General features: G+C 36.1%; 1 pseudogene; it reads right to left on the bottom strand.

Moving 5' to 3' along the window:
• Positions 1-50,611: 50,611 nt before the first annotated feature.
• Positions 50,612-106,431, bottom strand: LOC149231715 (conserved oligomeric Golgi complex subunit 5 pseudogene; annotated as a pseudogene).
• Positions 106,432-144,179: the final 37,748 nt, after the last annotated feature.

The following is a 144,179-nucleotide window of genomic DNA, read 5'->3' on the forward strand; positions in this document are numbered from 1 at the left end:
GTAAAAGTCTCCACATTTTGTGGTTGCAGAGCATGAAGGTGTCAGGAGTCATAAAGGGTTTTCCGCCCTTAATTTTTAAAGTTTCAAGTTGGCTGTAAAGATCTACCCATGGTCTGCAGACCATGGGATTGTATAAAAGGGAGCTAAGTAAGTAAGCTCTAGGTAGAAAGGAAATAAGAGAAGAGTTAGTAGTGGAGTAGTGTGCATAAGTTCTAAGTATTCTTGGGTCTTAGCATAGGTAGAAGCTCTGCAGCTGAGTGCGCAGAGACCTAGGGTAGAAGTCCACAGCTAAGTGTGCAAACCTATGTAGCTGTGTGCGAAGGGTGGATAGAGTCTCTATTGAACTGGAGATGTCAATAAAGAGAAGTATTTTGCAATTACTGTGTATTTAGTCTTTGTTAATACATATGATTATATTGTGTTACGATCTGGGTTATATTACAATGTTTATTTGATGCACGAATGTATGTGATTATATTTGTTAATTGAACGCAAGTAAGAATATCAATTTACATGACGATAACTGTAATTGATTAGTAGAATAAGTAAACACTTGAGATAACTTGTTAATATATGTAATACATCTTCATAGAAGTGCAAAATTACCTGAACTGCTAGTTAGGGCTGCACGAAGGTCAATCGTACACATTCGCGAAGGTACTGAAGGGTGGGATAAAGGGTAGATCGATAACCCCTAAGGCTTAGTGACCTGCACGAAGGTAGGAGGAGGGGTGTAAACCAACATCACAACCATCTCAGGGTGCAGAAACTTGGTTCTAGAATACCCCCATACTGCTACGGGTGAGACTTCGGTCCATGTTGCACTCGATGATGCCGAAAGGGCTAGTAGTGTAGGGATTTGTTTGGCTAACTAACGTTGAACCTGGGTAAGGGTCCACAAAGCCAACACCTATACGATTAGATAGATCTCGACAGTTTGAATCCCACACAACTTGTTTCACTCAAATCCAACATTGAATTCTCCCAGAATCATGTTCTGATCAATTTGGGAAATAACTAAAATTTTTGGAAAAGGTGTTGTAGGTACACCTAGTCAATAGTCCTGATGCTAACTGGGCTATGAATTGGCAGGTGACTAGGTTCTTCATTGGCCAATGGTTGGTCGAAACTTTGCACAATGTGATTGGTTTAAATTTGGTTTGCTTTAAGCGATTGATGGTTTGTTGTGGTGGCCCAATGAGGGAGTGCCACGTGGGCCAACTAGTGGCTGCCACATGGCCTCCTCCTAGCTGACCAAAATTTGTTTAGAGGATGAAAAACACCCCTGGGGTTTAAAACCGAGACCTCACACATATCAACCAAGGCCAACACCATTGTTCTAACTCTATGTCACTTGTGAGGAAATGAATCCAAATTTTGTTTAATGTTTGGTATATGTTCCTTTGGGGGAGGGGTCACGTAAAGCCCTAGCCCCTGGCCATCTGTAGCAATAGGACCTTAGGCAGGGGACCAAGTGCTAAGGCCTATCCCATTCCTCATGGCCATTTTGGCACAGTCATATGCCAGTGTATAACTGAGTGGAGAAAACCATGGCGTAAAATAGTTGGGGGCCAGCCCCAAGGTCATATTGACCCACCATATAACCATAGGTGTGACAGTATTAAGAGGGTCCAACCCCTAGGGTGTCAAACCATGGTCACATGCGGGAGCATAGAACCAAGGGTGGGTAGAGATAGGGGCTATATGGAGACCTCAAATTTTGGTGCTTTTCAAGGTCATATAGGTGTCATGTGAATAAGAATTGCAGGAGTGGGGGCTTAATGGCGCCCTTAACAGTCATTCAAATTCACCCGCCAAGTGGGAATTGTTCTAGGTTTAGTGTGCCAGTTCCACATTTGGGGCGCTCAAGCCAAGTTTAGGCTGAATTGGAGGATGGTCCACTACATAATTTGGGAAAATGAAAAAACAAGCATAACTTTCTCACTTTGTGGCCAAATGAGGTGCAAAAAGAACAAAAATAGGGGTTTTTTTACAATGTTGGATCAATTAGAGACAAAAATTCTAATATTTGAGTTGTGTAAATCATGTAAAAACATTATTGATAATTTTTAATGAAAGAGACCCTGCATTGGAAGCTGGACAATGAGGTGTAGCCCAAGAGAGGGGTGAACTCCTTTATCATTCTTGTGTTATGTGTTTCAGATATGCTGGTTTTGTCTCTATTTAGCTGTAAAATATGGTTTAAATTTAATTTTTTATGTGTTTAGTAATGATCCTCTACCCAAAACACATATAAATTTAACTCGAAAATTTGTTAAAAAAATTCAAGTTTACACATTCAAATCATTTTGGTATCAAAGAAATAAGTTATTGTGAATATTTGATTTGTTTGCAAGTGTCTTTCTTCTGCTTACAAGGTTGAAGCTAAAAAGAGGAGAAGGAGAACTTGTGGAGCCAAGAGCTCAAATTGTTTCAAGGAGAAAAAAAACACATTAGGCTTCAATAGTTATGGCACACGAAGAAGGTCCTGAAGAGATGTTTGAAGATTAGAATACTTTCAGAAAAGAATTATTTGAAATGTCTGAGATGGTTGAGGTTTTGTATGAGGAGAGGAATTTGAGACAATATGGAGAAAGCTAAAAACCTCATGGAGGAAAATGATAGAAACCTCCAAAAGGGAATGGAGGTAATGGTGAAAAACCACCAGCTTCACCTTAATCATCATCCTCATCATCATCTTCATCCTCATCTTCAACTTCTTCTACCCTTTCAAAAACACATCCAAATTCACCAAGGGGTCATGATAAAACTCCTTTTCTTAATCTTGATATTAAGTTTGAATTTCCTATGTACAATGGAGAGGTAAATGTAGAAAGATTAGACAATTGGATTAGTCATATTGAAGTGTATTGCAGGATACAAAGAATCAAAGATGATGATACCAAGATTTAGCTTGATTCTCTTAGATTGGAAGGTGCAACACTAATTTGGTAGGAAGCCAAAACTCAATAGGACATGAAGAAACATGGTAATGTTTTATCCTCCTGGAATGATTTTTTCGTTGAAATAAGAAGACATTTTTATCCATTAGGATACATACAAAATGTTATTATGGATTGGTAGAATTTTAGGCAAGCTAAAGGTAAAAATGTGCAATCCTATACTCAAGAATTTAGGAAAAGAGCTTTGGTTTTGGGTATATATTTGCCCTCACAAAATACTTTTCTCAAATATATTGTAGGATTGCATAGTTATTTGAGACATACCATTATCATGTTTAACCCTACAAAACTGGATGAAGTTTCTATTTAGGCAACTCATTTAGAGGCAAGAGGGAGAAATGCTTCTAAAGAAATTAGTGAGAGTCCCTTTGAGTCTAGAGAAAAGGAAAAGGGAAGAATAATTCCACCATCAATATGGAGAAATAAAATATCTCATGTAATCATTGTTGCAAAGAGGGCCATGATGAAGATCATTTCTGGAAACTTCATCTAGAAATGATACCCAAAAAGTTTAAGAACAAGGAGAAGGAGAAGATAGCTACAACTACACAACATGATTTAGGTTCAAATTCTGGAGATGAAACAAAGATCACAACCATGGGTTTGAAATCTAAGGACATTGCAAGTACTACTTCTTCAAATTGTCTTAATGAAACTTAAGATGAAAAAACAAGAATAGAGCTTTTCCATATTAGAGTTATTTCAAAACATACCAAGATAGATACACTATTTGATAGTGGTTCACAAGCAAATATTATCTCATAATACATTTTCAAGAAGTTGAATTTAGAAACCATTCTTCATCATAAACCTTATCCTTTAGGTTTGATATGTGACAATGCAAAATTGCATGTGACAAAAAGATGTAAATTGAAATTTACAATCACTGCAAACTTTTTAGATGAGGTAGAGCTTGATGTAATTCCAATTGATATATGTGGTATTGTTTTGGGAAGCCCATATTTATATGATAGAAGCGCTATTTCTCATCACCATGAGAAAAAATATCATTTGTTCAAGAATGGGATTTAGTACATTGTTAGAGAACACAACAAGAAGTTGAATGCATCTCTTGTAAATGTGGGGCAATTGAAGAGGATTCCTAATGCTAGTAACAAATTTGCATTGTTAATGATCAAACATGGAGGTGTTGAAGAATATAAAGCCTTTAAAGGATATGAATAAAGTTTGAAATATGATTTCATTGATGTTTATAACTCATGTGATAAGATGTTTCAGGATTCTAACATGTTGCCTCCTAAAAGAGGTAAACATAATGAAGTAACTTTGCAACAACATGCATCATTGTTTAACATTGGTGTGAAAAAGATGTGAGTGTTAGAGAGTGAAAAGGTGAAAGAGAAAACTCAAAAGAAAAATTTCAAAGAGGAAATTGGTTACAAAACTTATTCTTGTGGATTTCATAATGTTTTGGCCTTGAAAAAGGATGGTGCATGGCGATGGCAATCACATTTGGTGAAGAGTCAAGCCAAGTACAAGGATAGAAATGGTAAGCATTGTCATGATGAAAATGTTCAAGGTGAGAAGAATTTGAGATTTCTTAGGTTTCCTTTGATTAGAGATCAAGGAGGGAATGCTTTTATTCCTCCGAAGTAAGTTTGTTGTTCTGCATATTCTGGGAAATTGCAACAATATGTCGTCTATGGTAGCAAGAAAATAACTCCAAAATTATGGAAAATTATGTATTTTCATGAAAATATCAAAATGACAAATTTAAGAAAATTTCAGTGGATTGAGACCAGAAGGGTGAGGGAAATATACCCTCATCTATTTTTCAATGATAAAGAATTTTTTGAGGTACAAAAAATTCCAATGGGGAGGAGTGATTTGGTGGATCAAAATAATGCTCAAAATTGAAAGTGTATAATAGAGCTCTAAACTTATACGATTGGATAGATCTTAGCGATATGAATCCAATACAACTTGTTTCACTCAAATACGACATTGAATGTTCCTAGAATCATGTTCTGATCAATTTGGAAAACATATAGAAATTTTGGAAAAAGAGTTGCAAGTACACCCAGTCAGGAGTTTGTATGTTGACTGGGCCATGACTTGGTAGGCGACTGGGTTCTTCATCCGCTAATGGTTTTTCAACACTTGGCACAACATGATTGGTTTGAATTTGGTTTGTTTTCATTGGTTGATGGTTTTTTGTGGTGGCCCAATGAGGGAGTGCCACATGGGCCAACTTGTGGCTACCACATGGCCACCTCATGGCTGACCAAATATTTTTGGAGGTCGAACAACACAATCGGGGTTCAAAATCGAGATCTCATGCATATCAACCAAGACCAGCACCATCACACCAATGCTATGTCACTTATTAAGCAATGAATATAAATTTTATTTAACGTTTGGTATATGCACCTTTGGGGGAGGGGTCAGGCTAAGCCCTAGCCCCTGGCCACCCCTGTGCCACAAGACCATGGGTGGGGGGCCAAGGGCTAGGGCCTAGCCCAACCCTAACGACCCTTTTGGCATATTCGTATGTCATTGCATGATCAAGCAGAGAAAACCATGGCAGAAAAGAGTTGGGGGCCATCCCAAAGTTCATATTGACCCACCATATAACCATGAGCATGATGAAGATGACAGGGGATAGCCCTAGGGGTACAAACTATGGTCACATGTGGGAGCATAGAAGCAAGGGTGCATGGAGACGTGGGCTATAAATAACTCCCAAATTTCAGCACTTTTCATGGTCATATGGTCCTCATGTGATCACCAATTTGAGGACTGTGGGCTTAATGTTGCCCTTAACGGTCCCACAAATTTCCCCCCTAAGCGGGAATTGTGTGAGGTTTAGTGCGTCAGTTCTGTGTTTGGGGTGCTCAAGCGAGGTTTAGGCTGAATTAGAGGATGGTTAGCTACAAAATTTTGGAAAATGAAGAAACAACCATAGCTTTCTTAGTTTTTGGCCAAATGAGGTGCAAAAAGAACCAAATAGGGGATTTTTATAGTGTTGGATCCATTGCAGACATCATTTCTGCTATTTGAGTTATGTAAATCATGTAAACATATGATTGATCATATTTAATGAAAGAGGCCCTGCATTGGAAGTTGGACCAGGAGATGTAGCCCAGGAGAGGGGTGAACTCATTTATCATGCTTGTGTTATGTGTTTTAGATATGCTACTTTTGTCTTTTTTTGGCTGTAAAATTTGGTTTAAATTTACTTGTTTATGTGTTTAGTAAGTTGATACTCTACCTGAAACACATATAAATTTAACTTGAAAAATTGTTAAAAATCTTCAAGTTTACACATTCATATCACTAATAGGCGTGAAACTATCCATCATCTGGACATCAGGAGGGGGTTTGATAATGGTGGGTTGGGTAACTTCATGTTTTGGCATAATAGTGGGACCAGAACCTGTAGATAGAGGGAAAATGGAATGGCTATGAGCGACTTCTAACTTATGAAGCACCTGAAGTGTATCACGAAAATCATCGAGACACGAATGGTGACGAGAATACTTGCCATAGTTATCATAGAAAGCACAAGGGTGATTCACACATAAGGATCTATTCATATTAGCCTAATTGGATAAGGTGACATGGACCTTAGGCATGTTAGAGCCAAGAACGGTATCAAACACCACATTCTTGATATGAGGGAGCTCAAGACAATTATTGGTGGCAAGCCAAACAACATCACACAAAGCACATGGAGGAGTTGGCTTTGGTGGTTTCAGATGAACTATAGTTGTTTGGGGTGCCTTACCTTTGGGTCCCTTCTTTTGGGCTCTGGCCCCCTCACCAGATGATCTCATAATAGGATTGGCTTCTTGTGTAGGTTATTGTGAAACTAAAGTAAAGGAAAGGGTAGGAACAACAAGTTCAACCGATGTCAAAGTTGTGTAAGGTTTGAGTTGATTTTGGGGAGTGTTTGTGGGAGGATCAATGTACCATACTAGCATCCAAAAGGTATTGTTAGGTAGACCCAATGTAGCCATAACATGGGTATAAATGATTCTAGGTGGTGGGAATAAGATAGGTATTTGACAACAAGGTTAATGACATGGGGGAACTACTCCTGGTTCGTTAAGACTTGGGGGAATGGTTCTAGGTTGAAAGGGTCCAACAGAGATACCTGTAGAAGAAAATGAGTTCGGAGGAATTGTACCTAAGGTTTGGGTTGAGTTAGGAGTAGGAGGTTACGAAGGACATGGCTGCTATGAAGGCATACCAGATCAGCTATGGGTGGCCCGTGATATATAAAGCATGCAAACACTGGAAGAGGTAGGCTCAGAAGAGGTGGGCCATAATAATCCCCAAGTAACGTGTAATCTTTACAAACTCCAGGAGACACATCAGTTAAGGAAGTGATAGTCTTATTGCTATTCATTGATGAGATAGTGGTCTGAGGAGATGTCTGAGATTGAGGTTCATAGTAAGTCAACTAATTGATAGTGATGATCTTTCCATTATGAGGAAATCACATCTTGTGAAATATAGTGGATGCGACAATGGACATGACATAGGTGTAACTACAACCCAAAAAGATGTTATAATCTAATGGGGCACCAATGACTTCGATATCAATTAATAAAGTCTTGCCGACAACGATGATAGGATAGTTGTGATATAAACTGAGGGGTTGTGAGGGGTGACCATCACAAGAACGAAGAGTAATAGAGGATGGGGACAGGTCAGGAGATCTGAGTTGCTTCCAAGCACTAGCATCCATCACACATATCAAGGCACCTTCATCTACGATACACTGCTAGACTGTGGAGTTCTTTATGGAGGCTAGTATTTGAAAGGAAACTATGGAAGGAAGGGGGGATGTTCCACTTTTTCAATGTTAAATAAAATCAAATGATTGTCAGAAGGATCCATAACGTGTAAACTAGAGAGTATATCTTTTTATTGGGATGGGAATGTCTAGAGGACTTCCAGCATTGACATGACAGTAAGAGACTGCACCAAGTCATCTTCTATGCTATAGGTATGGCCAGCTTTAGAAGAAGCAACATTTCGTCATAGTGGACCTTTAGGGATCTTAGGGGAACATTGCATTTAGGTAGAGGGATCTATAAGGTGCCATTTGGTGATGGCATAGGCTCAGTGGAAACATTGGGTTGGGAATCATTTGCTAAATTTGCAGGGGGCTTGTTGTATTGGCATGACCAAGTTTAAAGGATTGTTCAGTGTTGACTTCGTCATAATTCATATGAGGATCTAGTCACTATTCAAGCTATATTGTGAAGGTTGAGGAGCTGCATTACTCTATGTGGGTTGGGAAACTATATATCCTTAATGGGGAAAAAATTTATAAGAACTGTCGGTTGTGATGAAGAAGGAGGAGTAGGAAGTGGAGAAATGAGTTGAGGTCCTCTATAATTAGCTTCTTGAGCTTCCAATGCTTAGTGCATTTGAGGTAATAGGGGACACTCATGAGTATAATGACCAAATAATTTGAAACAAGCATAAGGTTTATTTATATGAAGAGACTTATTTTTCTTGGGATGTCTGCCCTATTGATGGGTTGTGGGAGTAGGATGGTCACCCAGAGGGTCATTGGGTGGTGGACCTTGGTTGCCTTGGTTACCTTGAGATGGCTAGTTCCTTTTACCTTTCCCCTTATTCTTCTGCTTGGGGTTGGGAGGATTGGTTTCACTCTGCTAAGTGTACACTTGGCCTTGAGGAGGTGGTTGTTGTTATGGAAGAGGTGGAGGAGGCATGGGAGGTTAGGGTGTTGGTACCGGAAGGGATGGAGCACTAGATGCTCCATAAGGATAGGAAGAATTGGTGGCAACATTGGGAGAAATAGGTTAAACGACAACTAGCCCTGGCATCAATTGATACAGATGGGGACATGCATATGATGTGTTTAAAGCTTAGTAAGTGTTGCCATGGGAAGAAGCGAGAGGGCAATAGGTGTAAGTTGAAATGGTCCCCCTCTTGGTTTGATCATAACTCATATGAGGTTCAAGATATGGTGGAGATGGAGGGTGTGAGATAGATCCAATGATAGCATCAGCGACATGAGATTCCCCTGGTGCGTTAGCAGCACTAGGCCAAGGCAGATTAGGAAGGACAATATAAACATATCCTAATTGTGCATATATCAGGTTGTATTTCAAATCTACTTGGAGTGCCTCTTCTTCAGCCTGGGGTAAGTATGAGGCAACATATTTACCAATGGGGGCCAAAAGTGATATAAGCAACCAATCCTTATAGACACAGACTTCAAATTCAAGAGCCCTACACATGCTCCTCCTTCTGCACGATTCTTGAACACAGTCAGATAGGCTGGTGGGAGAAGTTTGATACAAAGAGGTCAAGAGTTTGATACCAGTGTCATATCGGAGGGGTACCTAGAAGTATGATAAATAAACTTTGGCAAGTGTCTCGATGTTGGAATGGGAGGCATGTGGTTGGTCCACATACCACTTGGCAGTAGCTCTAGTAAGGGTGCATTAGAATAAATGAAGGAAAATGGATTATTCAATGATGGAATTAGATTAACACCACATATGAAATGAGTGAACATGACATTTAGGGTCTTCTCAAAGATTTCCTTCGAACATGGGGATGTTAGAAGGAAGCTTGATAGGCATAGTGGGCCAATTGAGGTCTTGGAGAAGAGGATTGTTGATGACCTAGTTGAAATTAGGGAGGCTCAAACTAGCCATATAGGGAAGTAATGGAGGATTAGTGATCGTAATGGTAGAGGTTATTCTTGTGGGGTTACCTTAGCTACCACCTTGGTTTCCCACACCCACATTGGTGCCTGACATGGTGGCAATATGGGGTTACGAATATGCGGAATCAAAGGAAGAACTAGAAGAATCAGCAGAACGAGAGTAATAATGAGGACTCAATGGAGGACTAGGAGGATGAACTGTAACTCGATGGGGATGAGTAAGATGTCCTAAAGGAAACTAAGGGTGAAGGCCACCAAGTCTTCATGAAAAACACCTAAGGGACACGATGATGTCAACACAAATATGACTCAATAGAATAAAAGGTGATGATAGGAGAGAAAGAGCATCAAACAACAAGCAAACACCTAGTGGAGTGGTGCCAAGTATAAAATAACTATATTAATATTCTACTCTAATTGAAGCAAACACGTCCTATCAAATAAAATGACCTCTAACCCATAGTTGATCTAAATTTGAAAACAAGTCTTAAATATGTTGTTTCAGATGCCCTTTTTAAATACTTCTTCCTTGATGGAATCCAATCCCCACAAGAAAAGTTTTCCAGAGAAAGGTGGGGTAGAGAATCAATTGTTGCTGACAGCTTGTCTTATAGGGTGTTTTCCTATGATTGGTCACTACGGTTACCTTCGTCACATGCTGGTGGTCGAGTATTGAGCTTCTTGGGGATCAACTATTGCAGGAAATTCCCTTCCATGAGTTAGGTAGCCCTGAGTAGAATGGCTCGCGCGATGACCTAGCATAACCCCCTTTGAATGGGTTTCTATGCACTCTAGCTTTGGATTGTGGGATGGTGAAGGATTTTAAGCTCCCCGATATGTGAACTTCTATGTATCAATGTAAGTGATCAATGGGTGTTATTAGAAGCCTATCTCACCGATCCTACACCTAAATACACATAATGTTTGGCCTTGGTGCCCAATTGAGCTTAATCAATATGTTTTGAATTATTAAGGTGTAGTGTTTCAAGTCTTGGTTTGGTGGTGTTAACCAAGCTCATGTTTGCATAGAGTGTGTGTGCATAGAGTGTGTGTGTGTGTGAAAATGATGCGTCAAGTGGATGAGTTAATTGACCATTTTTTATGATGCCATGTGCTACTAAAAATAAAGTGCTGAAAAACTACAAATAATGTTGAAAATGGATAGTAAAATGAACAACAAATCTAGGCACACAAACCCCCACCCAAGAAGTCTATCAAGAAGCTAAAAAAGAGGTGAAAAACAATATACTCAAAGACACACTTATGGCCAAAGTATCTAATGTCTAAGGGACTATGATCTAAAGGCACTAATCTATTGTAAATGGTGCAAACAAACAACAAAAATCAAAGGTGAAAAATGTTGCAAAGGATAGGCAAGAAGCTTCAAAAACCTAAGACACATAAGGGGATCTTAAGGGGAAAGGTGACACCACACTCTAAAGGGAGTAAAATGATGAAGAAAACTATCCAAGAGGGCCATAAAACAATGGAAAAACCCTAGAAATCATGGCTAAAAATGTTGTACCCTAAACTCCTCAACTCAACAAATCTCTTGCTAAATGATGGAAGTGTACTCTAAACCCTAGGGGGAATTTTCTTCCTCAATGTGAAATTACTAAGAGAATATAGGCCTAGGGTGGCTTCTGAAATAATAGAAACCCTTCCTAGTAGAAATGCAACAAAATTGAAAAATATGAAAAATTCTTGAAAAATGACAGAATGCAGATTCTAACCTGAAAAGTGAGTTGGAATGTAGAAAATGGACCAAAAAGTGTATTTTATTCCCGCAACTCTCACTTGACATATTTTACCCAGATTTTTCTATCTCCTACTTGATTGATACCTTTTTTACCTATGGAAAGATGCGGAAAACTAACAAAAAGCAAAAATGTTTCTAGAAAACAAAGTGGAACTAAAAATAGAAATTGAGAGGCTAAACATAGTTGGAAAAACACTAAAGAACACTGAAATGACAGTCACCAAGGGTCTGAATTACTACATCAGTGGAGTCACCATTTGTTAGTATAAAATTTTTAGAGAAATGTACAAAAAACACTTCACTTAAGTCACTGGTGACAACTAACCCTAACAAAAATATGTGGTTGTTTACACTTTATATTTGCAATGAAAAAAAAAGAAGAAAACCCTGCAGTAAAAAGATCATATGCAACCAAAAACAAAGAACATAAAGAAATAACCAATGTAATAACCCAATAGAAGCTTTGAATTAATAATATTTTTATTAGAAAACACTTGGTGAAGAGGATTTACAACACGAGACTGCAAAATACCCATCCTTAGGATGGTTCCTTTGATGTCATTGTGCTTCAACGATTTGTTTCTTTCTCTCAATATGTAGAAAAAAGCCAAAATCAAGATGGAACTCAAGTGCGAGATCAAATGCAATAAGATGATAATGGTGACGATGATAATGATCATGGTCAAGATAAATTTAAAACCCTCTTATTATAAGAAAGTATTGGGTTGAATTAGAAATTAGAAAATAATAAAATATTATATACCAAATCAAGATCTAACCATTAGGAATACTTTATTATATTTTTTGGAGAGGGAAAATATATTCAAAGTAGTCAAATATCATAATTTAGAAAATGGTTGAAATAATTAACAAATAAAATATTTATTCATCACTTTGCAAGGATTAATAAAAGTGTGAATTTGAAATAATTATTAAATAAAATATTAGATAATGGTTTAATAATTATTCCAAAATAAGAATAAGGAATAATAAATAAATAGTGATTTATTTAATTATTCCAAGGTGATTTAGTCAAATGTGTTAAGAAATAATTATCAAATAATTATTTCTAGAGAAAATTTAATAAATAATGATTTATTCAATTATTCTCATGGGGTTTTTATTTTATTTTAAACATAAATAATTTAATAAAAATGGTTTACTAAATTATTTCCTATGGTGAAAGTGATTTACTATGGTAAAATTAATCCTACATGGCGTATTTTGATCCGCCTAGTTAGAAAATGATAGGTGATCATTTTTTAAGTGATAATAGTGTATGTGATTAAAGAGGAGAGAAGGCATTAGGTGCTTGTTGGATGTCCCAACCGATCTACTGTGTGCAAAAAAGGACAAAGAACAAAGGTAGAAGCAAAGGACAGATTAAAGGATAAGTATCAATATTTTATTTCAGTTTTATTGTGCATGTGATCTGTGATTTTGATTTATGATGGTTGCATGTGATCTATGATTCTAGTTTATGATGATTGCATTTGATTCATGCTTTTGATCTATGATAGTTGTGTTTTGAGCTAACCAAATGTGATATTTTTATACATGATGATGTTAGGTCCCTATAATACAAGTGATTCCCCCATTACTATTGTCATTGTAGCCCTTATTATTATTTTTGTGCCCCTATTGTCTCCATATTGTTATTATTGCACCCCATAGAAGTCCACTATTGTTATTATTGTGCCCTTATATTCTTATTGTTATGTTGTCTTTGATTATATTGTGGCCCCATAGACTCTATATTGAAATGAGATTTTTTCATTTGTATCATCCAAGAATTATTCATTTATTTAATGTGAAGGAGGTTTCCCCCTTGATGACACTGATTTTGAAATCGTTGATCTATCTTTTCTTCTATTTTGTGACTTGGTTACATAACATTTGGTATCAAAGCTTTGAATTCTAGGGTTTCGCTGCTCCAAACAAGTCATCATGGAATTTTCACTATAACTTTTTTCTACGATGTTTTAGAAGCTGAAACTATAACCCATTTGAGCTGACATATTGATGACTGTTGGGTCCAAATTTTAGATCATTTCTCACTATAATTTTGGCAATAGGATCCAAGGAAGTTAGTATTTTTGCAAGATCTCGAATTCTATCTCAAACAGGTGACCTAATAAAAATCGTCATAACTTTCGCTCTGAGCATTAGGTTGAAATTTTGTCAAACATTACAAAAATAGGACATCCCTTAGTTTTCTTTATATCGGTTTTAGATCCTAAGGTCGAAACAGTGACACGTGGCACTTTGTACATGTTCTCTCTACTGAAATAATCTATAATCAAGTCATCGTGGAAGATTTGGCATAACTCTTCCTTGGAGAATCCAATATTGATCAGAGTTGTGGGCTTAGAAAGATGACTTAGAGGGCTACCATAAGACACAATTTCAAACCTTGGAGATACAAAGTTACGGAGATACAACTAAATCAATATCAAGCTCCTACAAAGTGAAAAAAGGTGTGTATGTTTTTTTAAAATTTTTCATAAGATTGGTTTGAAAAAATAGTTTGAAGGAATTCAAAGGGAATAGTGAAGAATTATTATCATAAATTGATGCCTTGAAGAAATAAAATAGAAACAACTAGTAAGAAACTTGAAATCTATGGCATAACTCATGAAGAAGAGGAAGAAATGCAACATGATATATCAAAATTACAAGACCAAGTGGAACAAATTTCACTCTCACAAAAATTAACAGAATCTAAGATGGATAGTTTAAAGAAAATAATGGAAGCTAATATGGATGGCGTGGAAGCTAAGATGGATGGCATGGAAGATAAGATGGATGGTTTAAGGAAAGGTGTGGAATTTAAGATGGATGGTATAGAAGAAAAAATTAAAGGCAACATAAAAGAGATGAAGACAAATTTGACAAATTTGCTACAAGAAATGCTCACTAATGGCGAAAGGATAGTAAAGGAAACTTGTGAGGAGAACAAAAGAAATGTTAATCATGATTTCAGAGACTCTAATAGTGAATTGAAGACCCACCATGTTCCAAATATGGATATGAGGAAGTTTGATGGCAAGGATCCCGTAACATGGATATTACAGATGGAGCAATATTTCAATCTCCATAATGTGAAAAACACACAAAATGTATGCATTGCAACTTTATATTTGGAACGAATTCAATTTATATGGTATCAATGGCTTTTCTCTCATAAATAAATTGTCACTCGGGAAATTTTTACAAAATAAATGATAGCACATTATGAGGATACAAAAAGCAACACTTTTTTTAGCCAATTGATAAATCTCAAACAAAAGGGTTCAATTATGGAGCACATCAAGGACTTCCAAAAATTAAATATAAGGGTAAAAGATATTCCGGAGGAACATAGGATTGATGTGTTCATAGGGACATTAAAGGATAACATTGAACATGAGGTTCGCCTTTTGGAACCTGATTCATTAGAGAAGCCATTCAGGTTGGCAAGAAAAATGGAAAGAAAAATTATAGCAACAAGGAAGCCTACCACTCACAACTATAAAGATGTAAGTGTTGTTCCCCCTAGCCTTCCACAACCTACAAGGTTGACACCACAAAATTGGAAGAAAAAAGAGCAAAAGGGCTTTGTTACATTTGTGATAGCAAATACACTAAAGGTCATAAGTGTGCTGAGAATAAATTATTTTACATAGATTGTGAAGAGGAGTAATAAAAGGAACAAGAAATATCAAAAGAAGAGGATATACACCAAGAATAAGCCCTAGAGAAAGAAGAAATGAATCTGACCATATCTCGTAATGCATTGGCCGAAATTACCACTCCTCAAACTATGAAGATAGAAGGACATATCAAGAAGAAAAACGTAATAGTGTTGATTGATTTGGGCAGTACCCATAATTTTATTCATTGTAAGATAGCCAAGGAATTGAATTGCTTCCTATATCCAGCACTAGAGTGTGAAGTGATGGTTGCAAGTGGAGGAACCATAAATTTCTTAGGAAAGTGCAATACTATCATGCTATCCATGGGAGAATATGTATTTAATAGCCCAATGCTTTCCATTCCAATTGGTGGTGTTGATGTTGTACTAGGAGTCCAATGGCTACAATCCTTGGGTACAATAACTTTTAATTTTAAAGAAATTTTCATGAATTTTCCTCGGAAGGAAAGGAAGTTGAATTAATGGGTATCACAGGGAAACTGGGAAAGATAATCAGCTCTAACGAAATGACAAAGCTTCTAAGGAAAGAACAATGAGGCGTAATTGCACAATTATGTTTTGCTATAGGTTCCCACACTGAAATCATCTATTTCTCCATATCTCTAAAAATCCTTGGACAATTATTCTAAGGTATTTGAAACTACCAAAGGCCTCCCACCTATTCGTGATCATGATCATGCTATTCATTTGATTCCAGGAAGTGTTACTCCAAACATTAGGCCATACATATATCCCTATGCCCAAAAGAGTGAAATTGAATGTATGGTTGCACAAATTCTAGAGGATGGTATGATTCAACCCAGTCAAAGTTCTTTCTCTACTCCAGTATTATTGGTATACAAGAAGGATGTGTCATGGTGCATGTGTCCGGATTATAGGGAGCTCAACAAGGTCATTATTAAAGATAAATTTATCATTCCTGTCATTGATGAATTATTGGATGAATTACATGGATCAATTTACTTCACCAAGTTGGATCTTCATTTAGTATATAATCAAATCAAAATGAAGACTGAAGACATTCCAAAAACAACATTTAGAACTCATGAGAGTCATTATGAATTTTTGGTCATGCCTTTTGGCCTTACGAATGCACCTTCTACATTTTAAGGTTTGATGAATTCCATTTTCAAACACTTCTTTAGAACATTGTGTTAGTATTTTTTGATGATATACTAATATACAACAAGTATTGGTAGGATCATGTTCAGCAAGTTGACAGGGTGCTTAGACTATTGGAGGAGAAACAATTATATGAAAAATGCTCCAAATGTTTCTTTGGAGTACAAGAGGTGGAATATCGGGGTCATATTGTATCTCATGAAGGTGTGAAGGTAGACCCTAGCAAAATCCCCACATCCATAAAGAATATGTGAGGATTTCTTGGGTTGACAAGGTATTATCACAAGTTTGTTAATAATTATGGGTGAATAGCAGCACCTCTAACAACATTATTGAAGAAAGGTACATTTTCATGGACTTCAGAAGCAACAAAGGCCTTTGAACATATTAAAGAGGCAATGTGCCAAGCATCGGTCTTAGCTACACCGGACTTCACAAAAACCTTTATTGGGGAATGTGATGCTTGAGGAAATGGAATTGGTGTTGTTTTAATGCAAGAAAAAATATCCATTTCTTTCGAAAGTCATCCAATCAAGGGAAAGTATTTACACAAAGCTATTTATGACAAGGAAATGTTGGCAATACTACATGAACTTAATAAATGGCGACCCTACTTAATGGGAAGACACTTCAAGTTAGAAACGGATCTTGATAGTCTTAAATGCTTTTTATAACAAATATTATCTTTAGAAGAGCAACAAAAATGGGTCAAAAAGATGCTCCGTTATGAATTTGAAATCATCTACAAAAAAGGGAAGAAAAATGTTGTGGTAGATGTACTCTCAAGAAACGATGAGGTTGTGGAAGCATTGCTTTACTCTATTTCTATTATACAACTAGATTGGATAAATGAAGAAATGGATGAATGGAAGAATAGCGAAGAAGTTTGGCCACTCATTCAAAATTTACAACAAGATCCCAGTACATATGATAAATTTAACTATAAAAATGATTCGTTGTGGTACAAAGATCGCTTATCCCTTTGTAAGAATTCCCAACTCAAACAAAATATTCTTATGGAATTGCACACCTCTCCCTTAGGAGGGCACTTAGGATTTTAATAACTCACCACATGGTTAAGAAGGAATTTTTTTGGGATGGCCTTAAATCGGATATTCAAAAGTTTGTGGCAGAATGTTTAGTTTGCCAAAAAAATAAAGTTGAAATAATTAAGACCTCGGGTCTATTACAACCTTTATCCATTACAACCCAACGTTGGGAGGATATTCCAATGGATTTTATCACAAGCTTACCCAAGTTCGAAGGAAATAGTGTCATCATGGTGGTAGTTGATAGTCTTACCAAGTGTGCACACTTTTCTGCATTATCACATCCATTTAAAGTGAGTACAATTTCTACTACATTTATGGAAACAATTCAAAAGCTACACGGAAACCCAAATATTATTGTAAGTGACAAAGATCCCATTTTCACTGGAAATTTTTGGACATAATTATTTTCTTGTCTTGGTACTTAGTTAGCTCATAGCTCATCTTATCATCCTCAATCTGATGGGAAACTGAGATAGTAAACAAATGTTTGGAAGGATATCTTCGTTGCTTTGTATCTAATAAAAAAACATAATGGGGAAAATGGTTTCCTCTAGCTCAATGGTGGTATAACACTTCCTTCCATATTGAAGCAAAAGTGACCCCATTTATGGAACTTTATGGATATCATCCAATGTCCATGACATCATATTTAAAAGAAAATTGTAAGGTTCAAGCAGTGGAAGAGCACATTGAGCATCAACAACAAGTTCTCCAATTCTTAAAGGATAACCTCACTTTGGTGCAGAATAGAATGAAACAACAGGCAGATCAACTTCACAACAAAAAATTTTTTGATGTAGGTTACTGGATATTCCGACAACTACAACCATATAAACAAATTTTCCTCAAGCAATGTAAGAAGGATAATAAATTATCACCAAAGTATTATGGTACGTAAAAGGTGTTGCAAAAGATTAGTACTATGGAATACAAATTGGAGCTTCGTGTAGCTTCTTGAGTGCACCAAATTTTCAATGTTTCATGCTTAAAGAAGGTTATAGGTGACATACTCCTAGTTAAAAATATTGCCAAAACTTGATGAGGAAGGAAAAACCATATTGGAACCTGAAGTAGTCACAGAAACAAGAACTCAACAGCTACAAAATCAATGAATTATAGAGTGTCTCATCAAGTGGAAGAACATACCTGCTGAAGATTCCACATGGGAGGGTGAGAATTTTATATAGAAGCATCCAGAACTACTCAAGCATTGAGGACAACAATTTTTTGAAGGAAAAGGGTATGTTAGGTCCCTATAATACTAGTGATTCCCCCATTACTATTGTCATTGTATCCCTTATTGTTATTTTTGTGCCCCTATTGTCCCCATATTGTTATTTTTGTACCCCATATAAGCCCATTATTGTTATTGTTGTGCCCTTATATTATTATTGTTATGTCAGATTTGATTATATTGTGACCTCTTAGACTCCTATATATAGAAATGAGGTTTTCTCATCTGTATCATCCAAGAATTATTCATTTTTGTAATGCAAAGGAGGTTTCCCCGTAAAAGAGGTTGATTTTGAAGTTGTTGATCTATCTCTTATTCTATTTTGTGAGTTGGTTACATAACAAATGATTTGGTCAAGAGCTGGTTTGGCTTGTTGTGACAGGAAGTGAACATAAGTGCAAGTGTACCTCATTAACAAGCCACCAATTAGGTCTGATTTGAATTTATTTCAATTCATTTTGAATCTAATGAAAGTTATGTGATTTCTACAAGAAAGAATTGAAATGCCTGAATTGGGTGGTTGAAACTGAATGAACTTGTTAGCAGCAGTAGAAAAAAGAATTGGAACAAACAACAATATGTTGGTAAAGCACTTAAGGAGCAGGGCCATTGTGGGACACTGGTACCCAATAGTGTCCATTGATTTCCATGAGCATGCTATGACTGATATGATAGTTTTGAGGTAGGGATATTCCTCGATTTTTGGATCTTCTGATGTGAGTAAACCGTTCCAAGGGAGGGGTCACCTGAGGGAATATGTAGCAGAAAAGTGGATGCCCATGAAACTTGGAAGGTGTGTGACTGCATGGAAGGGGGTGTTCAGATTTCTCGAGGGATTATGTAGCAAAGAAGGAAAGGTAGGGGATGGATTTTTGTTTGTCATTAAAATTTCCAACATGGAATTAGATGCGCATTAGGAGTATGCCCTAGAACAATGAAGAAATAACTATTCACTGAGGGACAAGTAGTGTTGGATCATAGTGGTGGAGATTGGATTCATATTTGAATTTGGCAGTGGATTCTGGAATTCATCGGAAGGAGGTTAATCCTGGTACTACCTTAAGGGAGGAGGTGTGAGCCTCAGGATTCCATTTTTGTAGATGCAAGCATCATATCCTTTTATTTTCTAGTTAGAGTAAATGTGAATATGTGTATATTATTGTAAATACTGTATAGAACTGGATTTATAAAGCTGCATAGACTATAATTATTTCATTGTTAAAGAAAATGTGTATGAGTATATATGTGGTTGTTATTGTAAATATCATAATGACTTGTGTTATAAGGCTCCAATAAATGGTATGTTTGTCATGTTTTCAGTAGTTGTTATTATAAATACTACAATGAGTTGTGTTATAAAGCTCTATGGGCATTATGCTTTTTATTTTGAGCTATCTTGTTGGTTGTAGGTGTCATTGAACAATGAGAATGGTGTTCACCCAAAGGGGAGGGTCTTGTAACAACCATGGCTGATTTTCCATGTAAAAAATTAAATAAGATCAAGGTCACGGGACATGTATTCCAAGATGAATGGTGGGAAAAACATCCTAGTGGGCGTTCATTTGGTTTGTTATGGCTAAAGGAAATTGACAAAGGAATTTGAAAAGGAAAGAGGCATTGATTGGCATTTATTTATGAAAATAAAGGAAAATAGGAGAAAATTAAGGTGAAAGGTCATAGGTTTGCATGAGAGGGAAATTGAAGGAAAAATAATGGAAATTAAAGAAATAGAGGCTTCAATGATAAAAAGGCTTCTCGGGATCAGTTCATGGCTTTGGCCAGATAGGATTTTTTCACTTTCATCTTGGATCCCTCTATTCTATTCTCTCTCTCATACTCTTGCACACTTAGAGTTTTCTTGGAGCACTCTTGGAGGAGTGTGGCATAGTAGGATTTGAAGAAAGAAGGAAAAGGAAAAGTATGAAAGTGCAAGGGGACAGTGGGATCAACAACTACAACTAGATTGCTTTGTAGCTACTGAATTGCATGTATGATTTCCTTACTAGTTTTTCCAAGCATGGCACATGAATGTGGTTTCTTTGTAATGATATGTAAATAGCATGGAGGATTATCTGGATTGACGTTGGTTTTTCCTAGCCTTTCCATTTATTGGATAGCCATGGTTTTGTGGGCTTATCTATGTTTTCTAGTTGGTTTTCATGTTCCTTATGGCTGCGGGTTGAGTTATTAGTTCCTAGAAGCCTTGGTTGGACAAACGCTCTGGAATCCCTGTAATAACTTGGGTTGAGTTACTAGTCCTGGAAGCCTTGGCTGGAAAAATGCTCTAGAGCCCTTGGTGGTTAGAGCTACTAGTCCTAGATCCTTGGTTAGAAAAAAATTCTGGAGCCTGATGGCAACTGTGGGTTGAGTTACTATTCCTAGAAGTCAAGTTGGAGAAAACACTCTGAAGCCCTAGACAATTTGGATGTAGACCGATTTGGTGATGGTTAGTGTTGTCCTATCATGAGGTGGAATCACTAGTTGAGGGTTGAGGTGGTTTTGACTCTAGAATTTCTAGTTTAGTTTTCATGGTTTTTTCTATGAGATCCCACATTCATGCTTGGAATATGGCATCAGGTGATTGGCTAAATGAAAGATTTGGTTCAGCACAATATATGGTTGGGTGGTACGTGGAAGTATTTGGCTTGGTTGGATTTTGAATATGCTAATAAGAGTTGTTTTCCCCTTGTATTTCATGAGTATTTATACTTATTATTATGTGGATTTAATGGTTGTTCTATCACTAATATTATTCTGGTTATAAGTTGGTTATAAGCATGGTTTCATGACAGATTTCAGTTATGCTCTTAGTAGGTTTTGTTTGGTAATTGAATGGATATTGAATTCATGAAGTAATAGATGTTATTGCAGATATTATGAGAAGGCATTAGAACTTCTTGGTGATTTTTCAGAGAAATATTAGACTCTTATGTTCAGATATGCATTTATAGCTTATAGAATAAATGTTCACAATGTGTTCGACGAAATGTTTGTCATGGTTAGACCATGCTCGGTCAAGTCCTTGTCTAAGTTTTGTGTAGAAGGATTTTTCCTTATGTCATTCATTGTTTTGAAAAGTATCATCAAGTTCTAGGTAGTGACCTAAAGTCTAGCCCTACAAAGGTGGCACAAATTTCGTGGTAGCATGCACAAAACTAGATGAAAATGACTGCAGTTGCACCTTTGAAGTGGTTATGCATGCGACTATAGGCCTACATACACATGGATGTTTGATTTTTCCTGTGAATGAGAGTCAATATCTGTGAAAGATAAGTTTACTCAGGGTTTGGACACCTGGAAGGGTGGTTTATCCCTTGGGGTCCAGTAGCACCCGAGGAAGGTCAGTAAGGTTTATTTTTGTCAATTCCACTTCCTTAAGGTTATTTAGGAGGTTGAATCATATCATAGTAATGTTTCATCACATATTTACCTCGGTGGGCCAGTAAACTTGGGTAAGTGTGGGAGGAAGGTGTTAAACTTGTGATCGTAAGCCTTTGAGATGAGTGGGTAGTCAAAGTGAATCTAACACATAAGTAATCAATTCCATATTTTTAAGTACACAATTAGCAGTTCCAGATTTCAAGAGGATGAATGATTAGTCAAAGAGACACCTATAAATATAAAATTTAGTAGTTGAAGGATCAGTTTTCATATTATCAAGCATATATTATTCACATATTTCATGATGGGGCAAACATAAACATGCACGACCAGTGATCTAGAGATAAGATGTAGGAATAAACTAGATTGTTTTGTTTGAGGATAAGATTGTTGGTGGTTATGGAGGTGCAAAGTACAAATTGTTGTAATATTGACTTCATCCAAGATACTGCTTTTGATTACAAAAACTCAAATCTTTGTGAGTGGGAAGAGAATATTGCAAAAGCTGCTAGAATAGGTGTTGATGGTGAAGTGAACTACAATGGGATTCCTTAGTATTTACATCTACAATGCACAAATCACATTTCATAGGTATACCCAAAGGAGAAGGGGAATCAAGGAAAATTTTAAGAACCACCCTAAATTTATATGTATAATAAATGGGCAAATCCCCATGATAGATAGGAAAAATAGGAGGCGATTTTATCACTAATATAACATGTATATATATATATATATATATATTTGGTGAATCTCTCACCAGATTATACTATCTTGCAAAGTCATGGCGAATCTTTCACTGAATTATAAAATCTTGTAAGATCTTGGAAAATCTTTGACTGAATAATAAAACATTGTGAAGTCTTGGCAAATGTTTTCTTAAAGTATGAAACCATATATGATAATACTAAAACATATTCATTAAACTGTAATATACTAACATACATGTTTGGAAAAAAGAAACATAATTTTCACCTCCTACAAACAATGTTGCAAGTTTTAGTGGCCATGTTTGTCATGGTAGGAGAGATTATTGTTTTCTCTACTACTTTTGTCAAGCTACCACTTTTGCCAAGCTATCAAATTTCTTTCTTTTTCCATAGACTCCAACTGCGAGATAAAAAAAAAAACACATCAAGTTTGTTTACCCCAACACAAAAACAAGTAGCAAGCCCCAACTATATAATATAATGAAGTAGTAGGTATCCCAAGGGCCTGAAGGGGATCTAACGAAAAGAAGTGACTGTTTTCAGAAGCCTTCCAATCAATATATAAATATATAAATGTAGATGATTTATTATTTTAATTGGAAATCTTCAACTAAATAATAAAATTTAACTACGTCTCTCCCAATCTAAATTTCTTATTAGCTTAATTCACTACCTTCACACCATTTTAAACAGCGTTGTAACATGTTGATTAATTTCCTTTTTGGTGCACAATCTCCACCTTTTAGGACAATATGGTGCAGTGACCCAACCTCTATAGATCATTATGACAAACTAAGAATACCAGAGAAGATGAAAGGTTGTACAAACCAGCATATTTTTCAAACAACTAATCCAAGATCAGTAGCTTAACTTTTTCATGAAGATATCATATTGAGAATGTTTGAAAAATGGTGGGAACTCTCGGCAGCGACTATCTCTCTTCTGCGAGGGTGATGCAGAAAGAGTTAAGATTTCATTGTTTTGAATTTTCTTTTTGTTAAATCAGAAAAACCAATATTAATGGAGATATCGGTATTTTTTACTAAATTTTGTGAAGTGACTAAATATAGATTTAACCATTCACCTTAAGATTTTTTTTATAATATAATTTCCTAAGTCTATTTAATATCTTCATTATCATAAAAACCAACCTATATCCATCTTAACTCCACATCTACCTCTCTTAAAGGGATGAAAGCTGATAGAATTTCCCCTTTAAATAGTATATGCTCACATGAATACCATGGTATTACCATTGGTCAATACCATGGGTTGAGCTTAAAAACTACTAATAGTCATTTATAAAAATTAATAAAATTAATAATTTATTTTTATTTTAACCAAGTTAAAATGTTTAAGTGACATTAAATTACAAGATCCATTTTTACTCTTGATCTACCAAGCCCCGAGAGGAATCAAATATTTTTTCACTCTATGTTAGTTTGCATATCACGATATTTGATCTAAAGTAAAGATGGATCTATGCTAGTTTAATTCCCCCCTTTAAATAGGCTCCATGTGAATACCATGGGTCAATACCATGTGTCATCTTTATTTTTATTAATACTAATATTAGGGTTAATAATGTTTTTTTGCATGGTATTAATAATAATTTGGCCCATGGTATTTGGACCATAGGCTTCACCTAAATATAACATATTTTTTGAGTGTTCATAAATATAAGGTGGCTTATGGAGTAAATATAAAAAATGTTTTATTTATTTACCATACCTCTCTTTTATTTATATTTTTATTAATTACCATACCTCTTTTATAAATATGGTATTTGGCCCATAGGATTCAATTAAATATAACCTCTTTTTTGAGCCTTCTTAAATAGAAAGAGGGTTATGGACTAAATATAGAAAGAGGTTTTATTTATTTACCATACCTCCACTTTATTTATGTTTTTATTTATTTACATGCTTGCATGTTCATAAATATAAGGTGACATATGGAGTAAATATAAAAAAATGTTTTATTTATTTACCATACTTCTCGTTTATTTATATTTTTATTAATTTACCATACCTCTTTTATAAATATGGTATTTGACCCATAGGATTCACTTAAATGAAACCTCGTTTTTTAGTGTTCTTAAATAGAAAGAAGGTTATGGACTAAATATAAAAAGAGGTTTTATTTATTTACCATACCTCTAGTTTATTTGTATTTTTATTTATTTACCATACCTCCACTATATTTATATTTATATTTATAACTATCATAAATACATTTTCTTGAAAATGAGGGTGAATGGAAGATTCTAACTCCTAATTTCAAGGGATAAATTTATTTTTTTTATCCTCTCCCTTAAAATAAGGTGGGCTAACCTCCATACCTAATTTTTTTTATAAAATAAATTTGAGGCAATTTGTAACAATGTACTATGATACAAAATATTCGCCCAATATAAATATAAAACCCCTTAATTTAGCCCAAGGGTGAAAATTCACCCCTAAAATTTTCCATGAAGGGAATTATTAAAAAGTATTTCTACAAAGGTTGGCCTTTTCATTATGAGTAAGGATCATCATAAAGAGAATATTGCTAGTCTTGTCGAAGAACACTTACGCTACATATGTAATGAAGATGATCATAGATTTGCAAGTAATATCATTGACAGTGTCAACTCCATATCAATAAAAAATCCCTAGATGTATATCTAATGCTTTACAAAGTTAGTGAACATATTAGAATGGCCACTTCCAAGTAACTCTAGTTTAGTAGAAATGAGTTTTTCCAATTAAATATTCATGTTTAACAAAAATCAATTTTCTTTAACATAAGAAAAGAACCAGTGAGGAAGATATTCATTAGATTTGTGCCGTGTTTAGAAAATATACTAGAAGAAGGAATAAATGTGAATGTAAAATTATTACTTAGGACATAATGCTTATTTGTTGATAATATTATGGAATATGTTATCCTAGTAGATACTAAATATGTGATAGTTTAAAAATAACTATAATGTAAAAGATATTTGTGGCAGAGGATCAACAATGAAAGGGTGAATTTTAGAATACAAGGTATTTAGTGGACATGTGGCAGCGTTTTAAGGAAGTAGGTACAAGATTCAAAGAAGTCAATTCCAAATTTTCATGCATGAATGCAATTAAGAGACAAGTGGCTAGATTTCTCGATTAGCATAGGAATCCAATTATGTATTTCCAAGGAGTCAAAAGATACAAGTGGAAAAATATTTTACATAAAATATGGAACCAGAGAAGGAATTTAAATACAAGAAAGATTAACTCCAGTTTTTACGAGATTATTCCAGGTATTTGAGTATATTTCTCCCCATCCAAGGCATCGGTCTGAGTATTTCAGACCTTAATGTAGAATATCAGTCAAAGCATGATAGGTGGCACAACATCTAAATAATTCCGCATCGTTTTAGGCACAAATTTAACAAACGAGCGAGTAAATAAATAGTCAAATAATCAATCTACAAATTTCAAGGAAAAATACTTGCAAACAATTACAAATTTCCTGCAAGTATTTTGAAATTTTATTTATTTTTAGTTTATTATTTAATATTTCTATTCCTCAAAACATGTAACTAGTGGAGGAATTGTATTTTTTCTATATATTCTTTCATTTGTAATGTAAAATGGTTGGCTTTTGATGCCAAAACCCTGATATTTTTGTAAAGTTTGACATTATAGAATTTTTAATCAAAGGCTTCTGGCTCCAATTTATGACAAAACTTTTGTACACGTGAGTGTTTCCAATGATTTCATAATTTGTTTTTACATGTATTTGAACTAGTATATATATTAGGGAAGGGATAGGTTGAGTATTAGCCTCCCTAAGACCCCTCTGGAAATTTGTTTTCTGTATTGAGTAACAAATTGAAAATTTTGTTTAATTGATCACCCAAAAATCATTAAATTGTTGCTTCTATGCTATACTTATATGTATTGATTTTCACTATAGAGGTTCTTCTATACATTTCTTCTCATCTTAGATGATTATATATTTAGGGAGGATATATAATTCTCTAATTTATCCTTCATTCCCCTATCAAAATATTTCAAGCTGTGTTATTTTGTCATAGATGAACGTTATCACTTTGATCAGACCTCTGCAAGAGAGGGATTTATTTGTTAAGAAGGGATTTGAAACCCTAATTAACCACCTTATACAACAAACCCTAGATTTGGTCATTGTGCTTCATAGGATTATAGAGAAAAATAGTAAAGCCTCATAACATTGAGAGAGCTCCCTCTGGTTCAAGGGCTAACTTGGACCTAAAGTTGGTTGATTTAGTTTATTGGCGTAGTTTTGTAAAAATCATTAAATTGTTGCTTCTTTGCTATACTGAGATGTATTGATTTTCACTATAGAGGTTCTTCTATACATTTCTTCTCATCTTAGATGATTATATATTTAGGGAGGATATCTAATTCTCTAATTTATCCTTCATTCCCCTATCAAAATATTTCAAGCTGTGTTATTTTGTTAGAGATGAAAGTTAACACTTTGATTAGACCTTTGCAAGAGAGGGATTTATTTGTTAAGAAGGGATTTGAAACCCTAAGTAACCACCCTATACAGCAAACCCTAGATTTGGTCATTGTGCTTCATAGGATTATAGAGAAAAACAGTAAAGCCTCATAACATTAAGAGAGGCCCCTTTGGTTCAAGGGCTAACTTGGACCTAAAGTTGGTTGATTTAGTTTATTGGTGTAGTTTTGTAGCCAAACATTGCCTTAAAGAAATAGATACAACAACATGTATGGAATAAAGGACATGTGGTAGGAAGACTGAACATTTTTAGGTGGTCAAAGAGGCCAAATCCGGGTGACATGGGTCACTACTCAAGAGGAAAATGTGGGCTTGATGATGTAAGCATGACATCATCCATGAAGGGCTACACCACAAGGTTTAGAAAAGTGTGCAGGTGAAGGCATGTGAGTTGACTAGGCATTGGGCTAGCATGGTAGTTTCAACTCACCCTGATAGGTTTGTGATTAGTTCGTGATTGCAATGGTGGTCCCATTAAGACATGTAGTCCTAGAGGATTTACCCTAGAAGGTTTTAATCAGACACAAAGGAGCTTTCTCCAAGATGACTTGGCATTGGGCATGTGGAGTACAACTCATCTCAACAGAAAGTCAATTGGTCCAAGCATGCAGCCCATGTTCCACCAACACACATCATCCTAGAGGCTTGACCTTGAAATTCTTTAAAAGAGCATGAAGGAGGTTTCTTCAGGCTGACCAGGTGACGAGATGTGGTGGCAATGACGAGAGAGAACAAGACCAATGAAAACGACATCTAGTAGACTCACAAAATATGTAAGCCTAGAAGGCTTACGCTGGATGAAAACAAAGGTGCACTCAGGGATATGGATGGGGAAATGGAGCTAAGAGAAGAAATTTTTTCCAACTTCTATCAATTGCCTCAAATGGAAGAAGGCACTCCTAGGTCATGGTTTTGCGGCGTTATTGTGTGTTAAGCAACTGAGGGCATTTGGGTTGCTTTCAATTAAAAAGTGTAGCAGGAAAGTGTTTAAAAGAATTCGGGCTATATGCGAAGCACTCCGAGCTATAATCATAAGGGCTACATACATATGAGGCATGGATGAGTCGAAAACTAGTTTGGGACATATTTTGTAGGTGTGCCATATGTGGAATTTCACCACATTTGTGATAAATTAGCATCAAATGAGTTGGTAGTTTATTAAAGAACAAAGGGATAATCTTGAAGAATCATGAGCATAGAAATAAAGGCATGGATTAAGTCAGAAACTAAATATGGAAGAATTGTTGGTAATGGAAAAATTAGTTATTAGCCTTTAATTCGATTAAGCAAGCATTTGAAGAATGAATGATTCAACAAGTATAGTTGCTAAAGGAGTTAATTGTTAATGCCTAGATCTCTAGATCAAGATAGTAAAGGACCATAATGACCATAATGAAATAATGGGGTTTATCTTGAACAAAAAGAATTCATGCCTGAGTTTCTTTGCACATCATAAAGAATTCAATGGGAAAGACTAATGGGTGCAAAAGAATTGATAGTATGCCATGTCTAAGGTACATGTTGAGTCTTGTGAGCCTTAAGAAGAAGTATTTGAGTTCTAGTCTAATATTTAGAGACTTTACCATGCATAATTCAATTCATTGATACATTTTGAGTCTATACAGTTTAGCTGGGACTTAATTCTCAATATGGAAAACATTGAGGTGCCCATTCTCAAAGAATAATGTTGTTGTAATGGCCATGCAATTTGATGTAATAGTTGAATGGAGACCCTTTTCGCAATCATAAGATTGAATAGGAAATTCTGCCCTAAGCAATATGGGAAGCCATGTATGTGTATGCTCTTGGGCAATATGGATGGAAGAATGATGAGGTGACAGAGATAGCAATGTTTCCTATGCAGCAGAGGAACAAAACCAAGGATTATGATTTTTCAAGTGGGGGGAAGCATAATTGTTGTGAGCTATGTTTTGAGCTTCTATGCGTGATTAAGCCTTTGAGAAGATGTCGAGCATGTCTATACAAAATTGAGGGCTGAAAGCTGTTGAGTGCTAATTGTGTGAAGGTCGAAAGTTAAAAGTGTGTTTTTGTAGTGTGAGAAATGTGAGAAAATGACAGAGTTTTGCATGGGTTATGCATCAAAAAATGAAGTAAATGAGTATAAATGGTTGAGTTCGTAAATATAGAGCTGAAACAAGGCAAAGCGTTGTCAACTACAATGAGCAGTCAATTTCTTATTGAGTGTGGGTTAGAGCCTATAAAATAGGGAGATGGTGCTTCCATCTTAGTGGATGTGTGAGTAGATATTGGGGGTTGGTGCCTCCTGCAAGTTGGTGCTTGCAAAAAATCCATGAAGTTGTTGCCTCATTTAGTGCTTCTGGTAAGCTAATTAGGTGTCTACAAAAGAAGGGAGTTGGTGCTTCCTACTAGTGGGTGCTAGCAAACAATAAAAGGGATTTGGTGCTTCTTGTGAGTGGTGGCTCACAAAAATTGACGTAAAAGGAGTAGGAGATCATATTTTACATCATAATAAAATCAAATCTTTGATGGTTTTTTATCCTGGAATGGTTTCCACATTAAATCCTCTGTATCCTATGTATATGTTGCTCATGGACTTATTGTGTATGTTTATGTGTTGATTTTATTATTGTTGTTATGATTTGTGCGTGATTGCTCACACGATGGTTTCCAAGTTTGTATGTGAAATTATAAGTTGGAATTAAAAGTAAAATTAGCCTTAATATTGATTCACCTCCACCTATCATCATTAAACATTATTTCCAACAATTGGTATCAGATCCTGGTTCCTTCAGGAATAGTTTAACTGCTTGAAGATAGATAAAAAAGAGACAATGGCTAATCAAACTTGGCTTACACCAAAAGGAGTTCCATTTTTAAATGGACCAGACTATGAGATCTAGGGGATTATAATGTGAGCCTATTTCATGATCATCAATGAAGATGTTTGGTTGTCTATAGAATATGGAGAGAAAAATCAATTTAATATAGAAGCCAAAGAAAACATCATGAAAGGGCTATCAAAGTTTGATGCTGATAAAGTGAGACATTGTATAACAAAAAATAAAAGGTTGGAAATATTGTAATTTTTATATGGAAAAGAGAGCCACAAAGCATCAAAGAAGGTTGATGAACCTTGTTGCTCGAGAAGTGAATAAAACCTTGTAAATTTTACTGATGAATATAGGAAAAGAAGGAGAAAGAGGAATAAAGCATCCCAGAGAAGAGATGCTGAGAATATTGAAGACTTTCATTCTTAGATGCAAAATGTTGCTCGCAACTCTTAGGTTTATGATGATGCAGAATCAAAAGAGAGACCATGCTGCTCAGATGGTATGTTATTGATATGTGACAATTGTAAAGAAATATGTCATTTATCATCTATATGTTTTTACACATCATCTAAGGATATATATATTCATATATCGAGTGGTTGTGAAGATAGACATACTTTAGTATTAATAGAAAATGAGGGATCCTTTGAATAATAAAAGAGTATATCATGTATAGAGAATAGGAGTGTCCCTAATAGTGATGAAGATGGAATACTTCTCAAACATGTGGATGATTCATCAAATAAAGAAAGGGATATAGATCTGTGTGGTAATCCTATTAGCACATCTAATAGAAAATAACATGATCTAAATGAAAGGACCTATTTTAGAAAGAAGTTTATCTCTTCTCTAAAAGAGATCAAGGAGCTATCAAAATCAAATCTAAAGCTAAAGGAGAAATTGGATGTATATGAGTTTGAGAATGAGAAGTTAAGAAAAAAAATCATTAATTTGAATGCTCAACATTAAGAGGCTAGCATATGGAATGGGATGTTGTACAATTAGCTAAATGAAAGACAATATTTTGTGAGAGACTACAAGCTAAAGTGTTCTCAATGAGACGTGATCTAGAAAGGGAAAGTAAACAATTGTATCAATATCAAAATCTTTAGGATAGAAGAAAGGATTTGTATGAGATGCTTGTTAAGAAACGATCCCCTCTCATCAAGGTTGGTTTGGGTTCCAAAAAATACTCAAGCCCCAAGAAGGAAAAGGATGAAGGTTCAACTACCCAACAAAAAGAAGTTGAATGTCCCGAAAATAATAAAGGAAAAGAAGTTGTTGGGAAACAACAGCAGCGAGGAAAGTAGCAACAGTAAGAGAAGAAAAAAATAACAAGATAAAGTTAAGAAACAAAAAAGAAGAGTGCAATGAACCAAATCAAATGACCACACAGAGTACATGAAGAACCACAAAAGGTCCTCTCCTCCTCAAGGACAATGTATCTCGAAGTATCATAGGTTCTTCCATGGTTATTGTTTTTCTTGCAACAATTATGGGCATAAGGCCATAGAATGTAGATGGAATGAAAGGAAGAAAAGTGTGATGGGTGGTAGAAACCCAAGAATACATAGGATTCCTAGGAAATGGAATAATACCAACACAAAAATAAATAGTGAAAGTGCTATGAGAAATAAAAATCCATTTGTCCCATTCTTAAGGGAAGTTGAATCCTACAATTGTGGCAATTTTAGGCACAAGGCCACAAGGTGCATATATGAGCAGACAAGGCATCCCACTCATAGATTGCACGAAAATGAAGAAACTTGGTCATTGAGGAAGAGAAGAGGTGTAGGAGTAAAGGTAGTTGAGTTTGTCTTCAATGCTCTGAGTTAAAAGGATAGTTGAATAGAGGAGGAAGAAAACCATTTGTGATTCCCAACTACAATAAGGGTGAGCTTCATATAAGGAAAGGGATCAACATCCCAATTAATCATTCCTTTGATACAAAGAGTAAAATAATAAAAAATAATGCTTGGGTGAAGAAAGATGAAAGCAAGGAGAAGTGCCCTTCATCCCTGCACAACTAAGAGAAAAACGAAATTAGGACAAGTAAGAAGATGGAATGTAAAGCTCTTGTCAAGACTCGACCATTAAATGTTTAAAGGAAAAAGGAGGATAACCTACTCAGCAGGGAGTAGATCCTCAGTCTCTCTTCATTAAAAGAAGGTATTGACCTCAAGAAATTCCAAATAAGTCAAATGCAAGAAACCAAAAGGAATAATTAGAGAGGTGCATATGAACTTTGGAGGTATGTGTAACTCCCCTTCTTGATTATAATGATAAATTTGCCTATTTAAAATGTATCGACATTGCACGAGTGAGGAGTGTGTAGCTAGAATTGTTTCAGGGGAAGTACACAACAACATTGTACTTTGTGTTGTACGAACAATAGAAGTTGTAGTATAAGCATGGAATGATAAAAGGCAGAGAGTCTAAATCAGGTCCACAAGATCAATCCCTAAGCTGAAGCAAAGAAGAAGATGCAGGAGATCAGAGAGAATTGACTTATGGGGAGCTTCTTTAGTAGTAGTAGCAGGAAACAATTTTTAGCCTCAAGAAGAAAGATTAATTGAGGGAATGAAACTTTTGCATCTTTAGTGAAATAACCTTATTTTATTTAAGTTGTAAATTTGATTAAGCCTAGAAATCTTATGTTCATGAACATAATTGGTACATGTTCTGCATGGCCCTTAATTTTAAACTGGTATCAATATATCAATTGGAGGTCTTTGGTTCATGTGAAGTAACCTTTTTTGTAAGTGGACATTTCTTTTTGAGATAGAGTCTTAAGAGTTTTCCTGGTACATTGTCCAATTTGCATCATTTTTTTCATGCAATTAGTATCAATTAAGTAGCAGTCCCTATCTAAAATAACATGATCTCAGGGGGAGAAGTACTTACTATTAGGATGCTCAAGAGAAGTGAGAAAAGTCCTAGTATCAGGAGCAATAGTGGAAGGATATGCCTAAATGCATCACTAATGGTTGGTATTTGCAGCAACAATAATACTATTTGCAATATTCATTAGTATCAATTTCTTTTAATTGGTACAAAATATGAATTGGTAGAGATAGAATTTAGCCAGCAACCATGAGGTGTCCAAAACTAGAGGCTTTAACAAAAGAGGTAGTATATGTTCATGGGGAGCATATAATAAATGTCTAGTTCTTATAGTGACAAAACTACAAGAAGGTGTAAGGACTTGTTTTAATAATGTTTGATTCTTGTAGATGCACTTGTTTATGATATTTGTAGCTAAGTTTGGTTGGCAGTCTTCAAGTGCCTCGTCAAAGAGATACCTATCCTTGAAAAACGAAGTTTGCAGAGAAGAATGCACATCAACATCCAGACCCTAATACATTAATTGAAAGGGGGAGAAGAAGTATTTTGTAGCCTTATGCCATTGATGTCAAAGGGGGAGAAACAACTATGATGGCCCATATAGAGGAGAGAAAGCCATTGGTGGCTCATGTAGAGAGAAGGACATTAGTGGCCCATGTAGAGAAAGAAATCTCAACTCAAATGTCATCCATTGTGCTTGATGGATGCAACACAAGGAGTGGACATCAATGTGGAGAAGTTATGAGGTGTTTCCATCAATTCTGACGGAGGAGATTTTTGGATAGTTGGGATTGATAGGATGGCTAGTGACATTCAGTGTGTTGGCACTGATGTCAACTAGAGTAGCATTGATGTCAACTAGGATAAAAATGATGGAAATTGGACTAACATTGATGTGTATGGTGTTTGTTAAGATCCAAGGGAGTCTTAGGATTTGAGTGCATTTATACCTTAGGTTATCATCTTAGATGCTTCTGAAATTAGCATAGTTGGATAGTGCTAAGAAAAAGATTTCCAACAATATATTCAAGTCTGCAAATGGCCTCATGGATCAGTATTTATTTCCAGTCAAATTTCAATGGCCCCAAAGTCAATATTATAGAGCTAACATTGGTGGAGGACCAGTTTGGAGAAATTTAGTTTAGTAGTGTTTGCCAAATGTGGTGCAGTATTTAAGAAGAGTAACTAAGTGAAGGAACATGAAGATGTATCTTGACAACATTGCACTGAGAAGCACTTTTATTGTTCTACCCACGAGCCCATATAATAGTTCATTGCAGTGGAGATTTCCCTAGAAGGACCAAAGTGTGCACAAGTGTTGAGTAGCTGGGATGATCTAGGGCCAAATAGACATGGACAGACAATAGAGTAATTGAACGAGGTCTGATTAGTCAGTGAAGGTCCCACAATGACAACTCATCCTGATGGAGATTTCCCTAAAAGGTTTAAAGGTATGCGTGAGTGTTACGCCTGGCATGACGTAGGCCTCAACTAAGGTGGACAATCCACATAGTAGCGAAGTAGGCAACAAGAGTGATAATTAGCAGAGTTTGTAGAGTGGGAGGCCACACAACCATGTCATCCTAGCGGAGTTACCCTAGAAGGATTTAAAGTTACACACGAAGGGAATGTTCAAGATGACGTATGCACATGATAACATCAGCATGACGTGGCATAAATGGAACAAAGGACATGTGGCATACATATATTATGTTTTCAGGTAGTCGAAGAGGCCAAATATTGCTAACATATGTCACCACTTAGGGGGTGTCATGTTGGGTTTATGATGTAATCATGACATCATCCTAGAAGGGATACCTAGAATGTTTAGAAACATGCATATGCAGAGGCGTCTATCCTGACTAAGTGTTGGGATCATTAGGGGAATTTTGAGGTCTAAAATGGGCCTCCTAAGGAAATAATAAAATACTAGCTAAACTAATAAAATAATATTTATGAATTTTCAATTCACTTTTTGGACCAATATCCATGTAACCATGGTTAAATTCAATTGAAAAGTTGTACCAAAATAAAATTAATAAAAAAAATTATATTGATGTGACTATAAATAAAAAAGAGTTTTGAAGAAAAAGTCACGATCATTGAACAACTAATGCATTTGTCCTTTGTACTTAAATAACTTAAAATCAATTATAAATATAAATTCTTAAATTCTTAATTGTATAATATATTATTAATTAAAATTTATATTATTTAAATTATATAATTTAACTATATAATAACATGTAATTAAAATGCTATATAAAAATTATATAATATAATATAATAAATATATTATATTATTTTATGTATTAATTTTATATTACAGGTTAAGTTGAATTTTTTTGGTAAGCTTGGCAGGACTACATCTTCATTATGTCCGATATATCACCCCCCATTGGGGCAGGGAATTGAACTAGTGACTTCACATCAAGGAATGGCTTAATATAGTACCCGATCACCGTCTATCCAAGAGCCCATGGACCAGATTGAGTTGATTTAATATAATATAATAAATTTAATATATTACTATAATCAAGATATTATATAAACATCAAATAATATAATTTAATAAATATAACATATTATTTTATGTATTAATTTTATATTACATGTTGAATTGATTTAATATAATATAATAAATGTAGTATAGTTGTTGAAAGACAAGTTATATGGTAATCAATGTATGGTTAAAAAGTTCTAACCTCTCAAATTTTGAAAATAATTTATAAACTTTATTAAAATTTTTGAAAATTATAATATTAAAATAAAAAAATAAAAAATCAATTTCTAAAATTTAAATTTATTTTTTTCAATTGGTTACTACATAAGAAGTGACTAATTTTATAGACTTTTAGAATTTTTTTAAAATAAAAAATAAAATTTAAAAAAATATATAATATCACCATGTATCTATACAAATTAATTAACATTGTCACCAAAATAAATACTCTGAAAATAGTACTACCATCAAATTAAACCACTGCAAGGTGTGTTATTAATGTCTCCACTAGCCACCTTTACCCATTTTAATGTCCTTGAGACATTTATGCCATTAATTCATTTATGTCGTTTAGAATAGATCTAGGGGAATAACAAAAAGATCCATAAAGAATAGGAATGCAGTGGGAAAAATAAAGATGATAAGTAAGAAAATAACTAGCAACGAAATCTACTAATTTGAACAAGTTTCCACATGTACTCAAAGATCAGAGGAAACAAAAGAACCCAACATGATTGACTATGCATTTGATAAAATCACATTTACTTCTTTAGTGAAAAGAAATAAAATCCCAACCTCTTTTCTATTGCCCTTTAGAATAAATCCTCTATGTATGGCATTACGGCTTTGTGCTACACTACATGCTTACTCTCCAACATTAAAACAAGAGAAACTAGTATAGTGGTAGTCCCTACCGACATGCAAATTCAATATCATGAAGAAATTTGCAATCTTAAAATTGTAGATATCTTTTTGTTAGCAATTGTAGTTCAGTCCAGTAGCAATAGAAATTTTAGTATTCTGAAGCAATTTGTAATCTTAAAATTGTCACAAGAGAATTTCGTGCAACTGAGAAAGGAATTTTGGTTGCATCCCAATCTTGTCAGAAATTTTGGTTGCATCCCAAGTTTGTCAGGAAAGGAAATCAACTACTTAAGAAGCCAAAGTGAAGAACAACCTTGTTACCACTGCACTTATTTTTCTGGAAAGGCACATATATGGTAGTTGAAAATATTTACAAGTCTTTCAAATGCAAATCTGTTAGATTATCAAGAGTTCCATTTAACATATTATTCTGCAAATTCCTGCAAGAAAACCTAAAATATTTCATAATGTTTTAAGAACAACCCCAAAATATAATAGGCAAGGAAGTTAACTAGATATAGAGATAATATCTATTGGAAGAATAATTGCCTCCTGCAACATATATTATATTTCAATCCTATAAGGTTTCTAAAAACATGGAGTGTGTAACTCTGCAAGAACTGGATTCCTCGAGTATGATTATAGGAGCAAGCCTTCCCTTACGTGTTTTAGAAATATATATTAAAATGTTTAACACTACTGGTGAGATTAACATTTCTCTTGGCACAATGATTGTTCTAATTCTAATTTTAAGTTGGTGACACCCAAAAAATGAACATAATTCCACTCTTATTTGGTGTCAATGTTGTCTATGTGGTTTGGTGGTTTGCACCACCCATGTCATGTAACATTTGCATGGGCATGCTCCTAAACATTCTCTCTTAATTATAGATATCCTCTCTTTGAGAAAATCCCATCAGTTCCCCCATGCATGGAAGCAAAGGGTAGATCCTACTAGTAGTGCATTAAATCATTCCCAAATAGCTTCAATTGTGAATAAATTCAAGGAAGAAAATCACTTTTCCTCTACATTGTAAATATTTTAAAATTTACAATAAGAAGCTCACAAAATGATGTAATAACTAAACATTAATGTTGTTATTTTCCTTTCTATTCTCATGGCTAGAGAGTGTAGATGTTGGGCAGGGTAATGCAAGTCCACTTTCTGAGAAAAGTGACGCATAAGAAAATTGCTAGTCATATTAATCCTATTGTAAACAATCAATATCATAAAATATGTTATTCTTTTAAAATTCTTAAACAAACCTTAGAACAGTTTCTACTAATAGATTTTCAAGTTTTCATTTGAATGAAAACTTAGCTTCCATTATAACCTTCCTGAGATTCTATGAATTTTACTGCTACATATTCATTATTATCTAATTTGCAATTAGAATAAATACTAAAATGAATAGGTGCAATTCCTTATTTCTTGTTAATATCTAGTGTTTCCAACCAAAACCAAAGATGCACTCTTAACTCAAATATGTACCTTTGACTCCTGAGTGCCATGGAAAATCATGCGTTCTGAGGAAGAACCAAACAAATATTGCCCAAAATATGTCTTCTTAGTGCTATTATCCTCAAGAAAATATGTCTAAGTCAAAATTCAATTATTTATTCATTGTATCTAATTTGCAATTGGAATAATTACTAAAATGAACAAGTGCAATTCCTTGTTTCTTGTTAATCTCTAGTGTTACCACCCAAAAACAAAGATGCACTCTTAACTCAAATCAGTACCTTTTTTACTCTTGAGTGCCATGGAAAATCATGCGTTCTGAGGAAATAACAAACAAATATTGCCCAAAATATGCTTTCTTAGTGTTATTATTCTCAAGAAAATATATCTAAGTCCAAATTCAGTTATCTCGGTTTTTGGAAATATCTTTTCTCATTTTTTGGAGAAGCAATTAATAGTTCCTAGTCATGACCCATGACTTAATAGGCGTACCTTCCAATTTAAGCAAAAAATGAACAATCTTTATGACATTATCTAGGAAATTCCAAGTTATCCACACCAATAGTTCATGGGTTCTACCTTTCCTATAATAGTCAATTTGTATTGAGGGTTGTTGCTCCTCTGTGGCAATCAATTCTAAGGAATTCACTTCTAGAAACATAAGGTTGCAAGAAATTTACTTCTCACAAAAGTGGATTATAAGTCAATAGACTTGGTCAATTTTGGGCTTTTGTGGCCTTCGAACCAAATAAAGTGACATGGTAAAAATCATAGTTGTCTCTAGAAAAAGCCAAAGTTGATTATGGTTTAACTACTTAGGGACATCAAATGACTTCATTTCAAGTTCATTTCAAATTCTCACCACAAGGAATGACATTGTTGCATTATTTGAAGTGTCCCCATTATGTATTACTCTACAAGTAGCAAGAAATGAACTTCGTATATGAACCAATAGAAGCTAAAACCAAGGTTCAACACAAAAGAATTCTAGCACAAGCTTATGGAAACATAGGATGAGGACCAATATTTGATTGAAAATTCATAGGCCATAAATAATATGCATCTCAAAATTTTTGGAAAACACAAACATCAATATGTTGGGCCACCCCACAAGAAGAAATTCTAGAGGAAAGAATGTAAGCACCTAACCCAAGTTAAAATTTCAAGAAAATTCTAGTTGTCACCATCAAGGTAATATCTAGACTCTCTGCTCAAACAAGGTTGCATATATTGGTGATTCTAAGTTCTTGTGGCAAAATTCTTCATTAGTTGAAGGGTAGGTATCTAGAAATGAACATGTGCACTGGCTATAATAGAGATGAGAATCCCCACAATGTTGCAGGGGATCACAAGAGCAAGGATCAACAAGTGATGAAAGATACAGTAACTATGGGTGGTGGAAATGAAACTTGGAAATGTAAAAATGGATTGAGTATTGTTTAGTCATAGTAGAGATAACACAAAAATAATTAGCATGGATTTTTTGTAAACTATTCAAACTATTTTTGGAGGTTTGTAGTTGTTAGATTAGAATTTTAGTTTTCTAAACTATTGTCGAGTTGTTGAAATTCTAATCAAGGATATAACTTAAAGGAACTTAAAAAACACGGAATACTTACAACACAAAAACAATTCAACATGAAAACCAACTTAGCACAGGAAAACAGATAACCCACTATATTATAGTCAATTGGCTACAGTTAATATGACATGATTTGGATAACTGTAATATGTTGATTGTTGTTGATTCTACAATGAAATGTGGTTAGGTACTTGTTGATTAAAATTTAGTGATTACTAATAACTTGTAAGTCTCCAAAATACATATATTTGGTACAATCTATGCCAATGTCATTGAGTAAGATATGTTTTTCATACAACATTTCAAATAACAAATGTTGTTGTGAATTATTTTTGCAAAAGTATCATTAAAAAAATGAATCAATATTCAGAGGGAATTCGAAGCACAAGGTAATATTATTTATTTATGTACCTAACAAAAGATATGAATGTATTAATCTACTATCTTATTTCTTTCTTGTTTCATGAGTCCATTGCCTCCTTTCTGGCACACTTAAAGCAATATCATGTCCTTGTTCTTTGCCTGTTCTATTTTGTGAAATTTCAGACCTTGAACTAATATTACTTCTTGAAGTTTCAGATATTGAGATTCCATCGGAAGGCACAATTTGTTATCCCATAAATCATGCCCAAATAGAAAGCTTTGAGAGAAATGCCACATTCTTGCCCCCAATAAAGAAAGGAACAAGGGCCTTCTCAGGGCCAAAAAAAATATAACTGCTCTATATTAAGTATGGAAATATTTAAGTAAATCCTATAATAGACGACATATACGTACAATGAAGAAATTTTATCTATGATTTTTACATACATCACTATATGTTTTTTCCATAGAAATCTAATTGTTCCTTTTGCATACATCATTATATGTTTTTTTCATAGAAATCTAATTGTCTAATTTGAAAGAGTTAGCATAGAAGTCTAATTTGCAAAGGGTTCAATTTAGCATATTTAGAGAGCTAGCAAGTTCTATGGTTGCAGGTTGTGTAGGTTTTAACCCTGTACATAAATTACCTGCATACGAATTCTAAAAACAGAAAATAAACAATGGCGAGAGCATAAAACATAAAACAAATATAATAGATATTTTCTCCTGGATCCCAAAACCAAGACTACTAGATTGATTTTTCATTATGTTCCTTTCAATGTTAAAATACATATATATATGCATGTTGAAGCATCCATAAACGCCAACCCATTAACCCTCGATTAGAACATAACCATAGTTCCCTTGACCAGATCTACAAAATATTATGGACAGAAAACCCACCCAAAACCATTTGCGAAATCCATGCAAAAAACCATAGGTAGGTATGCTCACCTAATATAGGGTCCAAAAAAAACTCCTTGGGCACTGCCCTAGACCCCGTGCAAGGGGGCTACCACCCCTAGCATACCCCCCAGCAGTGCCCAACGCATGGGATAGTCGCGGAAATAATATAACACAACCCAACAGGTTGCAGATTCAGCTCACAGATTTTGAGACAGTGACTGGTAACCCATACCTTGGCTTGATTATTTATCTTAAGCTTGCTTGACCTGTTTTAAGCTTTTCTGTTTGCTTAGAATTTTGTTGGAATTATGCTTTTGTCTTCATCTTGTAATACCAACCATGTATGTTAAAATTAACTACCTTTGTCCACTATTTTTTCTTATTATATGTTCATAATTTTGTTGTAATTGTGCTCCTTTCCTCATCCTTGCAAGACCAACCAACTATGTTAGAATTAATGTCAAATTCAAAACTACTCAAATTTTAGCTAAAATTCAATCCTATTTTTTATCATAAAGATGGATATTTTTTTATCTTAAATATGGAATCTATTTCTTGTAAGAATAAGCTTCAGGAAAGCTATTGGAAAGCGACTATCTCAACACTGAGAAAAATAACCCTGTGGAGAATATTTTGTACTTCGACTAACTTCTTTTTTCATTGCTTTCACAACTACCCTCCATGGCTACCAGTATGATATACATAAGGAGGCTTGTGTTGGTGCTGGAAATAATTTAAAATAATAGAAAATTCAATTGGTCCCCATTGAATACATTTCCCAAAGCTATTTTGTAGAGCTATAAAATCAAACAAATACCTGAAACAGAAAGAATGTTCAGATTTCAAACAATCTTGTAATGTTAGATGAATTCCTAAAACAAAAAGGAAGTTCAAATTTCAAACAATCCTAGGACAACACATAGAGAACCTATAATGTAAGTATTGATGGCTGGAAAGGAACAATATTTTTCCCTAATGAGACAATGCGATAGTAGAGAACCCACAAAAGAAAAAGAGTTGAAACAAGGACCATAAAGTGAAAGCCCATCCTATTGATTTCATCACTCATTACACCCAATCTTACAAATTGGAAACTTATTTCTCCAATAAGCAGATCTTACAGTTAAAGATGAGGTAAGTGGTCAATTGTCATTAAAAAACATCAAGACAAAAAACAAAGTTCATAAAATGTTGGAGTTGTAGACATAAACAATGGGATTGATCCCTATTGGACGAGTATCAGGCCTAGGTTTACATTAATCTGGCTCAATGGTATCTACAAATATATCTCTCCAAATATATATATATATATATATATATATATATATATATATATATATATATATATATATATATATATATATATATATATATATATATATATATATATATATATATATATATTGAAATGCTTGAATACCTATTGTAAGAAGAGCAGCCAACTAAAATAATTACAACCCAAGAGGTAATTATTTGAAAGGTTTCATAAGTACAACAGAACAACCCTTGTAACTTGACCACAAATTACACCTAGCAATTGCAACCAGCCTAAAATTGATGATAACCATTATTGAGCAGTTTGGGTATAGCCATGTTAACTAGCTGCAACCAAGGTCAGCAAGGTGACTGATCATACCTTTTTCCTGTATGGGAGGCATGTCAAACAAAAATTCTTAAACCAAATCCAACATACTATACCCACTAAAGTTACACCATACAGCCCTGAACTTCTCTCTGCAACACTCTCACAAAGCCTTGAATCTTCAATGCCCAACAGAAGTCACAAAACCCACAAGGAATACCAATCACTTACAAACTCAATAGACAACCCAAAGCATATTATCAAAAACCTACAATGCACATAAAATACCCAATACTGCATACACCCCTGAACTCCGTCCTCGGACTCCAACGCTTAATACCACTCATACTACACAGTTACATTAATGCAGGAAAATGTAGGTAGTAAACAGTTATAAGTTATACAATCTCATGGCGAGAATCATTTTGATATATTTCTCATTAGGAAAGAGTAGCGAGAATTACCTTAAAAGCAGATAACAAATTTCATTGCAGTGTTCAGAGAGCATGTCCTCAACACGATCTCGTGAACTAAGTGCATCGGTTAGTGTAGTGTCACATGAAACTTTCTGAGGACCAACTCATGCAAGTGTAGATACCTAAGAACACATATAGAAATGAATGTGTTTATAGCATTACAAGGAACCTACAAAAGGATGTCAAGCATATCGAAAAAACTTAGCCATTTATCAACCCAAAATTTTTGTAATCTTGGAGCCTTAAGGAACCTAATATGAAGATTCCATGGTGTTGAATAAAGAATAAGATAGAAACTTAGATCAACTTGATTCCAAGTGTCACGTGAAGCTATGTGAGTGTGCTAATAAAAAAGTCCCTGTTGGCCAAAACTTCTTCATGACTAGCAAGAGGTGGAGGGTAAACATGTTTAGCAATGGGACTAATAATAGTAGGAGTCTACACAATTTGTTGTTGTAGTGATTGAGCATTGTCTAATGAAGAACCACAAGTTCTCCTTAGATGGGTGGAAGAAGAGACCAATTGAATTTGGTTTGTTACAACATGCACATGCATAGTAGGAATAATAGTTGTTCTAACCTCAGAATAGACACATATTGTCTTTGCATTTATCAGTGTTTAATGATTATAACGATGGTCGTGATATGGGTGTTTCTAATGTTGATATTGGTGTTTCCAGTATATTTGATTCCAATATGTGTGTTTCCAATAGATATAAATAGAGCTTGAGAGGGCCATTACTAAGATGTAGGTTACGCAGATCTGTGACTAGAGATCATTCATGTAAATTATGTAGTAGAGGGCTTTAAATAGAGTCTTGCACTTTTAACAACCCCAAAATACCTTGTTAAAGTATTGGGTGAGCCATAGCTATGCCTTCCCTTATTTTATTCATCAAGGTTCCTCCGCACCTCCTAACAGAGGCTGGTATGATATTCTTCAACCAATTTACAGGACCGTGAGAAGAAGGGCTAGTCATTTTTAAACATAATGCGTGGAATAATAATAATAATAATAAATCCTTGATGGACCATGTGAACCCTCGCATGAGGGCCATGTGCCTCACCACTTTGTCCTTTGTCTCCATAACATAACATGCAAGTCCCAACTACACCACTCAAACGTTTAATCATCCTAGCATTTGTGACTCAGTTCAGAAAGAAACTCATACCCAGAATTGGCTTGCCACCAGATCTTCCCTATTCCTTCATCATCTTCGTGTGAACAAGTCTATCATTAAAACAAAACCATTGTAGTGAGAAGCAATATAGAATACAACAATTTTTTCACCTGTTAGGTAAATTTGACTCAGGATAGAGTCAAAGTTGACCAAGTTAAACAATGATGGTTTTGGGGCACATGGTATTGTGCGCCCATAGTATTTTGCCCGTGGTATTATATGTAATGGAGCTTATAAAAGGCTGGAAGGATTTCACTGTAATGCAAGACTTGGAGGTCAGCGGTGAAGGCTCACTTGGTCGGATTGGCCAAGGTTTTGGCCAATTCTAATAAGATCTTATTAGGTTGGGTTTTTCCCCGGATTTGGGGTTTTCCCGGATAAACATTTGTGTTTATGTGTTTATGGTTGTTGCTGGTTATTTTTATATTTATTCCTCTCAGTAATTATTTATGTTATGTAATAAATTTCTTAACAACTGGTATCAGAGCTAGATATTGGCTTCAATGGGATTCTTTGATGCCAGGGGTTTATAGTGCCTCGTGAGATCAATGCAGCCTTTTTTACAGATCTGGGTCTGAAAATAATGGTGGAACAATCGTACGCAGAAGAACCTCGAGGAGAATGTGCAGAAGATAGTGCTGTAACTGCTAGGGATCGCAATGCATTTGTGATATTTACGGGTTTGGAACATGCTGATGAATTGTTCGGGATTCATGCGGCTTCGAAAATTGTTCATTTTCTGCTACATGAGGCCAATGGTGTTGGAATCTACGAGGTTCTCATCGGGCTCACAGTTGTAGTTTGATAGAGGTTTTTGAGCAATCAAATTAAGAGAGGATGGATCAGAATCGTAGCAGCAATAAACAAAAAAAATTAATGAATTCAAAATTATTGCATGTAAATGGGCATACTACTATAAGACCTGGTAAGGCATGTGTACCCCTCGGTGATCACCGGTAAAGTCTGGGTTAGACCTAGGTGATATGGGGGATGTCGGGTTAACAATACCCTAGGTAAAAACTCTGAGGTGGGTAAGAGCTAGAGTGAGCAGGATTGTCTCACTTAGCAGGTTTGGCTGGAGTTAGTCAAGGAACCCCAAGTCAACTTTAAGGGGGGAATTCTTGGGTAAAATTGACTCAGGATAGAGTCAAAGTGACCAAGTTAAACAGTGATGGTTTTGGGACAAATGGTATTGTGCACCCATAGCATTCTTCCCGTGGTATTATATGTAATGGAGCTTATAAAGGGTTGGAAGGACTTCATTGTAATGCAAGACCTGGAGGTGAGCGGTGAAGGCTCACTTGGTCAGATTGGTTGGGGTTTTGGCCAATGCTAATAAGATCTTATTAGGTTGGATTTTTCCTTGGATTTGGGGTTTTCTCGGATAAACATTTGTGTTTATGTGTTTATGGTTGTTGCTGGTTATTGTTATATTTATTCCTCTCAGTAATTATTTATGTTATGCAGTAAATTTCTTAACAACTAGTATCAGAGCCAGATATTGGCTTCAAAGGGATTCTTTGATGCCAGGGGTTTATAGTGCCTCATGAGATCAATGCATCCTTTTTTATAGATCTGGATCTGAAAATAATGGTGGAACAATCGTACGTGAAAGAACCTCGAGGAGAATGTGCAGAAGATAGTGCTGTAACTGCCAGGGACCACAATGCATTTGTGATATTTACTGATTTGGAACATGCTGACGAATTGTTCGGGATTCATGCAGCTTCAAAAATTGTTCATTTTCTGCTACATGAGGCCAGTGGTGCTAGAATCTACGAGGTTCTCATCGAGCTCATAGTTGCGGTTTGATAGAGGTTCTTAAGCAATCAAATTGAGAGAGGATGGATCAGAATCATAGCAGCAATAAACAAAAAAAAAAATTAATGAAGTCAAAATTATTGCATGTAAATGGGCATACTACTGTAAGACCTGGTAAGACATGTGTACCCCTCGGTGATCACCGGTAAAGTCTGGGTTAGACCTAGGTGATAGGGGGGATGTTGGGTTAACAATACCCCGGGTAAAAACTCTAAGGGGGGTAAGAGCTAGAGTGAGCGGGATTGTCTCACTTAGCAGGTTTGGCTGGAGCTAGTCAAGGAACCCCAAGTCAACTTTAAGGGGGGCATTGTTGGGTAAACTTGACTCAAGATAGAGTCAAAGTTGACCAGGTTAAATAGTGATGGTTTTGGGACACATGGTATTCTGCACCCATAGTATTTTTCCTATGGTATTATATGTAATGGAGCTTAGAAAAGGTTGGAAGGACTTCATTGTAATGCAAGACCTAGAGGTGAGCGGTGAAGGCTCACTTGGTCGGATTGGCCAGGGTTTTGGCCAATGCTAATAAGATCTTATTAAGTTGGATTTTTCCCTGGATTTGGGTTTTCCCAGATAAACATTTGTGTTTATGTGTTTATGGTTGTTGTTGGTTATTTTTATATTTATTCCTCTAAGTAATTATTTATGTTATGTAGTAAATTTCTTAACATCACCTCTCTTTCTAAATTTCAAGACTACCAATGCAAGCCCAAAGAGCATTGACCCTCGATTGGGCCTCTGGTTCATGCCTTCTATTCTTAGTATAAAGACCATGAACAATTCCCAAAGGAATACACAATGGACTTGGTTCTTCTCCACCCATTCACTCAATTGGGTCTTGTTATCTGGATGCTCATGTGTTTTGTGCAATAGAGTTCCTAGTTTGTTAGGATTTGAATCGAATCAATCAAGAGGAGGTACATGTGATAGCCCTTGTTACTTTCTAGATATTGCAAATATTTTGGATATATATATCTATATCTATCTATCTATATATATATATGTATATATATATATATATATATATATATATATATATATATATATATATATATATATATACACACACACACACACACACCCATGGAATGAAGGTAAAAGGGACAATTTATTCTAGGGTTGAGAAGATTTCTCTTCATGGACATATTTTATCTCTTGTCACAAGACATGGAGATTGACAGATGAGCAAGTAGGGTATTGATGTATTTAAATTTCCAGCAAGGATGCAGGACAAGAAAACACTCCTTGCAACACCATGCAAGAAAACAAACAAACAAACAAACAAAAATATAGTGCTATGGCCATCAATGAGAAATCCATCGATGGATGGAAGCACACTAGGATGAACTGGCCACCCACTATAACAAGAAATAACAAACAAGAAAAAAGATCTGAAATAGGGAGTTATGTTGCATTAGCCTATTAGCCTGGGAGATTTTGTCCTGACATGCACAAAACAACCTGATTTTGTCCCCACTAGCACTTGTCAAGTTGGATGAACAATAATAAATGGTCCTAAAGATTAGCATTCCATCTCGTGACTAATGGTGAAAGTCCAATTTAGAGGACTAAGTTCATCGAGGTCAGTCATGTATTTTAGGTAAGTTGTTGTGACTGTGTGTAGTTCTGGTATAAAAGAATTTGTACTAGCCTTGCTTGCTCATATATAAATTTGCAATAGGCTTGCAGGTTAAATCTCTGGAGTACCTAGTAGGGATTGAGGGTGGAGGATTATACCTCTAGATTCCCTCATTGGTTGGTGGGTGGAGGTTTCTTACCTTTAGAGTCCCTAGACTAGCCACCCCAGAAACCCCTAGTGTATTTGATAACTTGGTACTAGAACAATCTCCTTAGGCCCTGGAATTAGGCTCAGGGGTGACAATTGCATGAGGTGACTAATTTCATCTTGTTAGTCATTGGGAAGTGAGTTATTTTCACTATCCTAGTACATATAATCTCTAAATTTATTACTCACTTATGATAATCATAAAATAATTTTACTGTTATTGTTAAAATGTTGAATACCTGGTCCATCTAACTTTGAAATGGAGTCATTGCTTAAAGTTATGAAATGTTATGATGAACTGTGTATGGAAGGCTTGAACTATTCTTAACATGCTAAGTGTTAGCTACTACAAATAATGAACCCTACGCTTGGACTATTCTTAATGAACTAGGTTAGCTATGACATAGAGTGAATCATGTGTGTAAGGGTCACATGAAACACTCTCTAAGTATTGTGTGTAATTATTAGTATGTTGTGTACAATAATATATATATAGCATGTTGTAGTAGCTCTACTTCTCTTATGTAAGACCAGATGAATTTCCTTGCTAAAATCTACAACACTCTACATAATGTAGGATGATAGCTTGTTTAGTACAGGGTCACATACTTGTTTATGAGGCTTAATGGTACATCAAAGCGACACTACCTTTAATAAGTGGACGAAAGTGTTATGTGAAGCATAACATGTAAAATTGTAACCTTTTTGTTCTGGTGATGTCACATAACTGTCCATAACATGAGACTTGTATTAGATTGACCCTGGATATTTGGGTTACAACTCGTAATATTAGATTGGGTAGGGGATGACCATACCAGCCAACCATTATTCTCTCAAATGTGCACATATATATATTTATATATTCATAAGAAGAAAAAGTACCAATCTAGATTGTGCTAGTACTAGGTTTAATACACACACATTAGCCGAAGGAATACATGGATTACATGTATATCATGATAACAATGGATCTGAATTTGACTTTGGACCCCAGCTTGTTGATTAAAGAAGACATGGTTGTAGCAAACAAATATGCTTCATGATGTTCTATCAACTTTTAGGGACAAGTCCTTCATAATAGAAAAAGAACACATTTTTGTAGTAGAGTTATGTTGTGCTATATGTTTAACAGATCTATCGATTGACTAGCTTCTAGTATTTTAAAATATTATCAACTTATCCCTGTCTATATCATTAAAAAAAAAACTTGTCACATGGAAATTCTTCCTATTGTAGCTATTCAAGTCGTATCACTATGATAATTGAGAAATCATTGCAGAATATACGACACTTGACCTTGGATTTCAGATGTCTTCTAGAATTTTAACCACTGGATGCGTTCAATCTTTCAATATGTACATCATGTATGGCGATTTAGTTTCTAATTGCTTGCCGATGTTGTGTATATGCGTGGGAGTGGCATGTATACAATTGGAACTTTCTTAAACTATGGCCATAAGGAATTATTACATGAACCACAAAAAACTTTGTAATTGTGATTAGATCCCTATGTAAACAGAATTTTATGATCTTGATCATGGTAGTATTAAAACTCCCTTTTTAGTGAGCTTGAAATGCACTTCCAACTTACATATTCAAGCTGGTCAAGGGGGGCTACGGATGATCTATACCATGAGATACATGCATGGATCCTTAAACCTCAATTTCCCAAGAGTAAAAGGGAAGAATAGATCCATGATTCTTGTTTTGGTAATTCATAACAAAATGTCAGCTAGGGGTAGACATGATATGAAGTATGAACCCAAGTGAGACCTCTAAGCCCAAGTGTATATCAACATATGCTAAGAATTTATTTTGCATACATTGTTTCTAGTATGTGATGAATATGTGTTCATGACATGAACTATGGAGTATGTAAAGAGAATTGATAGGCTAGAGGAGGACATACCCAACCACTTATTTAATGACATTTTCTGCTCTCAAGTCTAAAACTTTTATAGAGATAGAAATAAACATGTGCATATGGGTACATGTGAAACTTTGTATTCTTAGCCGATATGCCATAAAATAGCCTAGAGATGTGTAATTAGACATAAACACAGTCCCGCTGAAGCTTCCTTCCTGATTAATATGGAATCTATGAACAAGAATATTACCCCTTTAGATCTTAAAAGAAGAGGAATGTGATAATAAGATCCAGTGAAGATAGTGTCTGGTTTGCCTTCTTCTAGAATATTGTGATCAACTATTGAAGGGCGTGAACTGTACTTCGCATGGTTTGAAAGCCAAGGGAGTTGGTATGGCTTAAACCCCTTCTTGAGTTATAATTTCTAATGGCCCAAGATACATACCTTGTACTCTAATATGCACGTTGGAAATAGATATCCTCCATATGGTCCAAGAGGGTCATTTCTCTAGGTGTTAAGGCTACATAAGTTTGTTGGAATTTTTCCATAACTATAGTTAAAGAAAGTTAGCTTTAGGCGACAAGAGAATGTTAAGAAAAGTAGGGATATGTGATTGGAGAGATGGTGACCATATTGGAAGTTGTGCCTTTGTATGCTCTTATGCCTGAATATTAGTATTGATATTGAGCATGTAGAAAAAAACATTACGTACTTGGTGTGGGCCATCTAGAAGACTCTAATCATTGTGTTCCTCTATGTTAAGAGGAGTGACTTCTAGTCTCAGAGTTCTGGTTATGGGAATATATATAGTGTGGTGATATGCCACGTGGCACCGCATGGATGACACAAGGAAAATTTGAAATGAAAAAAGAAATATTACTATACTTACCCCATTCTTATAACTGCATCGTGGGAGCCGAATGCCATAGTAACCACCTCTGATCAACAGGGGGGGTTTGTTACAATACAGAGGGGAATTCTTATTTTAACTTTTTATGATTTGTAGTATGGTAGTTATTTTGTGTCCTTTCTTATAAAGATAGATTATAATGGTTTTTTATGGAAAAGAAATGCACCAGAGCAGTCCCAAGATATCGAACCAAAATTCATTCAGTAGGTTGGAACCATGTAAACATCAACTCAATCCTAGATGAAGATAGTTCCAGTTTGTCGGCTTTGAGAGTGGAGTCTAGTAACCATGTCTATTTATTTGTTATATGATATGAACAATTGAAAATTATAACATTACATAGAAATTTGGAATACAAGAAGAGATCCCCAAAACAAAACATACCAATATAAAAAAGTGAATCCAAAATGTGCATCCAAGAAACATTACAAAAGAAAATGTAATGCATATATGAAAATAAACTTAATGTAACAAACAACAAACTGAACATGGGAGAAAACATGGTACCTGAAACTCAGCGTTTTCTACTAGCGTTGCAAGACTTTAGCGATATCACATAAAATAAGGAGCGTTAGATGTGTGTCCAATTTAGCTTATTCGATTTCTTCTTGAATGCAAGAAATAAAGCTTGACATTTGCTCCTATGATTGAATACTCTTGCCACTAGATAATGGAACAAATTATTGACAAGATCTAAAAGGTTGCCCAGACAATGTGCTAAATAAGCTATCTAGTAAGATTATATAGTAGTAAGTATTTTAGTTTTCCCTTCTATCTTGACAACTGGAAGGACACCCTTACTATTGATGTCTCAAAATATTCCCTCAATTAGATTCTCTACCATGGACAATTTTTTATTATAATTCAAGACAAGTATCTCTTTTACAAAACTTGATGTTGTGAATGTAGATTCTGTTTGACTTGTGAAATCCTTGTTAAGCGCATCTCAAACTTGATCTGTAAAGGTTGGATCGCCTTCCTATATAGTCATGACAAGCTTTATGTAAAAAAATTGACCAAGCTAAAATTGTGATAATAATCATCACATGACTATATACTAAAACATGTAAAGTAAAAGGCCATGTAACATTCAATGCTTTAGAGGAAAAAAAATTGGAAACAGAATTAGGGGGCATTGCTTACTTCAATGTTAAATTAGTTGATAAGTTATGCAACTATTAACAACAACTTTAGATGCAATAGGAGGATTTCTTAAGAAATCCATAACCTAAATTGTATAAATCATATATTTAAAGGAAATATTTATAGATAGGAATTAAAAGGAATATTGCAGTGTAGAAATAAGTATTTTAGAGCTATAAGACAATACATATAAACAAATGACATCTACACAACAAAAAAATGGGTCTGTTATTTTCTTTCATGAGAAATATCTTTATATTATGTATGAGGAGTATGCATGGTTCAGTTCTAAAGAGACTACTTACACTCAACAAGGCTCAAAGCCACTACAAAAAAGCTCATCATGTCACTTGTGGGAATTGAACCTATGTGGGGACAATAACAATCATTCCCCCCAACTTTCTAAGATAAACCCAATTAACATGTGTTTTTTATTTTATTCATATAAATATAATCAATAAAATAAAACAATAATATCAAACTGGCCCTTACCAAAAAAGGAGGAACAGATTCACCTAGGTCAACAAGAGAATGACTTTTTTAATCAACTACAAGGTTCTAGAATGCCAACAACAAATCATTTTCATGTTTAAACAATTTCAAGAGCACAAACATATTTCCAAAGTTTTGCTAGATTGTGGAAAAGATAGAACACTACTCAAAGAAATTACAATGAATCTTTCACAATATTTCATAGATATTCATAATAGGTGCATTCATTATCTGTAGCAAGGATGTGTTCACTATATCAAACTGTTGATAGCCTATATATATACAGAATGAACCCTTGTATTTTTTATTACAATGTAGTGACAAAATTGCCATGCCCTGAAGCCTAAAGGCTAGATTTGACCAATATAGTGTTATAATTTTCCAATTAGATTTAACATACTTGGAAGTATTTTTCTTTTATTCTGCATATTAGCCTTCCCATAATTGAACACAAAATAGTCCATTCAATTGCAACCTTGTAACAGTTATCTGATAAATTTCATTTTAAGCATGCATCCTTCTTATGACATTAGACATACTCAAGATAAACATTTTGAAGTTGGTATAATTTAAGAAGAGTGCTTATCTTCTTAGTATAGACCCTACCTACGTTTGATTCCTGACAAGAAGTGGCCAATACGTTACCTACAAGGAAGTCTTTGAGCCACCTATGGGTTGCTAAGTCAGGCTAGGTGGTTGTTCAGTGTAAACAATGCCTCACCTCTTGATAAGTGGTGGATGCTCACCACCGTTGTGTTAATAAGGAAGCATTATTCAAAAAATTATATAGGCTTTTACACATTACCAATTAGTAGTGAAAATTATCATCCATTTACAAGCTGGCGTTGTGCTTGGTGGAGAGCCTTTCTGAATGTATCCTTCAAGGTGTAAATATCTCCTTCAGCATCTAGGCTCCATTGTCCTATTGTTGATTTTTCCTTCTAATGCCTCTTGAACAATGCATTTTCTATACTATTTTTCTCCTACTTTGGATCACATTGCCTCTTGGGAGTCAAGCTTTGAAAAACATATATTCTATGTATTTGGTTACCTTCAACTTGTAATGATCTTCAGTGTTTTTAATATTTTTATTTTGGCTTGGATAATCCTTCTTCCTAGATACATTTATTCAACATAAGTTCTTATTGTTAATTATGATACATCAATTTTTGTTTGACAAGCTAATTGGTTAAGCACTAAGATAGAAATCTAAATAATACAGGTTTCAACATGAAAATAATTCAAACCTCCTTTTAAATTTTCATCATTTCATAGACTATATTGCTATTATATTAATGTTTTATCTCTGCAGGAACAATCAATTGCTTGAACTCAACACGGGAGAAAATATTCCATTTTATCTAGTTTTGCAAGGCAACCAATATCATGGCCTATTTTGGCAGTAGCCAAATTTAGAAGGACCATATTTAAAATTGAGAAATAACATCGAGAAGAGAGGGAAAATACAAATTTCCTCAAAATATTTAGAAGCTAGATTAATTACACATACCTCTATGCCTAGTGGATAGAACTAAAAGCGGCGATTTTAAAGTTTTCCATAGATGTATAGTACATTCAAGATTAAGATTATGTTCAGAGTTAGTCGGAATCAAGCATCCCATTGCATCTAGGGACTTTTCAACTGAACTCTGCCCTCCTAGACTTGCAATTGGCCAACAAATTTTGTAGGAAGTACCAATTTTCTACGTACAACCCTTGAATACCACTCTTTGCTGACAAGAAACTGTTGGAAAAGCATGTTGTGTGTCTAATGTAGGCTTAGATTGAACCATTTTACAAATTTCTTGTGAACCAGGAAAGGAAAAAGGCTAATTCAATGTTTTGACTGAGATGAAATGTCAAAGATGTCTCTTAATCTCATGGATTATGAAATAATTAACATTGTTTGCTGGTAAAACAAACTTGGTGATAAAATGATAGTACAAGCTCAATTAGTAAACAAATTGCTTAGAATGGTTATTTTTACTTCACATCATAGCTGAAGTCTCAAGTTAATGTTGACAATTCTGTTATAATAATGGATTTTCATTTCAACTTTCTTGGATCAGGGAAGTTTGAATTAAGAAAAAACTGCAATGGAATGAACTCAGTGCCTTTTCTGGCCTTTGCCTTTAGATGGGGCTCTCCTTTTCTTCCCCTTGCATTCATTAAAAAATTAATTTTCATAATATGATCATCCTTAAGGTGGTAAATATAGATTGATGTATATGACTTTTTATTGTTAACGTTCATTGAGTCTTTCTATCTATTGTTTTTAGAGTCAAAATAGAATGTAGCATGTTTTCCTTTCTTTAATAGGAGGTTTTACTTGTTCCTTGTAATCAATGTAATTGAAATTTTAGTATGTTGTTGACTCATTTCATTATGCTACATGGCACAATCACATGGTGAGGTGAATAGCTATGAGACCTTATTCTTGTGCTTAAAATTGAAATTGTACATTTCATGGGCATTCCTAGTTCTGCTACAAAGACATTTGTTGCATATGGAATGTTGTTGGTTGTTGTTTGTATTCAAGGAAAGTTGAAACATCTTTTATTTTTTAATAGTTATAGGATAGGCTAGCCAATTTTAATGCACATAGACATGTTTGAATAAAATCCTATAAGATGCATTGACAGACCAAAAACAATTGCATAATTAAGTGAGGTGATAGCTTCTCAAAGGATGTTCTCATGGCATCCAAAAATCACCTAGTAATACCATGTTTGCAATTCCATTTTATACTTTATGTTTTATCAATTCAAACAGTTTATATGTTTTTGTAAATATGCAAATCCATAACTTATCTAATTTATCTCATTATAATTTGGGAGTCTACTCATGACCCATGCTAGTTTCTTTATTAATTACACATACATTCCGTTGGAGGTAAATTGGTTGGAACATAGATGGATCATCAATAGAACATATTTTTTCATTTACATTCACACTGGTCTGTTTTCCATGTATGAATAGATTTATGTAATCTGAGAAATTTCATACTTGTGCAATGAATTGTTCTTTATATAGATTATGGCTCATATCATCGAGAAGAAATTCAACAAGGAGAACATGAAGATGAATATGTTGTGCATACGGATAGAAATATGAACTCTACAATGATCAAGATGTGCAAGCCAAATAGTAATCTCGTTCAATTGATCAATATGAACGAAAATTCTGACTCATAACCTGGGTAAGAGGAGGAACCAACAATCACATCCAACACAAGCATGGGAACAAACAATTGCAGATGAAGATGATATATTACCTTCTCTTCAATTTACACATCCAGTGACTAAAGGGAATGGGAGAGGAGTATGAAGGATGTTCGTGGTTTGTAGGCTGGAAATATTAGGTGGAAAACATCTCCAAGTATAAAACCAAACTGCTTAGTCATATGTTTTATTTTTTTCCTTCTAGTATTTATATCATATATAGTTTGCTAGAAAATAACCAGGTAGTATGTAGAAGCAGAAAATTGATCTCATTTTATCAGATGTTGGCAATAGAGATCATAGTTTGTGTATTGAACATTTGGAGAATGTTTCTACTATGTGTGTTAAGTACAAAAATTATAAATTATAGGGTTGATCATATGAATGGATTTTTTATGAAAAGTTTGAAGAAGAGGCACAACCAATAATGGTATAAAGTAGATTTTATCAAAAACTTGAATATCCGAATGATAATTTGTAGTCATTTTATATGGCTCAAGTCATATTTTATATTAAAATCTCTGTAACATCCCATGTGTTAGCACTCTGTAAATACCCTAACACTGGGAAAATGGATCCCAGAGGTAACCACAAACCACTTGTAGGTTACGGTCCAGTCACCCTAACATTGGAGAGGGCTCTCTCGTTGGATCAACTATCAATCAAAGATTGATAGGATGTGGATTTTAGATTGGTTATTAAGCTTAGAGATAGATGACATAAGGTCTAATGAAAATTGGTGGGAGAAGGGGCCACTAAGGTATAAGTTCATAGAATATCATGGAATGTATGAGCCATCTAGATAATAGAGGAAAGGTAGGCACGTACTCCCAGTCATTTATCGATTGTAGTATAGTGAAGAATGTGGGAAACACAAAAATATTTATTCAAACGAAACAGAGCATATAATTATGAATTCTGCTACATAACTAATAACGAAATAGTTAGCAAAACCATGATAGAGCAATGAAAAATTCCATCATGTATGATATCTACAGTTATCCTTAGCATCTAAGGATGAATTCAAGACAACAGTTACAGAAATGGATATCAAATTAAATTAAAGAAAACACGTAGACTTGATACCACATACCACAGGAATATCTAAAAACGGAGGAAAAATTTTGCACTGATACTTTTATTGAAATATTTAAACACACAGGGCCTCCTCCTACTCTAAAAAATTCCCCATTTTCCATTACATTGTATACTTAGCCTTTAAATATCATTTTGGCCAAGGGACAAATACATTGCATTCATCAAACTAAGTGGATGAAAGGTGTGTTTTATCAGAACAATAAGATTTGGGTTAAACTTAAGAACAACAATACAATCAAAAAAATATGTTTTATCCTCATTTACACATAGTCCACTGAAAAATCTCGAACTACCTATGTTGGCTTATTGGGGCCTGACCCAGGTTCAAAGTTAAGTTAGCTAAACAAATCCCGGTACCACTGGTCCTTTCGGCAACAATCCATGGAGCACGGACTAAGGTCTCACCCGAAGTAGTATGGGAGGGTGCTATAACTAGGTTTCCGCACCGTGGAAATCTCTGATGAGTTCAACAGGTCAGCGGTTTGACCCTGCGTGCACGTCACTACATGCATTTTCCTGTACCTCGCAGCTTGATATATTGTCTTTGCACAACCCTACTTGGGGGTCGAACGATGTTATTACCCAAGTCCTTACTAGTATTCCAATGTTAGTTGATTATTTTAGCCTACTTGTGTGCTTTAAGTTATACTTAACAACATAAAACATTCATACAGGTGCGCGCAATAAATAAATAATATATTTGCAATTTATATCAAACATGCAATAACCTAAGAACAAATACACAAATTGATAACAAACTTCTCTTTATTAATTCGTTCCTCGGTTACAGACTCGACTCCACCCTGTGCACTCAGCTGCAGGGGTTCGCGCACTTAGCTGTGGACTACTAGGCCTCTACACACTCAGCTGGAGAGACTTCTCCTACTCTACGACCCAAAGACACACTTCAATTAGTCACTTAGAATCTTCCTATCTCTCTTGCTCTACTATTCTCTCATTCTCTCTACTTAGAGCCTTGCTCTATTTATACAAATCCCATGGTCCACAGACCATGGGTAGGCTATCTAGCTGACATTACATTACAAAACTAGGGCAGATAACCCAATGTCTCTATCATACATTTCGCACTCCACACCCGCAATTTGCAGAGTCTTTACAACAATATTGGGTCAAAACATAGGCTTTGAGCCCCAAAACATGCCTTGGGGAGATTCCATGCCCAATAGGCCCCCAACACAAATATCGTGACTCGCCCTCGAGTCACTCTATCAGCGCAGCGATATTTTCATGGATTCCCTCCAACTGTTCTCGAACTGTGCGAAGGTCAACAACGCACTGAGCTGCTACTTGCTGGATCTGTTGCATGCACTATTCTAAGACCTCTATGTTTGGGGTACTTCTTTGCATCAATGTGTGCATCCCTTGTATATGCGTGAGCTTCCCTTCGATTTGTGCCATGATAATGAAGGCCTCATCGATCCAAGGCTAGACGCATGCTTTTAGAACTACCTCCTTATGTCGTGCCATGTCCACCTGCTCCTTTAGTGCCTTAGCTTGCTGCATCCTCGCAAGCCATTGGCTGAGGACCACTATCTGCGCAGTTCCTCGGAGACTATCATACTGTTGTTCGAGTTCTTACACCTCTGTCTCTAAGCGCTGGATGTTGGGGTCCCCCTGCAGAGTTGGGAGGACCTCAAGTGATTCTTCCAACATGTTGGTGCAGTCTCGCACTGCACCTCCGATTTCCTCCGATCCCATTGTGATAGTGCTAGTGTGCTATTCTCTGACTTCTAGGGGAGTGGATGGTTGCACCTTTAACCGCAGCTCGGTGATCTGAAGATTTAACTCCAGCTAAACCTTTGTCGTTTCTTCCATGGCCTCACAAAATCCTATTGCTAACCTATGGAGCCACACCTCCACTCGTAGATCTGCTGGGATGGCCAGCTCTGAGATGCTTCGGCAAGTGTCATCTACTGCCTACACCAACTGTTGATTTTGCGACACTAATTCATCGCGCTGCAAACTAAGTTATTCCATATTTATCTTTTGCTCGCTGAGGACTTGGAGCATGTCACTCTCCCTAGCACGCAACTTTATTGTTATCCCATCCTACAATATATATAATGTCTCACACAAAAGGGCAACTAGATTAAAGCTGAGACCTTTCATCAAGCTAATCAAAAACCTATTAGCCTCATTCGATGTCACTAGAGCCCCTTCCGGCAACACTATTGTGTTCACCATCCGCACACACAACATCTGCTCCGCTGTCATGTATCCGACTGGGAGGTTGCTTGAAAGGGTACCAACCTAAGGGGGGCACTCCTATAACTCCTACAACTGCACTCTGAGGGCCCCCAAAACAATTTGGTGCTCCTTCATAAAACACTAGAGAGCCTCATTTGTGACATCACACACCGTCTCGCCGATGTCATGCAGATCACCCTCGGTTAGGGTGATCGAGTCAATGGAAAACTTTGAGACCTTGACCATCTTCCTTGATCCTGCTCGCTCTATCGAGTGTTGGTGGTTCAACTGTGAACTTGGTCTGTGGGTCCATGCCTCTGTCTTCTATTTTTGTTTCCTTTGCTGCCTGCCCTTGTGAAGGCATTATTTTACCCTCGGCCACCTTCGTGGCTACTTCTTGTGTTGCTGCTGTTGTTGTTGCATTTTCCTGCTTGATTACCTTTTGTGCCGCTTCCTGCACTGCCCGCACCTCAGCTATTGATGTTTCCTTCCACCTTTTCTCAGCCAACTATGCGATGCGCAGCTTGGCATCGTCTTTCTTCTTCTGCGCTGCCACCCTCTCGTGTTATGCAATATCTGGGGTGCGCCATTCTAGAGGCCATGCCTCCAATACAATGAAAATGGCATCGTCAGTGGCTACAAGGGGTAGCTTTTTCCACTGCTTCATCGAATCCTTTCACGCCCTGATATATACATTGTGCATGTCTGCCTTAAATTATGCAAAACTCTGCAGATTATTGTACACTGTGGGCGACAAGTGCGGCTTTCGATTGATCCACATGCAGATGTTCATCTCCGTGAGCACCCAGAATATCTTGTTGTCACGTATCCTGGTAGCATCCTTCATGGCCGAGAGTGAAGCATACTTCGTGGCCTCTAGTAATTCTCTGTCAATTATGGGGAATTGACTATCCTCCGACAATTCCCCTTCTACGAGCACTATGGATAGCAATAGCCACGCATAGTGGAAGGTTTTACCCTACTCCTGGGCTTTGCGATAATTCTCTAAGAATTCGATGCAAAGGAATTCAAACCAGTTAAACTGGACCCCCTCCGGGCACTTCTCGACCAGTGCGACCATCGATATCGATACCTCGTCGGTGCGGCACTTCCGCATAACTTTGCCTGCCAGGATTTGGGTTGCTACGTGTGCTCCTTTCTCCTCAATGCTGGAGATGGCGTAACCGCTCTTCTTCTTTTCCAACTTATAGTTCATCTTCATGGCCTCCACAATGGCCAAATCACTGCCCTTTCCTTCTGATATTGTCACTGGGTCCTTTCCTTTGTATGGAAGTCAGGAGATGCGATGAATCAGGTCTGTTGTGATGGGGATGGGCTCCTCTAGCCATAAGTACCCATCATGCACCAGGCAAAGCAGCTGCCTAATGACAAAAATGGTTATTGGGGCATGTTGGAAATGTGGCACCCATAGTAATTTTAGCAGCCTAGCCTTTTCCACACCGTGCAAACACTTCCGCATCTCTAATGTTGTCACCACCCCCATGGTGTTCTACTTCAACAGATTTCCGGTCTCAAGGTGAGGGAACTTCTCATGGTCAGCGAGGTCCAAATCTTCAAATTTCATGGTCGAAACATGGCCCACGTACGTGCATTTAAACATAATGCCATCTTGGAGGAGTGGGGTCTGGAGCGAACTCTTGGTTTCGTCCAGGTCCTTGGGCACTCCGACCTTCCATTTTCGTGGGGGGACATAGGCAGGCAATTTTGTCACAGAGTGCGTAGGTTGAATATCCATCTCCATGCCTTCATCTTCTTCCTCTACGATGATAAGGGCCTGCAATTTTTCTTCTTCTTTATATGTTTCTATTGTGACAACTTTCCCCTTCTCTTCCATTGTCAGTTTGTTGTGCAGTGGGTTCTGTGGGGACATGTGTACGAGAGCCATTGCTTGTTTATCCTTCTTGGATCTTGGCATACACAGTGATTTTTGGATCTTTGCGACAATCCCAACACCTTCTAGAACATCCCCCACAATTAGGGACTGCGTGGCCTCACCGACGATCACCTCTTCTATTCCCTTACCATCCTTAGTTGTTGTCATTATATCTCTGCTGCAATTTGTCACTTGCAAATTTAGGGGCTCAATCAATGCTCAGCTCACAACACTCAGGGCTCTGCTCAATTGCTCAATTCACAAATGACCAAGTGTTGTTTGCTAGGTAGCCTTTTGTGTTTTATAGCACTTTTTGAATTTGAATTCGACCGTTCCCCCCAATTCTGGTTCATTAATGCTTTCTTGGCGGCATATTTTCCCAAATCTTGCCCATAAATCGCATCTTAAATACTTGTCACCTGCTCCATTTGGCCTCAAGTCGAGCATCCCATCATGAATAGTGTTATAGATCCATTTGGGAACATCAACCCCAACTTACAGAGCAATACTATTAGGGCCCATCAAACCCTAGTTTAGTTGTTACATGCCCTAAAGAAGTCAACAATCAGAATGCCTAGCTTCCCAAGAAGTTTCATGACTAAAATCATCCAAAAACTACCTCTAAGAAGATCAGTGCAGGCAAGCCTTCATTAGGGTGCACTGCAATGCAATCTATACATTGATAGGGTGCTATGCATCACACTTGAGCCCTCTTTGGCCTGTGCTGGGCGAATTTGAGAAAAATTGCATTGGGGTTTGGGAATATTCTTATCCATTGGATGTATCTAGAAGTTTCCCAAGTTTATCTACTCATTTGAGCTTGTATTTGGATGGGGTAGGGAGTTAAGGAACATCAATCCCTTTATCCCTTACTCCATGGAACTAAATCCTAAGTTTGGGAGGGCATTCATTATCACCATTTATGGCATAACTTCCTTCATTCGCCTATAAAAATACCACTCATGTAAGTGATGAGGAGCTGGAAATTATTGAATTATAGGGAGATGCTATTAGTATGAGACTTGAGTTTCTTTCAAGTATTGTAATGATGTCAGAATGTCTTGCTTGTTATGAGGAGAGGATGGGAATGAATAGGAGGAGTGATGCTGAATCAAAAAAATTGGGTTGTAACTCTTCATTTTACTAATAAAGTTTTCAAAGCTTTTTCCATATGCTTGTGTTATTCATTTATGCTTTCATATGTGTATCATGTACTTGATTCCATGTTGTGTTTAATCAATAGATCATTATCATATGCTTTGATCGGTTTTTGTCTTCTATCTGTGTGCATGTACTCTTCAAGCGGATTAAGTACAGAGAGGAGAGACATAATTTATCAAGGGAAATAAGGAGTAAGCGAAAGCTACAGGTAGGCTTTTTTACCTGTTATTTAATCTATTGGTCATAGAAAAAGTAGAGAATGCTTTGCAATGTTGTTCTAGACTTAGCTACTAGTCTAGGGGTTTAAGCGTTTATCCGTAGACACTAAAAATTCCCAAAACAAATTGGTGAATCCACTGGGGATTGATCATCCATATTAGTAGCTTATCAACCTCTTAATACATTTCTACATACTGTACTTGTGGTTTTTGATTGAATATCAGTCTTCTTTCATTAAAAATTGAGCCAAAACTGTGCCAAATTGCCTTCAAAATTTCTTATCGTCACCAGCGCAACCCAATGAAGGACATAGTGCGTTGAAATGCACTTCCCACATAGATCCATTGTGCTTCAGCGAATTTTCTCTCACTGTGGCTTGCGCTGATCCCTTGAGGGTCAGTTTCCCATCTATGAGCTGAAGTTTTTGAGCCATTTTTCTCCTGTTTGAATGATTTGCTGAATGTCAACGATGTCTTGTCTCTGAAAATAGTGTTTCATCTCCTTACCTAGCCCTACTTAGACTAGGATTGATAAATGTTTCTTATGTATTTACTTTGTCATTTTCAATCTATAGTCTAAAGTTAGTTTTCTGATCAATTAATCTTTAGCGAAAGAAAGTGTCGTTAAATCATCTTTTTCTTCAAAAATTGAATTGTCATCAAATATTCATTCATGAAAGATTGATTGATTTATGTATGCATATGATTAGTCTTTTCATTGAAGGTGTCATAATTCCTCATTTCTTTGAAAACGAAAGTGTCGTAAAGTCTTCCTTTCCTTGAAAAGAAATTGTCACAAAATCGTCATTTTTATGAAAAGAGTTTATTGATCGATTGTGCATTAATTTTCCTTTTTGTTCATTCACATTGAGGGAAATTGAAAAGAAATACATGCATGTTTCATTGAGAAATTTTATGTGTGCTAATAGGAATAGTGTAGGGAATTTGCATTTAGATAGTGCTATTTGCTCTTTGATCAAATTAAATCTGATTGCTCTGTCCCTAAGTAGCTAGGATTTTCATCGTTAAATTGAATGGAAAGAATGCTTATCATGATAGTTGCATTCCTAGGAATTTTAGAATACATCAAATGGTGAAATTGAAAGGAAAATTCCTAAGCAAGATCAACTTAAAATAAAAACCAATTTACCTAATGGAGCATTGTCATTAACACAAACATTTAGTGGTTCTAGGCTAGAGACGTGTTTCGGTGTCGTAAAACAAAGTAGTTGTCGCTAACTTGTCTACAATACATCCCGAGTGTGATAACTCATTCCACATATATGAGTATATCCTAGCTCGTCCACATACATTCGGGTATATAGCGCGGTGTTACAGTACGTAAAGTATATGGGAATGCTCTCACTATGCGGTTTTGCATTAGACAACACTTATATGGACTAGGCCTCCACGTACCTTCGGGTATATATGGGAGGACAACTCTAGGTTGCTATCCATCCTTAAGTAACCGAGTTGGCTGCCTTGTAAACTGTGATACACCGAACACAACATTCGGGGAGATTGCCTGCTTGTACTTCTTGGTTTGCTAGGAGGTATTCTGCAGTTCACAGTTGCTTGGTAAACATTTTGCCTAGTATACCCCTTTTTGTTTATTTCTTTTTTGATAATAAAATTAATCAACAATCATGGAGGAACATCAACCCATATCCCATTGTTCACAGAGAGCAGTGAGAAAACCACCTTTTCCTCCCGACGCGACACCAATTCGGGCAAAGCGGTCTCGCTTAACTGAGTCTAGTACATCAAGAACTCCTCGTTCTTCATCTGAGTTACCTAAATCTTATATTTCAGTAAGTACAGAGACTCTGGTTACTCCAAATATTTCTGGTACATCTGTTCCTGAAGAGGAAGTTTCACAATTACCTGAGGACATTAGCACTGATCCTAGTGAAACAATAACCGAAGTTGTTCAACCACAAGTTGATCCTCAACTTGAAATTGCTCAACAAGAAAGTACTTCTGAACTTGAATCAGTTCAACCAGAAGTTAATCTAGAATCTATCCTAGTTCAAACAAAAGTTACATCTGAACCTGAAGTTGTTTAGGAACCTCTTACTGAAACTGTTGTTCATTTACCCGAACATCTAGACTTCGAATTTGAACATTCAGAAGTTGTTACTTTACCGAAATATGATCAACTGGTTACCCCTCAAACATCAGTAACTATTGAAACTTCAACTTCATCAACACCAGAAATCTTTTACAAACCTAACGGTGAAGTTCTTCCACTAGGTTTGATTGCCATAAAGGAGGAATTAGAAGAACATTCTGCACCTGGAACCTCATTTCACTTTGGAACTGGGCTTTATCTTTACCCTAATACTCCTGATTTCTTTTCTTCATTTGATCCTTCTTCTTTTCAAGTACCCGTCGAATCTTTAGGACAACTTTTGGGTCAGTTAACTATGGCTGAACAACCGTCAACATCCTAGACTATACCATCTGATGCAGTTGTAGCAAAATCTTCTCTTGTAACTTCTTCAATGTTTTCTACCACACCTAAGTTGCACCTGTATGGTGAATCATCTATCTCGGTTGGTTACCAATCATTGTCTGGAACCCACTCAAGGGTTTCTTCTACACCATGGTCATCACCCATGTCCTTAACTGGAATTTTACCCAGTTCTTATCTAATGGGAACTCAACAGTTTTATCTTGCATATCAATATCAAGTTGGCAATCTAGTCAACAAAGAACTATGTATCCATTAAATACTGGACTACCACCATATGGAGAGCAATATGCTTATTCACCGTATCCTCCTTATTCTGGGGGACTACCATATGCAAACCAACAATGTCGATTCAACCAAGGCTTGTGTATCCAACACAACCACTGCAAATTGTGTCAACTATTCCTACTACACCTGTTGTTACTACTGTACCATAGTCACAAGTTCAAATTATTGTATCTCAACCTATTCAAACTAATCCTTCTACCTTGCAATCATAAGTTTCAAGTCAAGAAGTTCAAATTCCTCAAGTTGTTGTACAACAACCACTTGTTTTTGGAGTTCAGCAACAACCTCAGGTTAGTGTACCCTTATCTGGACTGACCCAGGCTTACACTGGTATAGTTTATTCACAACCTAGCCAACCTTTCATTGTTGGATAACAACAACCGTTAAATCCACAACAGTTGTACCAACAAAAACAACAGTTGATTCAACAATCGTGGTAGCCTCAATTTCAACAACCCCAATTCCAGAAATTCCAACCCCAGTTTGGACTTATTTCATAAGCTCAACCTGGTTTTGGTCAATCTCAAGCTTACCAGGGTCCTGGTCAATAAGGCTTTGTAAGTTATGGATAACCACACATTAAACCTGGTTATCAACAACCACCTTATACTAGTTTTGTTCAACAACCATACCAAGTTTACCAAATGTAGATGCCCTATGTCAGTATGCAAAGAACTATTGCTCAGGAAATTCTATCATATCCTGGGTATGCTCAACCTCACTTGAATCAACAGTTGCCCTTTGTAGCAACTTTAGAATTACCATATTTAAATAAGCTCACTAATGATCCAATTTTATATGCACTTTGGTGGTCGGTAATTCCGCATAAGTTACCATCTAACATTCCAAAGTTTAATGGAAATCCTAGAGAAGACCCATCAAATCATGTTATGACCTTTCATTTGTGGTGTTCATCTAACTCCTTAAATGAAGATTCAGTGAGACTTCTTCTTTTCCAAAGAACACTTACTGGTCCAACTGCTAAATGGTATATTGAATTACCAAGAGCTTCTTTCGATAACTTCACCACTTTAGCCACTACTTTTTTGACCCACTTCTAGTTACCTATCATATATGAGACTGGAACAGAACTCCTAACTAAATTTAAAAATAATACTGCTACCCATATATCAGATCCTATTCATGAGTGGCGGCATCGTCATTGAATGGTTAAGGCATATGTTCCCGATCAGCTTTTAGCTGAGTGGTTCATAAAATCCTTGTTGCCATCAATCACCGAGGACATGGGAAAAGGTGGAGTTGTCACAGAAGAGCAAGTCATTGCTCGTGCCCAATAATTGGATTTGATTTACACATAATCTGGCACGCTTTATGATAAAATTCCCAATGCACCTCGACCATCTTTCATTGTTCCACCTCCTCCACAATCGAGTAAGGACTCTCATGCCAACGACGGTGTGATCGGTTCTTCAAGCACACAGTTAGCATGAAAACCATCTGGTCAAACTCTTGCTATTTCTAATCAAAATACCAATGCATTAGAAAATACTCTTGCCTCTGATATTAATGTTGTGTGATCTGACAAATGAAAAAAATCCAAAGCAACCAGCAGGTAAGAAAAAGGGGAAGAACAAAAATAAACAAGAAAATTCCTCTCCAGAGAAATCATCTGATTCATCTACTTCAGCAAGGAAACCTCATTATCCATGTCTGATATGTAATGATGAGAATTATACAAGAGATTATCCACATCGCTCTGAGGTCTATAAGCTTTTAAAGACTTGAAACACATCGGTAGTGTTGATTGATCTGTTTCCAACCCCGGAGACACATTTGGTTGCAACAGACCATGCTTCCACATCCCAATTACTCATGTTATCCATCACAAAGCCACAAACTAAAGTTTTGGTGTCAACAAGAAACAAAGATTATGGAAATCCATCATCGTCGAATAATCAGGCCACTGATCAACCTAATCCTTCGACCTCGACTTCATCTAAAGTTGTTCCACCCATTGTACCTGACTTGACAATAAAACCACCAAAGGGAGTTGTGCACAAATCGACATTCAACCCTCAGGCTCGAGCAGCTTAAAACTAGAACATAGTAGAAGATCTTGTTCAATCACCTTCCGCTATGTCAACACTCGAGGTGTTGCAAAACTGTCCTTCCCAGAAATAGGCATTGCTATCAACAATAGGTGGAATAGATCCTATGGATTCAAATCTTGTGGTTTTTAACCATGTGAGATATTCACCATAGTTACCATCACAATTATCTTTCCTAATCCAAGTAAAAGCTCTCAATAAGAATGCTCACCGAACTATTATTGCTAAGGGGGCATCTACTTGCATTATGTCAATGAGCTCCTAGAAAACACTTGGTTCATCGCCATTGTCATGATCACCAACATTGAAAGCTTTTGATGGAAGAACATATACTCCATGTGGGATTTTGAGTAACCTGCAAATCGAACTTGGGGGCAAAATGGTTACTATTGATGTTGAGGCAGTTGACAGACCCCTCGATTACAACATTTTACTAGGACGGCCTTGGGTATATGCCATGGCCGTTGTGGTTTCCACATACTTTCGTATTATTACATTCCCTTTTAAGGGTGGAATCGCAGTCATTGATCAGCTAGCCTTCTTTGCCAATAGTTCATAGGCTATGGGAAGCATTCTGTTGGCACACGGACCCCCACTGTCACTTCAAAGTGTTGGAGTAGGTCTCTTTAAGATCCTTCCCTAATGGGCACTTTTACCCTTCTGTCACCATCTGATTTGTTGGAAGTGGCAACAGTAGAGACTTGAAACATGATTTCCTCAACCTCATCTTATTTAAGGAGGATTTCCAGCCAAGTTGAAGTTGATAGTAATATAGAGGTGTTTCCATTAAGCCCCATCGAATTATCATAGAAATCAATCTTTCGGGCTTATGCGGTAAACCCAAATCCGCATTCAACTTTTGTATGGGTAGATAGGTCGTTAGAATATGGTACCTCTTTGGATCCTTTTTCATGTGTACATTCTACGGATGAAGGAATAATCCAATCAATGATGATAGGAGAGGAACCGTGGGAAGATTATCACATTGCTCCCATCTTCTAGATGACAATGAAGATAATTCAAATGAACTAAGCCACCCATCAATCATTGATTTCTTGTCAAATTTTGTTAGGGTAGATATTGAAGATTCTTAGTGTAATTTGTCAAACATAGAAGAAACAATTTCTATAAACATTTCAACCAAAGCTAACATTGTAGAGAACATTCATGTCGGCAAATCTTATTATCCATTGGAACTTGATAATTATTGTGCTCTGTTTTGTGAATTTAGAGATATTTTTGCATGGTCTTACGAGGAGATGCTAGGAATTGACTCAAGCATTGTTGAACATGAGATTAAAATGTACCCTGATGTCAAGCCAGTATGACAGCGGCTTCAACCTATTCATCCTAACAAACCAGTTGCCATTAAATTAGAGGTTGAAAAATTTTGCGTTCTGGATTCATTTTCCCTGTACCTCTTACCGATTGGGTATCTAACATTGTTCCACTTATGAAAAACAAGGGAAAATTTGAGTGTGCGTCGATTATAAGGATGTAAATCAAACATGTCCAAAAGACAATTATCCTACACCATTTATCGACCAGATTATTGACGAATGTGCCGGATGTGAAATCTTTTCATTCATGGATGGATTTTTTGGCTACAATCAAATCAATATCCACCCACAGGACCAATCCAAAACACCATTTATTTGTCCATGGGGCACATTCGCCTATCAAAAGTTACCTTTTGGTTTGAAGAAAGAAGGGGCTACATTTCAAAGGGCAATGAATTATGCCTTCCATGACATCAAGCACATTGTTCAACCTTATATTGATGATTTACCTGCTCATTCATGAAAGCAGACTGATCACTCGCAAAATTTGAGAGCAATATTTTTACGGTATCAACACTACAAGATAAGACTCAATCCACAAAAGTGTGTGTTTTGTGTTGGCTCTGGTCGATTTCTTAGATTCATAGTCTCAGAGGATGGAATTCGACTCGATCCAATTAAGGTTCAGGCAATCCTTGATTTGTCTCCACCTTCAAACTTATTACAGTTACAGAGACTTCAAGGGAAGACAAACTTTCTGAGGAGGTTCATTCCAAACTATGCTAAGTTGGCTAAAGGTTTTACGCATCTATTGAAGAAAGGGGTACCCTTCCAGTGAGATAAGGTTGTGCAAGATTCCTTTGATACTCTTAAATATTCCCTGATTAGAGCATCATTAATGTATGCCCCAAACTATCAAAAAGACTATTACCTATATCTCGTCGCTGCAGATACAACCATTGGCATGGTTTTAGTCCAAGAAGAAAGTGGAATTGAACATCCTATTTATTACTTGAATCGTAATCTCAATGATATAGAAAATAAGTATTCCTAAGTCGAAAAGTTAGCTTTGGCAGTCATTCAAGCTGTGCAGATATTTCGTCATTACATCCTCCTCCATAAAACTACCATTATATCAGATTGCAACCCTATGACATACATTTTTTCACGTCAATTGCTGGGGGGAAAATATTAAAAATGGATAGTTATTTTGCAAGAGTTTGATTTGGATTTCATCAAACCTAAATCAAAGAAATATCTTGTCTTCGCCGAGTTACTTTGCGATCTTCCCTCATCCTCCAATGATTTAACATCAGAAGCATCAATCTTGGATGAGTCTCTGTTTCTTATCTCGTCAAGTGATCCATGGTATGGATATATACTGGTCTATGTCCATACCCAAGCTTTTTGGCCTAATACCTCTCACTCTAGACAACGACGTACTCTATACCAAGCCAAATATTATCTGATCATTGGTACTTTATCATCATGGTGTTGATACACTTTTACGGAGGTTCCTCACACATGAGGAAGCTGAAAAAGCTTTGAATGAATGTTATTCAAGTGCTTGTGGTGGAGATCTATCTGGTTACACTACCACGCAGAGAATTCTCCGTGCTAGTTACTTCTGGCCAACCATATTCAAATATTGCATTATTGTTATCAGAAGTTGCCATGCTTTCTAGATATTTGATCGAAAAACTAGATTATCACTTGCACCACTGCATCCAGTCGTTGTTGTTGGTCCATTCTCAAAATGGGGCATTGACTTTATGACATGTAACCCCACCTCGGCCAGGGGGCATGGGTATATTATAGTTGTCATTGACTATTTTACCAAATGGGTCGAGGTGATGCCAACATTGAATAAAGTGGCAAAATGGCTGCTTTATTTTTCGTCAACCATGTGGTTGCCAGGTTTGGTCTACCAAAAGCCATAGTTATAGATCATGGATCACATTTTTGCAATCACATGATGGTTGAGTTGACCGCCAAGTTAGGACTGTCACATGATAGTTCTACTCCATACTACCTGCAAACTAATGGACAAGTTGAGGCTATCAACAAAGTCCTTAAGTGCATGTTGCAAAGAATGATTGGAGTTCATAAAAGAAATTGGCATTTAATCCTATACTCGGCTCTGTGAGTATATCGAACCTCGGTGAGAAATGCAACTAGATTTACACCCTTTCAATTGGTGTATGGTTTGGAAGCAATCTTACCAATCCAATGTGAAATCTCATCTCTCAAACTCGCGATTGACCTGCTACGTGACACTTCTGAAGAAGCATGTTTCTTAGAGTTAATCCATCTGTATGAAACCCGTCGTGATGCTGCATTGGCTAATGAAGCACACAAGAAACGTATTAATGCGCAATATGATAAAAATGTCAAGCCTCGTATCTTCTCAGAAGGAGACCTAGTCTTGCTTTATGATCAGGAGTCTAATAAACTTGGCGCAGGAAAATTTGAACTACTTTGGATGGGCCCTTATATTGTTAAGCGTGTTTTGATGAAAGGTTCCTATGAGTTAGTGGACCATGATGGGATTCCATTGTCGCAGCCCCGAAATGGGTTTTACCTTAAACGTTACTATACTTAGTTAAGTGTAGTAAAACTCACTGTATATATGCTTTGATTGATTGTGTGTGTGTGTTTCTTAGAGTTCTTATTTGGTTAAGTAATCCACTTTGCATTTGTTACAGATGTCGAACATTTTGGAACAATTTTTTGGTTACGCCAATGGGGCTAGTCGTAGTACACAGAATCTATCCTCTACAACATGGGCCATTTTCGCTCCAAGTGGTGAGTTAGTGAGCTTTAGAGGGATTTGTATTGGTCGATCGATGAACAACATCGTTGAGTATAGTGCATTGATTGAACTTCTCTCTGATGCCATTTCACTTGGCATACATTGAATCATCATTAGGCTAGAATTGCAGCTCATTGTACTACAACTTACTGGCATTTGTACCGTCCGAAGCCCAACAATTCATCACATGTTCCTTAGAGTTCGTATTTTGGAAAGGTATTTTGAGTTTATTCAATATCAGCATGTTTCCAAAAATATAAACACATTAACTGATTCTCTAGTGAACTATGTTTTAAATAGACATTTGCAACATATGTAAAGTAAATATTTTCATCAGTTGAATAGGACTGCATCACTTAACCCTAATAAAACTCTAAAAGTAAAATAGATAGTTGTTTTAAAAGTTTTTACAAATAGTTTGTGTCCAAGACAAAAAATTGGTCATCTGACCCAAAAACTCAAAATATATGCAGAAAACATCTAAGTAAGCTAATGGTGCTCATGGTAATAGGTCACAGCTTATTCTATCATGCGTAAAAGTCTCATCCAATGACTCAGCACACCAATGGTGTGGTGCTGCAGTCACATAGGCAACTCCTCAATTCAGACATCTGGATTGCCTAGGGTCAAACCCTCTATGTGGTCCTGTAGCTCAGCCAATGTCTCGACTAAATCTAAGTCTCAGAGAATTGCTCTCCCAACAGGTCTCTATGTTGGCACACCTTCCTCTCTTTGGTGGCCCACAAGTCGAACAGGTCCAACATCTACATACATAAAAATGATTTTGTTTAGTCTTGGAATTAATCAAAAAACACAAAAAAAATGTAGAAACTTTAAAATCAAAAACACTTTGGTCAAAGAATTTACTGATAGCACCCAACTATGCTCCAACTGGTAACATCAAGTCTGGATCACCACAGAAATCCATTCCTGAATATGGATATTCTACAATGGCCATATCCTGTTGATCAAAACACTCAAAGAATTCAGGGGTAAATGAGATCAATGACTGACCAACATACCTAGCCATAAGATCTACCCATCTTTGCATCCGTGGATCCCTAGGTCCAGATACACTCAGTGAAACAAGTTGTGGTTGCATAAGTGGAATTCTCTCTAGGGTGAAAGAAATCAAGATCAACCCATAGCCAATTTTTTTGTCTTCCCGCTTTTAACCTTGATCAGTTGTTCTTTCATGGATGAAAATACTGCCTCGCACCAGTTGAACACTTTTGGCTCTAAACACTCTAAAGCATATTGCATGTATGATCTGTTTACCAAGTGTAGTTTCGTGCTTCCAGCAAATTTGGCAATGGTAAAGAGGATCGACCTCAGTGGTAAATCACTAACATCCCTGATGTTAATCTTTCCGTCTTTGATAGGTTGTGCACCTTCCCGACAGAACTATCATATGTATTCTCTCACTGATTCACCTCCTTTGGAAAATCCAAATAGTGAGATGGGGGCACACCACCTCAATATTCTAGTAAGAAGGTAGATGTCATCGATGGTAAATGGGATCACTTTATCCCTAATTTGAAAGGCCTGATCAATAGGATCCCATGAACGAACAAGGAACTGTAAAAGTTTAATTTGCTGTCACATGCTAGATAATCGGAAATACTTGAGTAACCCGTAATTCCTTAGGGCCTCAACTGTACCCTAATTATTTAGGGCAATCATATCTTTTTCTTTGTGCTCTCGTTCTCTCCATATAATCACCATTTTGATCCGATTAATTTCTACAATACAAGCATTAGACAAATTAGGATCCATTTCTTGCAAAAGACAGAGACAAATTCAGAAGAAATTAGCTATGTAAATTTGGGTTTTGTGCCTAGCACACCCCTGCCTTAGAGATAGTGTGTTGCAATGCATGCATCCTTCTAGGTGTGTGCAATTCAGTGCACCTTTTGATGTTTAAAGGGTGTGTTGATCCCAGAGTTCAAAATTGAAACCCTATGGGCCTCAAAAACTTTGATTTTTTGCCTGAAATTGAAAATGAATGGAATGAAATGAAAGAGAACAGAGATAGCTCCTACCTGGTCCGGACGACACGAGGAATGGTCCAATGAATCCTCTGCAATAAGCTAGTGAACTTAGAGGTAAAAAGCTGCTCCAAAGCACCAAAATCAAGGGTAAATGTGAAATGGTAAAAATGAATGGTAAAACTTGTTTTTATGTTTATTTCTTGCACATTAATCAAGTAAACATTAGTTTTTATTCATTTTATCCATGAAACAGGTATTATTAATCTATTTTGATGGTGTTTTGAGCAGGCTTAACAACTGAAATGCAGAATTTGACGTGCTCAAATGTAAATTGAACATCTTTGACCACAAAGAGAACTTTTATCTCTTTTTCCAGCTTTGTTAAAAACGAAAAAGGAACCCCCATGGAGTCCTCTTTAAGCTCCTTTCAGACTCTATAAACATGAAAATATTGTAGAGTGCTTGTCTTTTCCAACTCGTTAAAGGATTGGAAACGATATCTCTCTTGTATTATTTTATGCCTTTTCAGACTTGAGAGATTATTTTACGAAAAATAACTTTTGGAGTTTCCTTTTCGTCCCTTTTCAAACTACCTAAACATGAAAAGGACTGAGTTACCTTTGTCATTAAACTCATTAAAAACATCAAATAGCAACAAACTGGTCCATCTAGACAAGACCAAGTTTCACCTTCGCTAGACTCGTTAAAGCATCAAATAGCAATGGATTCACTCGAAGGGTGAAATTATACAACAAGCATATGTTATCCTCCTCAAGCTTAATAAAAAAATGAAGAGGTACTAGTTAGCAATGACTAGGGAAAATTGGAAAAAGGGGAAAACACTTTATGGTAGCAAGTCATTCTTGAACATGACACTTTCACATCATCACCATGACTATGTGGTTTGGGTCATTCAACTTGATGGTTATCACACCATTGGTCTATCATACCATCCATTACTTTGTTTTGGGTCAATGCTACCAATTCATCTTAGTGTCATTGACATGTTCAAGAGAATTCATTCAATTCAAACTTCATCCTTTGCAATACCATAAACCTTCATTTTCATGACCACCATTCCTGAACCTTCTGTAGTCAGTCGATTTTTCATCTCCAAAAACATTTACCTTGTTTCATGTCGTTGATGTGGGATACATCAAGGCCCTCCTGCGATGAGTCGCTTCTTGTTGACATCAGCAAATCATCCAAGCAGTTGACTTAGAACACCCCTTCAGTGCCTTGAGACTTACATACATCAATGGTAGGTTTCTCGCTTCCAGTGATAGGTTAACATCATTGACCTTTGACCGAAAGATTTTGTATGGTGTTCGACATCAAATCATTTATTCACAACATGTGAAATGTACTATAGTACCTTGAGGGTCATTATCATAATCAGTGATTCCTCTCGCATCTGTTAACGACTTACTTCATTGGCTGGTAATCAGATGATGTCTTCCCACGTTCGACTTTAGATCATCTATTCACATGGTTAGACTTGTACTTGAGCGAAAGATTGAATGAGATTGAAGACCCTGGATATAGTATCATCCATCCGAGCTGTGATGTTTTCAGGAGTACTAAATCAAATGTACAATGACCTTACATTCGTGGTCATCCATTCGTTGGTCTATATCTGTAGATAACTATATATGTACATGTAATGAAAGGTTATAAGTTGAGCATGGGTATGCCTTCCCTCAGCAAGTTCATGAGAAAAAATAAAATTATGATGATATATGTATTGTAATTGATGCAGGTCATCTTCCACTTCGAAACCACCTCTCCACATGATCAAGCATTTCACTTGACATACATATTTATGACTTCATGCTTTAGGGGGAAACTGTTACAGATCCATTTGGGCACATCAACCCCAACTTACAGATCAATACTATTAGGGCCCATCAAACCCTAATTCAGTTGTTACATGCCCTAAAGAAGTCAACAATCAAAATGACTAGCTTCCCAAGAAGTTTCATATCTGAAATCATCCAAAAACTACCTCTAAGAAGATCAGCACAGGAAATCCTTCATTAGGATGCGCTGTAATGCAATCCATACACTGATAGGGTGCTATGTAGTGCACTTGAGCCCTCTTTGGCCTGCGTTGGGTGAATTTGAGCGAAATTGCATTGGGGTTTTGGAATATTCTTATCCATTGGATGTATCTATAAGTTTCCCAAGTTTATCTACTCCTTTGAGCTCGTATTTGGATGAGGTAGGGAGTTAAGGAACATCAATCCCTTTATCCCTTCCTCCATGGAAGTAAATACTAAGTTTGGGAGGGCATTCATTATCAACATTTATGGCATAAATTCCTTCATTCACCTATAAAAAGACCACTCATCTAGGTGATCAAGGGCTAGAAATTATTGAATTATAGGGAGATGCTGTTAGTATGAGACTTGGGTTGATTTCAAGTATTGTAATGATGTAAAAATGTCTTTCTTGTTATGAGGAGAGGATGGGATTGAACTGGAGGAGTGATACTGAATCGACAAAATTGGGTTGTAACTCTTCCTTTTACCAATAAAGTGTTCAAATATTTTTCCATATGCTTGTGTTATTCATTTATGCTTTCATATGTGTATCATGTACTTGATTCCATGCTATGTTTAATCAATAGATCATTATCATATGCTTTGATCGGTTTTTGTCTTCTATCTGTGTGCAGTTACTCTTCAAGCAGATTAAGTACAGAGAGGAGCAACAAAATTGATCAAGGGAGATAAGGAGTAAGTGAAAGCTGCAGGTAGGCTCCTTTACCTCTTATTTAATCTATAAGTCATAGAAAAACTAGAGAATTCTTTGCACTGTTATTCTAGAATTAGCTACTAGTTAGGGGTTTAAGCGTTTATCCGTAGACATTAAAACTTTCCAAAATAAATAGTGACTTCAACGGTCATTTTATAGCCAACCCGCACGGTAGCACAACCCCCCTGCGCGGTCACAGACCTCGTGACTCTCTTCTTCTGCGTGTATCTCCAATATCGTGCAGCTCCCAGGTAGAATAGTTTAGAGTCTCACGCTCCCTTCCAACTTCATGGAGCGCTAAGACTGTTCTTCCCTTGGCTAGTCAGGTGGTCACACCACCCATGGAGAGTTCCATCCTGTCCTCTGTCATGGTTCCTGGAGAATCCCCACCTTATATTGTTACGGTTGGCATCGCGCACTTCACCATTTGCAACACGCTACCCCGGTCACTATGCTTAGAAATATGCAGTCCAAGCCAAGGCATCAGACTGATCAATTCGCGGTAATTGGTCTTAACCCTATCATCAAGATCACATGCACCCTGTCTTACCAGCCTGGTCTTTTTGCCGAGGAAATCTTTCTTTATTTCATCCTCCATCTTCTTGACTTCCGCATCCATCAAAGTGCTTTTCTTCCTTAACCGTAACCTTTCTTTTTCAAGTTCGTGGAGTCTAAGGTTTCCCTGGTGGATTTCTTCCTCAAGTCGCTTGCTTTTTATTTCTTATGGTTCTGTCATCCCTCCTTTCTGAGCTTTGCGAACCATTATATCCATGGGTGCTACTGTGCGCGGTCTAGGCTTTGCATGCTCCATAGGGATTACAACATCTTCTTCATACTTCAGCATTGGAAGTTCCCACGTGATCAAGATTTTGCACATGGTCCTATAAGCCCATAGAACCACTGGTACACGCAGGTCCCAGTCAGTGCACTTCACATGGTGGATCATGTTCAGTACTTTTCATACTTTGTCAAAGGCTTCCGCGTGGATAATCTTCAACGTGCTTGGTCTTATCATACTCCCTAGTCGTCGTTCGCACCATTGTCTTGCCTGCTCCTAGTTGTTGGTCATGTTTCCTATTGCAAGGATAGTGGGCGTTCGTGCAGGTTGTGCACCATAACTTGTACCCATCTAGAGAGGTGGGCACATAGGCTATTTCATCCATCATACCCAGCTTTCATCTGCATCTAAGGCTTTCCAAACTGCATGAGCACCATCCTTCTGCATTCGCTCCAATCCTCAGAACTTCTTTGATTCATACACCACCATATTGCGGGCGTAGCGTGCAATGCCCTTTTCAAAGTGTCAAAACGCTGCTATACTGGTACTTCTCTTTCAAATTGGTTTTGGAAATCATCCACCTCAGTCAATCTATCATGCACAGGTAGATCTCTTGCCTATGTTTCCACGAAATGCAATGAACTTGCCATCATGTTGCAGTTGAGCGTGGTTACCTCGTGTAACTAGTTCTGCCATCGTTCTATCTCCTCATCCAAATCTGAGGTGTAGGAGCTTTCACGCTCCCACGAATTCCTGCCATCCACTCTTGGATTCACCTAGTCCTGCTCCTGCATAGTTATCCTGTAGATACACTCTAGATCGCTATCACTATCGTAGTCGTGCACTGCCTCTATGTAGCACGATCATTCCATAGGGTCTAAGGGTACCATTATGCGTAGTGACTTTTTCTCGAAAATCATCTTGCGCTTCTTTAGATTTATAGCTCCATTCATGTCATTGCACCAATCTATTCCTAGCAGTGCAAGATAGGGATTTTTTTCATCAACAATCTCTATCACTTCGAAATTTGCAAGCGCACTCGTACCTTTGATATCCATTGTTATTCCCTGCAATCTTCCCAAAGGTAGGATCTTTCGCTAGTTTTCAATTCGTAATTGAATAAAAGATCATTGCAACGTAGGCCTGCCCATGTGCTCCCATGTGTGCTTTGGCAGGACGTTCATCTCCGATCCTAGATCCAAAATCACTTGATCCATTTCATATTCCCCGATCTGTGTGGTGAATCTCATGTCTATCCCTGTTCAGGTTGTGTGCTTTCTAAGCTTCCAAACTACGCGTGGTTTTCATGGCATGGTCCCAGCACATCTAGTGATGAGTTCTTGCATTCCCTTCACCGCTTTGCTATCACGCAATGGCTTCATGCATGTCTCAAAAAAGGTAGTGAGCATTGATGGGTCCATTTTTTATTCCAGTTTGTCTTTACTACCTGAAGTGGAGGACTCTGCGAAGCTCTTCTTAGCTTCCATGAATGTCTCCTTAGTGCACTCCAAATCAAATTTTGGTTCCTTTGTTGGAGCCTTTCAAACCCAAGTACTCTCTTCAGGCTATTTTCCCTTGTCATCTCCGATCTTAATACCACTTCGAAGCATGATATTTACATTCAGGTCTTCCTCGCGCTGCTTAGACCACACTATTTGGAAGTTCTGAGTCGAGGGAGGTTGGAGTGATCCTTTATCATGCAACCTCACTATCAACATGGGACAGTCCTCCATATCATGATCAAACTAGGCACAATATAAGCATGATGGTCTCATCATATTTGTACAATCGCGGGCATAATGCCCTGGCCCTTCGCAATTGTAACAGATTAGCTATCTATGACCCCTTCTTGGTCCCATTCCACCTCGACTGCATTCGTGCCCCTGAAATCCTATCTGTGCCATCCCTGTATTTTGATAGAGGGCCCGTGTTTTGGTCTGAACTCTGTAGGTAGGAGTTCGATCCATCATCAGTTTATAACTTCTACAGGTATGCTCATCGTGACCTACTGACCTGCAAAAATTACATAACAACTATTGGGATCTCTGCGTATACTTCTATAATAGATGGCAGTTATTTGTAGCATGATTTCCTCCTATTTGAAAAATCACGCACCATAATGCAAGTTTCATGCTCACTCCTGCTTGTGCCTCTGGTTGCAATGGCATTGGTCCTCCTGTCGCCAGGTAGATCGTGAATACTGGAAAATGGTCCTTGTCATGTCCCTGGCCTTTGCACTTTATGCACCATACTTCCTTGTGCGCTTTTGGGTGAGCTGTCTTATCTTGATTCAAACTTTGCATTTCAAGGCACAAGTTTTTCAATTTCGCATGGATCTATTGGACTCTCAGGTTAGGATCTTGTATCGGAGTCTCATGCAGTCTCATTGCGATCTCCAAAGCCTCGGCCTGAGTGGATAACTTCTGCTATGATAACACTTTCCTTAAATGTGGCATTAGTGATGCTACAAACCATCCATGGTGTTTCCCGTCCGTCAAGGTCATATTGACATCATGAATCATACACTTCAGTCTCTGATCTAGCTCCCAGGGGGTCTCGCCTGGAAGCATCACAATATCCTTAAATCTAATAATCGATTGTGTCTCTGATTTTGGATGCTAAATTCCCTGTTTAGCACAACTTGGATATCCTCTATCCCTATGTTTGGGTTGTCATTGGAATTCTTAATGTACCACGTTAGTGCGTGATCCTGTAAGGTGCTAACCAGCATTTCTTTCTTTATATTGTCATCTGTGACTCCCTGCGCTTCCGTTACAGCCTTTACCACAAACCAAAATTGGTCTGGATCTTTGTTCCCTACTCCTTTCAACACCGAAAACTTTATCACACTCACCATATTGAACTGTGGTGGTGGTGGAGGTGGAGTGGGCAAAGATCAGGGTGAGGATGGTGAAACTGGTGGTGGTGTAGGTGGGGGTGGTATGCACAGAATTCGTTTCCTTATCAAATTGATTGCACTTCTTGGTTAAACTTTCACGAGCTCCTCCTCGCTTTCCCACGGAGGTGAAATTAAGGGACTATACTCTAATTCTGCGATACCTTCATTTCTATAGATCCTCCCACTTCGCATAGCCCTAAACATCAATTTATTTGCATAACCCACTTTTCACACTATAGAATTTTAATCCATGTGTTCAAAGATTTAACGTACTTACCTCGGGGTCCTTTGAGGAAGCATCGTTCCACCTCGCTATAGCTGATTGAAGTATATACTGCGAACTCGGTGATAAACCCTCATATAATTTGATCAAGCCAATGGTCCACAACGCACGTGATCTTATCTTCTGATGATTCCAGTCTGCGCACCAACTCTTGAGTCCACACAATAGGTTTGTTGATCCTACACCTTCCCTAACTGCCTGCTAGCTTCGCAATCCACTCATACAGCTCTGAGGGGAAGGATGCAAAGAAAATTTTATGGATTTCCATATATAAGTAGCAATCTAACCACACTTACTTTGATAACCATGGATTCTTGTTTTCCTATGCCGCGAACTCGTGAATCTTTCTATCCAAGCACTCTTCAATTTATTTCTTTGTTAGATTCTGGTGACACGACATCTAACATCTCTTATGCTGATCTAGGTTCCGAAAATGGAACCATTTATTGGCATATTGGGGTCTAACCCAGGTTTAGAGTTAACTTAGCCAAACAAATCCGAGTACTACTGGCCCTTTCAGCAACAGTCCATGGAGCGGGGACTGAGGTCTCACCCGAAGTAGTATGGGAGGGTGCTAGAACTAGGTTTCCGCACCATGGATATGTCTGATGAGTTGAAGAGGTCTGCGGTTCAACCCTGCATGCACATCACTACGCGCACTTTTCCGTACCTCGCAGCTTGATATACTGCCTTCGCGTAGCACTGCTCAGGGGTGGAACGCTGTTATCACCCAAGTCCTTACTGGTATTCCAATGTTAGTTGATTATTTTAGCCTACTTGCATGCTTTAAGTTATACTTAACAACATAAATCATTCATACAGGTGCGAACAGTAAATAAATACTATATTTGCAATTTATATCAAACATGCATTAACCCAAGAACAAATACACAAACTAATAACAAACTTCTCTTTATTAATTCCTTCCTCAGTTATAGACTTGACTCCACCATGCGCACTCAGCTGCAGGGGTCCGCAAACTCAATTGTAGACTACTAGGCCTCTATGCACGCAGTTGCGGAGCCTTCTCCTACTCTACGACCCAAAGACACACTTCACTTAGTCACTTAAACTCTTCCTATCTCTATTACTCTATTATTCTCTCATTCTCTCTACTTAGAGCCTCGCTCTATTTATACACTCCCATGGTCTGCGAACCATGGTTAGGTCTATCCAGCTGACATTACATTACAAAACTAGGGCGGAAAACCCTGTGAATCATACATTTTGCGCTCTGTGCCCGCAATTCGTGGAGTCTTTACAACAATTTTGGGTCAAAACTTGGGCTTTGAGCCCCAAAACATGCCTTGTGTGGATTCCATGCCCAACAACCTACCATCATGCCACAAAGTCCTACAGATGCCTTGATACATTCCCTTTCTACCTTATTAGGTCACTTTTATGCTTCTCGATTTCCTTTGGAATAGTCAAAACCATAAAACATGGCCGGGTATAAAATCATGACTATGGAAAGGATTTGAAATCATGACTATAAAATCATGACTATCAGGTGCATTTTAAACCATAAAATCAATGTGCGGTAACCATTAGCTTGTCTTGCAAGTGCTTATCCTGAAAGATTCCATTGTACTTCCTTTTAATATTTTTTGGATTTCCGCCCTCTAAGATCCTTCGCTCCCAGTGCTAACTTATTAATTCAAGTGACTATGGGAGCTATGACTATAGGCTTAGTTTTGCAAGGCTAAACCATTTAGCTGGGATGGGGTTCGATTCTTTGAAATATTTCATTACAAATTGGTCCCATGTGTAACACATGGGACCACAACATATTCTTCTAGGCCCTTTTGAAATATCGAAACTCGAAGATTGATGATTTCATCATATTTCACTTGGTTGCACCCCTCAAGACTTGCGATGCTCGATGAGTGACATGGCTCGATCCACATTGAGAGAAAATAAGGGAAGGGTGCACGCTAAGTATTTAACACATAAAATCCTTTACTAGGTATGAAGTCCCAACTAGAACTCACACTATTTGGTGTAGGAGTCCGATCTGGTACGATAGCGGGATTGCCATTATCTTAAATATATGCCTTATCTCTTACTTGTCAGCACATAAGAGTGGTCTTCTTTGTCTTCAAACAATGAGATTCATGTGCCCGGTGAGTTCTAGTGTTACTTGTGTCAAGGTTATTTCACCGTAGAGGGAGAGGGTGGAAGTGAGTCTCTAGTCGAAAGGGAAGATTCCCAACTCTGTCAGACACAAACAATAAACTAGGACATGTGCAACTTTCGAAGGAGTATTCCACATGGATGTAGAAGACACAAACACACAATGAATAGATAGCATGTACAACACCCAGCGGAATAGTCCACGCGAGTGCGACAGTCGTTATAACAAGTTTATGGGAATGGTTATGTCTAGTGTCCGGCGAGGTAGCCCACACGGGAAAGAGAACGTTAACAACTTATACAACACATTTTAATAAGTGTATGTATTAGAACAACTGAAATAGTTCAACTATATTAACACATGTTAAAGAAACATGCATTACAAGTGTTCAAAGAATAGCCTTACAAACAATTACAATACATGTGTGAAAATGTGCTAACCTATTAACATGATTCTAAATTAAGAGAAAGTTCCAAGATACATTGGTACACGATACATAACTAACCCTATAAGTGCGGTGTTGGAGCCATTTCTTTCTTCTCGAAGGAAATATTACAAAATCTCGAGGCTATGTGGGAGGAGCCAAGTGAAAAGTCTTTTGCATGTAAAATGAGGGGTATTTATAGCCAAGGGTGAAACTAACCCTTGTGACTATTAAACTTCCCTCATGAATGTTTGTCTTACATGACTCTTCAACTTTACATGTGGGTCTCTTGGACTTCCATGTTACATTACATTGATTACAATAGTATGGCCCACAATAGTGATGTGGTCGAGATGAATCATGACATGACTCGACATGACAGTCCCGGTATGTTCATGTTGCTGGTGGTGCCCATGTCGGGCTGCAGCACTGCTAAGTGATGGATGTTCTCTTGTTGTATCATAGCTTCATCTCTACATGGCAAGGTGTGTGAAGTCTTTAGTGATCTTGGTGTTCGCTTGATGTTTGTATGTGCATGTTCCTCCTTTGCTTGCACTTTGATGTGCTTCATGTGTTCACGCGTTCACGAGAAAATATCCTTGCATGCATTCCTCATTCACCTATTTGTGAAACAATATCCTCGCATGCATTCCTTGTTCTTTCGTTTGCATACAAATCTCCTCGCATGCTCTCCTTTTTAATCTCGTTCGTCGTCACGTCACATCTCATCAATGTACCTATATGTGCAATCACTCATGAAAACATGACACCAAATCCAAAAATCGCCTAGTCTACCATGATGCATTATCATTTGCTTTCTGATGTAGGTGATCGGGAGAGAGGACAAGGCTCTCAAACTACACAAGGCAGATTTCAAGCTGGGATGCGGGCCTCGGGCACTGTCGGTGAAAATTGTACAGAGGTCATTGGGTGACTAAGATGGACAATCCAGATTAGCAGTGACTGTCTGTGGGATTTGGCTTAGATGGAGGGAATATCTATGCAATTGTTTTAGGGAGGAAATGTAAGAAGAAGAGGGGGACTGGCAGTAAAAACTACACAATTTATCTAGGGAGCCGACAACGGCTGTAGGACGCTTGATTAGAAATATTACACAATTTTTTTGGGGTGCTGGAAACTGGCTGTGGGATTTTTATGGAAAAAACTACACAATTGTTGGGAGGCTAGCTTTCTAAACATCCCATCATAGTTTCTGAGCTAAGCGAGACGTTGGGAAGATGGGAGACTACTGATGAAAACTGCACAGTTTTTCGGGTGAGCAATAGGCCGACTGACTGGGTGACTGGTTGGAAAAACTACACAAATGTTTGAGGTAGACAGTGACAGACATTGGGTGTCTGTCTGGCATGTATGTGAAGTTTCTCTAGTTAGCGGAGTGGGCATGATTTGAAGATTTTTCACATTTTTTTGGGGGAGTGAGTCCCGGGGTCACTGACCAGTCAAACTCTTCGATTGACCCGCTGGAGGCTTAGTTAATGTGCTTGTAGGAAACAAAGAATGAAATGGAATTCTGAGTAACTTTTGTGATGTTCTGGGCGAAAATCAATCCAGTCGATTCCAATATTGCATAGTGTAGGCTACCTGGGAGACAAACTCAAGCTCTTGATAATTTTGGGTAGAAGAACATGATTACTAAGGGTTGAAACTGCGCAATATAGCTCAGCGAAGGTCCGAATTTTGGAGGGTGATCCGAACATCATAATTTCAACAAAATGGCTACGTGTGTGGGTGAGTGAACTTGTGCATACACGAAATTATGAACACACACTCAACATGACTTGATGACAAGACACCTCAAACCATCAAGATAACATATACTCAATGTGACTAACAAAATGTGTGAGTGTCGAGCGTGACATTTGTGATAGATCATTGAACAATTGTGACAAATCATGCATGACAGTGCATACAACATCATGTCTGAGTGCAATAGATGTGTACATGGCAAACAAAACTCGAATGCAACCTTCAACAACACCAGAATGAGGTCGCAAGCATGACATAGGAATCAACATGCAGAAGACAATAGTTGTTCGAACAAGTGAAAAAGAAGCAAGACATGTAGAAGAAACACATAAGATAACTTTTCGCATTTAAGCACATGCATGTTATTGAGGACAGGATTATATGACAATGACAAGCATTCCCGCAAAATCAACTAAGAGGTGTACTTCAAAAGATGTTTCTTACTTAACATACTTACCCTCAAGATGATCATGCATCTGACGGAGTTTCCATGCTGTTGTGATATTTTCCATTACTCAGTTCCTTATTCCTTCTCCTCAACTCCTTTTAAGTGATTTCAACATGTCACCTTTTCCTGTAGTCACTAAGAGGTAGATCTGCGCAATTTCAGTGAATAGTGACTGTTGCTGAAATGAGTACCTGGGAGGCCCATCTATGTAATCTCTGCATGCAAGACTAACAAGACAACTTGGGAAACACTGCACAATTTTGAGGCTCAAAGCACTGATGCGGGACAGGGGCTCCTGGGAGGACACCTCTGCATAATTTATAAGTGCAGTGTAGTTGGACTACTCTACACATTTCTAGAGAGTAGTGTTGGCTACCTGACTGCTTTGCACATTTTTTGAGACGACTGTTAGATGGGGTCTCTACGGGATGCGAGGTTTCAGCAGGCAAGGGAGGTTGGTGTATCTATGTATTGTGGGGTTTTAGTAGGCAAGGTAGGAAGCTTGATGGTTGCAGAAGCAAAGTGCATAGTTCAGGGAAGCTAGATGAGGCTAGGTTGCTCGGGAAAATGGCTAAGTGTGAGATCGGTGAAACATTTCTAAACATGATAGGACTTGACTTTGATCGCACACAGACACTTAGTGACACAACGTAGACCGTCGAGAATGCATAAGACATACTTTGCTTGAAGCAACAACCTTTGTGACAAGAGTGTGTGAGGTGAGTGTGAAACATGTTTATGTGATGACGACCACTCATATGCACAAAATTTACTTGAAGCAAGACAACATTCCCTTTGCATGACAAACAACAACCCCTATGCCCAAAAATGACACATGTTGCATAAAGAGAGAATCCGAACAACTCTTAGGATCGAGGAGGGGAGCTTAAAATCATCAGATTACCAACAAGTGACCAAGGTTGATCGATTGCAAGATCCAAAGTAGGGTCCACAATTTGCATGCTAGCTAAAATTTTGGAGGGTGGTTGTAACCACTACAACACTTGGCGACACACTAGTGGAAGTCCATCTCTCTGTATGGACCTTGTTTCGTTAAAAGTAAGTCCAAGCCTTCTGAAATTATTATTCGATTCTTTGATCATCATGGTTTACACATTAGCTTAGTTGAAAGATGTAGTCCTTACCATTATCTTGATTGGTCAAGACACATTGCAAGCCAAGTCAACCCAGTTGTTTCGATTGGGGATGAGGGGTATATTGGTTCACAAGTACTATGACAGTTAAAGTTTCATCTCTGGTGTTGCTCTGCTGCCAACAGGTCTGGATAGTACCTCTACAGTGTCACGCAGGAACACAAGCATCATTCTGCTTCCAACAAGACTAGCCAGTACCCCGTCAGAGTTACTTGCATCACTTATCTACGTCAGAAGCCTCTCTCTTCTTTTTCCTTATTCATTTTTTCAGAAATTTCATATTTTAATTTTTTTAATTTTTAATTTTTCAAATAACTAAGCGTACGCACTTATTTATTTCAGAGGTGAAAGAGGGATCCTGACTTATTGAGAGAAGAAGAAGTTATTCCTTCAAAGAAGTATGTTATGTATACATCTGACGTACCTGTTAAGGGTTTTCCCCTCACCTTACTTTACTTGACTGATCTGACAAGGGTTAACCCAAAACAACCGACTAGAGTAGGTGGTGCTAGTTAGACCGCAAGTGTTGCGTTTTCACCAAGACTCACTCTAAATAGAACGTATTTCCCATCATTGATAGAAGACAACAAGTTCTTCATAAAGAGAGAGGACAACTAATAAACAGATGTTGGTAGTTGTACAAGTCCTCCTAGATTCACACGACTTGTCTCAAGAGCCAAAAGCCAAACATGGTTTCACGAGAGGCTAACCTATGGGTACAAGCAAGAAAAGAAAGAAAAAAGCGAAAAACAAAATTAAAGTGAGAGTAAAATAGGTAAGCAAAGCAAGAGAGCGAGAAAACAAAACCAAGCAAGCAACTAAGCAAACATGAAAACCAGAAAGAAAAGCAAAGCAAGAAGCAAAGATTACTCCTACTCCTATGCTAAATAGTGCATGGTCCTACTCATATGAAGTGATATTTCCAATGCAGCCATCGATGCATTGGCTGGCCCATGCTGGTGAAGGCATGGTTCATGATAAGCACAATAAAGAGAACCAAAAAACACAAAAGATATAACAATGAACACCCAGACGCTCCGAGTTCTAAAAAATCCACAAATAAGGAAGGAGTGAATTCACAAGACAGACATTCTACAAACTTAACATGGTGCTGTGACACACTGCATGCAAATAGTAAACATACACACTCATTGGATTGTGACATATGAGTGAACATGAGAGACACCAATGACTTATGCTTTTCAAGTGTGCTCGTTGTGTAATATTCTTCCAAATATTGAGTGATGAGATCATGTGATTCTGTTGGAAGAAGAAAAATTTGGGTGTTTGATTGATCTTCAATGAGAAGAAGAGAGTGATGAGGAGCCTTGGGTGTTTCAATTTTTTTTTGATCGGAAGTGGAACTAAACTTAGGACATCAAGGGACTAACATAACTGTCAGACCAGGATGAAGTGGCTTGATAGCATATGAGGGTTCCACTCCATCAATAGGTATATCATCGGAGACCAATGGCCTAGGAAGATTAACAACAAGTGAATCAACATCGTGATCAAATGAAGAAGTACAGAGATCACGAGAGACATGATTAGAAAATTCGGGATGCTCATCGGCATTCTCATGATTTTATGAATCGTACAGAGGGGTATATGTTGAAAATAACAACAATAAATGCTAAAAATAGAAGTGATAAAAATAGCACTGTTATAAATAGAGTTTCGGGATACATTCCAATTTTAGTTAGTCCCTGAACTAAAATTGAGAATTAAAATTCGAATCCAATTTTAGCAACTATTTGTAAAATAATTAATTAATTCATCTTGAGTTAATTAATTGGAGAAAATAAAACATGAAGTCTATGTGAAGACATGCAACAGTTTCCCCTTTGATTGAGGAAGTTATCCCTTGATTAAGGAGATTAGGATGGGTTGTACTTTGAGTTTTAATTAGTTAGCTTAGTTAACTGAGTTAAGTCCAGTTAGATTAGTTCCAACAATTTGTGGAACTGATTGTTAGTTCAATTAGTTAATGCATGCATGTAACTACTGCACTTCAGATAACTGAATATTCTCTCATAAATAACTCATGCATGTCAATTTAGTCAGAGACCGAGTTGAGATCAGATGATGGGACAATGTATTATCAGTTGTAGGAATATTCCATTGAGGATATCTCTTGCATGCAGAAGGACTTCATTTGTTGGAGATTGTGCAATTACTTCTGAGTTTGGTGAGTTGTATGAGAGGGAATTCACACAGGTGGCAGCCAGAGGACCCAGGAGAAACTGCACAAGGAAATAGGAGGCTTGGAGGATTGGAGGAAGACATATGTTGTGTCTATTCAGTCTATGAGAAACATTGAGGGATTATACTAAGAGCTGGATAGCTTGTGAGCTAAAGCTTTGTGTAATTCAGACATATTTCCACTTGTATGATAATATAGAGATCAGGGTTTCTAGCTGAGGCTTTCCCTAGAGTATTCTTCTATATTCATTTGTGATTGATTTCTCATTCGCTGTTATATGTGTTCTATTTGATCTTGCTCAAAATCAATTAATCTTTCACAAGTTTGTTTGTATAAGTAGATCAAGTATTTTGCTTTAGTATATTGCGTTATCAGGTGATCTACAGTGGGAAATTCTACATGGTATTAGAGCAAAGGTGATCAAGGCAAAGAACATTATACAAAGAAGGGAGAAGTTCAAATTTTGAAGTTCCTGATTATAGAATTCAAATTCTTATCACATCTCAAATTTCACTAATGGCATTCAACAGCTTGAGACTCGAGTATGCCCTTGATGGCAGCTCGAATTATATAGTCTGGAAGGATCGAATGGAAGCGGTATTAGAGGACAACAGTTTGAAGGACTTCATTGATCAAGAAGTCCCCAAGCCACCAGCTGCTAATGCCAAAGAATTGGCAGAATGGAAGAAATGTGTGGCTAGAGAGAGGAGGATTCTTCTGGAGGGAGTTTGAGACCACATAGTCTCGAGTATCCATGGGAAGGAGACATGATTTTCAATGTGGAAAACATTGAAGGATCCATATCAGAACAAAAATTATTAGAGGAAGTTGGCGTTGAAAGACAAGCTTCGGAAAATGAAGTGTGAAAAGGGAGACACGATCTCTACATATCTGAAGAAGCTCACCACCTGCAGGGATGAGCTTGGAAGTGTAGGGATCACGACAGCTGATAATGACATGGTGAGTCTTGCTCTTCTCGGTCTTCTTAAGAGCTAGCATAGCTACCAAGACTCTATAAATGGAAGAGAGAAACTGCCAGATTGGGAATGACTTTGGTCGGATCTGATCCAGGAGGAGATAAGGAGAAGCACCAGAGATGGATCTTCATCAAAGCAAGATGATGAAGAAAATATAGCCTTAGCGAGTAAGGCAAGGAAAGGGAAAGGGAAGGCATCCCATTCCAAATCCAGTTCTTCCCATGGTGCAAAGAAGATTGACAAATAGAAAGTGATATGATTTCATTGCCATGAGGTGGGCCATTATGCTACGCATTGTCCACAAAAGAAATCCAAGAAATTACCCTCGAAGGGATTAGATGGTGAGGCACTGGCCTCATAGTTTGAATTGCATTTCACCCTCATCACATGTATGGTTTCATTTATGGTGGGGTGTGTTTGGTACCTGGATAGTGGAGCTTCATTCCACATGACCGGCGATAAGAATCTTTTCAGTACCTTGGAGGAGAAGGACCTCTAGATGCGGATCAAGATAGGAAATGATGGAAAGTACCATGTTTCAGGTGAAGGTATGATTGTGTTTCAGAGGGATCATGGAGCTCCTCTCACCCTGACTGATGTAAAGTATGTGCCAGGTCTGAAGAAAAATCTTGTGTTTATCGCTATGCTGGAAGACAAAGGCTATGATGTAGTCTTTAGTAAAGGAAAGGCATTCCTGAGGCATATCAGCACTGGAAAAACCAAGAGGATTGGGATTCAAGTAAAGAATCTCTAGAAGTTGGAGGTAGATGACTGTGCTGCATTGACTTCCAAAGAAGAGTTGGTGCAAAGCCAAGATGTTAGCAACTTATGGCATAGAAGATTGGGCCACTTGCACCATGGGGCCTTGAATATCATGCAACAGATTTCTACCAGACTTCCCAAGGGAAAGCTGGAGAAATGGATACATGAAAAGGTTGTACCTTGGGTAAGTATGCAAAATCTTCCTTTCAGGATTGAGACAATAGAGCTGGAGAAATCCTAGAGCGAGTTCATACAGATGTGTGTGGACCATTCTATACAGCCTCCACCGCTAAAAAAAGGTACTATGTTATTTTTATTAATGATTTTTCTCATAGATGTTGGATATACTTTATGCAGAAGAAGGATCAAACCTTCTCAAGGTTTTGTGAGTTCAAAGCCCTGGCAGAGAAAGAATGTGGAAAGAAAATAAGGGCCTTACGAAGCGACAATGGTGGAGAGTATGTCTCCCAATAGTTTAAGGACTTTTGTGCAGTAGAAGGAAATAAATGGGAGTTGATGGCACCCCATAACCCACAACAGAATGGGGTGGCCGAAAGGAAGAATATATTTATTTTGGGAGTAGCTCGAGTGATGCTGCATGACCAAAGCCTACCACTTCATTTGTGGGCTGAGGCATGCAATATAGCAGTATACTTGTAAAACAAAAGCCTGCATCGTATACTAGGAATGAAGACACCAATGAAGGCCTTTTCCATGGAGAGGCTAGATGTGAGTCACTTCAGGATCTTTGGATCATCGGCTTATTTCCATGTGACCAAAGATGCCCGAAAGAAGCTAGATCCAACAACTGAGTTGGGGATACTTGTGGGGTACACTGATACACCCCACAACTATCAGGTGTTCTTACCTACCAGTCAGAGGACAATGGTACGGAGAGATCTAAAGTTCGACAAGAAGAAAGCCATGCGAGTATCACTTGAGAGGGAGCTCAAGTTGCATGCAGAGGAGGAACTTTTAGTTCCTAAGGAGGAGGAACCTCAGATTCATGTGGAGCAGCCGCGTGTAGAGGATCTAGGAGTGAAGACATCCAATCATGTAGAGTCTTCCAGAGATGGGCAGAAACACTAAAGATAAGTTGACAGATTGGTGATGGATGTGAGAGAGAATGTGGGACAACCATCTTATTAGTGCAGACAAAGGAGGTCACCTAAGTGGTACACTAGTTACATGGCCCTAGTTGGGGAGTGTGTAGAGATCGAACCTTCTTCATTCAAGGAAGTAGTGAAACAACCGGTTTGGGTTGATGCAATGGTGGAGGAGTATGACTCCATCATTTGGAACCGTGTTTGTGATGTTGTCCCAAGACTGGAGGACAAGTCAGTGGTGAGTTCTCGATGGCTTTACAAGGTAAAGCAAGCAGCTAATGGAAGTGTTGAGAAACATAAGACAAGGCTTGTTACCCATGGTTTCTCACAGGTCGAGGGGATCGACTAAGATGATACTTTTGCTCCTGTAGCAAGTTACTCATCTATCAGATCGATGTTGGCACTATTAGCTCAGATCGGTTGGAAGATCCATCAAATGGATGTGAAGACTACGTTCCTAAATGGGAATATTGAGGAAGAAGTGTACATTGAGCAGCCGGAAGGTTTTGAGACCTTCAATCATGAGTCGCATGTGCGCCAACTCAAGAGGGCTTTGTATGGGCTGAAGCAAGCACCTTGTGCTTGGTACACCAAGATCGACAACTATTTCACTGGGTTGGGCTTCACAAAGAGTGAAGTAGATGCGAACCTTTACCACATCATGGTAGAAGGTAAGCCATTGATCATTGTTCTTTATATTGGTGATATGATATTGATAGGTGATGATCAGTTGACCAAGTCTTGCAAGGAGGACCTTGCAAGAGGGTTCAAGATGAAAGACATGGGTCTTATGCACTACTTTCTAGGCATGGAAGTGTTGCAGAAGGATGGGGAAGTATTTGTGTCTCAAGGAAAGTATGCCAATGAGATACTCAAGTGATTCCACATGGAGAAGTGCAAGCCCATGCAGACTCCTCTAACTGGTAACTGGAAGAAGGAGGATGCTACTTTAGGTGAGGTAGTAGCTGCTTCTGTTTATTGGAAGCTTGTGGGTTCATTGATGTTTCTAGTGAACATACGACCAGATTTGTGCTTTGCAGTGAACCAGCTGAGTCAAGCTATGGTTCGGCCTACCAAGCTGTTTTGGAAGGTAGCGAAGCATGTGCTGAGATACCTCAGAGGCACATCTCAATATGGATTGCGGTACAAATGGATAGAGGGAGTGAAGCTTCAGGGCTTCACAGATGCAGATTGGGCAGGGAGTCCATCAGAACAGAAGAGCACTTCAAGAGGAACTTTCAACCTTGGTTTAGCTAGAGTTTCTTGGTACAGTAGGAAACAGAGTTCAGTTGCACTTAGCTCAGCAAAGGCTGAATACATGGCTGCCAGTTAGGAAGCATGTGAGGCCATTTAGATGTGGAAGATTCTAGTTGGATTGTTTGGTCAGAGGATGGATCCAACTGTGATCTATTACGATAATCAGAGTTGTATCAAACTCTCTAAGAATCCAGTATTTCATGACAGGTCCAACCACATCGATATCTAGTATCATCATCTTTGAGACTATGTGGTGAAGAGGATCATGTTGTTGCTGTATGTTTCAACCGAGGAACATGATGCAAATATTTTGACTAAGGCATTGTCAAAATTCAAGTTCGAGTTCCACAGAGACAGGATTGGGGTGACTGATAATCCCTTTCTTGTTGAGAGGGAGTGTTGAAAATAGCAACAAGAAATGCTAAAAATAGAAGTGCTAAAAATAGCACTACTATAAATAGCATTTCGGGATACATTCCAATTTTAGTTAGTCCCTGAACTAAAATTGAGAATTAAAATTCAAATTTGATTTTAGCAGCTGTTCGTAAAATAATTAATTAATTCATATTGAGTTAATTAGTTGGAGAAAATCAAACATGAAGTCTATGTGAAGACATGCAACAATTTCCCCTTTGATTGAGGAAGTTATCCCTTGATTAAGGAGATCAGGATGAGTTGTACTTTGAGTTGTAATTAGTTAGCTTAGTTAACTGAGTTAAGTCCAGTTAGATTAGTTCCAACAGTTTATGGAACTGATTGTGAGTTCAGTTAGTTAATGCATGCATGCATCTAACTACTACACTTTAAATAACTGAATATTCTCTCATAAATAACTCATGCATGTCAGTTCATTCAGAGACCCAGTTGAGATCAGATGATGGGACACTATCAGTTGTAGGAATATTCCATTGAGGATGTCTCTTGCATGCAGAAGGAATTCTTCCTTGGAGATTGCACAGTTACTTTTGAGTTTGGTGAGTTGTGTGAGAGGGAATTCACACAGGTGGAAGCCAGAGGACCCAGGAGAAACTACGCAAGGAAATAGGAGGATTATAGGATTGGAGGAAGACATATGTTGTTTCTATTCAGTCTATGAGAAGCATTGAGGGATTGTACTGAGAGCTGGATAGTTTGTGAGCTAAAGCTTTGTGTAATCTGGACATATTTCCACTTGTATGATAATATAGAGATCGAGGTTTTTAGCTGAGGCTTTCCCCATAGTATTCTTCTGTGTTCATGTGTGATTGATTTCTCATTCTTTGTTATATGTGTTCTATTTGATCTTGCTCAACATCGATTAAGCTTCAGCAAGTTTGTTTGTAGAAGTAGATCAAGTATTTTGCTTTAGTATATTGCATTATCAGGTGATCTACAGTGGGAAATTCTATATTATATGAGAAGCAAGGATGTTCACCCTCAATGTTTTCAGAAATGATAGATGCAAGATGGGATAGATTTTCATAGGAAGATGTTTCCTTTCCATAATGTAATGACAACATGACATCTAGTCTATATTGTGAATGATCAGAATTAGAAACATCGAGAAATGAGTTTTCACAAGGAGGATCAAAAGTGGTAGAATCACCATAGATGTCAGGATAGAGAAGATGAGGCATGGATGGAAGGGAGTCATCCTTCACCATGGATTCTTATTTTTTTCCACACACACGCATCATGAATGATAGCACAGGTTGGCTGCACAACACCAAATCCTTCAACAACTTGATCCTCATTCACAACAAGTGTGGATTCCGGAATGGAAGAACACACGACAGTACAATCCGGAGGATTAATGGAATGCGAGGATGGAGGTTGAGGGAACACATCCACGTGATAACTAGCATGCTTGCAAGCCAAATCTATGCAGATATCAACAATAGGTGGGGTATGGGGAAGTGATAGATCAATAGATGTGTGCACACCTTCTCTCACCTGACACAATGGAGCTAGAGCTATTTGATGAGAAGGGGATGGATAGTCACTTGTGACAGCGACCTTGTCCATCTTAGATTTTGTAGCTCTAACACTAAGGTGTGCTGGGAGGGGTTTGAATGATTCTAAGAATTACGAATTTTTCAGATATGTAAAGAAGATACTCAAATCTTCCATCGATAAATTCCAAATTAATTTCATCTTCGGGAAATTGGTAAGAAAGATTACAAAATCATGTGTGAAATTGTTCAACAGATTCATCAGGTGATTTCTGTAATTTCAGAATTTCATTATCAAGTTCTCTACGGTCAAAATGATTGAAAATAAGGTCTATCTCTGCGACCAGATGAAAATAAGGTCTATCTCTGCGAGTGAATAGATTTTTCGGGCAACATGGCACACCAATGCATTTGGTTCCCTTGAATTGTGTATGCGAACAACACTCAGGTCATGTAATACTCAAAGATTCATGTCTTTCAGTGTAGGAGCCTACAATGCCAACCACATGTCTAACCAAGGCTACTTGGCCTCCACCATCATATGTTTTATGTGACAAGTTATTCCAGAGCTCTTTTGAGCTTTCAAAGTCGTTTCAATAAGACATACACTCTGAAAGAGAAACTCTATAGTTATTCATGATAAGTATACGAAGATTCAAAACAGATTGTGAAGACTCATCTTGCCATCTGGCACTCCTTGTAGTGCCAAAAATGTTGACGGTGATGGACCCACCAACATTCAAGGGATCCCCGATAGGAAGTGCCAGCTAGACCTCACACTATTTGGTGTACGAGTCCCATCTGGTACGATGGTTCGGTTGCCATTATCTTAACTATATGCCTTAGCTCTTGCTTTTCAGCACATCAGAGTGGTTTTCTTTGTCGTCGAACAATGAGGTTCGCGTGCCTAGTGAGTGCTAGTGTTACTTGTGTCAAGGTTATCTCACCGCAGAGGGAGAGGGTGGAAGTGAGTCTCTAATCGAAAGGGAAGAGTCCCAACTCTGTTAGAGACACACAACACAATAGGACATTCACAAGTTCATAGTGGAGTAGTCCACATAGATGTGGCAGTCAAAAACAACCAATAAACGGATAACACGTATGACACCCAGGAAATAGTCCAAGTGAGTGTGGCAGTCATCATAACATGTTTATGGGAATGGTTCTATCTAGTTTCCGGTGAGGTAGACCACATGCGAAAGAAAACATTAACAACTTATACAACATTTTTTCATAAGCATATGTATTAGAACAACCAAAATAGTTCAATTGTCTTAACACGGGTTAAAGCAACATGCATTACAAGTGTTCAAAGAATAGTCTTACGAACAATTAAAATACATGTGTGAAAACATGCTAGCCTGTTAATAGGCTTCTGAATTAAGCGAAAGTTCCAAGACACATCGATACACCATACATCACTAACCCTATAAGATGGGCGTTGGAGCCATTGCTCACTCCTCAAAGAAAATGTTACAAAATATCAAGGCTATGTGGGAGGATCCAAGGAGAAAAATCTTTTTCATGTACAAATGATGGGTATTTATAGCCTAGGGTGAAACTAACCCTTGTGATTGTTCAACTTCCCTCATGATTGTTTGTCTTACATGACTCTTCAACTTTACATGTGGGTCTCTTAGACTTCCATGTTACATTACATTTATTACAATAGTATGGCCAACAATAGTGATGTGGCCAGGATGACTCATGACATCACTCGACACGACAATGCTAGTATTTTCATGCTGTTGGTGGTGTCCATTTTTGGATATAGTGCTACTGAGCGATGGATGTGCTCTTGGTATATCATAGCTTCATCTCTGCATGGAAAAGTGTGTGAAGTCTTTGATGGTCTTGGTGTTCGCTTGATGTCCATGTTCCTCCTTCACTTGCACTTTGACATGCTTCATGTGTTCATCCATTCACAAACAGATCTCCTTGCATGCATTCCTCGTTTATCCATTTGCGAAACAATCTCCTCGCATGCATTCTTCATTCATTTGTTCACGTACGAATCGCCTCGCATGCTCTCCTTGTTCATCCCATTCATCATCGTGTCATATGTCATCCATGTACTTTTATCTGCAATAACTCATGACGAGCGGACATCAAATCCATAAATATCCTAGTCTACCATGATGCATTATCATTCGCTTTAGGATGTAGGTGACTGGGAGAGAGGACAAGGCTTTGAAACTACACAAGGCAGATTTCAAGCTGGGATGCGAGCCCCAGACACTGTCGGTGAAAATTATGCATAGGTCACTAAGAGACTTAGATGGACAATCTAGATTAGTAGTGACTGTCTGTAGCATCTAGCTCGATTAGAGGGAAGATCTACACAATTTCTTCAGGGAGGTAGTCCAAGTAGTAGAGGGGGACTGGCAGCAAAAATTACACGATTTCTCTGGGGATCCAGCAACAGGCTGCAGGAGGCTTGTTTGGAAATATTGCGCAATTTTTATGGGGACATAACAACGGGCTGGGGGAGTCTATGGAAAAAACTGTGCAATTTCTAGGAGGCTGGCCTACTGAACATCCCATCACAGTTCCTGAGCTGAGCGGGATGGTGGAAGCTAGGAGACTGATCATGAAAGCTGCACAGTTTTCTAGGTGAGCAGAACGCCAGCTAACTGGGTAACTAGCTGGAAAAACTGCCCAATGTTTTGAGCGAGATAGTGACAGGAACTACGTGTCTATCCAGCATGTCTATGCAATTTCTCCAGTCAACGGAGCAGGCATTCCTTATAGCTTTTGTGCAATTTTTTGGGGGACTCAGTCATGGGGTCACTGCCCGATAAAAATATTCGGTTGACTAGTTGGAGGTTTGGTTGATGTGCTTGTGGGAAGTGTAGATTGAAATGGCTTGCTGAGAAAATTTTGTGTTGTTCTGGGTGACAATTGGTCTGGTCAATTCCAGTATTGCATAGTGCAGTATTCCTGGGAAACAACCTCAAGCTCTATGTAATTTTGGGTAGCAGAACATGATTACTGAGGGGTGAAAGTGCACAATGCAGTTCAACGAAGGTTTAGTTATTGGAGAGTGTTCCAGTCATCTCAATTTAAGCAAATTTATTAAGTATTTGAGTGAGTGAACTTTTACATACACAACCTTGTGAACTCATGTTCAACATGACTCGAAGACAAGACACCTCAAATCATCAAGACAACATATAGTCAGTGTGATTGATTGACAGTGCGAGCGTCGAGCGTGAAACTTGTGATAGATCATTGAACGATCGTGATGACGCTTGTGCGACAGTGCATACAACATTGTTTGTGAGCCCGATAGATGTGTACATGGCAAACACAACTCAAACACAACCTTCAACATCACCAGAACGAGTTCACAAGCAAGACATAGCAATCAACATGCGGAAGATGACAGTTGGTCGAAAAAGTGAAAAAGGAGCAAGACATGTAGAAGAAACACATAAGATGACTTTTCTCATTTGCACAAATGGATGTTACTAAGGATAGGATGATATGATAATGACAAGCAGTCTTGCAAACTCAACTAAGTCGTGTACTTCAAAAGATGCTTCTTACTTACCATACTTACCCTTAAGATGATCATGCATCCCACAGAGTTTGCATGCAATCTTAATATTTTCCATTACTTGGTTCCTTGGTCCTTCTCCTCAGCTCCTTAGAATCGATTTCAACATGTCAACTTTTCCTGTGTTCACTAAGAGGTAGATCTTGGCAATTTCAGCAAACAATTACTGTTGTCGAAATGAGGCCCTGGGAGGCCCATCTATGCATTTTCTACATGCAAGACCGATAAGACAACTTGGGAAACACTGTGAATTTTTGAGGCTCAAAGCACTGCTACGAGACAGGGCTTCTCGGAGGATACCTTTGTGCAATTTCTGAGTGCAGTGCAGCTAGATTGCTCTGTGCATTTTTGGAGAGCAGTGTTGGCTTCCTGACTAATCTGTGCATTTTTTGAGAGGAGTGTTGGCTAGGGTCTCTACGGGATATGGGGTTTCAACATGCAAGGGAGGGTTGTGTCTTTATGCACTGCGGGGTTTTAGCAGGTAAGGGAGGAAGCTTGATGGTTGCAGAACAAAAGCGCACAGTTCAGGGAAGTTGGATGAGAATAGTTTTCTTTGGAAAATGGCTAAGCGTGAGATCGGTGAAAAATTTCTAAACATGATAGGACTTGACTATGATCGCACACAGACACTTAGTGACACAATGTATATCATCCATAATGCATAAGACATACTTTTCTAGATGCAACAACCTTCATGAAAAGAGTGCGTGAGATGAGTGTGAAACATGTTTATGTGATGATGACCACTCATATGCACACAATTCCCTTGAAGGAAGACAAAATTCCATTTGCATGAAAAACAACAAACCCTAAACGTGACCAAGGATGATCGATTGCAAGATCCAAAGTAGGCTCTGAAATTTGCATGCAAGCCAAAATTTTGGAGGGTGGTTGTAACCACTACTACATAACCTCTCTCAGCGTTATAAAAACCTTTGTTAACATTTCGGCCAAACCTTTGACTGTAAACACATAAAAAAAATCTTCATTCTTATACCGCCACTTGCCTTGTGCCACATGTCCACATTGCTTTGGTCCTATGATATCGGGTGTTTCCCTTATATGCATATTGGAAGAAAACTTGATATTTTCCTCTATAAAATGTCGATATCACACTATTGTGATTGCCAACGAGAGATCACCCTTTGTTCTCAACCCCACACCTTTGCTTCTTTGTGACTGTGGGCCAGACCCAACATCGGAGCCCCTCAATTAGAGTTTTTAAATCAGAGGTTCTTCTTTCAAGCAACAACATGCCTCAACATGCGATTGTCAATTAGCGATATGACGCCATTCTTTGCCATGTGATACCTGGTGAGTGGTGACACATGTCACCCTAATTTTCCCCCTTATGTCCCCTAAAACACCTAAACTAACTGCCATGAGTCCCTTATCGAAACCAATCTTACGCCACTACGTGTCCCACTAGAGGAGAGAGAAAGTGCTTATGCACCTCTGGTTTTGCGATGAAAATCATTTTTTAAGTTGTATTCAGCCCTCCCAATGCTTTAACACTATCAGCATATTATCATATCACAACTTTGCATTATCACAACTTTTAAAAGTTGTCAGCCCTGCGACATGTGAACAACGATTTCTGATTGTGCTATGTGATATGGAAGGACCCTCGTCGACTATTGATTCACTGATTTGTTGATATGGCTATTTGTCAATCGTCAATCGAAAATTTGCTCTGCAGTTTTTGATATGCCTAACCTTCTGATCGCTGATGTGCCCAAGACCTTTCAATGCCTCTCTCTTTAAAACTTCGATATCCAGGATCCGGGATTCATACTTAGCCCTTTTTCCTTTTTTTTTGGTTTTTAGGAGCAAACTTCAACTTTCTCTATCTTTTGATCCGGAGGTTAGTTTGAAGAACTCAATATACTATTGGAAAAATTCTTCTAAGCAGTTTACAATGGAAGGAACTTCAAAATGATCAACCAAGTTTCTTATGTAGAAAACCTACAAACTTTCATACTTGTCTTGACCACAAGACTTCAAGGACTAAACGATTCCTTTGACAAGTAAACCATTAGGCTATGACACCATTAGGGAAATTTTTAGGTCTAAAATAGGCCTCCTAAGGAAATTCTAAAATAATAGTGGAAATAATAAAATATGATTAGATTACATCATCAAAATTTATAGGGAAAGAAGAAAAAAACCCATTTTTTCAACTCGTATTTTCAACTTATCTCCCTAAGGTTTTACTCAAATTTTGACCGAGAGTACAAGTTGGATGAAAAATTTAATTCCTCATCCAAGGAGTACCAATTTTTTATACTTTCGATGGACCCTACTACACAAAAAATGAGAAATCCATGGAAAATGTGATTGCAATCACTTTTTTTCATGTATTTCTCATTTTTCGTGTAGCAAGGTCCATTGAAAGTATGCAACATGGGTACTCATTGGATAAGGAATTAAATTTTTCTTCCAAAGAGTACTCCCACTTGAAATTCGAGTAAAATATTAGGCAGATAATTTGAAAATATGAGTTGAAAAAGTAGTTTTATTATTTTATTAATTTTATCTTTTTACTTTTTTTACTCCAAAAATGGTGAATCATCCCCCATGGTTGACATCATCATCTTAAATCCTATTCGTTCTTTTAAAGTTTATTTTGGTTGTACATTTTTCTTAGGAGGCCCACTTTAGACTTCAAAATTCCCCTAATGCCTTAGTGTGATACATAGGCTAAATTGACCATCAAATTTTCAAAATGAATAATAGGAACGAGACACTTCAACCCTAAATAATATGAACCTAACACTGGCTCTAGTGGGGAGGGAATCCTCCCTTTGAGGTGCCAAGAAAAAAAGGTAGACTATTGGCCTAACCATTGGGAAATGGAGTCAAAACTAAAACCAACTAACAACAAACTAACTGACTAAATTTTGAATTAAGTAACTGATTGACCAACATATCTAAAATTTTTAAAGAAAATAAGAAATTTGGTAGCACATCACCAAAGCCTTATGGCCTTCTCCTTGGGCTTCAAAACATGATGATAATTGTCCACACCTATTGAAAGTATATACATTAGGTGATCTCTTTCCTCCAATTTAGCCAGTCCAGAAAATGGCTACTTGACTGAGTTCTACTCAAAGTTATCTTGAGAAGACAAATATGAAAGAGAGTAGAAACTCAAAATTCAACTGATCCTAAAAACCAACATTGGTAAAGAGCATAAGCTTCCATAAATCCTGCAAAAATCTAGCCATGGGATGACAAAAATCTTCTTTCAATGGTTCCAAGAGGCCAACAAAATAATCTTCAAAAACATAGTTGGCTAACTTCACCTTATGATTGGTAAGAGGACTTTGTTCTAGAGAAAAAGAAACACTTAGTTCATCAATCTCATCCTCTTCAATTGAGATAACCACCTTATCGACATCAATAATGTGCAGATTCGAGACAATGTTCTCTTGTTTAGCAGACTCTTCATTTTTGGAAACTAGAGGCAAATCTTCCTATGCAAGAGCCTCTAAAAAACCCCTTCTTTTTCATTGCCCTCCTCTTCTTGATCATTAACAATCTGTTGAATATACCCATTAGACTTAGGATAAAATATGAGATTCAACATCAAGAATAAATTATGCTTACTTTTCAACGAAAGAAGAAACATTTGTCTGCTAGAAAATTTCCTGAATATCTTCATCCTTATCATGGTCATAAAAAAAATCACAATCCTGCTACAAATTTTCCTGTGACCTTTATGATGAAACCACTGTTGGACAAGGCAATGATTTTAGCTACAAAATTAAGTCTCCATCACCTCTGTTTTCTAACTGACAACTAGCTAAAGGAGGAGAAATTTGACTGCAAAAACCGTCCAAATAATCACATATTGGATCATCGAAAAACTAAGAAGGCTACTACAATTTTCAATTGAAGGAGTCTTCAATGTACCAAGTAACATGCTCATCAACTATATAAGAAGGTTGTTGCCAAGTTAAGCTAGCTTCATCTTGCTTTTCTGCTTCCTTAGAAATCTTATAATTTTCTTTCAGCAATTCAAATGTAGCATAACATAAAGGTAGAGAGTTACCATCAACAAATTCATTGTTTTCTTCATGTTCTATGTCAAAACTATAAGACTGCTTTCCTAATTCAATAGTTTCATCATATTGTTCATTGTTGCTATAAGTGACACATGCATGATGACTTCTCTCCTTAAATTTATGAAATTGAACATCCTCTTGCTAACAACATGTGGCTGGTTTCTCTTCAGGACTGTCTTCGAATGAATAGATAAAACAACCAATTTCTAACTTATGATGGTCATAAATCAACAACCTCTCCTTTTTCTACCAAATTTGCTTGGAGAGGAGTTCTTCTTTGTTGCCCTCTAATAGATGTTTTGTTTTGCATAATGAATTTTTCCATCAAGATTTCCATGGTTTTCATCAATGCATCCATCATTGGTCTGACAATGGAGAAATCTCCTCCTTAACCACTTCCCTTCTTTCAGATTTCATTTTCGCTCTTTTGGTCAACATATTTTCTTCCACATCAATAACACTTTTTTACATATCTTGGAAAGTGGCAGGATTCCTCTCTCTGAGATGAGAATCAAGCTCGGGATCAAAACTATGTAGATAATGAAGCATAACCAATCTTGGGGGAGGCTTTACGTCAGTAGGTATGGAATCATAAACACTATTGAATTTGGTTGAGAAATCTTGGACTGTCTCACTAGGATGCCTCTTTAGATTCTAGTACTCAACCATAATCTAAAAAGTGTTCTTTTTAACCTTGCATATCTCAAGGAGACTATGTTAAAATAGTTGGAAATTAGGGATGCTTGCAGCTATCAAATTTCTATACCAGTTCCTAACTTCTCCTAAAAGAATTTGAGCAAACAAGCTCAATTTGACATATTCATGTTCCACTTCCTCAAGTTCAATGAACTCAATGATTTTGTCTACATGCTTCCTTGTTATGATCTTACTTGTACCATCAAATTGAGGTAGCCTCTAACTATAATTCTGTGGTAACTCATGAAAATGGGATGACAGATTTAATGGGGCATATTGGGTAGATTAAGCTATGAATGAGGTGTGGGATAAATTTGTACTTGTTGGGCTATGATTATTTTTTTTTATATTGTTCAGGACAACTAATACTAAAATGAGATGTAGTTGCAACCTCAGGGGAATGATAGACACTTATAGCAAGGGACTCATGGGAAGGTTTGTAGTCTACGTTCAAATTCAACAGATAGAAGAAAATCCTTTAGACATTTCCAAGAAATACCATGAAGCAAATGATAAAAGATAATACTATACCTTGAAGAAAATCCAAGTTTAAGTACCTAACTTTCACATACTATCCTTCCATCCTTATGCTTAAAAGGTTTGTTATTCTCTAAAACTGATTTGAATTGAGTCACCAAGTGGGTGGTTGATTTTCTGGATTTTTTGAAATTGGAGTCACTGGGTGAATGATTCAACCTTTCTGTGTCTAAAAATTGTCCACCATCAACAATCAAATCTAAAACTTTGATGATATTTCCCAGATAAGATAAAACCTTTCGTTCTTCGACAACAACACCAGAATATTAGCACTCTGTAAATCTCTTAAGGGTGAAGAAAGGGATACCAGAGGTAACCACAAACCACTTGTAGGATAATGTCAAGTCCCTTTAACCTTGGATAGGGCTCTCTCGCTCGATAAAATATCAACAAAAATTTGATAAGATGTGGATTTTATACTGGTTATTAAGATTAGAGATAGACGACATAATGTTTAATGAAAATTGGTGGGAGAAGGGGTCACTGAGGTATAAATTCATAGAACATCAGGGCATGTATGAGCCATCCAGATAATAGAGGCAAGGCAAGCACATATTCCAAGTCATTTATCGATTGTATTATAGTGAAGAATGAGGGAAACACAAAAATATTTAGTCAAATGCAACAGAGCATATAATTATGAATTCTGCTACATAACTAATAACCAAATATTTAGAAGAACCATGACAGATCAATCAAGAATTCTATCATGTATGAAATCTACAGTTATCCTAAGAATCTAAGGATGAATTGAAGACAATAGTTACAGAAATGGATATCAAATTTACATAAAGAAAATGAACAAAATTGAAACCACACACAAAAGGAATATTTAAAAACAGAGGCAAAATTTTGCACAAAGTTTTTTTATTGAAATATTTAAATGCACAGAGCCTCCTCCTACTCTCAACAATTCCCCATTTTCCATTATATTGTATACTTAGCCTTTAAATATCAATTCAAACAAGGTCCAGATACATCGAATTCATCAAATTAAGTGGATAAAAGGTGTGTTTTATTAGAACAAAAATATTCATGTCAAACTTAGGAACAACAACGAACTTAGAAAAATCTGTTTTATCCTCATATGTATATGGTCCACTAGAAAACCCCGAACTACCTACCATCATGCCACAAAATCCTACAGATGCCTTGGTACATTCCCTTTCACCCTTATCGGTTCACTTTTGTGCTTATCGAGTTCCTTCAGAATAGTCTAGACCATAAAACCATGGTAGAGTATAAAATCATGAATATGGAAAGGATTTTAAACTGTGACTATAAAATCATGACTATCGGGTGCATTTTAAGCCATAAAACCAGTGGGCGGTAACCATCGAATTATCTCGCAAGCGCTTATCCTGAAATATTCCCTTATAATTTTAAGATTTACGAGATTTCTACCCTCCAACATCCTTAGCTCCCAATGCTAATTTATTTATATACGTGACCAAAAGAGTTGTGATCGTAGGCTCATTTTTACGGGGCTAAACCATTTATCTAGGACGGGGGATGATTCTTTGAAAGATTGCATTACAAATATCCCCCATGTGTAACACATGGGAACATAGCATATGGGCCTGGGCCCCTTTGAAATATCGGAACTCAGAGATTGGCGATTTCATAATATTACACTTGGTTGCACCCCTCAAAACTTGCAATCTTCAATGAGTGACGTGGCCCAATTCATGTGGAGAGAAAATAAGGGAAGAGCCCATGCCAAGGATTTAACACATGAATACCTTTACTAACGTTTCTTTGGATTATAAGAACTTTTGTTAACTTTTCGGCCAAACCTTTGATTTTAAACACATAAAACATATATTCATTCTTATACTATTGTTGGCCTTGTGCTACCTGTCCACATTGCTTTGGGCCCATGATATCGGGTGTTTCCTTGAGAAGTATATAGGAAGAAAAAAATGATATATTCCTCTATAAAATGACGATATCACACTATTGTGATTGTCGACAAGTGATCTCCCTTGGTTCTCAGATCCATGGATATGATTCTTTATGACCGTGGGCTAGCCCCCACATCGGTGCCCCTCGATCAGAGTTTTAAAATCAGAGGTTCTTCTAAATTTTAGGAGTGACATGCCTCAACCTGTGATCATCGATTAACGATCTGACGTCATTCTTTTCCACATGGAACCCACTGAGTGGTGACATGTGTCACCATGATTTCCCCCCTTATGACCACTCAAAACAATGAAACTTCCCACCACATGTCCCTTATTGGAACAATTTTTATGCCACTACATGTCCCGTTAGAAGAGAGAGAAATGGCATGTCCACCTCTAATTTTCTAATGAAAATCCTTTGTTAAGATGTATTCAGACCTCCTAGTGCTTTAACATTGTTAACGTATTATCATATCGCAACTTCGAATTATCACAACTTTTAAAATTTGTCACCTGTATGAGATGTGAACACTGATTACTGATTGCGATATGCAATATGAAAAGGACCCTCACCGATTGTCGATTCGCTGATTTGTCGATATGGTTATTCGTTGATCACCGACCGTAAATCTACTCTAGAGCTTCTAATATACCTGACCTTTTGATCATCGATATCCAATATCAGTGATCATTGATCATTAATGTTCCCCATACCTTCTGATGCATCTCTTTTTAAAACTCTGATATCCAGGATCCGAGACTCATAATTAGCCCTTTTTCCTTTGTTTTTTTGGTTTTAGGAGCAAAATTCAACTTAATCTATCTTTTGATTTGGAGGTCATTTTGAAGAACTGGATATACTATTGGAAAACTACTTCTGAGCACTTTACAATGAAAAAACCTACAACATGATATGAACCAATTTTCTTATGTAAAAAAGCTCACAAAATTTCAAACTTGTCTTGGCCATAGGACTTCAAGGACTAAATAACTCCTTTGACAAGTAAACCTTTAGGCTATGACACCTTAGTGATACATAGGTTAAATTGACCATCAAATTCAAAAATGAATAATAGGAAGGACACACTTCAACCCTAAATTATATGAACCTGACACCATGCAAATTAATTTAAAAAAAAATATTCACCAAAACAAGTGTTAGTTATAAATATTGTAAATTGTAGATAAAGAAATCGATGGTAGAATTTACTTACAAGTACATGTCTTCATTACTTCTTCAAGAAACAAATAACACTTGAAAGGATCCCTCTTATTCAACAAAACCCTTTGCAAATTCCACACTGTAATGACAATCGAATCCTACTGGTCCATACGATATCTCATCCTCTGCCACAACCCCTCATTTTACTTCACATTGCCTCCGATCTGTGATGTGTCACTCCTCTGAATCCCATGCAAGCTAAAGCCTAAACCAAAACTAATCGATATGGCCTTCATGTCTAATACCCAACCAACACCCTTAACGACTTGGGACCTGTATTTACTAATTATGGCATTTATAGCGGACTTCAATTCCCCATGTTGTAATACACTTGCAAGGCACTTCCTACTTTAGCCTGGTTCAAAGGCTCCATTCCGCTCTCAAAAACCTTCATCGCCTCTGATCAAAATCGGTTCCCTGATTCCATTAACCAGGGGATCTTCTCATCGACAACCTCAATTCCCAGTAGATCCCCTTCCTTTCTCAGGGTTTGATCTCATTATACATTTGAGAAAATTTCATGAGGTCCAATTTGCTGCTAGCACCTTCAAAATCCATCAATTCTCTCAACTTTCTCACTTGTCTTATAACCCTAATAGTGGTCTGCAAAATGTCAATAGTCTCATGGAGGTGTGAAAGTTGTTGGGAATTTAACCTGATTTGTTTGTAGGGCTCTGCAATCTCATACCTAACTCTCTGCACTGACCCCTGCAGATAGCTAACCCGAGATTTAACTACATTCAAAACCCCCTTGGCATCCTTTAAGCTTTAGAGTTGTTGAATTAGCTTGTCATGGTGTGAATACGCTTAATTTCTTAGCTTCTTTTCAAACAATTGAATCCGTTCAACTGGCATATCTGCACATGAGACATCATATCCACTATTGAGGGCCTTGCTAGCAAATTTCATCGAGTTGAAATCATCAGAAAGAAATTTGGCGAAGATGGGATCGTTCATGAATTATTCTTCTAGGGGTCCATCATTAAAATCCCACCATGGATCGTTCAAAGTGGGCACTCAGGGGGTCTAAGAGGGTTTAAGTGAGGTGATGTGATTCAAGGGGGAGGACAATGTGTTATTTGCAGGTGATAGTATCCCACCTCCTATGTGAAATATATTTATGGACCTATTCATTTTCTTTGCTCTTTTATTCTAGAGAATCCACATTGTACAATTGTTACTATAAGAAATAATACATACATGGTGAATGGGAATGTGAATTCAAGGTGGTACCACGCAGATATAGAAGCCCGCAAGTCTAAAATGGAATGAAGAATGTTCTAGTGAAGATCTTGTGAGAATTTAGAAAACAGAAATGATGGAAGAGAAAGGGAACAAAATTCAAATTCCCTTAGTGTCACAAAGGCATGAATGTGTTCATGTTGATGTTTAATAGTGGTTAGGAATTCTTATTGAGAGACTCACGAAACTTTACCTTCCAAGTGTGTGACTAAATTACTTAGGCATTTCTTATATAGGAATTTTTAATATTAGCATAGATACTTTTTGAAAATGTCTCCATACAAGTAACTTTGATATTTTGTTAGAATATTTTAATATAAAATTTTGTTGAATCACCCAATTTTCCCAATGACTTGAAAAAATATTAATATCTTAAGTTAACAATAAAAAATAAAAAGTATATTTGTGAATAAGGTTGTTAGGTATTTGTATATTTAAGTAACATTTTTTAAAATCAATATGTTTGTCTCTATTCATGCATCCTTAACCACTATTATGGGGAAAGAGGGGTTAACGGTTGATTTTTATAAGTTTCTTGAATCTTATTAACTTTCTCCCTTTTATTTTTTTACAACATAGATGGGGCACTTAGTTGGAATTAAAATGTTGTGTGATTCAATGGAATAGATTGGATTGGTAATGGGATAACTTAAAGAGGCACATATATTATCTCACCATTTTCTCTTGCACTCTTTTCTCATTAAACAAAGTAGCTTTTATTTAAGTTCGAAGGACGAAAAAATCATGGTTTTAATTGCTATATTTTCATTCTCCACATATTTTAATCCAATGTAATCACAATCATATCTAGTAGAACAAACAGGCCTTGGAAAACCTAATAACATGTTTGAGTCAAAGAAATCATTTCAATTATCCATGGAGCTACAACAAAATTGTGCCAATTCATCCAATATTGGATCTTCAATGACAAAGAAAACTCAAGATTGTGGATAAGTCATATTTATGTTGTTTGTGTATTTTTGAGACGACTCTATGATGGGATGAATGGAATGCAAGCATATAATATAAATTTAGAAACAAAATGGTAAGCCTACTTAAGAAATTAGTTGCACTAGTTAAAGTGGAAATTACACATTAGTAAGAAGTCAAAATTTTTAAGGGGTAGAAAAAGTGATGTAGCATCTCCATCCCATGCATTTTCAACTATGGATGGGTAGATAATTATAGGCCATTAAAATTTGAACCCTTAAGGGACCATTTCATCATTATAACACATATGGTTTTCTCAAGGAGGTCTGTGATTCATTTAAATGAACACATAAGGTGTAGTAATAAAAATTCAATGGGATTAAACAACCATTCATTAACATTTCATAGCAACCAAGAATCTATGTTTAAATTAAACTTGACCACACATAACATGCATAATCCATGTAAATTTATTACAATAAATAATATTCAATGACATTTCATAAGCACTTATTTTTTAACTAAGAATGGTCGAAGCAAAGTAGTTTCATATGAGCAATTTTCCTCCTAGCCATAGGCATCCACTGTATATTCCATCCACAAGTTGGGTTGTGAGGTCACTAGGAAAAATCAGTGTAAGATATCAACTCCCACTCACTCAACACAACCCATTTCTCCCATGGAATGGCTAGTTTACTCATTACAAAACATTGCACAATAATCTAAGCCACAAATATCAATGGAACTCTCTTCCACTTCCAACACAACATAAGGAAGACCTTCCTCTATTTTTCTCAAAAATTCCTTAGGGTTTTTCTTCCCTTCCAATGCTCTTTAGTATAGGCAAAAAGATTCCAATTTGTTGAATGATTTCTAGGAATAACTTGGAAGACTAAAACATGTCTCTCAAACAACCAATGAACAATTATAATCGGTGGGTGAAAGCTTACTTAGTCTCCCAACCTTTGTGCTCATTTACGACCTCTCTATCTCTTCACCAAGGAAAGCTAATACCCCCTTTCATGGTGTTGTTTTTTATCATCTTCATATTTATTGCTAATTAGTAGTAGAAGAGAATGTAGAAAGCATTACAACCATAAGCCTTTTTTTATGCCTCAAATTCTCCTTGAAATTACTTACGAAAAAGGTTTTTTTAACCTATTGTGTTACTTTATTATCCATCCATATTTTAAATAGGGGTCACAAATTAGGTTGACAATAAGGTTGAAAAGTATTTAGTCCAAAAAAATGTATATAATATATGTCAAAACACCCATCAAATCTAGGTAAAAATTATTTATAAAAAGCATAATTTTAGATTCAAAAAAATATGTTGAAAATGGATACTACAAATGTGATTGAAAAATGATTTGATGTTCACCATTTATTACACAAATATTATTAATGAGGTAGAAGTTTATTTTGAAAGTTTAATATGAGGGGTTGAAACTTTTATTTAAAAAAATGCTCCTTCATTAGCTCAGAGATGATCCTAATCATAGTCAAAGATCAATTCCTAATCCTAAACTCACTTCCAACTCTTAAGATTTTCTTGTCAAGCCTAACAACTAGCCGAGTCTAAATCATAGGCTAAGTAGCTATATTCAACTTTGGATTGATACGCTCCACAATTATTATATATATGTTATGTTGTTATGATTTACATTTATATTAATGCTTTAATCTCTCTCCATTATTAATATCAAGTACAAAAATCTAATTTAATGCCATATCATATCCAAACGACAAATTATGGTTGTTGTTGGATTACATAGTGTTAAATGAATGTATATGGAATGTTACTTGATCACTACATCACAAAATGATAAATTCACTATGTAGAGCTCCCCACCTATCCAATGCCTTGGTAACACCCCCTAGGTGAGACCTTCCTTGCTTTAGGAATTGATAATGTCAATGCTATACTAGTACAATGTTTGTTGGACACTTAAGTGGACCCTAGTTTACCAATTAGAGCAAAGAATGGTTATGCTGTTAGGACCACAACATGATTGCAAGACCTTAGAAAAATGAAGAAACAACTAGATAAACCACAAGTGGGAGATTGTTTTAATGATACAACGAATTATTTTCTAGCAAGGAAGCCCCACTGCTTTGTTGGAGAATGGAAAAATTCAAGGATAAATTCATATATGAAGATATCTTTGAAATTTTATGGATAAACTTTTATAGCGAGTTTGTATGAATGGTTGCATATGCTTGATGAAGCCTGACATCACCATTGAGGAGACAAGAAGACAAGTAAGTTGAATCTTAAATCCAATAACTTTGGAGTATTACAATCACTTGATTAATTTAGTAATAGAATTTTGTGGGGAGGAGACAATGGAAGGATACATTCTATCTACTTTGTAGTATAATTGTACTAGTTGTACTGAAAATCTAAGGACCAAATTTAGAAGGGGTTTTGAGAGATATTGGTGAACATAAACCCTACAAGGATAAAAGTGTTGTTGGTGAAGGAAAATTTGTTTCCTACTAACCCACTCAGCATGGTGTTGTAGAACCTTGCATTAAGGAATGAGTTACAATAGGGTTGGAAAAGATGAGATCTTAAAGGACCAAATTACCAAGTAGGACACAAAAGCTAAAGATCAATTTGAACAATCTTTGAGGAAGTAGAGATAACAAACCAATGGTGGTTGAATTACATGTGAAAAAATCAAGAAAGGAATGAGGATTTGCAAAAGGAGATTAGTGAGGAAGGGAGTAGTGAAGTGAGGATAAGAGAGTTGGACAATTTGAATGGGAAAGGTGAGGTCGCCAACAAATAGTTTTGAAACAAAGGGTTGAAGATAAAACATAACTCAATGAGATATGATGAACACACTAGAGTGTGGTTACGAGAGATATGTGATTACAAATTGACATGTTGGTTGCAATGTAGAATGAGATTCTGGATGAGAAATAATCAAATGAACTAATGGGAAACCATTTCCTAAGGCCAACATATGTGTCCCAACTATTTAGGGAGGATGAGAACCTAGTAGTGGGCATGGCACTAGACAATAGAAGATTTGGCATTGTATCAGCTCCATCCCTTATGCTTCTTAAATAAAATTAGGTAACACTACACTAGCTTGTTAATAATAGTTCAAGTCCACCTACTAGTCAACTTACCCACAGGGATTTGAACCAGTGACCTATCACATGGAGTTCCTTAATATTCCACCCTTCATTGTCAATCCAAAGCCACATGGGCTTTAGAGGAAGTAATTTTAATAATAGTTCAAGCTTGAATATTATGAGTAGCACAATTGGGAGTTTTATTTATTTAGAGAAAAAATCAAGAGTTGCATGAGTTTTCATACCTATGTTGCTTTGAATTATAACATAGGAGCATTTAAGAGAAATTATATTAGAGTCATGTACTATTTAAAAAAATTAGTCATATGTAAATGCTTTGGAAAAAAAATAATGATCCACATACCTTGATATAAAACAAACCCTAAAAATGTCATTCTTAAAATAAATTTTGTAGTTACCTCATGTCATTCAAGTAGAATATCAAAATTACTTATGCCAGTAATGGTGTGATCGTCCTTTTCATTCTCTTAAAGGAACTATTTCTGGTCATGAACCCCATCAAGCATAAATTATCCTAACATATACCTTTGAGGTAATATAAAACACCCTATGACTATCCTCAAAAAAATTCTCACCCATAGATTTGGTGATGTAGGTGTAAGGCTCGTATCAAAGTGATATGAGCTTCTTATGGTAGTTTGTCAATTTATCCTTATGCAAGTCAAACCATAACTCACCACCAATGTTAGAAAATGTAAAAATAAATTTTCAATTTGATTTTTCTTTGGTCAAATTGGAAATATTCGAATCTCCACCTTAGCAGACAACTTAAATGCATTTAACTTGTGTGACATGGCTCTTGTCACTCATTTATCTCAGTAAATTCAAGTTGGAGGAGTTAGAGTTTAGTTAAGCATGTGTGATTTCTAATTTGTAGTAATCAAGATTAGTTATTTCAAGTTTTTTTTAGTTAAACTAGTTCTAACTGTTGGGGAACTTGTGGAAGGTCAGTTGTGCAGTGGTACTTCAATCAACCCAAAATATATATTGCATGCATATATTTTGAGTTCACTAATTTTGGTGGAGATTCCAAGGTAGTGTAACATTATTTGTAGACTAGTCTTGAGTGTGCAGTTATTGCATGCAGTCAGATGACCAACCTTGGGAACCGCACAAGCATTTTTGTAGGAAATTCCTAAATAATAGGGGCCTAATTTCCTCAAGAATTTCACAAGGGAATAGGGACTCAAGCAGAGGAAACGTTTGACTAAGTCTGGGTTAGAGATTCTCAGTGAACAAAGAGATAGGTTATTCACTTGTAGGTTGTGCTTAGTTGAGCAAAGAAACTGTAATACATCTCTATTCATCATATTAATGCAAGCAGACAAAGGGATTTTTAGTGGTTTTCTCTCCCCTAAAAAAATATTGTGTGCATGTGTGTTATTTCTTATTGCATGTTTATTATTGATGTTATAAATTGTGAATTGAATTCCTCAAAGGAATAGAGCAGGTTTGTGTCTTGTGATTTTGATTAAAATTTCATGAGCAGTATCAAATAAAAAGCATAATTTCTACATGGTATTAGAGAAGGATTCACATTAGAACAATAATTTTGAAGTTGTTTCTCAGGAGGATGGAATTTGTAGTTCATTGTAGCAGGATCTCTTCAGATTTGGGAAGATGACCTTCAACGATATGAGACTTGAGTATGCCTTAGAAGGTAGCTCTAATTTCATTGCATGGAAGGATCACATGGAGGTGGTATTGGATGACAATGGCTAGGTGTGTGACTAGTAGAGTAGGATAAAGAAATGCATCCTAACACAACCCAAAAATGGACCACACACATAAATGTCATCAATACAGGTGAACATAATGCACAAGACTCATAATCAATAGTAACAACTTAAAAAATAGGAAAGCAATACCCATTTCTAAGTGCAACAATTAAAACGACACATTACAACACTTAGAATAAAAGTTATGACAAAAGTGTTAACTGAGACCAAAAGTTTTGCTAAGTTGTAGGAATGCGTCTTACACATATTCTAATGATATATAGGAATTTTTAATTTAGAAGGGTAAGTCAAAACTAACTTTGGTGGTATGCATAGGTGCGACACACGTAGGAGTGAAAACACAAAAGCGACACCTGCGATAGGACGAAATCATGAAGACGACACTTGCAAAACGAAAATGACCATGAAAGTGACACATGTCATAGCGAATATAACATGAAAAAAACTTTTATTAAAGTGAAATCAAGAAAAAGAAGTAGCCACAGATGTGAAAGCGACACTTGTAAAAGTGAAAGTGCACAAAAGAGGCAGTTAAGAAAACTCACTAAAATATCATTACAATCACAACCAAAGTGAGGGGGATTGTCAACAAAAGGTGAAAACTGACTATTTTCATGAGTTGAACATTGCACAAACACTATCTTGATGGATGATGCTTTGTCTGTTTGATCTTGCATAAAAGAAAGTGTTTTTCGAGTTCAATCAAGATCGTGCATGTGTGATCAAGTGACTTTCCAATTTAAAACTAGGAAGAAGACTTAAACTCTTTACAAAACATCAAAAGACCATGGAGTAACCATAAGACGAGAGATTGTAAGATCCTCGATAAGATCCAAAATTCAAGTGTAAGAAAAATTTTGGAGAGTGTTGATCACAGCATCAACAAGATGATATTTTTCTTGGGGATTGAAAATTCTAGTGCATAGACTACAATAGATCCTACTTGTTGAAAATTAATACAAACATTGGTTTGAAATTGAGATGAAAACTAGTTGTTCTATTGGGACTCTTTTTGCCAAAGTGTATGAAAATTTGATATCTTGATTAATAAGTTGAATAAGAGTTATGTTTAGGATTACTGCTTCAGATACATATCTCTTTGGAAATAATAACCATACTAATCAAAAACCTCACTTATTGCATGATAAAAATGACTCTTCTGAGGTATTCCATGTAGTGTTCTCATGGATTTATTTGAAGAATTGAGTTGATTAGGAGGTAAATCAAAACTTACAAGGAAACAGAGAATATAGATATAATGGAATGCCCATAATTTGGTTTTGTTGTAGTAGTTCAATGACCAAGTCTCAAGAGAAATAGATTTTTAGGTTAATTATAGAGTTAGAATATTTTTCTTGTAGTAGAGTTGAACTAGTTATTTAAAATCAAAAGAGGAGTAGTTCAATAAAGGAGCTCATGAAAGCTTGGTTAAGGATATTGTGACATGGATAAATAATTTTGAGGTGGAAGAGGATTACATGTCTTTTATTTCTCCGTCCATGGAAGTGTAAGCACCAATTATTTTGGGTGACCTAGAATGGATTGACTTGTATTGAATAACTAAGGGAATAAGGTGTCATGGGAGAAGCACATGCTGTAAACAGGGGAAAATAGAATTTGAAACAAAATGAAATAATTAAGAAATGGTTGATGAATAGAATGAAGGATATTAATCATGATACTATTGTAATTAACACAAGTATGAGTGAGGATGGAAACATAGAGGTGTGAGTAAAAGGGTTCAAAAGGTTTCAAAGGTTTTAAGAGAATACCAAACAATTATTTCGAGAAGGGGATTTAATATTGTAAATAACCCAGAGAGAAGAATAGGCAGGGACAATATGTCCACAAAGGTGGAAGAGAAAAGGAAAGTGATGGCACAAGGAGATGAGCATGTTCTGTTAGATGGATCATGATTGTCCAAAAGCAAGCCTCAATTTGTAAGGCATTTATTATTCTATGGAGAGAGACATCATCACAAAGGAAAGAAGAAGAAACACTTGGTAATGTGTTCTAATTATTTGAGCTAGAGGAAGGTCAATTTGTAGACGTGCTACACTCTAAGGAAAGTAGATCCAATCCAAACCAATCCCCTTGTGAATCTCAAAAGCCTAGAGGTAGTCCAAACTTTTTCTTCTACTTTTGACTTGAAAGGAAATTATTTTCTTTGTAGTTTGGGGTATAGTAGTAGTGAAAAACAAAATGAACGTGGAAATATGTTATGTTTGAATTTTAGTTCAAGTGGAGGAGTAGGCCTAATTATTCAAACAGGTCCATAACATTTTATCTTAGATAACAATTCAACCAATTACATGGTTATAGTAGTTCCAAGATCTTTACGAAGTGTGATGGTTATGAAAAACAAAATTGTATTGCTAGAACCTAAGTCAATAAAGTTCCTAACCAAAATGTGGTGGAAGCTTCTATAATGGTGGATTAAGTTCATATAGATTGATCCCTAAGGTGCAGCTAGGGCCTTAGACGAATTAAAGGTTTGATTTATAGCTAAGTTATAGACTCAATATATGTTGAACTACAAATTTTGACTAAGATAAAGGAGGCTAAGAAAATTCTTGGAGAAATCTCTTGCGATTATGATGAAAATTACAAAACTTGATCAAAAAAATTTCCTATACTATCCATGAAACTCAACAAAAATAATGATTCATTTAAAGAATGTTGTTCTTTAATAGTGTATCATTAATGAAATATTTTGCTATCTTTTAGGTGTTTTCCCTAAGCTAACCATTCTCTTCCTTATTTTCTCACCCCCACCCTGCTCTCCATCTTATATTAATATATTTTATTTCCTTCATTCTTGTCTTTGAATTTTTCATCCTGATGATGAATCTGGTTAATAGATTCAAAACATAAACCTAAAAATGTCTACTATGGAGTCTATTGTTAAAAGTTCATTTTTCGAATTGATAGTTAATAATTGATATACATATTGTTAATTTTAGGGTGATTGGTCATTGATTCTGAGTAATTTGGTTTTAGATATGCCTTGAATGTTTAACAAAATCAACATATATAGAAAATGCATGGTGAAAACATGGGATTAGAATGTTTAGGGGTTGCAACATTCCAACGAAAGGAAATCACATCAAGAATTAATCACCAAAGCATCATGGCATGTAGTCATCTAAGAAAAGAGTTTTTGATACCAATGATGTGTTTTGGAAATGATGGAAATAATATTTGGGTAGAACATGAAGAAAAGGTGCAACATTGGGGATCATAGCCTTGCATTCACAATTTGATCATAAAACAAATATTATATAGAGGATGTGTCCAACCTAAGAAGAAAGGGATCAATTAGAGAATTTTTGTTTATGAGGTTTATGAATAGGTTCATCATATTCAATCTTCATTAATAGGGTCTTTTTCAAAAATAGTAGATGTTAAATTATTTTAATTGTTTCACATAAATATAAAAATCATTGAAGAGCCTTTCATAGAGAAACACAGTGATGTTTTAGTGTTTCATTACCCTCATTGTATTGGTTAACGATTATGATTCAAGTTTTTGTGAAAAGACTTTATTTTTATTATTAGGTAAAATCCATTTTTGTAATATTGTGTGCATAATGGCGTCTAGAAAGAAAAAACGGAAGTGGAAGTGTAGAACCAAACATATATTAGAGGCCATATATAACAAGTTTAATTGAGCATCTATTATAATGTATTGAGATATTAAGGTCACACAAGAACTTTACACTTGTGGCTCATTTATGCAACTCTACTAGATGTATAAAGTGACCACTCCTCTTATTAAACCCAAAATTGTGTTGGAGGAACCCACGCCTAAAGGAGAAAGGAATCATGGTGATATGGTTTGATGATTACACATTCACTAAACATCAAACAAGGTATACATATTCCCTTCCCCATATAAGATGGAGCAATTGATATGTCATACAGATGCATGCTACATAAATCTACTCCAAATTAGGGAGGCTTGATTGTTTTTTTATGTCTCTAACATACAATGGATATATAATATTCTCACTCCCACTTAGAAATTAATATTAGAGTGGTTGGAAGTAGAGAAACCAATTACCCCTAAAACACTAGTGAAGTGATGGGATATCACCAAATCATTCGAGGAACTTAACTAAGGGTGTTACTCCGCTTAGAGTTTCAAGTTGTTAGTTAGCAAGATTCCATGATCCTAATGAGCACATCATATAGAGAAGAAGACGTAATACATTTCTACAAGAATTGTATCCTTTTGCTCTAGGGATTTATGAAAACAAAACCATCTTCAATGAGGTGGAAATCATCTCCAACAACTTGGTCCATGCAATAGATAAGTTTAAGAATCATTTCCTTGGTTACTGTTTCAAATTATTTATGGCATCCTAATCATTGGATTGTTAAGTATGTTCTTTTAACCCATTCAATAACATGTCCTTTGGGTTGGATCTAGAATGTACCTTGCAAGAAATGTATTTTGCAAAAATATTTAGAACATGATGCATATTCACTACTATCCTACGATTTGTAATGACTTTATTTCCCCACTCTACAACCTATGTTTGAGGAGTGACAAATAACCACATACATCCATAGGGAAGATTAGGTTTAACACCATCATAATGTTGGCTTGAGGGGGCTTGGACCCAGGTTTAGAGTTAGTTGCGGTAACCAACAAAACCCTACACTACGAGCCCTTTCGGAAAAAACCCAAGTAGCACAGGTTGCAGCCTCACTCGAGGCAGTATTGGGTGATGCTAGAACCAAGATTCTACACCCACAAGGCTATGTGATATGTGGTGAAGCTATTTCTTTAATTATAAGCTTAATCTTACCTTCGCGAACCCTTATTCATGAAATTTCTAAACTTACAATTATTTTCATTTAATAGAGCTATAAACTTCGTGTAAACATCTAACCATGCATAAAATAACATATAAAAGTAGATCTATATCTTCGCGGAGTAACTAAGACAAAATACAGATAAATGTCATTCGATTGCGCATAACTACGTAAAATACAGAAGTATATAAAAGAAGACACAAAATTTCTTCAAATATCATTTATTACTTCAAATATTTCTTATACAAACTTTCTAGACCTTGTGAACACAATTGCAGAGGCCCGTGCACTCAGTTATAGACTTACCAAGGTCTTCGTGCACTTAGTTGGAGGAGCCTTCCCCTTCACCAAAAACAAAGAAATATAGTATAGACTTAGAACATATCAAGACCCCATTTTGTTCATTTATATCCTTAGACATTCTAAGAGAGCCTTTTATATACTCTTTTCCATTACAATACCATGGGATGATCTCAAAACAATACAAAAACTAAGGGGTGTTGACCTTTCTAAGCCCCTTGACGCCTAGTGACCTACGCTACTTGTGCTCCACTCCTCAAAATGCGAAGACTTACAATATTTTAACAAAACTTGACCCAAGGGACCCTGTCCCAACACATACCACCCCATGTGGTTCCAATGCATGAGAATAATGAAGAGGTAATTGTGGTCGCAGGTGGAGGTAGAGTGACATATGAGCCATTATTCCTACCTTTGTTCATGAGATGACATCATACTCCCAATAAAATTTATGATTGATACAACCACACTTTTACTCTAATTTTTGTAAATTTTGAGGAGCGAGAGTTATTCAATATCCTTTCGCCTATTCTTGATTTGATTATTGCAAAGTCTTAATCGATAGTAGAGTATAGAGTGTTTTGTCTAGTCTTAGAGTTTATAGGTAATCCTTTTATGGGAGGTAAAATAGAACGAAAAGGAGAATCATTGACTTGGAAAGTGGAAACAAGAAGGAAATTCCAAGAAAGAAAATCATACTAGAGTAATACTCAAAGTTGTGGAAGCTTCTAGTCTGCACAAAAGGAATATCTCACCATTTTTCAAGTGGGACGTGAAAAAAATTGAAGACAAAATTCAATAACATAAATAAGGGATGCATGACTTCTATATTGATGACAAGACATTAGCATGAGTCATAGGTGGAGGAAGTATCCAAATACATGATACATTTTGAAGTTATTTTATAACATAAATAATTATTTTAAAATTTATTTCACTAGTTTAAATTAAAAAACAATTAAGTGCAAAATGTATATGTAAAAAATAAATATTACTGATTTTTAAAGATAAACATCACAACACAATTTGCATATTATTTTATAGTTTCAAGTTAAATATAAGTGAATTTGTAGGATCTATAATTATATTCACTTTATAATCATCAAATATTTTAATAAATTTATTATTGTAATTAACATAATTAAAAATCTATTATTTCCTACTTTCGAAAAACATAATAATTTTTTTTTATAATCCTTATCACATCGATTTTTTTTTTTAAAGGATATAATTACATAATTTTACATATTATTCAATAACTTGAAATTAAGAAAAAATTGTAAGTTCGATTTATTAAAAAAAACCGTAAATCATACAAAACTAATATACCTTTTTCTTTAACTTTAATATTTTTGTATTGTTATTCATATTATAATAATATTATTCATAGATTTGATTTATCCAAAAATTACAAGGTTGCATTTTTATTTATTTTGATTTCATATGTACAATATATATGTATAGATATTAACTTATAATTAATTTGAAATTGTAATATTAAATAAAATGAGATGAATATATAATTTAAAAATAAATTTATGAAAATATACAAATATAATATTTATTGAAAAGTGTGTAAAGACATGAAGATTGCGTAGGGATATCCATTCTTTCTTTCAAAAAATATGAAATGGAAATAATAATATTTTGAGGAGTTGAGAGTCGGAGATGAATCCACAACATGCATTTTTAATCTACGTTTCAGGTCACAATCAGGACCCATCTTCAAGATAATGAGAAAATTGAGAGAAGGAAGGAGTAAATAAATATAAAAATAAATAAAAGAAACCAAGGGAAAAGAAAGGAGGAAGTAAGTCGACCAATGAAATAGTAAAACAATCAATATAAAATAAAACAAAATAAAATATGAAAGTAAAATAAAACAAATAAAAATAAAATAAAGTAAAATCTTAAAGTAATAAAACTAAAAAAAAAAGAAATAATAAGATATAAGAATAATTGAACAGATAAAAATAAATCAATATAAAATGAAACAAAATAAAATACTAGAGTAAAATAAAAAAATAATGCTAAAATAAAATAATATCAAATAATAAAAATAATAAAAATAAAATAAAATAAAATCATAGAGTAATAAAACTAAAAATGAAAGGAATAATAAGATATAAGATAATAGAACAGATAAAAATAATAGAATATAAAAACTAATAAAATACTACTATAATAAGAAAATAATAAATCAAAATAAGGATAAAATAAAATAAATAATAAGAATATTAAAATAAAAAGAAAAAAGAAAAAAAATAAGCACACAAAAAATAAATAAGAAGTAATTAAAAATATGAGGAATCAGAGAAAATTAAAGGATAGGAACATACAAGGGAAGAAGATAGGTGAATAAGATGGAGAAGCAAAAAAAATGCAATAAAATGAAATAAATGAAAGAAGATGGAGCAAGGGGAGGAGCACAGGATGAAAAACTAAGGTTACAGGCTGTTACAGAGGTTGTTCTCCATGGAAGGACGCAAAGGAGGGAGCTCCACTCCCTCCTACAAGAAGGTTGTGGCTAGTAGGGGAAAAAAACCAATGGAAAATGTTAGAGAGCCTTCACAAGGAAGGAAAGGAAACAGAGAAGAGGAACAAGATGGAACTAAGTCAAGGGAGCATAATGGCACAAAGGAAAATGAGGAAGAAGACAAGGAGCAAGGAACAAAAGACAAAGCACACATGGGACCATGTAAACCCAAAGCGACGGTTACCCCCAGAGTCATTTTAAATGATCCTGTGTTGCAGGCACATAGGGACCACATGCAGACATATGCAATCATTTGTAAATTCATGGGTTTATGACCCACTGAAAAAGCCTTACAAACGTGGATTAAATACCACTGGAAACCAAAAGGCAACATTGACCTACATCTTGGGTCTAAGGGTTTCTTCACTCTGGTATTTGCAAATATTGAAGATAAGGACAGAGTGTTTGAAGGAGGGCCTCACTTTTATGCTATAGTGGGCCTCTATATGTGACTATGGATTATGAACTTTGTTCCGGAACGTGAAAAGTTTTCATCGGTCCCAGTTTGGGTAAGACTCTACCCCCTACCTCTTGATTACTCGCAAACAAAATCCTTATTCACCATAGGAAATAAGTTAGGATTTTTTGTCAAAGCTTCTGAGGCCATTAGAAGGGGAAAGTATACTTCCTTTGCTAGAATATGTGTGGAGATGGATCTCTCTGGAGCTTTGCTGGATGAGGTTATCTTGGAGGTATTTAATGAAGAATGGGTACAAATAGTATATTATGAATACATTCCATTTAGGTGTCACAAATGCCATGAGCATGGGCATCTGTTCAGAGACTACACTCTTAGTAAAATAGAGAATAAAAGAAAAACTGACAGAAGGAAGGATTCCAAAAGCTTCCACAAGGTGGCTCATAAAGGAAAAGGAGGCAAAAGAGGGCCAAAGACACATAAATCAGAAGGGCAACAAGCTAGCCAGAACAGGTTCCAAGTCCTCAAAGAGAACAAAGGTATAACAGAAACAGATCAGGCAAAGGGAGGAATTTCAGTGGAGGAGGGGAAAGAAGAAAATAGTGAACAAATACAAGATGATAAGAAATAGAAGGAAACTATGATGAGTGATGCAGAACTAGAGATGGACCATGAAATGACCCAGAGTGAGATGGAAATGGAGGACCATGAACTACGGGAAATTCTTAAGAAAGAGAACCTAGATTTGGAAGGTTTCTTGAATAAAGGAACCAGAGAAGGGATAGACTCGTTACCTCCAGAGGAGTTCAATAGAGTTTAGTAGTTTTTTACATGTAAAACCCAAAACAAAGGGGTGGAAAGACAAAGAAACAATGATAGGCAGGGCAATGAAGGAGTGAAAACGATGAAAACCATAGCAGGGCTAGCACCTAGAAACCCAGGAAAGAAAAGAGGCAGAAAAAAGAAAAATGATCTATTGATGGAATGTGCAAAGCTAATGATAGATTTAGGTAAGATGAAAGACCTATCCAGTTACTCCTTTACCAATATTTAATTATGAAGTTCACTTCTTGGAATATCAGGGGTCTAGGTAGTAAAAGAAAACAAATATTACTGAGTAGTAGAATGAAACAAGTTGCTCCGGATATGATCTTCATCCAGGAAACCAAGTGTTCCATTCAGAAAATAAAAGATATCCATAGTATATGGCTCAATAGGTTTGAGTTTCTGGAAGTCAAAGCAGAGAATACAGCAGGAGGTATACTCACTCTTTGGAACCCACAAAAAATTAGCATAATAAATGCTGAGGCATCTAGGGATTATTTATCTGTGGTCATTCAACCTGTGGGAGACAAGGAAACCTACCTAGTTATGAATGTGTATGGCCCTCAAAGAATGGATGATAAACTTAGATTTCTAAATTCACTGGAGAATCTCAGAGACAGATATGTAGGAATACCCTGGATCTTGGGGGGTGATTTCAACTTGATCAAATCACTTTCGGAGAAAAAAGGGGGAACCAGAGTTCTAGGCAAAGACTCTTCGGCATTTCAAACCTTTATTGATAAGATGAAGCTAGTGGACATTGTAATGAGTAATGGTATCTTTACTTAGAACAATAAAAGAGGAGGAGAGTCTCAGGTGGCCTCAAAATTAGACAGATTCATAATCTCAGAGGACCTTATGCTCAATGACAAGGAAATGGTAGCAAGAGTTCTCCCCTTTGGAGGCTCAGATCACTGGCCAGTTCAACTGGAGGTTCAGGGCATTGGTACCCCCATGAACAGACATTTTCTATTTGAGAACATCTGACTTTCCCACCCATATTTCATCAGCAATGCAGCTAAATGGTGGTCAGAAGATTTAAACATTTAGGGCACTAGAATGTTCCTTCTTTAGAAAATACTAAAACACATCAAACTCCAGCTTAAAGATTGGAACAAGAATGTATATGGCAATCTTTTTTAGGAGAAAAAATCAATTGAATGTAAAAAGCAGGAACTCAACCAAGCCCTTATCACGGAGGGCTTTGATAAAGTCAGAAGTGATCAAGTCACCAAATATCATCAAAACTGGGAGAATTTATGTAAACAAGAGGAAATATTTTGGAGACAAAAATCTAGAGTTCAGTGGCTAAAAGAAGGAGAACGTAATACTAAATTTTTCAAAAAATACACCATGGTGAATAGAGCTCATAATAGGATTTCTTTGATCAAGGACAGAGGAGGAAATCTTCTCAATTCTCATGAAGAAATAGAAGCAGTTCTAGTTCAACACTTTCGAAGTATAACACAGGAAACTTGTTATGATAGAGAGCACTCCATCAGGGACTTCACTAAACATATACCCAAGCTGGTATCTAGAGAGGATAATTTCAACCTTTACAGGCCAATGACTGAAGAGGAGGTCAGTGGGGTACTCAAAGAAATGCAGAATGGTAAGGCGCTAGGCCCGGATCGTTTCAATGTTGATTTCTTCAAAGCTTGCTAGAATATTGTCAAACAGGATATTCTGAATGTAGTAGAAGACTCCAGAATGAACATAACCATTTTGAAGGCTACGAATACCTCTTTTATAGCCCTGATCCCTAAATAGAAGTTGGCTCAAACCCCTGATAGGTTCAGACCAATAGCTTTGTGCAATCTGGTTTACAAGATAATATCAAAAGTTGTAGCCAATAGACTCAAACCCATCCTTCCTACCCTTGTTTCTCTAGAAAAATCTGGATATGTGGAAGGAAGGAAAATTCTTAATAACATCATTCAAGCACATGAAGTGGTGCACTCTCTAACTAGCAAGAGAAAGGATGGAATGATCATGCAATTGGACATAGCCAAAGCTTATGAAAAGCTGAATTGGACCTATATTAGGAAAGTTCTTATTGCTTTCACATTTGATCACAATTGGGTGAGATGGAGCCTAGCTCTGGTTACTTCTTCCAGCTTTTCTATTCTAGTTAATGGTTCTCCCTCAGAAGCTTTTATTCCTTCTAGAGGCCTTAGGCAGGGTGACCCACTCTCTCCCTTTCTCTTCATCCTCTTGATGGAAGGACTAGGTCAGTCTATCAACCATGCAAAAGAACTTGGCAAAATCAAAGGTCTCCAACTCTCTGATAATGGACAAGCCTTAACTCATCAACAATTTTTTGATGATACCATGCTACAAGGAATCCCCACAGTCAAAGAAGCTCTTGCGTAGAAACAAATCCTCAGTGATTTTGCCATGGCTTCAGGTATGGAAGTTAATCTCTCCAAATTTAAGATTTTTTTCTTCAATACTAATATTGTTATTCAGAGGAACATATCTAGAATTCTAGGCTTTCAAAGAGATTCTCTCCCTTCAAAATATCTGGGAGTTCCTCTAATTGCTAAACCATTACACAAGAGCATCTAGGAGTAGGTGATTAATAAATTGCACAATAAAACTAAAATGGAGCGCGAGATCCTTAAACTTGGCTGGTAGGTTGGTTCTCACAAAGGTTGTACTTCAATCAATCCCTGTCTTTATGCTTTCAACTCTCCTAGCTCCTAAAGGAGTCCTGCATCAATTAAGAAACATATAAAGAGACTTTCTTTGGGGTAAGGGGGAAGAAAGGAAGAAATGGGCCTTAGTAGCCTAGGAAAAAAATCTGCAAACCCAAACTTGGCTGGTAGGTTGGTGCTCACAAAGGTTGTACTTCAATCAATCCCAGTATTTATGCTTTCAACTCTTCCAGCTCCTACAGGAGTCCTACATCAATTAAGAAACATACAAAGAGACTTTCTTTGGGGTAAGGGGGAAGAAAGGAAGAAATGGGCCTTAGTAGCCTGGGAAAAAAATCTGCAAACCCAAAAATCATAGGGGTCTGTGATTGGAGGATCTTGACATTCTTAGCAAGGTTTTAGGGGCAAAAGTATGGTGGCGCTGGATAAAAGAACTAGAGGCTCAATGGGCTATTATTTGGAAAGAAAAATATGTTAGATCATGGCAAGATAATGACCACATAAGGATGGATGCTAATATAAAGGGATCACACATGGAATAAAGCCTGCGAAAATAGGGGCTTAGTTCAAGATAATAGCTTCTGGGAAATTTGAGAGGCAGACTTAGCTTTAATATTCTAGGAGGACAGATGGCAACAAGAACCTATTCTATTAAAATAGGATTTGGAGGACCTCAAATCAGAGGCAGATACTAAGGGGCTTTCCAAGGTTAAGGATTTTTGGGATCAAAACAACAGTATAGGGAAATGGAGAAATTGGAGGAAAGTTGATTTTAGAGATGACAGCCCCATGAAAGCTAAAGCTAAGACACTTATGAAAGTGTTAGAACAAAGGAAAATTCTAGTATCAGTGGGGCATGACTAGCTGAGATGGGGCAACAACAATGAGGGTACCTTTAATCTCAAGGAAGAAAAACTCATACTCCTTGAACTAGATTCCTATGCTCCGGATAGGATTTGGAAAAATCTATGGAGGCCTCAAGGTTGGATGAAAATTAAACTCTTCATGTGGCTGGTTATGCATGGGAAAATTCTGAACTGGGATAACATTCAGAAGAGGGGTGTCCTGGGGCCTTCCAGATGCCAACTCTATGAAGCTCAAGAGGAAACAATGGAGCACCTTCTCAACAACTGCATTTTCACTTCTAGGTTATGGGATTCTTTTGCCTCCATCTTCCAACAGTCTGACAGGGACAATGGGAGTATTATCAATACCCTTATCAACTGGAGAAGAAACTTTTCAGATAATGAAGTTCTTATTTCAGCTTGGGCCCTCACACCAAGCTTCATTATTTGGAATGTCTGGAAATAAAGGAACAACATAATATTCAAGAATGTTAAGAAACCTTCCCATTGCCTTTATGAGCTGATCCTTAAACAGCTTAAGGAGATGGTTGGCACTATAGTTCGAAATCTCCCTACGAATCCACCTTCAGCAACAGATTTGAGGATTCTCTGTCAGCTAGAGATGCAGGGACTTATTCCTCGGGGCTTGGATAGGAAAGTTTCAATTTTGGATCTTGAGCTACATTTCTCGCATCCTCCCCCTGTGTTTTCTGAAATTCAACATTGATGATGCTTCAAAAGGTAATCTGGGCATGACCAGCCATGGAGGGGTGTTAAGGGATGAAAATGGAAGTATTCTGTTCATATTCCATTGCAATTTAGGAAGATCCACCAACAACATGGCGGAAGTAATGGCTATGGAGAAATGTCTAGAGTTCCTGGTTCAAGATAACCACCAAAATGTGATCATTGAAGATGATTCAGAGTTAATCAATAACTCGATCAAGAGAATTAGCTGGGGTACGAAGCCGGAGAAAGCCTCAAGAAACTGGAGGCTGATCTATGTCTTTCAATGAATTCACAGTCACCTCTAGAGCCTAAGAACAGTCAGTTTCATACATGTGCGAAGAATGGCCAATAAACTGGTAGATTTTCTGGCCAATCAAGGAGTGATCTACATAGATAATAAGGTGGCAACGAACTAGCATGAGCCACCTCATAATAGATTAAAAGTGAAGTGTCAAGACCAAGAAGATGAAGATAAGACAGTGTTTCTAAAAAGAGCCTTGGAGGCGGGGTACAAATGACTAGTAGTTTTTTGTTTATTGTTATGCTCACAATCGGGTCTTTTGAGGGTTGTTTAGTAGTTTGCTCACAGTTGGGTTAACCTTCACTTCCCAGGTTAAATTTTTCACCACAGTTTCCAGTCACAAACAGTGCGGGCGATTTGGTTTTTGGGATAACAAGCAAGATGGCAGTTGCTTCAAGTCACATCGGTTCAAGAAGGGTAGACGCAGCGAACAGTGGGGAGCTGGGAACTCTCGGAGATCGTGAAGCCAGGGGTTTCTCCTCTTTGTTCAATTTACCGTGGACTGAGCAGTTTCTCATTGATCACAACCCTAGTAAGCGGGAAGTGGTTTTTCCATATCGAGAGTGATTCCATTCAGTGTGCTCCACGTGGTGGTGGGGTCAAGAGGAATACTGCCCTTATCACACGCTATTGTTCGTGAATGTATGCGGGTGCGATTTGATCCTCAACCATCAGATCTTGCAAGGCAGATCCACGAATGAGATTGATCGAGCATGTTGGTGGGTCCCTATGGTAAACGTTGTCCTTCTCAGCATAACGATATTTGCCATAGCCTTTGGATCGAGCGGGGAGATTCGACGGCTGAGATTAAAGCGGCAAGTTAGGAAATTGGTGGGAAGCAATTTGCTCTTAGCGGGAAGAGTCTTATCACTCACTCCACTGATTCCCGGGTTAGGGAGTTGTGCAGATTTGAAAACATTTTAGTTTAGCACTTTAGTTCCTCTTTGGGTCTGATTCTAGGTTCTTGTATTCTTCTTTAGAGAGTTGTAAGGTTTGGTTGTAGGGGCGGGGCTTTTGCCTTGGGCTTGGTTATAGGTCTTGATGGGTTCTCTCCTTGGTCCACGACCCATCGAGAATGTTGTATTTTATGTACTTTATTTGATTATTAATGAAAAAGAAGGTCTAACTCTTGCATTAGAAAAAAAGAAAGAAGATGGAGCAAGAAATGAGAGAGAACAGGAATAAAGAGAAGAGAAGAGGTGAGAGGAGGTGGAATGAAAGGATGAGGGGAGCTCCTATGCATGAGTGAGATGTTGAGAATACTTTGAGCATGTGTGTGCAAAAGAGAGGGATGAAAGTTGCTGAGTGCTAATTGTGTGAAGGTCAAGAGCTAAAAGTGTGTTGTTATACTGTGATCAAAGTGGGAAGATGACAAAGTGATGTGTGATTTTTGCATGAATGAAGGAAACAAATGAGAACATATGGCTGAATTAGTGAATGAAAAGTTGACGCAAGGTAGAGTGGCTTCCAATTACAGAAAGAAGTGAATTCATTATTGAGTGTGGGTTGGATCTTGCAAAACATGGAGCTGATGCTTCCATCTTAGTGGATGTCTGAGTAGATCTTGCGGGTTGGTGCATCCTGCAAGTTGGTGTTTGCATAAATCCAAGAATTTTCAAGTTGGCTTGCAACAAATCAATGAATTTGATGCTTCAGTTGGTGTTTCTAGTAATATGATCGGGTGTCTACAAAAGAAGGGAGTTGGTGCTTCCTTCTTGTGGGTGATAGCAAACAATCAAAGTGATTTGGTGCTTCTTGTGAGTGGTGGCTCACAAAAATTGATGTAAATAGAGTAGTAGCTCATAATTTACATCATAAGAAAAACAAACCTTTGGTGGTTTTTCTCATGGAATGGTTTCCACTTTGAATCTTATGTGTCCTATGTGTATGGTTACCATGGCCTTGTTGCGTATGATTATGTGTTGATTTTTCTTCTTCTATTATGAATTTTTATGGATTTATCACATGATGGTTGCCAAGTTTGAATGTGAAAGTATAAGTTGGAATTAAAATTAAAATTACACTTAATACTAATTCACCCCCTCCTCTAAGTATTAAGCATTGTTTCCAACGCATGACCTGTGGGCACTAGGGTTACGTAATAACATACCTCCATGTGATTTTTTGTTTTGGATCTTTAATTCCTCACAATACTAGGTGTACTAGAGGAAATAACTTCTATAGCTAAGTCAACTACATGAAAAAGTACAAGTTGTGGTATTTAAGGTTTGAAGGAAATCTTTCCATTTCCATTGACATCATTTTATTTTTGCTCGATCTCCCTGTATGCAAATCTCTGTGAATTAATTGCAATAACACAAATGTATGCCAATTTAGTACAACAACCCAAGAGGGCCAATACAAGGAAAGGTCAATGTTCATCTCGTTCCCCACAACCATGATCATTTGGGATGGATCAAGGGAGTTAAACAATATTATGTTGGTTCTAATAGTTCAAGTATGGTAAATGCCTACATGAATTACATAAATCCCTAAAACGTGTTCATCACAAATCAAGGAAAAAAAAATTGAAGAATTTCCTCAAGTTATGTTTAAAGCGGATTTGTTAGTTAAACTTGGCTCGATCATAGACTCAAAATTGTTATTTCTATAGTATTTGAATTTCAGACACATGGTTTCGGTGACCCATGATATGTTACCCATAGTATTTTATGTAATGAAGCCTATAAATAGGAATGTATTCCTCCATTATAAGGCATTAATAAGTGAGCATGTGGAGAGCTCAATTGGCCAGACTTGGCCAAATGGTAACTGATGCTTCACAACTAGTTTTTCCTTAGCTAGGGTTTTCCAAGATAAGTATTAGGTGTTATTTATGTGTGTGTGTTTTCTATTTTATGGTTAATTATATTTTCTATCCCACATTGTAATCCTAATAATTGGTATTAAATCCATAATTCTGAACTATCACATCATATTATCATGATGACGATAAGGTGGAATTAATTGTCGATGAACTAGTGTGATGGCATGGATTAAGAAGTAACAAAAGATAAAACTCATCAAAATATTCATGTAGGCCACGTAGCCTCATAGTGTGGTACCATGGCTATAGTTTGAGGTCAAAGATGGTAAGGTGAGATGATGGTGCCATTTGTAAATATCAGGATAGAAACAAAATAATAAATCTTTGGAGATGAAAATTTTTAAACTACGTGTAAATGTATGTATGACTTTAAGACCTATTTAGGCATGCATACGACTAACAAAATTTAGAGTGCGGGGAGGGTAGAGGGTGCAGAAAGGGGAGAGGTGCATGCAAAATTTCTAGATGCCCCAATTATAAGCTCTGAAAGTGAGTCGATCTAAAGAATAACTCCAAACCAAATTTAAAAGGAGATATTAGATTAACATTAACTTAAAAATGAGTCAAAAAGTATTAAATTTATAATATATAATTTTTTAACACATAGTTTTGATAAATTAAAAAAGGATATTAAGTTAACCTTAACTTGAAAATGAGTCAAAGAATATGAAATTTACAATATATAGTTTTTTAACACATAGTTTTGATGATCCATATTATCTTAGCCCTAATATTTCATATAATAATACCTATAAATAATATCTCAATCCATACTTACGATGTGTTAAAAATTTAACTAACAAGCAATATCACTTATCATTATTCCTAAATGTATATTACTTACTGCATAATTTTTTTTCTCCTTTTTCACTTATTCTTTACATGGAAAGTAAAAAACCTTCTTTGAACTTGCTTAATTAAAATATAGATAATTCATTTAGTATATATCTTTTATCTATTTCAAAAATGGAAGGAAAGAAGGAAGGAAGGATAGATATTTTCTAATTAATTAAGAATTATTTTCATTTAATTGTGTGAGAATGAAATATTTTCATAATTGAATCATAGACCAACAAAGTATCCTTGCCTATTTGATTGTGATCCCGTCATTTAGTAGATAACATTCAAATCCATGCAATGAGCAAAGTTTCACCTTCAACTCTTGGGGGCATGATCGATCAACACTTAGAGCATGCAGGAGTGTTGAAAAAATGGGCTATGTCTGAGCCTATGCATTTCCTGCTAGTGGATATGGATATCAAACCACAACTACTTACACTTGGTCTGCCCTATCAAAATAAAAATTATACTTATGATTAATATGATTGGCACTAAAGATGAAACCAATTAATTAAAATATAATACTAGCACAACCACATTAATAAATGTGGTTGATATAAGTCGATATGTGTGTACCAATCACATGTAAAACCACATTAGTAAATGTAGTTGATATAGGTACATCGGCTTCAATATTATATATTTAATAGTAATAATAATAATATAAAATTAAATATTATTTTATAAATATTATTATTACATTATATTTATGACAATAATTATAATGATTATTATTTATAATGTGTGCAAATTATTATTATATTATAATATTATGTTGATATTATTGATATTATCAATAATATGATAAACTGAGGGGATTATTAATATTATAAACCCCGACGATTAATAAATCCAAATAATTAATCATAAACCCATGGGATTTATATTAAAAATGCAATGGATTTTTATTATAACCCTGAGGGATTATTAATATTAATAAATCAAAGGGATTAATATTATAAACCCAGTGGATTAATATTACAAACACAAAGGATTGACAAACCCAAGGGAATAAAAATATAAATCCAAGGGATTAATATTATAAACTGAATGAATTAATAAACCCAACCACATTAATAAATGTGGTTGATATACACCAATAGGTGTATACCAATCACATACACAACCACATTAGTTATTGGGGTTGATATACACCAATAAACTTATATCAATCACATTAATAATTAAAAGCCCTCACATTACAAAACCCAATATTATAAACCCTAAGATTTATATATTACACAATAAGTTTACTATATCAAACCTTAGGATTATAAACACCTTAAGATTATAAACCCAGAGTTTAATATATTAAACCCTAGTATTATAAACCTTAAGTTTAATATATGAAAATTTTGAATTATAAACCCAAAGTTTAATATATAAAAACTTAGGATTATAACCCTAAGTTTAATCTATTAAACAATAGAATTATAAACCCTAGGATTATGAAACCCAAAGTTCAATATGTTAAATACTAGGATCATAAGCCCTAAGTTTAGTATATTAAACTTCAGAATTATAAATCATAAGGTTAATATAATAACAATATAAAATCTTAGCATTATAAAACCAAATATTATAATCCTTAATATTAATATTATAAACCTTCAAATTATAAACCCTAAGATTAATATATTAAACTCTAAGATTAATATTACAAATCCTAGGGATAATATTAAACCCTAACGTTAATAATATAAACCTTCAGAGTAATATTTATCCGTAAGATTAACATTATAAACCCTAGGATTACAAACCCTAGGATTAATATCATAAATCATAAGTTCAAGATATTAAACCTCATGAATATAAATACTAATATTAATATTATAATCATTAAGATTATTATTATAAACCCTAAGACTAATATACTAAATCCTAATTTTGTCTCTCACAATGCAACATTAAATTAATTGGATTGTAATGTAACAAAGCAACAATGATTATCACACTGTGATAATGCTTGTAATAATGTGGCATTGGAAACATTTCTAAATATATTAATCCCTAATTTTATAATGTAAGAATATTAAACCCTAATATAAAACCCTAACATTATAAAACCCAACATAATAAACCATAAGATTAACATTATAAAAACTATGATTCTAAATCCTAACTTTAATGTATAAAGCCCTATGAATATAAGCCCTAAGATTAATATTTTAAACACTAAAAATCATATTAAACCCAAGGATTAATTTTATAAACCTTAGGATTATGAACCCTAATTTTGTAATTTTGACATGTGATGTTAAATAAATTGCATTTTGTTGTAACATTGTGATAATGTTTTCCAAATTGATTGTCACAATGGAACAATGCGTGTCACAATACGACATTGGATATATTTCTATACCACTCCAATGTGACAATATTTTTAAATATTTTTAACGTTCAGTATTGGCAAATATGATAAATCCTAACATTAATATTTTTTTTTTTTTCTGAATTAAGACTAAATCTATTAAGAAAAGACATATGGTACAATCATAGCTTGCAAAGAAGCGAAGCAAAAGAGCAGGGGAGCCGGAAATGATATGAAATGAACCTCGGTCCTAAAAAACCACGGCACAAGTAGAAGAAAGTAGAGATGACAGAAAGAACGAGCAAGTATATGGAGTCTACCCAGCATGGGTAGAATTTTCCAATCTACATTTTTTTCCTTTCTTTTTGCTGACTTTGACCCAACCATTTTGGTCTGGCTGGACCGGAACTACTTGCAGACTGATCTGAGCTAAAGGAGGAGACTCCTTGTCTGAATCAGAGGGCGAAGACTCATGAGTACGTTTCTGCGAGAATAGAGGCGCAGAAGGATCCAAATCGCGGTCTAAGGGCGAGTCCTTCGGGCGCTCCAAGTTCTCCTTGTCCACTTCGATGTCCTCCTCATCAGAGCTGCAGGACTCTATGTCATCCATAGGGGGTCTGTCACAAGGTTTCCAACTCTTGGATTTGGATTTGCGAGTGATATTCTTCTTTTTGTTGAGGAACGCTGCACATGAGTTCTGGAGATGCCCTGTCTGATGGCAATGGCGGCATCTGAAGGCTGTATTCTCATAGTCCAAAGTTTGCGTCCAATGGAAGTCCCCGACTTTGAGGATGATTTGATCTGGCAGCCCTTTACTGATGTCTATTTCTGCACAAATTCTGCCATAGGTGTATATTCCTTTCTCCCCCCTCGAGGTATCTGTTGTCAGGAAGCGGCCAAGGGTATCTCCTATTCCTTGAAAGACAGCAAAATGCCATAGATGCGCAGGGAGATTTGGAAGCCTGACCCAGATAGGAAGCTTGGAGATGACTGCAGAGGAGGGGTCAAAATCTGGGAACCAAGGGGAGAGGAAAAGTCCAGCTGATCCCCAGAACCAGGGGCCCCCCTCTAAGGCTCTCTGGTAATCTTCGTTGAAGGCAAAGACTACAATAAAGAAGCCTTTCGAACAGAAAAAGAGTTTGCAGTTGTTGGTCCAATTAGAATGGATCCACTGGTATAGATCAGCAGTGCGGGGCCATAGGCCATTAAATCTGCAAATGAGGGTTGTTTCTGCAAATGTCTGGTATTGATCATCCAAAGATGGATGAGAGATTTCAATGGCAGGGGTTTCCTCCATTTTGTCCACCAAGAAAGGTTTGGGAGTCTCAGCGGATTGGGCAGACTTCTTGGCCGGCTGTGCATGTACTGCATCTTTGTAGGAAAAACCTTTGGAGGCAGAGGATTGCCCCACTGCACCTCCCCTTAGACGAAGAGATAGGATCACTGTGGCATTTCTTTCTATATTATAAAAGGAAAGAGGCAGATTGTGGTCAAGCTGCTTACCAACAAAGAGGAGCCGCAGAAGAGAGGAAGGGATCCCCAACCTCTGTTCGAGAATCTTTGAGAGATGGCGCACTGTGAAAGACGGCCGGACCTCAAGGAGCAGGGTTTTGCCTGTCAGAAGAATTATTTGGATCTGAAAACTTGCTTGCTGGAGATGAGTAAAATCTTGGCTGCTTGAATGAGGGCTTGAGGTTGAAACATCATGAATGCGGGCCTGCGGAGCCATCACCAGATCCTGGCTATACTGCTGCTGCATATGGACGAGAGCGATAGTTGCCGGACAAGGGAGTCTGCAGGCAGGGACGTGGAGTATGAAGAGCCGATGGCCCAAAATGGAAAGGGCCAGAGCGATACATTTTGCCATAGCGTAGTTTGACAGCCAAATAGCAATGGCGTCCAGAGTAGTCTCAAGCTGAGGGGCCAAAGCGTCGAGGGACCCAGTTCTTTTTCTCCACATCGCCCACCCTTTCTGCCATGGCACATAGGCTAAAGGGCAACATCTCGCACCATTCTTGCTCCTGGTGTTTCTGCAGGGGTTCCAGGTGGTAACCGCCGTGGGTAATCGGTCCTACGTCGCGGGTATGATCCCATCATTCTCGATGCTGTAAGAGAGCAGAGATCCATGGCCGCACCTCCAGGACGACGCGAACCAACAAGCGGCGGCAGCTTTCGAGACTAGAAACCCTAGGGCGGGAAAAAATCGCCTGCGCACTCCATCTTTGCCAATCTTAAAGCCAGGATTTTTTCAATTAGGATTTACTTTGATCTAGCTAAGAGATTTTATTGCAATGGATTGCAATGAATCAATCCTAACATTAATATTAAACACTAAGATTAATAAAATAAACCCTTGGATTCATATGATAGACCTTGGTATTATAAACTCACGATCAAATATTATAAGCTATAAGGTTAATATTATAAACCTTGTTGAATTGAGGCTTCTGTGATCCATAACATTTTTTAAGAAGAGTTTTAGTGTAAATCGCATGTAGAAAGCCTTTATCAACGCGTTTCGAACCAACTAGTGTGGTTCAACTTCAGGACAAGTTGAGGAGTCAGATCATGGCTGCAAGTTAAGTAGGGAGTGGAGATCTTCCAAACGGCTAGGTGTGACCATTAACAGCTATATAAAAAACAGCTAGATTGTATAATAATATTATAACGTTAATTATAGTCAAAGTAACCAATTTCCTTCTTAATAAATAGTTCAATAATTTATATATTATAATATATTATATAATTGAATCTTATTCTATTTCCTTTTATTTATAAATTTGGTTATTAAATTAATTTATTCAATTCTTTTTAATTTATTTAATCATTTAAATCAAATAGGGATAAGATATAATCAATCTTGGTCAAGTAAAGGGGTTACTTTATCATTTTATTTATAAATTTTATTTGGTTATTAAGTTAATTTATTGAATTCTTTTTAATGAATTTCATCATTTAAATCCAATAGGGAAAGGATATAGTCAATCTAGGTGGTTATTATTATTATCATTATTATTATTATTATTATTAATGATTTAATATAACTAATAATCAAATGGAAATAATAAATTATTATTAAGCGTTAGTTAAAAGTTTTATTTTTATTTTTATTTTTATTTATTTATATATATATACACTTATTAAGATAAGGGTAAAAAACATAATATCAAAATTATAAGTAAAGCCATCTAATGGATCTAGGGATGTTAGTACCAGCCCGGATTGATAATATTAAGATATTATTGATATGGTACTATTAAAAATATTAGAACAAGAGACAAAATTCTAAATACAAGAAGGTCAATATTAGGAAAATAAATAAAATAAAATAATCAAAGGAGAAACCTAGGAGGATAGAAAAGACAGGGCTCAACGGAGAAGGATATAGGATAATATGGGGAAATACGGGGAAACCTAGAAAGCTAGAAAAGGTCAAACAAGGGGGGGAGAGGGGAAGGCATGACAAGGAAGAAAGGGCAGGGATCCAATAACTATTGATCATCCAGACGTCATCTCTATTGAGATTTCTTGGCATTCTTTCAATTTCAATAGCTTCCCTGAAAGAAGGCCAAACAATCTCAATAGAGATGATGGCTGGAAGATCAGTAGTTGTTGGATCCCTGCCCTTTCTTCCTAGTCATGCCTTCCCCCCCCCCGCCTTGTTTGACCTTTTCTAGCTTTCTAGGTTTCCCCATATTTCCCCGTATTATCATGTATCCTTCTCCATTAAGCCCTGTCTTTTCTATCCTCCTAGGCTTCTCCTTTGGTTATTTTATTTTATTTATTGTCCTATTCTTGACCTTCTTGTATTTAGAATTTTGTCTCTTGTTCTAATCTTTTTAATAGTACCATATCAATAATATCTTAATATTATCAATCCGAGCTTGTACTAACATCCCTAGATCCATTAGATGGCTTTACTTATAATTTTGATATTATGTTTTTTACCCTTACCTTAATAAGTCTATATATATAAATAAATAAATAAATAAAATAAATTTTTTAACTAATGTTTAATAATAATTTATTAATTCCATTTGATTATTAGTTATATTATAACATTAATAAAAAAAATAATAATAACCACCTAGATTGACTATATCCTTTCCCTATTGGATTTAGATGATTAAATTCATTAAAAAGAATTCAATAAATTAACTTAATAACCAAATAAAATTTATAAATAAAATGATAAAGTAACCCCTTTACTTGAGCAAGATTAATTATATCTTATCCTTATTTGATTTAAATGATTAAATAAATTAAAAAGAATTGAATAAATTAATTTAATAACCAAATTTATAAATAAAAGGAAATAGAATAAGATTAAATTATATAATATATTATAATATATAAATTATTGAATTATTTATTAAGAAGGAAATTGGTTACTTTGACTATAATTAACATTATAATATTATTATATAATCTAGCCGTTTTTTGTATAGCCGTTAATGGTCCACCTAGCCGTTTGGAAGATGTACTCTCCCTATTTAGCTTGTAGTCGTGACGATGAACCACACTAGTTGGTTCGAAACACATCGACAAAGGTTTTCTACATGTGATTTACGTCAAAACTCTTCTTAAAAAATTACAAACCTTATTATTAATATATTAAACCCTAAATTTAATATATTAAACCCTAGTAATACAAACCCTAATATTAATATTATAAACCTTAATATTAATATAATAAATGCTAGGATTATGAACCCTATCATTTTTTTAAAAACCCTAATATTAATATTATAAATGATAATATTAATATATTAAACCCTAATTTTGTAATGTCACAATGTGAAGTTGAATAAATTGCATTGTAATGTAACATTGAGATTTAATGATTCTCAAATGGATTGCCACATTGTGCCAATGTTTATCAAAACACGACATTGGATAGATTTCTAAATGTATTAAACCCTAATTTTGTAATTTCATAGTATTAAACCGTAATATAAAATCCTAACATAATAAAACTCAATAGAAAAATCCTAAGATTAATATTATTAGCACTAAGATTATAACCCCTAAATTTAATATATTAAAACCTAAGTTTAATATTTAAACATTAGGATTAATATCAACCCCAAGGATTATGGACCCTAAGATAAATATTATAAACCCTAACATTAATATTATAACATTCTAATATTATAAACACTAATATTAATATATTATAACCTAATTTTGTAGTTTCACAATGCAGCATTGAATAAATCGCATAGTAATGTGACATTGCGACAATGATTTTTGAATTGATTGTCACATTACAACATTGTTTGTCGCAATGTGATGTTGGTTGTCACATTACGACATTGTTTGTTATGATATGATGTTGATTGTCACATTACGACATTGTTTGTCACATTGCAATGCTAGATAGATTTCTATATCATTCCAATGTGACAATATTGTTAAATAATTTTACAGTTGAGTATTGTTGAATATGGTAAATCCTAACATTAATATTAGATCCTAGGACTAATATTATTAATATTATAAACCATGGGATTATCAACCCTAAAATATTATAAACCCTATTTTTTTTAATGTCACAATTGAAAATTCAGTAAATTGCATTATAATTTAACATTAAGACAATGATTATCAAATTGATCCACAGAGTGTGACAATATTGCTCACAATGCGACGTTGGATAGATTTCTATATAATTCTAATGTGATAATATTGTTAAATATTTTTAAGATTGAGTATTGTTAACTATGAAAAATCGTAACATTGATATTAAACGCTAGGATTAATAAAAGAAACCTAGGATTCATATTATAAACTCTGATATTACTATATTAAACCCTAATTTTGTAATATATTCATATATTTATTTTGTAATATTTTAATATATTAATATACTAATTTTGTAATATTAATATATTAAACCCTATGATTAATACTATAAACACTAAAATTATAAACCTTAATTTTAATATATCAAACCCTATGAATATAAACTATAAGATTAATATTATAAACCCCTCAATTATGAACCCTATGATATTATAAACCCTAAGATTAATATTATAAACCTTTGTATTAATATTAAACACTATTATTAGTATTATAAACCTTAGTGTTACGAACACTAGGATTATTATTATAAATACTAAGATTAATATTATAAAATGTAAGATTAATATATTAAACCCTAATTTTCTAATGTCATAATGCGACGTTGAATAAATTGCAATGAAATTTAACACTGCGACAATGTTTGTCACAATACGATGTTGAGAGATTTCTAAACATATTAGACCCTAATATTAAATCTTAACTTTATAATTTCATAATATTAAACCCGAAAATAATAAAACTCAATATAATAGACCCTAAGATTAATATTTTAAAACCTAGGAATTAATATTAAACCCTAGGAATAATATTATAAACCCTAGATTATGAACTTAAAAACCCTAGGATAAATATTATAAACCCTATGATTAGTATTATAAATACTAAGATTATAAAATCTAAGTCTAATATATTAAACCCTAGGAATATAAACTATAATATTAATATTATAAACATTAGCATTAATATTAAACCCTAGGATTAATATTATAAACCCCATGATAGGTTTTACAACCCTAAGATTAATATTATAAAACCTAGGATTATGAACTCTAGGATTATTATTATAAAGCCTAAGATTATTATTTTAAACTTTAAGACTAATATATTAAACCCTAATTTTGTAATGTCACAATGCGATGTTGAATATATTGCATTGAAATGTAACATTACAACAATGATTGTCAAATTGATTGTAACATTACAACAATGTTTGTCACAATGTGATGTTGGATAGATTTCTAAATATATTAAGCCCTAACTTTATAATGTTACAATATTAAACCCTAAAATAATAAAAACCAATATAATAAACCCCAATATAAATATTATAAACACTAATATTATAAACTCTAAGTTCAATATATTAAACCCTATGAATATAAGCCCTAAGATTGATATTATAAACTTTATAATTATTAGTAATAAGATTAATTGAATTATAAATTTATCTTAAATTATTATTAGTATTAATTACAAATAATTCAATATGATTTAAATATATATTTCAAAATATATTAAACTCTAATGTTGTAATGTCACACTATTAAACTCTAACATAATAAAAAACAATATAATAAACCCTAATGCTAATATATTATACCCTAATTTTGTAATGTCGCAACGTGACGTTGAATAAATTATATTGAAATGTAACATTGCGACAATGTTTGTCACAATGTAATGTTGGATAGATTTTTAAATATATTAAACCCTAATGTTAAGCCCTAACTTTATAGTGTTACAATACCTAACATAATAAAACCCAATATAATAAACCCTATGATTAATATTATAAAAACTAAAATTATAAATGTTAAGTTCAATATATTAAACCCTATAAATATAAACCCTAAGATTGATATTATAAACCCTAAAATTAATATTTTAAACCTCTGATTATTATTAAACCTTAAGATTACATCGTGTGGGCTGATCGACTCTGAACGGAATCTAGCCCCGCAGCCCACTGGCAAGGCCTGACCCCAAGGGCTTCAGAGAGATTAGACCTTGTGACCTCCCTATGGTGAGGCACTAATTTTGACCAACTGAGCTAACCCTTGGGACTATATATATATATATAAATAATAAACAATCAATATTCAATAGCATGAATAAAACTAAGTGTAGAATTAATATCAATATTTACTCTGAAAAAATAACAATTAGCCTTTCGAATAATAAGTTTAATTTTCTATATGGAAAGTTAGTTATATTTGTATGGAACATTAACATTTTATTAAATTTCACAATGGATTTATTTTACAAATTATATTTTAGCACAAATTTTTAAATGACATTGGATTTGAAAACTTGGGTAGCCACATTTTTAGTAAAAATGACATTGGATTTGGACACTTGGGTAGCCACATTTTTCATTTTTCGTAAAAGTTTATTTTCTTGAACTGTAATTTAAAATTTCATTATAATTTCAAGTTTAATTCCCCAATGATTGTACCTATTTAGGTTTATTATTTTTCTTTCGAACTCCATTATTCAACATCTTAAAATGTTAAACAAAGAATTAATCCTATCTAAAAATTTGCATACCGAAAGAAAACAAAGGAAGAAAATGAAACAAACACTTTACAAATTGTGGTATGTAGTTCCCAAGATCAATGAGGTATATATTTGTTATTAATTAATCCTCTCTTAATATGTATAATAATTAGAACCGAATGTGTGTAGGGTTGTTGTGGAGCAGACCGTGCAAGAACACAATAAGTGTCCTTAGTTATCGGATTCATCATCATTCATCTACTAATGCATGAATCGATGTTGTAAGTTACACTTTTCTATTGATGCTTTGTTGCATTATGGAATTAAATATTGTTCTGGTCAAGAGATGGAAAAATAGTCAATAGTAGTAGACGTCATCATCTATGTTTTAGATTTGTAGAAGAAGGGACATTGATGATAAAATCTAGACATTCACCATCTCCAGAAGCCTAATCATAGTCAAGTAATTATTGCGGGGATAGCCAAGCCTTTAACAAATGCTAATTATGCCTCAATACAATATGAGGACATTAAGGAATTGGAAAATAAATTGATTAAAGATAGAAAGATACTAGATGTAAGTACTGTAAACCCTACTAATTCATAGATCTGCTAGAAAATCTCTACTATTAACAATATTTTGTCTGATGTCATAGGATGTTCACTTAGGATTTATTTTTTTTATATACCTGGAAATTGTTCTATGATACTATGTTAGATATTATAAAAATTTAAATTGATAACTAAGGTTAAAGTAAGAAAATCTATATATCTTTTTGTATATACCTGTTTCGGCCTCGTAAGAACTGTATCTAAACATTATCATACTCCACACAGTCGACTAATTATATGCACCAGTTTTGATATACGGGGTTGTTTTCCTTCATAGAAGGAGACCCCAAGTCGTGCTTTTTAAAAAATGTTTTTTGTTTCAAAATCTCAGGAAAAGGGATAATGACGGACAGTCATGCTTGACGGAGTAGTTTGTGATGCTTTTTTGAAGCACAAAAGGCTTACAGCCAGTTGGGAACAGCTCTAGCCGAGCAAATTACTATGATAGTGATCCAAACAGAATGTAAAACTTTTTATTATGCTAATGATAAAAACAACCATAATTATGACACTAAAAACAAAACATTCACATGAATAAAACAGAAGAGCGATTACCTATAACAATTTGCACATTTTAATCGATCATAAAACTTAGAATAAATGATATTTTATAAGTACAATGGGAAGACACACTATCGTCACAATTGAAAGTAATTTACTGTATAAGCATTTCTTAAAAATAAAAACATACATGTTTTTTCAAGCACATCTTTTTTTATGTATTAAACACATAATTGAAACTCTATGACTATACTTTAGCCTAAAATTTGGTGATTACACCATAGGCATCCTCTTATTGGAATTGGTCACTTTAATCATTTTACTAATTAAAAAAATTCATCGAACCATTTAAATTTAAAGATGCCAGTAAATTCTTGTCATTGCCACAATATCAATGGATGGAATTCACATCACTAACTTCCTTGCATATCTAAATCACATGATTAAATCTCGTTTAAATTAATTTTTTACAAAGATTGATTAAAAAATTAGTATGTCATTTGTTAATTGACACCTATCAGGGTTAATGAGAATGGGAAGACTACAAAACTTTACACACACCTACCATAACAACAATAGGAGGAATACAAAACCTTACACATACACTTTTCATAGTAGTGGAAAGGTGTATTTCAGAATAAGATGATTATATGTTTCAAAACATTGATAAAGCCTGTCCAATTCCAAATAACAGGTGAGTTTCATTAACCTATCCATCAATTTCACCCTTTCATGTTCTTAATAATAATTTGTAGAGAGATAACCTGAAAAAAGCATTTTTTTATCCAAATAAATTCATTTTTTCATTCAGTCTTTATAACTTTAAAATTAAAAGTGCAGTACTGTGCAAAATTTGTACTATATTATAATAAATGTGAAAAAAATGTAATATTCTAATTTTTATTAGACTAATTATAATTTAGCATTTTGAAATTTATATAATGTAGTTATGCTTCTTAATTTGATTGTTATTAGTTATACAACATTTCCATTTCACAAATAAATTCATGAAAATTGATAATGTATTTCAATATAAATTATATTGATAATATATAACTTTTTATTTTAATTTTTATATTTATAATTATTTGTTGAGATTAATTAAGGTGTTATTTTTAGCTTTTAATATTTAAATTTATTTTATGACTTTGAATTTTATATTTAAATTTGGAATATAACTTCCCATTTCACTTCAACCTCAAATTCAAATTCCAACTTCGTAAAGCTAACAACTTAATGTGTTAAGAGAAGTAGAGTTGTATCATCCACTGTAATAACTTAGCTTAGGTAGGTTGGCCTACAGTGACTCAAAGGGAAATTATTGTAAATAATAGACATAGGGGTCATGCATTTAGGCTTTTATTAGATATTCTCAAATAAAACTAGGAGAGCTTTTAGGCATAAAAATGATGGATGTGGATCAGTAAGGGATAAGGATAGCTTTTCTATTTTAGAATAGGAAAAAGACAGAATAAAGCTAAAAAGATGCTTTTGCCATATGTATGCATTGCATGAGCTTTAGTTAGGATTTTTAGAGCATGCTAAGTTTAATAAATTAAGAAGCCTCAAAGGCATTGTGCAAGAAGGAGGAAGTGTGGAGGAGTGAGAGTGAGAAGTAAGGAAGGTTTCTCCTTGGGAGCCTTCAGGCAGTTTGTAAGAGGGCCATAGATTTGCATATCTGGCCATATATGTGTATACTTGTTTATGTAAATATGAATTCAGTCATGAATGAACTTGTTTGCCTTAATGAATTCTGAGATGAGTGTGCTTGATGGATATACAACTTGAAATTGAATGAGGTGCTGATGGCTCTTATTTTCCTATGCGCTATAATCATGTGTATTAATCGTTGAAGGCTTGAATTCCGGTAGCGTGTATGTCTCTGTCTATGCCAAGAATTCTGGTGGCTTTATTAATGGATTGTAATGGATTTCCAACTTTAACGCGGTCTTGATTCTTCAAGGGCGCATATGGTTTGATGTCATAATTGTTCTGGTGATCTCCATTCGATGGTTGCAGCGAAGTAAAACTCTATGACATAAGACCAAAACTCGTGGTTATAAAATATATTGGCGTGGCGCCTGTTCATACAACCTGTGTACAGCGTAATTAAAAGACGGGTTCCAATTTGGAACCGAACCCATATATATTGGTGTCTATCGCCGAGACAGCTAAGTTAATAGTTGTGTCGATAATAACAGTATCGGGTCCAGCATAGAAGTCATTGCGATCGCCGGTTTATGTAATTGACCTATGAAAAAGAACGGAGACAGAGTTGCGATTTATATATGTGTAACGATTTTAAATTACAGTCAATGAAGATATATATGTAAGTGGGGTTTGAACGCCTGTATTTACAATGATATTTACATAAGTCCCTTCCGCATAAGTCCCGGGTTTTAGGATTTACAAAGTCGTCGATGGGTGAGTCTTTGCTTATGGTGATTTCCATGATGAATGCGTATGTCTGGTATGCGTATGCGTATGTCTGGTGTGGTAATCGTTGGACGCTGTGGCACATATATTACTGAGCCGTCGGTTGAGATAATTGACCAATGATAAAGGGCTGAGGCGGAATTGCGACTTATACATGTGCATCGACTCTAAATTGCAGCAAGCAGTGATATATATAAACGCTGTATGTTGTATATTGTCTGGAAGTAATAAAAGAACAGCGAGCTATATGTGAGCTTTGTCAGTGATAAGGCGGGGTGGTATATAGTCAAACCTTCAATGGAATTGAATGTGCCGTGGATATATCCTAATTGTTAGAGTGAACGCGCGTGGATGTCCATACATACAAGGGATACATAGAGGTATGTGTGGTTAAGTCCTCCAATGGGTGACTCTTTTAAGAGTTCCCTCAAAAGCCACGGGTTTCATTGAAGAGTACTGTGCGAGTATGGTTAAGCAAGCACCGTATGTTAAAAAGTATGGTTTTTAAAGCATTGAATCCGTCGAGCATAAGGTTTTATAAAACGCTGTATTGTTATCACTATTCTTCTGATATTGAATGAATATATGGTGTTGTTCTTAAATGTACTACCGATCTCCGGTCAAAGGGAAATTGTCTTAAATACAACGCAGAGCATGAAAGGACTGTTGGGTTGAGTTTGGTAAAGAGCGCACATATAGTTTGCAACTCTAAGTTTGAACAGTTATTGAATTGCAATGAATGTTATAAATCATAAGATTCAACATCAGGAAATAAGCTTTTATATGCATGTGGTGAGAAGATTCTGGTAGAAGTGGCCT

The sequence above is a fragment of the Pinus tabuliformis genome, chromosome J (assembly GCF_031772625.1).
Source record: "Pinus tabuliformis cultivar Carrire ecotype Pingquan chromosome J, CPIR1, whole genome shotgun sequence".
NCBI lineage: Eukaryota > Viridiplantae > Streptophyta > Pinopsida > Pinales > Pinaceae > Pinus > Pinus tabuliformis.